The sequence below is a fragment of the Chiloscyllium punctatum genome, chromosome 12 (genome assembly GCF_047496795.1).
Source record: "Chiloscyllium punctatum isolate Juve2018m chromosome 12, sChiPun1.3, whole genome shotgun sequence".
NCBI classification, from domain to species: domain Eukaryota; kingdom Metazoa; phylum Chordata; class Chondrichthyes; order Orectolobiformes; family Hemiscylliidae; genus Chiloscyllium; species Chiloscyllium punctatum.
The window spans coordinates 85,835,111-85,950,979 of record NC_092750.1 but is presented as its reverse complement, the minus strand read 5'-3'; the positions used below and the strand labels follow the sequence as shown (position 1 = coordinate 85,950,979).

Sequence of the window (115,869 nt, the reverse complement as noted above, 5' to 3'; positions counted from 1 at the left end):
CTAGATACTGAACAAGTGGACATCAGAGAACCCAGAGGTGTACCAGAGGAGAGTTCACTTTTATGATCCCACAGTCAAAGATGTCGAGCACAGAAATAGACTTTTTTCGGTCCAACCTATGCCAACCAGATATCCTAACCTAATCTACCTAAATTAAATCCTTTTTGCCACTTCTCAGCCCATTGGCCCATCTGATCAATATCCCACTGTACTCTGAGATAACCTCCTTCATTGTCCACAATGGGCGGCACGGTGGCACAGTGGTTAGCACTGCTACCTCACAGCGCCGGAGACCCGGGTTCAATTCCCACCTCAGGCGACTGACTGTGTGGAGTTTGCACATTCTCCCTGTGTCTGCGTGGGTTTCCTCCGGGTGCTCCGGTTTCCTCCCACAGTCCAAAGATGTGCAGGTCAGGTGAATTGGCCATGCTCAATTGCCCGTAGTGTTAGGTAAAGTCTAGATGTAGATGTAGGGGTATGGGTGGGTACGCTTCGGCGGGGCGGTGTGGACTTGTTGGGCCGAAGGGCCTGTTTCCACACTGTAAGTAATCTAATCTAATCTAAACCTCCAATTTTGGTGTCACCTGCAAACTTACTAACTATACGGCCTCTATTCACATCCAAATCATTTAAATGAATGACGAAACAAATCCAGAAAAAAAAATCCATTTCTCTGGGTTTGAATGTGCTCTGTGTAAATCCTGCCCTCTGACTCTTTATACCAGGGAAGGCTGCACAGACATCCCTCTGAACTTTGCCCCCTACAAAGCTGGCGGCCGCGCACGTGTCCAGTGAATCATTGCCCCCAATAAAGATGGCGGCGCTCACTCGGGCCGATTACTCAACATATGCCCGTTTGCTGCAAAAACGGAACTGTACGTTTCAAATCTGTATTTTCTGATGTGTACCAAATGTATGTAAAACCTCTCAGACCATACCAACACCATTTCCCTCCCGCTTCCTGCTGTTTATTTCTTTCCTTACCGACAGAACTCCGCGCACACACATTCCAAACATCCGCGCTCACAGCGAGGATGATCACGTGGTATAGTCTAGTCCCGCCCTCATTCACTGATTGGCCGGAGGACCAACTGCCCAGCCAGGTCCTCAAGCTACTCCCCTGCCTTTCCATTGGTCCGCCGCTGACATCAATCACTTCTTCGGTCCAACCTGTCGATGCCAACCAGATATCCTAACCTAATCTATCTATATTAAATCCTATCTGCCACTCCTCAGCCCATTGGCCGATCTGATCAATATCACACTATACTCATCATTCAGTTATGTTTAGTTTGGCAATGAAAAGGGATAGGTATGTGTCAAGGTGAAGACTTATCGATGGGGCAGTGGCAATTATAATGCGATTCATCAAGAATTAAGATGCATAGGATGGAGTACCGAAATGCAGTGGATGCAGACAATGGAAATGTGGAGCTGGTTTAAGGAACAGATATTGCGTGTCCTTGATAGGTATGTCCCTGTCAGGCAGGGAGGAAGTGATAAGGTAAGGGAACCGTGGTTTAGCACAGAAATTGCATCTCTTGTTAAGAAGAAGTAGGAGGATAATGTTTTGATGAGGCAAATGGTACAGATGAGGCGATGGAGACTTACAGATCAGCTAGGAAGGAGTTAAAGAGAGTTAAGAAGAACAAAGGGAGGACACGAGCAGTCTTTAGTGAATAGAATAAAGGAGAACCCTAAAGCTTTCTATAGGTATGTGAGGAATAAAGGATAGGGTAGGAATCGGGCCAATCAAACACAGAAGTGGGAAGTTGAGTGTGGACACTGTGGAAATCGGAAAGGTGCTAAACAAACATTTCTCATTGGTTTTCACTTAGGAAAATTAGAATATTGTAGATAATAATGAGATAGAAGACGTTGGACTAGAAAGGATAGAGGTTAGTTACGAACAGGTATTATCAATTCTCGAAGGATTGAAAGTAGACAAGTCCCCTGGACTAGATGGGATTTATCTGTAGATTGTCTGGGAAGCTAGGGAGAAGATAGCAAATACTTCGGCTTTGATATTGAGCTGTCATTGCCTACAAGTTCAGTACTAGAGGACTGGATGATTGCAAATGTTATGCCCTTGATCAAGAAGGGCAGGAGAGATGACCCAGGAAATTATATACCAGTGACCCTTACTTCTGTTGTAGGAAAGGTTTTGGAAAGGATTATAAGAGACACTATTTGTAATCATCTGGCAAACAACAATATGATTTCAGATCATCAATATGGTTTCGTCAAGGGCAGGTCGTGTCTCACAAATCTCATTGAGTTTTCTGAGATGGTGACCAAGCATATAGATGAGGGTAGGGCAGTTGACGCGGTATACATGGACTTCAGTAAAGCCTTTGATAAGGTTCCAAATGGTAGGCTCTTAGATAAAATGCAGCGACATGGAATTGAGTGTGATTTAACAGTTTGGATTAGAAACTGGCTTTCTGAAAGAAGGCAGCGAGTGGTGGATGATGGAAAATAATCAGCCTCCAGTGCGGTTATTAGTGGTGTGCCACAAGGTTATGTTTTGGGATCACTGCTGCTTGTCATTTTTATAAAAGTCTTAGACGCAGGCATAGGTGGATGGATTAGTAAATTTGCAGACGACAGCAAAGTCAGTGGAGTAGTGGACAGTGTGGAAGAATGTTACAGGTTGCAGGGGGACTTGGATAAACTGTAGAATTGGGCTGAAAGTGGCAAATGGAGTTCAATGCAGCTAAATGTGATGTGATGCACTTTGCAGAGTACTGGGTCAATGGAAAGATTCTTGGTAGTGTAGATGTGCAGAAGGATGTTGGAGGCCATGTACATAGATGCCTGAAAGTTGCCACCTTGGTGTACAGTACTGTTAAGGTGGCATACATTGTGTTAGAATTCATTTGTAGATGGATTGAGTTCTGGAGCTGCAATATCATGCTGCAACTATCCAAAACACTGGTGTGGCCATATTTGGAATATTGTGTGCAGTTCTGGTGCCCATATTTCTGGAAGGATGTGGAAGCATTGGAAAAGGCACAGAGGATATTTACCAGGATGTCGTGTGGTCTGGAGGGAAGCTCTTATGAGGAAAGGTTGAGAGACTTGAACGTGTTCCCATTGGCAAGAAGAAGGCGAAGAGAGGATTTGATAGAGACAAACAAGATGATCAGAGGCTTAGATAGGGTAGACAGTGAAAGTCTTTTTCCTAGGATTATGACATTAGTGTGTATAAGGGGGCATATCTACAAATTGAGGGGTGATAGATTGAAGACAGATGTCAGAGGCAGGTTCTTTACTCAGAGTGGTTCAGGCATGGAATCCACTACTTACTAATGTCGTTAACTCAGCCACTATAGCGAGATTTAAACAATCCTTTAGATAAGCACATGGGTGATTTCAGGATAGTGTAGGGGGATGAGCTGAGAATAGTTCATAGGTTGGCGCAACATCAAGGACTGAAGAGCCTGTTCTGCGCTGGATTGTTCTCTGACTATTGTGCTACAAGTGATTTTTACTGACTTAAACAGAGTGATGGATCTTGTATTGTGGGCTTACGAAATGTCACTGATCTCTACCAAACATGTACGAGGTACAGAATGCTGCCTGACCTGCTGCGCTTTTCCAGCAACACATTTTTCAGCTCTGATCTCCAGCATCTGCAGTCCTCACTTTCTCCATGTACGAGGTAGAGTCAGGGCAATAATAAGAGGCTGCAACAGGAGGGGGACAGGTAGCTCCATACAAAACCCGACTCCTTCTCAACTGTTTTCACCACAAAAACCGAGCGCCTTCCAGAAAAGCACCTCTATATCCCAGCACTTTGCCCTACAATCGTGGTATCTGGCTGCGCACGAAGTGCAGTGCAACAGTCTGTACTGGGACCCTGAAACGCTTGGTAAAGAGTCAAATCATCTGAGCATTGAAAGCCCCATCACATTGAATGCATTTTCTCTTGTTTTCACTGTTCCTGACTTCCCTTAGTTTTCCGAATGAACCTGCTAAAATTGTTATTACACACATCTGCACAAGCAGTGAATTGAACCCAGGCCTCTCGTCCAAGATTCGGGATATTTTCACCGCGACACAAAACATCGACTCGAATGCTAAGTCACGCCCGAATCAACTCTGCAATTGGGAGGAAGGGGCGGAACAGGAGGACCGAGTAGCGGCCGGTCCTCTAACCAGAGTGAATGAGGAGAGGGGCCAAAGCATTCTCGGAGAGTGATCGCTTCAGGATTGGTCAGAGAGCAAACTATTTTGCAGGATTGAACATTCTCACGACATAGTGGAGCATTAAACGTCTCTCATAAATCAATGTGAGATTTTAAAAAAATACTGTAGTTGAAATGTAAATCTGATAACGTACATATTTCCGATCGATTTACACGACTCGAGTAAGAAACTTCTTTTCAAACCCGCAGAATAGTTGGTAATTTACATAGCTGGCCGGTATGGTTGATTTGGACCAGACAATTTGCATGTTATACATCTCCATGATTATAACTCGACAAAGCAATTGTTAATGACTAATATTTTACCCATCAGTCTGTGCAGATATGAATATTCTCTATGAACTCACTGATAACCTCAGACGCACGCGCAGTTTTGTTTCTATGCAGAGCATGCGCAGTGTCACATTGGTCAGGACACAGAGACATGGAGCTACTTTCTCCGGCAGCGGCTGCGATCGGCTTCAGAGAGCGGCGCTCAGAGCCAGTGTGTGGGAGCTTTGACGGGAGAAAGGAGCGGAGAGAATTCACAAGTCCCGGATAAAGGTTAAAAAAAAACTCGGAAAAGACCCTCCAATCCTGGGTAAAGAGGCGGCGGTCTCTGATCAGGGAAGGGATCCTGGGTCACGGACGCCATTTGTTTGAGGGAAGAGGGAGCGCGGGCCTGAGGACCGCCATCTTGAGAAGGTCAAGGTGCAGGAGGGCGGGGCTCTCGGGGTCTGTAGAACAATCAGAGGAAAGGGAAGCCCCATTGTTATTGATTAATTCCACGAACACAGCTTCACTGGGCGATCCTGCAGGAATATCCTCTCTCAGTCCTGCTGGGATGTTTCACCCCATCAGAACCAGCAGCTCTCCTCCTCTCTCAGCTCCCCTTCTGTCCTTCCTGCAGCATCTGTCCCCTGGAACATTGAGCTGCCTGTCCTGTCCCTCCCTCAGCTGTTGTTTCTGTAATACCTGTGATATCCCAGTCCCATCTTAGATTACTTCACTAAAGACAGGAATTCACCCGATGGATTTTTATTAACATCAGCAATTGTTTAATACTCACTTACAGGTTTTTAATTACATTGTTTTGAAGCATTTACTTCACATTCAATCATTTGCAATGGTGGGATTTGAACCTGTGTCCAGAGAACACTTGCTGAGTTTCTGGATAAATTGTCACACAATAATGACACTAGGCTATCACTTTGCCTGCTTACAGTTTGTATATCACAGTGCAACATGAATCAAAACTCTTTCTTCCTGCACAATTGTTTGAGCCGGCACTCTGGTGATGTGACTCAGTACCTCTCCATGTGGTATCTCTCACTGTGTGGGTCTAATTGCTGCCTCTGTCAGCGTCTCTCACTTTTGAAGCTACTCCAGATCATGAGCCAACAGAATTCTCCACTCCAGAGAGATGAGGCAGCACAGGCCAGGAATGGAGACTGGGATTTTCCAGATCTCTGTGGGCTCAGTGCCATTCTATATGTGTAACCCTCAAAGCATTCGTCTAATTGCCCATTCTGCCTATTTCTGTGTCTTCTATAGGTACTCATGAAGTTCCAGACTCAATAGACTTGCCAACTGCTGGTTGGGATGATGGTTGGTCAGCCAGAAAGACAAAGTCAGGGAGGTCGGGAGTCTTCAATAAATCCTGCTGCCAGGTAAGATCATTCCAGTGCACAGAGCAGAAAGTAATAAGGGGGATCCAAACATCAGCTAACAAGACATGACATGGAGAAAGTGCTGGAGGGGGAGCACAGTACAGACACACCCCAGGCTCAATCACCACGCCTGCTGCAAGTTTTGTTGTAATGAGACAGCATCGGGAGTTCCCAGTTATCAGTCCAGGCCTGTGCTTTCTTAGGGAGCATCAGTACAACTGAGGGGAAAGCAGGCCTCCCACGAGAGGGTGGTAATGCTGCCTGGGATTTTTCTGTTCCCTATTCCCTCTCCAACACTGTATCTATGGCTTGTATTGAGGACCAGTGTCTTCAATCATTCTAACTCCTATAACAGTTCCTATCTCTGTCATCTCCTCCCCTCTCACCAATTATTTCACATATTTGAAACCTCCAGTCCAGATGACCATCCATATCGCTGTAACTTGCTTCAGTCTCTACAACATGCCTTGTCTCGATAGTCTCCTCCTCCAATAACTGGAGACATCGGGTCTGTTTCTGTGCTGCATGACTCTTTGGCCGAGGTTTCCTAAATGGAATGAGACGGAATTGCCTGTGTTTGGCTCATATCCCTTCAAACCTTCTCCTCTCCATGTACCTGCCCGAGTGTCTTTTCCATGTTGTAATTGTACTTGTTTTTACCATTTCCTCTGGCAGTCTATTCCGTCTATGCACCATCCTCTGTGGATAATGTTGTCCCTCAGCTCCCTCTTTAAATCCTTGCTCTCTCACACCTCACGTTTATGCCTCTAGCTTTGGACTCACCTACCCTTGGCAATTCACCTTACTTAGACCATACATGGTTTCATAAACTTGTATAAGGTCACCCCGTGGCCTCCTCTGCCCAGGAGAAATATTGACGACAATGTTACCAATATCTCCAACTCATGTACTCAATGCTCTGACCAATGAAGACAAGTGTGCCAATTGCCGCTTTCAACACCCTGTCGCCCTGTGATGCCAGTCCAAGGAATAATGTAACTGCACCCCTTGGTCTCTCCCTTTTCTACAACACTGTCCAGGGCCCAACCATTACCCGTGTTAGTCCTCCTTGGTTTGTCTGAACTAAATCCAACAACTGAATTAAACTCCATCTTTCATTCCTTGGCCCCTTCGTCTATCATTTTGGTCACATCTTGAGCAAACTCCAGTCAAGTTTGTGGGACATGTTTTCCCATGCACAAAGCCATGCTGGCTGCCGTAATCAGTCCTTGTCTTTCCAAATGCATGTAAGTCCTACCTCTCAGAATGACCTCCAATAACTGACCCACCCTGATGTCTGGCTCATCAGTCTGTAGTTCCCTGGATTTCTCTTGCAGCCTTTCTTAATTAATGACACAACATTATAATCATAGTCAGAGAGTCATACCGCACTGTTCAGTTAACGCTAACCATACTCTAAAACAGATCTCATCCCACCTGCCTGTTTCTGGATCATATCCCTTCAAACCGTTCCTATTCCTGGACTAATCTAAATGTCTGTTAAACATTGTAATTGTCCCCATGTTCTTGGGAAGTTCATTTCACACACAACCCACCCTCTGTGTAACAATGTGCCTCTCAAGTCTTTTTTTTTAAACGTCTCTCCTCTTACACTTAAAAATGTAGTGCCTTGTCTTGAAACTCCCCTGTCCATGGGAAAAGACAGCTTCCATTAACTCTATCTATCCCCCTCATGATTTTATAAACTTCGATGAGGTCATCTGTCAACATTCAGGTTTCAGTGAAAAATACCAACCTATTCAGCCTTTCTTTATACTGAAGCCTTTCGTACCCAGCCACATCCCAGTAAATCTCCCAACCCTTTCCAGCTTAATAATATCCTTCCTATAACTGGGCGACCAGAACTGGACACAGTATTCCTGAAGAGGACTCACCAATGGCCTGGATAATCTCAATGCGACTTCCCAACTCCTATATCCAAAGGACTGAGCAATGGAAGCAAGTGAGGCAAGCACCTTTTTTTAAACTATCCTGTCTCTCCATGTTGCAAACTTCAAAGAATTATGTAGTTGAACCCTGAGGTCCCTCTGTTCTACAACACTACCAAAGGTCTTGCCATTAATTGTGTAAGGCCTGCCCGTGTTTGTTGTACCAAATGCATTACCTCACATTTATTCAGATTGAACTCCATCAACAGTTTTTCAGCCATTCACACATTTTATCAGGATCTCTTTGTAATCTCAGAAAACCTTCTTCACGCTCCACAATGCCACCCTCCAGTCTATCAGCCTATCACACATAGCTCTCTATGGTACAAATATATCTGCTAGGGGCCCTACAATTTCTTCACCAGCTTCCCACAATGTCCTGAGATCCATTTGATCAGGTCCTGGGGATTTATCTACCTTTATGTTTTAAAACCTCCAGCACCTCCTTTTCTATAAAGTGGACTCATTTCAAGACATTGAGTCATTGAGATGTACAGCACAGAAACAGGCCCTTCGGAGCAACTCCTGCATGACGTTTCCAGTCACATTTGCCACAATTTTGCCAATATCCCCCTAAACCTTTGCTATTCATACACCCATCCACATGCCTTTTAAATGTATTTCTATCAGCCTCCACTATTTGCTCTGGCAGCTTATTCCATCCACTCTGCGGGAGACCGTTGTCCTTTAGATACCTTTGAAAAGTTTCCCTCGCCTGGGGAAATGACCTTATCTCTTGATCCTATCGATGCCCACCATGATTTTAAACACCTTTTATCAGTTAACTCCTCAGCTTCCCATGCTCAACTGAAAACAGCCCCAGCCTATTCAGGTTTTTCCCTGAAGTAAAAACCCTCCAACCCTGGCAACATCTTTGGTCATTTCTTCTGGACCCTTTCATGTTCCACGACATCCTTCCGATGGCATGGAGACCAGAATTGCACACAGTATTCCAATAGTGGTCAGGCCAAACACTGTTTAGTTCCCTGAGCGCCCCAGTCTTTATCCACAGTAAGTTCCAAAGTGAAATATTTGTTTTGGATCTTGTCGTTTCACACATCGTTGCCTTCATTGATCATTAAGGAAACCGGGTTTGTCCCGAGCTCTTCTTTTGCCCTTAATACACTTGTAGAGTCTCCTTGGATTCTCCTTAACTGTCTCTGCCAAAGCGATCTCATGTCCCCTTTTTCATTCCTGATTTCCATCCTAAGTGTATTCCTACAGCCCCGATGCTCCTGAAGGGATTCCCTTGAGTCAGCCAGTTATATCTGACATGTGACCCCTTTTTTTCCTTGACCACAGCCTCGAAACTCAGCCAGTGTTTCCTAATTCAGTCAGCATTGAGCTGCACACTAACAGGAACACGCTGGCGCTGAACGCTCCTTTTATCTTGGTTTTAAAATATTCCGACTTACCAGACTTCCCTTTATCTGCAAATAGCCTCCCCAGATCTACTTTAAAAATTCATGTCTAATACTATCTTGCTCCATTGAATAACTTTAACTTGTGGACTAGGCCTGTCCTTTTCCATCACTATTTTCAATCTAATACAATTGTGGTAACTTTCCAAAGTGCTCCCCCACTAACACCTCAGTCCTGTTCCCGACCTTGTTTCCCAAGGGGAGGTCAGGTTTAGCCCCATTCTCCAGTTGGGCCACTTACATAATGACTGGGAGTTTTCGGAACACACTTAACAAATTCCTTCCATCCAAATGCTTAACTTAGTACCAATCCCAGTCCAGGTTTGGAACGGTTAAGATTCCCTATCATTACAACCCTATTATTCGAAGAGATATCTGAAATCTCCTGACATATTTGCTCCTCCATCTCCCATTGCCTATCGCTGTAGTCCGACCGTAGAAAACTAATGACCAATTTTTATTTCTCAGTTCCACTAATATCGTTTAACTGGGCGATCCGACATGAATACTCCCTCTAGGTACTGCTGGGATGTTTCCCCCCAATCAAACCCACCAGCTCTCCTCCTGTTTCGCCTCCTGTTCTATCCTTCCTGTAGTATCTGTCTCCGGAACATTGAGCTGCTGGTCCTGTTGCTCCCTCAGCTGTGTTTCTGTAATATCTATGGGATCCCAATCCCATGTTCCCATCCATGCTCTGGGTTCATCGGCCTTATCTGTCTGGCCCTTTGCGTTGAAATAACTGCAGTTTAATCCACCAGTTTTCCCTAATTGTCTGCTATGTTCTTGCCTGCCTTGTTTACTTATATTGCTCTCTTGAACATTTGTACCAGCCTCAACTTTCTTTCTGGTCTTACGACTCTTTGGGGTCACGCAGCCCTGCCAGACAAGTTTAAATCCTCTCGAGCAGCTCCAGCAACGTTCCCCACCAGGATGTGGGGCCCCTCCTGCTTCCAGTTCAAGTGTATTCCCCACCCTGTCTACCTGTGCTGACACCTTCAGACATCCAGGGACTTACCCACCAATGTCCCTGTATTCCTCAATACTCCAGGAGGACCTACCATTCATGATGTATATCACTTGTTTATTAGACTTCTCTCAGTGCATTACCTCACTGTGATCAGAAGTAAACTCTGTCTCCCATTACTCTGCTCAGTTTATCATCTGATCGATATCAGACTGCAGCCTGAGTCCATCCCCCTCACTGTGGGCAACACCCTCACCTTTCAGGTTATCTGCAAACCTACTAATGTTACCTTCTGCTTTCACATCTGAGTGATTAATGTCCATAATGAACAGCAATGGCTCCTGCACAGATCCCTGTGGTACACCCGCTGGGCAAAGGCTTTCAATCACAAAACCAACCCTCCACCAATTGTGGACCCAATTTACCAACTTACCTTGGATCCCATGGGATCTTCCCTTTTGGACCAGCCTTCCATGTGGGACCTTGTCAAAGACCTTAATGAACTCCATATAAACCACATCATCTGCACTGCCCTCATCAATATCAGAGGACAGTCGTCTAGCAAATCCATACAGACAATCCCTAATGAAATTGTGGGGATATCCGTTTTTGGCGAATACATTGTATAGGTGTTCTTCTTCCTCTTTTTGCAGTTCTGGTGTACTGCAGTGTGTTGTGGCCCTTTTGAACAGTGTCTTGATGCAACTTCTTTTGTGTGTGTTGGGGTGGTTGTTTTCGGAGTTCAGGACTTGATCTGTGTGTGTGGCTTTCCTGGATACGTTTGTGGTCAATTCTCCATTCGGTGTTCTCTGTACCATCACATCTAGGAATGGGAGTTGGTTGTCCTTTTCTTCCTCTCTCCTGAATCGGATTGCGGTGAGTGTGGCATTGATGATCTGGTGTGTGTTCTCTATTTCTGTGTTTTTAATGATTACAAAGGTATCATCTACATATCTGACCCAGAGTGTGGGTTGAATTTGCGGTAAGACTGTTTGTTCTAATCTTTGCATTACCGCTTCTGCTATGAGTCCAGAGATCGGTGAGCCCATGGGTGTGCCGTTGATTTGTTCGTATATTTGGTTGTTGAATGTGAAGTATGTTGTAAGGCACAGGTCCAGGAGTTTGAGTATGCCGTCTTTGTTGATAGGATACTATGTTGGTCGTGATACTATGGGTCTGAGTGGGATGTCTGGATTGTGCACTTTAGGTAGTCCATAGAATCTGAGGATGTTGTTGCTTTCAGTTTTCATTCTTTGTAGGTCAAACCTGGTTATCTGTCCGTTTTTTTTTGTAGGTTTCTCAGTGTGTTGTTTATCCTATTGGTGAGCTGCGGGGTGGGGTCAAACTCCACACAATTTCATCCACAGATGCCTCAGGGAAAGACAATGGAATGAAGACATGCCACGACCCAAAGGACTATCCACACTACCATACATCAAGAACATTTCGGAACTGACAGCCAGACTACTGAGACCACTAGGACTCATAACAGCACACAAACCAACAGCCACTCTCAGACAACAACTCACCAGAACGAAGGACCCGATACCCAACATGAGCAAAACCAACGTAGTGTACAAAATTCCATGCAAGGACGACACAAAACACGACATAGGACAAACAGGAAGACAGCTAACGAACCGCTTCCACAAACACCAACTAGCCACGAAACGACACGACCAGCTATCCTTAGTAGCCACACACGCAGATGACAAGCAACGTGAGTTCGACTGGGACAACACTACTAACATAGGACAAGCCAAACAGAGAACAGCCAGGGAATTTCTAGAGGCATGGCACTCATCCACAGTTTCAATCAATAAGCACATCGACCTGGACCCAATATACCGACCACTGCAGCGGACAGCTGGAACTGACAATCGGAAGCGGCAGATACAAATCACTATAAATGCCGGAGGAAACAGCACAGAAGCGCTTCACAGGAGGCTCCCAAGCACTGAGGATGTCACCTAGACAGGGGACGAAACGTCTGCAACACAAATTCCCAACTCGGTGAACAGAACCACAACAATGAGCACCCGAGCTACAAATCTTCTCACAAACTTTGAAGCCCTTTAGACTCTACAAAGCTCCATCATGAACAATCCACCATCTCTCTATTTCTTTGCCTTCTTCAGTGTCTGCAACACTCTCTGTATCTTCCAGTAACATTCTTTAGTTCCTGCAGGTCTGCCTCGCTCCCCAGATAACCTGTTCCATCCCCTATAGCTCCCTCAATCACTGTAACACTCTCTGCTCTGTCTAATCCTCCTCTTCCCCACTGTCTTCCAGGTACAACGGCGATCCTGTAAGAGAGCAGTGCGGAATGGGATGTTATAAATCTCAGCTGAGGCTTGAGGCCTCCCATTACCTGGGAGTCACAAAGGGAGAGAACCTGAGCAATTGCAGCACAAAGCGGGAGAATATAAATCAGCAGCGAGGGTCAAGGCCGACTGGGACTTGGATTTGGATAAAAAGCAGAGCAGGAGGCTCGAAATCAGCACCGAGTCACAGAGGGAGGGACCGTGTGAGGGAGCAACTTGGAGCAGGAGCATGAGGCTGACTCACACCTGGGAGAATATAAATCCGCACTGAGGATCGAGGCCTAGTTGTACCTGGGAGTCACAGAGATGGTGACTCTGTGAGGGAGCAGACTGGAGTGAGAGCTGGACGATTACACGTCCGAGGAGACACATCACTGTGTGTGCATGTGTCCCTCCATTGTTCTGTGTTTGTATGTGTGTGTGTATGCTTGTGTGTCCCCTTCCCTCGCTGTGTGTGTGTGTAACTCTCCTCACTGTGTGTGTTTGTCCCTCCCTCACTGTGTGTGTGAGCATGTCCCTCCCTCACTGTGTGTGTGTGTGTGTGTGTGTTTGTGCGTATGTCTGCGTGTCTCCCTCCCTCACTTTGTGTGTGTCCCCTCTCGCTTTTTGAGCACATGTCCCACCCTCGCTGTGTCTGCGTGTCTCAACCTCGCTGTGTGTGTGCGTGTCCCATCCTCGCTGTGTGTGTGTGTGTGTGTGTGTGTGTGTGTGCCCCTCTTGCTGTGTGTGAGGGCGTCCTCCCCTCGCTTTGTATGTGTGTGTATGCGTATCACTCACTCAGTATGCGTCTGTGTGTCCCTCCCTTGCTGTGTGAGTGTGTGTGTGCGCATGTGTCTCTTGCTGTGTGTGTCCCTCCCTCGTGTGTGTCCCTCCCTCACTGTGAGTGAGTGAGTGTGTGTGTGTGTGTGTGGGTGTGTGTCCCTCCCTCGCTGCGAGTGTGTGTGGGTGTGTGTCCCTCCCTCGCTGCGAGTGTGTGTGGGTGTGTGTCCCTCCCTCGCTGCGAGTGTGTGTGCGTGTGTGTGTCCCTCCCTCGCTGCGAGTGCGTGTGTGTGTCCCTCCCTCGCTGCGAGTGCGTGTGTGTGTCCCTCCCTCGCTGCGAGTGCGTGTGTGTGTGTGTGTGTGTCCCTCCCTCGCTGCGAGTGTGTGTGTGTGTGTGTGTGTCCCTCCCTCGCTGCGAGTGTGTGTGTGTGTTTGTGTGTGTCCTTCCCTCGCTGCGAGTGTGTGTCCCTTTTGCTCTGTGTGTGTGTGTGTGTGTGTGTCCCTCCATCGCTGCGAGTGTGTGTGTGTGTGTGTGTGTCCCTCTCGCTGTATATGTCTGTGGTTGTGTGCTTCCTCATGTGCATGTCGCTCCCCCATTGTATGTGCATGTCCCTCCCTAGATCTGTGTGTTTGTGTGTGTGTGTGTGTGTGTGTGTGTGTCCCTCCCTCGCTGTGTGTGTGTGTGTCCCTCCCTCGCTGTGTGTGTGTGTGTCCCTCCCTCGCTGTGTGTGTGTGTGCATGTCCCTCTCTTGCTGTGTCTGTCTGTGTTTTTGTGCTTTCTCATGCACGTCGCTCCCTCGCTGTCGGGGTGTGTGTGTGTGTGTCCCTCCCTCGCTCTGTGTGTGTGTGTCCCGCTTGCTGTCCTTGTGTGCATGTCCCTCCCTCACTGTGTGTGTGTGAGGTTCCACCCTTGCTGTGTGTGTGTGTCCCCCTCTTGCTGTGTGTGTGTGTCCCTCCTTCGCTGTGTGTGCTCGCATCCCTCCCTCGCTGTGTGTCTCAGCAAGTCCCTCACTCGCTGTGTGTGTGTGTGTGTGTCCCTTCCTTGCTGTTTGTTTGTGTGTCCCCCCCTTCACTGTGTGTCCCTCACTCCTGTTTGAGTGTGTGTCACTCCATCGCATTGTGTGTATGTTTCTCTCTCGCTCGCTGTGTGTGTGTGTGTGTGTGTGTGTGTGTGTGTGTGTGTGTGTGTCCCTCCCTCGCTGTGCGTGTGCATATCCCTCTCTTGCTCTGTGTTTGTGTGTATGTATCTGTGCGTGTCCCTCCTTCGCTGTGTGTGTGTGTGTGTGTGTGTGTGTGTGTGTGTGTGCGCCTGCGGGTAACCCCCTCACTGTGTGTGTTTGCGTGTTGCTCGCTCGCTGTGTGTGCACGTGTCACTCCCTTGCTCTGTGTTTGTGTGTGTGTGTATGTGTGCATGTTACTTCCTCACTTTGCTTGTGTCCGTCCCTTGTGTGTGTGTGCTTGTGCATGTCCCTCCCTTGCTGTGTTTGTTTATGTGTGCGTGTCCCTCCTTCGCTTTGCATGTGTGTATCCGTCCCTTGTGTTTGTGTTTGCGTGTGTGCATGTCCCTCTCTTGCTCTGTGTTTCTGTGTGGGCATGTATGTGTGCGTGACCCTCCCTCGCTTTGTGTGTCCGTGTGACCATCCCTTGTGTGTGTGAGTCCGTGACCACCTTGCTTTGTGCGTGTGTCCCACCCTTGCCGAGTCTGTGTGTGTCCTCTCCTGCTGTGTGTGTGTGTGCCCCCTCTCAATTTCTGTGCACATGCCCTCCCCCTCGACATGTGTGTGTGTGTCCCTCCCTCGCTGTGTGTATGTGTCGCTCCCTCGCTGTGTGTCCCTCCCACGCTGTGTGTGTCCATGCTCCCTCCCTCGCTGCGTGTCTCAGCGTGTCCTTCCCTCACTGTGTGTGCATGTCCTTCCCTTGCTGTGTCTGTGTGTGTGTCCCTTCGCTGCGTGTCCCTCCCTCTCTGTGGGTGTGTCCCTTCCTTGCTGTGCATGTGTGTGTCTCTCCCTCACTGTGTGTGTGTGTTCCCCCCTTGGTGGGTGTGTGCGCATCCCCCCTTGCTGTGTGTGTGCGTGTCCCTCCCTTGCTCTGTGTGTGTGTGTGTGTGTGTGTGTGTGTGTGTGTGTGCGTGTCCCTCCTCACTGTGTGTGTGGGTGTGTGTTTGTGTGGGTGTGTCCCTCCCTCGCTGTGTTTGAGAGAGTTTCCCCCTTGCTCTGTGTGTGTGTGTGTGTGTGTGTGTGTGTCTCCCCCCCGCCCCCCCCCCCCCCCCCCGTCTTGGTGTGTGTGCTTGTCCCTCCCTCGTTGTGTGAGCATGTGTCTCCCCACTGGCTTTGTGTGCGCATGTCCCTCTCTTGCTTTCTGTGTGTGTTCCTTCCTCGCTGTGTATGCATGTCCCTCCCTGACTGTGTGTGTGTATGCGTGTCCCTCTCTCGCTGTGTGTGTCTTTGTTTGTTTGCTTCTTCATGCGCGTGCCGCTCCCTCGCTGTGTGTGTGTGTGTGTGTGTGTGTGTCCCTCCCTCCCTCGCTGTGTGTTGTGAGCTACTCCCTTGCTCTGTGTGTGTGTGTGTGTGTGTGTGTGTGTGTGGCCCTCCCTCGCTGTGTGTGCATGTGTGTGCACGTGTCCCTCTCTTGCTCTGTGTGCGTGTGTTTGTGTGTGTCCATGTCCCTCACTGGCTATGTGTGTGCATGTCCCTCTCTCACTGTGTGTCTGTGTTTGTGTGCTTGAGCATGGGCGTGTCCATCCCTCGCTGTGTGTATGTGTCCCCTCTTGCTGTAAGTATGTGTGACCCTTTCACAGTGTATGTGAGTGTCCTTCCCTCACTGTATGTGTGTGTATGTGTGCGTGTCCCTCCCTTGCTTTGTGCATGTGTGTGTGCGCCTCTTGCTGTGTGTGCACGTGTCACTCCCTTGCTCTGTGAGTGTGTGTGTGTGTGTGTGTGTGTGTATGTGCCTGTCCCCCCTTGCTGTGTGCATGTGTCCCTCCCTCGCCATGTCTGTGCGTGTCCCCTCTCGCTGTGTTTGTGTGCCCCCTCTCAATTTCTCTTGCTCTGTGTGTTTGTGTTCATCCCTCCCTCACTGTGTGTGTGCATGTCCTTCCCTCCATGTGTGTGTGTGTGTGTGGGTGTGGGTGTGGGTGTGTCCCTCCCTCGCTGTGTGTGAGTGTGTGACCAGCTTGCTGTGTGCGTGTGTCCCACCCTTGCCGTGTCTGTGTGTGTCCTCTCTCGCTGTGTGTGCGTGCCCCCTCTCAATTTCTGTGCACATGCCCTTCCCCTCGACCTGTGTGTGCTTGTCCCTCCCTTGCAGTGTATGTGTGTGTCTGCGTGTATTCCCCTCACCATAAGTGTGTGTGTTTGTCCCTTCCTCGTTGTGTGTGTGCATCTCTCCCTTGCTCTGTGTTTGTGTGTGTGTGTGTGTCCCTCCTTTGCTTTGAGTGTGTGTGTGTCCCCGTCCCTTGCTGTGTGTGTGTGTGTGTGTGTGTCCCTCCCTTGCTGAGTGTCTGCCTGTATTCCCCTCACTGTGTGTTTGCATGTCCCTCCTTCGCTTTGCGTGTGTATCCCTCCCTCGCTGTGTGTATTTGTGTGTGTCCCTCCCTCGCTTTGCATTTGTGTGCCCCCTCTCAATTTGTGTGTACATGCCCTCCCTCTCGCTGTGTGTGTGCATGTCCCTCCCTCGCTGTGTGTGTCCCTTCGCTGCGTGTCTGTGCGTGTCCCTCCCTTGCTCTGTGTGTGTGTGTGTGTGTGTGTGTGTGTGTGTGCGTGCGTGTGTGTGTGCGTGTCTTCCTCGCTGTGTGTGTTTACGTGTCCCTCCCTCGCTGTGTGTGTCCCTTCGCTGCGTGTCTGTGCGTGTCACTCCCTCGCTGTGTGTGTATGTGTGTCTTCCTCACTCTGTGTGTCTCTTCCTCGCTGTGTGAGTCCTCTCTCTCGATTTGCATGTGTGTGTCCCTCCCTCACTATGTGTCTGCATGTATCCCCCTCACTGTGTGTGTGTGTGTGTGTGTTTGCATGTCTTTCCCTCGCTGTGTGTCTGCATGTGGGTCCTCTGCTCCAGATCAGACCATTGCTGTCTCTGGAAACACCTCCACTCCTGACAACTCTTCCCATTTGTGTAACATCGTTCAGCCCCCATACTCTCCAGCTTCCTGCATCCTCTTCCTGCCACTCCAACAAAAATCACATGTTTATGTAATAACCACCAGTGCTTACACCCTCCCCAACTCAGTAACCACTTGCAGCCCTAATGAAACACCTAAACTGTGAAATCTCTCATTTCCCTACAATCCTCCCTCCGTCCTCAAATGTCTTCATCACCATGAAACCTCACAATTACTGAAGCCTCCTTTTGGCATTGCAACCCTCCTAATGTCTGCAAAATCCTCCTGTCCTGATATTCCTCTCTATCTCTGTAACCCCCACCACCCTCCAGTGCCCTTCTGGGGAACATGGCAGAGGAGGGAAGATTTGTAAAGTCCGAGCCATGTTATGGAGGTAGAATTCTGGGAATTACAGATTTGGTCGAATGTCTGTGGTTTGCAGATTATTGGCGAGGACTCTAAAGAAAGGATTTATAACTACTTGGAAAGCCATCGTTAAATTAGAGACAGTCAGTATGGGTTTGTGAGGGGTCAGGTCATGCCTCACAAACCTTATTGAATTCTTTGAGGATATGGCAGAATATGTTGATGGCTCATTCAGAAAAGAAGGAAAACTGGGATACAGGGAAATCTGTCTTTCTGGACACAGGATTGGATGGCCCAGAGAAGACAGAGGGTGGCAGCAGATGGACAGTATTGAGCCTGGAGCTCAGTAACCAGTGGGGTTCTGTAACAATCGGCTCTGGGACTCTGCTCTCTGTGATTTTTGTAAATGACTTGGATGTAGATGTTGGAGAGTGGGTCAGTAAGTTTGCCAATAACGTGAAGGTTGGTGGAGTGGTGGGGAATGTGGAGGGCTGTTGTAGGTTGCAATGGGACATTGACAGGACGCAGAGCTGGGCTGGAAGTGGCAGATAGAGTCCAATCTGGAAAAGTGTGAAGTGATTCATTCGGGAAGGTTGAACTTGAAAACAGAATACAGGGTGAAAGGCAGAATACTTGGCAGTGTGGAGGAACAGAGAGATCATGGGGTCCGTGTCCATAGATCACTCAAAGTTGCCACGCACGTTGGTAGGGTTATTAAAAAGGCATATGCTGTGTTGGCTTTCCTTAGAAGGGGATTGACTAAGACCCGTGAGGTTTTATCACATCTTTATAGCGTCCTGGTGAGACCACACTTGGAATATTGTGTTCAGTTCTGGTCCCCTGTTTACAGGAAGGATGTGCAAGTTTTAGAGAGTGTACACAGGAGATTTACCAAGATGCTGCCTGGAATGGAGGGCATTTCTTATGGAGAAAGGTTGAGGGAGCTAAGGCTTTTTTCATTGGAGTGAAGAAGGGGTGACTTTGTGGAGGTGAACAAGATGATAAGAGGCACAGAGTGAGTGAATAGTCAGAGACTTTTCCTCCTATGGAATAAATGCCTATTACAAGGCGGCATAATTTTAAGGTGAATGGAGGATGGATAAGAGGATAGAGAATTAGACACATCTGGGACATTCAATAGACTCTTGGACAGACACATGGATAATAGTAAAATGAAGGTATGTAGTTTACTTTGATCTTACAGTCGGATAAAAGGTTTGCATGAAATCATGGCCGAAGAGTCTTGGACTGAACTGTTCTGTGTTCTGTGTTCTGTGTTCTGTGTTCTGTCTGGTACTGGGTAATAGGCTCAGATCAGTGTAAAAGGATATGGCATTCAGGAGGAGCTCGTGAACTGGATACAAAATTTGCTTGATGGTTGTAGACAGAGGGTGATGGGAGACATGTTGTTTTTCTGACTAGAGGCATGTGACCAGCGGTGAAGTGGGTCCCCTGTTGTTTGTCATTTGGATAAATGGTTTTGATGGGAGTATTGGTTTCCTGGTAAGTAATTGTTTTGGGTGACACTGAAATTGGTGGTAAAGTGGACAATGGAGAAGGTTATCTGTGATACAACAGGATGAACAGTACTGCTGGGATAGTGGGTTGAAGAATAGCAGATGGAGTTTAATTAGATAAATGTGAGGTGTTCCATTTTGGTGATACAAACCAGGGTGGGACTTGTACAGTTAATGTTCGGGCCCTGGGTAGTGTTATCAGTCAGTGACCCAGGGATGCAGGCACACAGTTCTTTGCAAGTGGTGTCACAGGTCGACAGGCTGGTGAAGCAGGCTTTTGGGATGGTTATCTTCATTCAGGAGAGCATTAAGAGTAAGAGTTGGGATGTCATGTTGTATCTGTAAAAGACATTGATGGGACCACCATTAAAACATTGTTGATCAGGAGGAAGAACTCATCTGGTTCACAAACCTCCTTTAGGGAAGGACATCAAATATTCTAACCTGGTCTGGCCGACATGTGACTCCAGACCCACAGCAATATGGCTGACTCTGAGCTACCCTCTGGGTAATTAGCAGAGGGGTCAAAGAACGTTGTTCCAGGCAGTGACAACCACATCCCATGAATGAATATATAAAAATACCGATGTCCCTCCGTACCTCTGCAAACCCCTCCAGCTGCAGCAATCCGTCCTGGCTTTGTAACACCCTGACCACTCTCTGTAACACTCTCACCACCTCCAGTACCTTCACCTCTCCCTGTTCCTATCGTGTCAATGAACCCTGACCGTGGCTCCCCTTCCCACTGCCCTCCTCCTGCGAGCAGACCCATTGTAATCCATTAACATTTACTCCTAAAACACACACTCACTTCAGGATTTTAAGTACTTTTTGATGATCTTCTCAGCCTCATAATCTAGTATGATTCTTTTTGTTATGAGTGAGGGATCAGTGGGAATTTCTTGCTGAGGTTTTTACTATTTCAATCGAATGTCCTTTTGTTGAGTATTTTGCATTGTCCCTTCAAATGTTTTCCACTGTTCATTTACAGGCACATATTTCAGACTGTTTAGCCTGTTTACCTTGGTCAGTTCTCCTCTCAACCTCATGTCATTGGCTATTTTTGTTTCTAAAGTAGCTTGTCCTTTCTGTGATTCACTTTAAAACTTTATATTTCTTTAAACTGCACTTTATCACAATTTCCCGAAGGATCTCTGCAGGTGACATTACTCATTCACTAAGTTTCATTACACGATCACTCTGCGATAGTTATGTCCCTCGCCAGTTGCACAATGTGTTTTTCAAAGAAACACTGAAAAAAAAATTAACCGAACTCTTCTTCCAATATCAATGTTGACCGTGTGAATGTCCTAGATTATATGAATATTGAGGTTTTCCAAAATTATCACAATGCCTTTTTTAAAAATTCCAATGAGTTCCTGTTTAATGCAATGATGAGCAATGAAATGCTCTTCGGTGGTTAAAACTGTTCTGCTGCTTGTGTCCTTGGCAAGTAGTAGCCAGAATTTACATTCAGACTGACTCTACTTCATGATCTGCAGCCAAATACTTTCTCTGTAATGCCTTTGGTATCCATTATTGTTAGCGTTGCCCATTTTGCCTGAGTTTGCGCAAGATTACGAACCACTGAATATTTTTGTTCACCCTGTATCCATGTCACCCTGGTGTCTAAATCTCTTTTACCTCTGTGTCACAAATCCATCAACCTTATTGCAGCAACGTGGTCCATTCAAAAAAAACATAATATTCTCTCTTCTACAACTTTCTGTCACAAATCTATTTGCTGATGTATAATTTTAGTTAAACTCTGTCCCTTCCTGTTCCTTTCTGCTTGTCTTCAGCCACATTCCCATGCTGTTCCGATGCGTCACCTTTTCTCTTTGGATTTGGAATGTTCTTTCACCTGAACCCTGTCCCTGCATCCTCTTTGTCAGTTTAAAGCCCTGTCCATAAACCTCCCGACATGATTGGCCAGGACACTGGTCCCAGCACAGTTCCAGGGGGACCATCCTATTGGATTTTTTAAAAATCAGGTATAGGATGTGTGAGTCTCTGACTGACCAGCCTTTATTGCCCAGTCCTACAAGCCCTTGAACTGAGTAACTTGCTCGGCCATTTCAGAGGGTCATTGAGAGGCAAACCCTTTGCTGTGGGGATGTCGTGCAGACCACGTGAGAATGGGCAGATGTCCTTCTCTAAAGGACAAGTGTTTGGATTTGTTGTACATCAGTAATGGTTTCATACTTATTTGTGGATTGTTAATTATTATTTTTAAAATTATTGATTTCAAATGTCTCCTTTTCAGATGGTGGGATTCAATCCTGCCTCCCCTGAATATTAGCTGAGGTTTTGGATACATTCTCTCGCAATAATACCATTACGCCATTACTTCACCTGCTCACTGGGTGCTCATCCCTGAGCACTGATACCAGGGCATCATGAAGCTAAACCCATTCTTCCGACACGACTGTGTGATCCTGACATCTTCCAACTATCTGGGACTATTACTTAATATCGCTCCATTTTCCAGATCTCTGTGGGACTCAGTGCCATCCTCGATATGTAACCCTCACTGCATCTGTTTAATTTCCCATTCTGTCTATTTTTCTGTCTCCTGTAGGTACTCAGGAAAGTCCTGACTCAATAGCCTTCCCAGCTGCTGGGTGGATCGTCCAATACCTCATTGAATGCAGTTGGTCTGCCAGAGAGAGACAAAGGGAAAGGAGATCTGGAGCCTTCAATAAATCCTGTAGTGAGGTAAGGTCACCCACAGTGCACAGAGCAAAGAACAATGAGAGGGCTCCAAACATCTGTTAACACAACATGACATAGATACAGTGCTGGAGGGGGAGCACAGTACACACACACACACCCCAGGCTCAATCACCACCCCAATGTAAGTTATGTTATATTAACACTCACTACTCTGCAACAGTGTATCTATGGCATGTCTTGTGGTCCAGTGTCTTCAATAATCTTTAATTCCAATAACAGATCCTATCGCTGTAACCTCCTTGCTTTCCAATAGCCCCTCCACATATTTGAAATGTACTGCATTCCAGACTACCATCCCTATCCCTGTAACTTGGTTCAGTGTCTACAACATGCCTTATCTCGGTAGTCTCCTCCTCCAACAAGATAAAAACAAGGACTGCAGATGCTGGAAACCAGAGTCTAGATTAGAGTGGTGCTGGAAAAGCACGGCAGGTCAGGCAGCATCCGAGGAGCAGGAAATCGACGTTTTGGGCAAAAGCCCTTCACCAGGAACAGAGGCCGGGAGCCTGCAGAGTGGGGAGATAAATGAGATGGGGGTGGGGATGGGGACAAAGTAACATAGAGTACAATAGGTGAATGGGGTGGGGAAGAAGGTGATTGGTCAGAGAGGAGGATGGGGGAAGGTAGCAAAGAGTACAATGGGTGAATGGGGGTGGGGATGGGGGTGATAGGTCAGAGAGGAGGGTGGAGTGGATCGGTGGGAAGGGAGATAGGCCTTTAGGACAGGTCATGGGGGCGGTGTTGAGCTGGAAGGCTGGAGGTGGGGTGAGATGGGGGAAGGGGAAATGAGGAAACTGTTGAAGTCCACATTGATGCCCTGGGGTTGAAGTGTTCCGAGGCGGAAGGTGAGGCGTTCTTCCTCCAGGCGTCGGGTGGTGAGGAAGTGGTGGTGGAGGAAGCCCAGGACCTGCATGTCCTTGGCAGAGTGGAAGGGGGAGTTGAAATGTTGGGTCACAGGGCGGTGGGGTTGATTGGTGCGGGTGTACCAGAGATGTTCCCGAAAGCGCTCTGCTAGGAGGTGTCCAGTCACCCCAATGTAGATGAGATCGCATCGGGAGCAACGGATACAATAAATGATATTGGTGGATGTGCAGGTAAAACTTTGGATGTGGAAGGATTCTTTGGGGCCTTGGATGGTGGTGAGGGGAGAGGTGTGGGCGCAGGTTTTGCAATTTCTGCAGTGGCAGGAGAAGGTGCCAGGAAGGGAGGGTGGGATTTTCGGGGACGTGGAACTGACCAGGTAGTCACGGAGGGAATGGTCTTTGCGGAAAGTGGAGAGGGGTGGGGAGGGAAATATATCCTGGTGGTGGGGTCGGTTTGGAGGTGGCGGAAATGGCGGTGGATGATTTGGTTTATGCGGAGGTTGGTAGAGTGGAGGGTGAGCACCAGGGGCGTTCTGTCCTTGTTATGGTTGGAGGGATGGGGTCTGAGGGCGGAGGTGCGGGATGTGGACGAGATGCGTTGGAGGGCATCTTTTACCACGTGGGAAGGGAAATTCCAATCTCGATAGAAGGAGGCCATCTGGTGTGTTCTGTGGTGGAACTGTCCCTCCTGGGAGCAGGTACGGCACAGGCAGAGGAATTGGGTATAGGGGTTGGGAATTTTGCAGGAGGTTGGGTGGGAAGATGTGTAATCCAGGTAGCTGTGGGAGTCAGTAGGTTCGTAAAAAATGTCGGTGTCAAGTCGGTTGTCATTAATGGGGATTGAGAGGTCCAGGAAGGGGAGGGAGGTGTCTGAGATGGTCCAGGTAAATTTAAGGTCAGGGTGGAATGTGTTGGTGAAATTGATGAATTGCTCAAACTCCTCGAGGGAGCATAAGGTGGTGCCAATGCAGTCATCAATGTTGCGGAGGAAGAGGTGGGGAGTGGTGCCATTGTAACTACGGAAGATGGACTGTTCTCCGTAGCCAACAAAGAGACAGGCAGAGCTGGGACACTTACGGGTGCCCATGGCTACCCCTTTGGTCTGGAGGAAGTGGGAGGATTTGAAGGAAAAATTGTTAAGGGTGAGGACAAGTTGACCCAAATGAATGAGACTGTCGGTGGAAGGGTACTGTTGGGGACATCTGGAGAGGAAAAAACGGAGGGCTTGGCAGTCCTGGTCGTGGTGGATGGTGGTGTAGAGGGATTGGATATCCATTGTGAAGATGAGGCGTTGGGGGCCAGGGAAACTGAAGTCTTGGAGGAGTGGAGGGTGTGAGTGGTGTCTCGAATGAATGTGGGTAATTCCTGAACTGGGGGATAAGACAATGTCGAGGTAGGTAGACATGAGTTCGGTGGGGTAGGAGCATGCTGAGACAATGGGTCGGCCAGGGTGGTCAGGCTTGTGGATCTTGGGTAGGAGGTAGAACCAGGCAGTGGGGGATTCCGGACAATGAGGTTGGAAGCTGTGGTTGGGAGGTCTCCTCCTGAGGTGATGAGGTTCTCTATGATCTGGGAGATGACGGTTTGGTGATGGGAGGTGGGTCATGGTAGAGGGGTGGTAGGAGGAGGTGTCTTTGAGTTGGCATCATGGCTTCAGCGGTGTCGAGGCCGGTGCACCAGACTACCACTGCACCCCCTTTATCTGCTGGTTTGATGGTGAGGTCGGTATTGGAGCAGCGGAAGTGGAGGGCTGCACGATGTGAGGGTGAGAGGATGGAGTGGGGGAGGGGGGGAAGATAGGTTTAGGCGGTTAATGTCTCGGTGGAAGTTGGGAATGAAGAAATCGTGGGGTGTCCAGGTGGATGGAGTGTATTGGAGGCTGGCAAAGGGGTCCTCAGAAAATAGGCGGGAGTCTTCATTGTAAAAGTAAGCTCTGAGGCGGAGGTGGTGGAAGAAGTGTTCGATGTCACGGTGTGTATTAAATTCATTGATGTGTGGACGGAGGGGGATAAAGGTGAAGACTTTGCTGAGGACTGATCATTCGTCCTCAGTGAGGGGGAGGTCCGAGGGAATGGTGAAAACTCGGCAGGACTGGGAGCTGGGACCAAGCGTAGGTGTGGAGCTGGGGGAGGCGACGGAGCCTGTAACTGGAGTGGGTGTGGTGTTAGGGGGAATGGGGATGGAGTCATGAGCAAGGGTGGTGTTCCCCTCAGGGTTCTGGGGGCAGGGATGGTGACGGTGGGACTTGGGGGTGGTGTCAGCAGAATGCAGATGAGTGGCGTTGGTGGGGGCGGAAGTGGTGGCAAACACGGCAGTGGGGGGGCGTGGAAGTCACTGAGTGTGTGACATCAGTGATGATGTGAGGGGCGGAAGTGATGTCACTTGTGGTGTATAAGGAATTGTGAGGGGTGGAACTGGCATTTACTTTATTTTAACCAATAATTTCCTGTCACAAATCTGTTTGACAATGTCGTATTTTAAATAAACTCAGTCCCTTACTGTTTCTGTTGGTCTTCATCCACATCTCCATGGTGTTCCAATATTTCAACCTTTCTCTTTGGACTTGGGAATTTCCATTCACCTCAGACCTGTCCCCCTCCTCATCTGTGTCCGTTTATCGCACACTGTATAATCCTGGTACCAGAGGAACCTATCCCAATAAAATAGCTCAGTCCTCCCTGAGTACTGGTAGCAGTGCTCACTGGTCAGAACCACTTCTGATGGTACCATTGTGTGATCCTGATACATTCCTGCACTCTGCTGATATCACTGTCTCTCTCCATGTGGTATCCCTCACTGTGTGGGTCTAATTGCTGCCTCTGTCAGTGTCTCTCGCTCTTACAGCTACTCCAGATCCTGAGCCAACAGCATTCTCCACTCAAGAGGGAAGCAACTGCACAGGCCATGGATGGAGACTGGGATTTTCCATATCTCTGTGGGACTCAGTGCCATTCTCCATGTGTAACCTTCGTTACAGCAGTGTAATTTACCATTCTGTCTATTTCCCTGTCTCCTGTAGGTATTCTTGATGTCCCTGACTCAGCAGAATTCCCAATTCCTGAATCGTCCATCACCATATTGAAGACAGTTGGTCAGCCAGAGAGAGATGGAGAGGGAGATCTGGAGCCTTCAGTAAATCCTGCAGCCGGTAAGATCACTCACAGTAAACAGCACAGGGAGGAGGTAGTGGACTTTAATTCAGACCCTGAGGGGATGATGTTGGAACAATGCTGGGCAAGGAACATGAGAAAATTCTCAGGCTTCGTTATCACCATCTTGTCTGTAAATTCATCTGTTCCACAGAACCCTCCCTACGTCTGTCAGTTTCTCCATTGTCTGTTTCATTGATACCACTTCCCCTATCTCTATCAGCCCCTACAATCCTACCTATCCCTGTAAACTCCTCATATCAGTAAAACTCTCCAAGTTTCTGCCTTTGCCTTTAATCCCGGGTTCTGTCACATCTCTCCTTAACTGAAGAAAAACAACTCTTCAGTTCCTTAAGCCATCCTGGTCAGTGTAGTCCTTTCCAGACCTGAAACACCTCCCTGCCTTTGTGACTTTTTTGAACTCCTACTATCTTCATGATCTCTGTGACCTTCCCCGTCACAACAACAAAAAAGCTCTGTACCTTAGTAACCTCCTCCAGCTGTGAGACTCCTCCTTGTCTCTGGGCACAGTGCAGAGTGACCCTGCTTCTCTCATAAATTAGTTTCTGCATTTCTTATGATGACTATGAACTCTTCCTGTCTCTAAAATGCACTCAGTCTCTGTAAACTCTGCTGGTCCCGATTGATGTAATTTCCTTCGGTAACTACAAACCTTTATAGCTTTAGTCTCCTCCAGACGCGACCACACAGTTTATTTTTATAACCTCTATGAGTGATAGAGTCATAGATGTGTACAGTATGGAAACAGACCCTTCAGTCCAACCCGTCCATGCCGACCAGATATCCCAGCCCAATCTCGTCCCACCTGCCAGCACCCGGCCCATATCCCTCCAAACCCTTCCCATTCATATACCCATCCAAATGCCTCTTAAATGTTGCAATTGTACCATCCTCCACCACATCCTCTGGCAGCTCGTTCCATACACGTACCATCCTCTGCGTGAAAATGTTGCCCCTTAGGTCTCTTTTATATCTTTCCCCTCTCACCCTAAACCTGTGCCCTCTAGTTCTGGACTCCCTGACCCCAGGGAAAAGACTTTGTCTATTTATCCTATCCTATCCATGCCCCTCATAATTTTGTAAACCTTTGTAAGGTCACCCCTCAGCCTCCGACGCTCCAGGGAAAACCACCCCAGCCTGGTCAGCCTCTCCCTGTAGCTCAGATCCTCCAACCCTGGCAACATCCTTGTAAATCTTTTCTGAACCCTTTCAAGTTTCACAACATCTTTCCAATAGGAAGGGGACCAGAATTGCATACAATATTCCAACAGTGGCCAAACCAATGTGCTGTACAGCCACAACATGACCTCCCATCTCCTGTACTTAATACTCTGACCAATAAAGGAAAGCATACCAAATTCCGCCTTCACTATCCTATCTACCTGCGACTCTACTTTCAAGGAGCTATGCACTTGCACTCCAAGGTCTCTTTGGTCAGCAATACTCCCTAGGACTTTACCATTACGTGGTAAAGTCCTGCTAAGACTTGCATTCCCAAAATGCCGCACATCGCATTTATCTCAAATAAACTCCATCTGCCAGTTAGCACATTGGCCCATCTGGTCCAGATCCTGTTGTAACCCTCTTCACTGTCCACTACACCTCCAATTTTGGTGTCATCTGTAAACTTATTAACTGTAACTCTTATGCTCGCATCCAAGTCATTAATGTAAATAACAAAAAGTAGAGGGCGCAGCACCGATCCTTGTGGCACTCCACTGGTCACAGGCCTCCAGTCTGAAAAACAACCCTCCACCACCACTCTCTGTCTTCTCCCTTTGAGCCAGTTCTGTATCCAAATGGCTACTTTTCCCTGTATTCCATGAGTTCTAACCTTGCTAATCAGCCTCCCATGGGGAACCTTGTCGAATGCCTCACTGAAGTCCATATAGATCACATCTATCATCTGCTCTCCTCAATATTCTTTGTTACTTCTTCAAAAAACTCAATCAAGTTTATGAGACATGATTTCCCACGCACAAAGCCATGTCGACTATTCCTAATCAGTCCTTGCCTTTCCAAATACATGTGCATTTTGTCCCTCAGGATTCCCTCCAACAACTTGCCCCCCACTGAGTTCAGGCTCACCGCTCTATCATTCCCTCGCTTGACCTTATCACCCTTCTTAAACAGTGGCACCACGTTTGCCAACCTCCAGTCTTCTGGCACCTCACCTGTGATTATTGATGATACAAATTTCTCAGCAAGAGGCCCAGTAATCAGTTCTCTAGCTTCCTTCAGAGTTCCCGGGTACACCTGATCAGTTCCTGGGGGTTTATTCACCTTTTACCATTTCAAGACATCCAGTACTTCCTTCTCTGTATATCTGGATGTTTTGCAAGATGTCACCATCGATTTCCCTACAGTCTATATCTTCCATATGCATTTCCACAGTAAATACTGATGCAAAATATTCATTTAGTATCTCCCCCATTTTCTGCGGCTCCACACAAAGGCCGCCTTACTGATCTTTGTGGGGCCCTATTCTCTCCCTAGTTACCCTTTTTTCCTTAATATATTTGTAAAATCCCTTTGCATTCTTCTTAATTCTATTTGTCAGACCTATCTCATGTCCACGTTTTGCCCTCCTGATTTCCCTCTTAAGTATATTCCTACTTCCTTTATACTCTTCTAAGGATTCACTCGATCTATCCTGTCTATACCTGACATATGCTTCCTGCTTTTTCTGAACCAAACACTCAATTTCTTTAGTCATCCAGAATTCCCAATAATTACCAGCCTTCCCTTTCACCCTGACAGGAATATACTTTCTCTGGACTCTTGTTATCTCATTTCTGAAGTCTTCTCATTTTCCAGCTGTCCCTTTCGCTGCGAACATCTGCCTCCAATCAGCTTTCAAAAGATCTTGTTTAATACCGTCAAAATTGGCCTTTCTCCAATTTAGAACTTCAAATTTAGATCTTGTCTATCCTTTTCCATCATTATTTTAAAACAAATAGAATTATGGTCGCTGTCCCCAAAGTGCTCCCCCACTGACACCTCAGTCACCTGCCCTGCCTTATTTCTGAAGAGTAGGTCAAGTTTTGCACCTTCTCGAGTAGGTACATCCACATACTGAATCAGAAAATTGTCTTGTACACACTTAAGAAATTCCTCTTCATCTAAACCTTTAACACTATGGCAGTCCCAGTCGATGTTTGGAAAGTGAAAATCCCCTACCATACCTACCCTATTATTCTTACAGATAGCTGAGATCTCCTTACAAGTTTGTTTGACAATTTCCTTTTGACTATTGGGGGGTCTGTAATACAATCCTAATAAACTGATCATCCCTTTCTTATTTCTCAGTTCCACCCAAATAACTTCCCTGGTTGTATTTCTGGGAATATCTTCCCTCAGCACAGCTGTAATGCTATCCCTTATCAAAAATGCCACTCCCCTCCTCTCTTGCCTCCCTTTCTATCCTTCCTGTAGCATTTGTAACGTGGAACATTAAGCTGCCAGTCCTGCCCATCCCTGAGCCATGTTTTTGTAATTGCAATGAGATCCCAGACCCATGTTCCTAACCATGCCCTGAGTTCATCTGCCTTCCCTGTTAGGCCCCTTGCATTGAAATAAATGCAGCTTAATTTATTAGTCCTACCTTGTCCCTACCTGTCCTGAATGTTTGACTCACTTCTGTTTTCAGCTGTACCCGTCTCAGATCAAACTCCCAAATCCTCCCTGTGATTGTTATCACGTCCCATCCCTGCATTCCTCCGAATCCCTGTAAAGTCCTCCCATTCCTAAAACCCGCCCTGTATCTGTCACCTGTCCTAGCTTCCACAACCCTCCCTATCTCTGTAAGACACCCCCGACACCCCTGTCCCAATTACTACAGCCCCCTGTATCACTAAATGCCAGTAGTCACTATAATATCAGAGTAAGGTGTGAAAGCAGGAATATTGTCCTGGGTTAAATGATCAGTCGTGATCATATTGAATGGTGGGACCGACTCTGGTCAAATGGCCGATACCTGGTCTTCTTTCCTGTGCTTCTCTATAAACTTACTATCTATATAACCTCCTTCAGTCCCCACAGCCCTCCCTCTCTCCATAAACTCCTTCAGTCCCCACGACTCTTCCTATCCATGTAACCTGAATCATTCCCCACAAACCTCCCTAACTCCATAATCTCCAAAAAGCCCCACGACCCTCCCTATCTCCATAATCTCATTCTGACCCAACGACCCTCCCGTTCAGAGTAACCTCCTTCAATCCCCATGATCCTCCTGATCTGTGCAACCTCCTTCGGGCCCAACAGCCCTGTAGATCTCTTTGGCCCCTTTCAGGCCCGACATCACTCCCTATCTCCATAATGTTCTTCAGTCACCACTGCACTCTCTGTGTCCATAATCTAATACAGTCCCCACATCACTCCCTATCTCCATAATGTCCTTCAGTCCCCACGACCCTCCTTATTTCCAAAACATCTATTACCTGTTGAACCTGTAAGCTACCTTTGTCAGATTGATAAACATGAACTCCCATAACCCTTTCTGCTGCCAGTCTGAAACCAAATCGTGTTAACCTGATAGTAGGTCGGGAGCTGAAATATGTTTGAAAGTATATCTCAGTGAACAATAACTGGACCCTTAGAAACACTTTTAATAAAAAGAGAATGTGTTTTAACCTGTTGGATTTCATTTTTATTGGTGTGAATATCAATGGCAGAATAGATACGGTGTAGGAGCGGCTGTACCGAGGATATGGTTTATTTGAATTTTCAGAAACCTTCACACAAGTTTCACTAAAGGCTAAAGAGTAACTTGGTAGAGAATAGGGCACCTTAACTGTCAGGAGGTGGGTGAGATATTAGACAAAATAGTGTTGTTAGCATTTACTGTGGAGAAAGACAGGGAAGCTCGGGAACTTGGGGAAATAAATAGTGATGTCTTGGAAAGAATCCTCACCAGAGAAGAGAAAGTGCTGGAATCTTAAAACAAATAAAGGTAGATCAATCCTCAGTAGTTCATTGGGTCAATCCTAGAATATTAATGGAAGCTAGAGAAGAGATTTCAGTGTCTCTAACAGAGATACTTATACTATCAACAGACACAGTGAGGCACTGGAAGACTGGAGGTTGGCTAACGCTGTTCCATCACTGAAGGACTGCAGGGAAAAGCCAGGAAATGACAGCCCAGTGATGGGGAAGTTGTTGGATTAGATTCTGAGAGAAAGGAGCTCCTTACATTTACAAAGGCAATAGCTGATTCGAGATGGTCAGCATGGCTTTGTGAGTGGAAAACCATGTTTCACAAACCGGATTGACTCTTCAAGGAGGTGGCCAAAGATAGATGAAGGCAGAGCAGTCAAAGTTGTCCACATGGACTTTAGCATCTCGTCAAGAGGAAGGAGGAAGTTTACTTAAGGTTGAGGAAGCAAGGATCAGACAGGGCTCCAGAGAGTTGCATTGAGTGGCACGATGTCTCTGTGGTTAGCACTGCAACCTCATAGCGCCACGGACTCCATTTCGATTCCAGCCTCAGGCGACAGTCTGTGGGGAGTTTGCACATTCTTCCCATGTCTGCGTGGTTTTTCCTCCAGGTGCTCTGGTTTCCCACCACAGTCCAAAGATGTGCAGATTATGTGACTCAGCCATGCTAAATTACCCATAGTGTTCACGGATATGTAGGTGTGGTGCATAGGTCAAGGCAAATGGAGAGTAATAGGGTGGGGAATGGGGCTGGGTTGTTTACTGTTTGGAGGGTTGGTATGGAGGTGTTGGGCCAAATGGCCCATTTCCACACAGTAGGGATTCTCTGAAGGTACCAGGAAGGAACCATGGAATGGACTTAGGGCAACGAGAAGAGGACGTGAAAAAGCATTGTTGGGAAGAATGAAGGAAAACCGTAATGTATTCTCCACTTAATGGGAGCAACAAGAGCAAGGCCAGAGTGAGGATAGGGCCGGTCAGGGATAGTGGAAGGAACTTGTACCTGGAGTCACAGGAGGTAGGCAAGGTCCTTAATGAATACTATGCCTCAGTATTCACTGCTGAGAGGGACCTTGTCATTTGTGAGGACAGCCTGAAACAGGCTGATGTACGTGAACAGGTGGATGTTAAGAAGGAGGATGTGCTGAGAATTTTGTAATGGATGGATGCGTCCAAAGTTACCATACAAAGTGAGGGAATGGATTGCTGCGCACCTGGGTGATGACCTTTGCACCCTCACTGTCCACTGGAGTCGGACCAGATGATTGGAGGCAGGAAAATATTATTCCCTTGTTCAGAAAAGGGAATAGGGATGATCCTGGGAATTGCACACCTGTCAGTCTTATGTCTGTGGTGTGCAATTATTGGAGAGGACTCTGGGAGACAGGATTTATTATTCCTTGGGAAACCATAGTTTGATCAGAGACAGTCAGCATGGTTTTGTAAGGGGCAGGTCATGCCTTACAAGTCTTATTGAATCTTTTGAGAATGTGACGAAACACCTTTATGGCTCATTCAGAAAATACAGAGGCATGGGGTACAGGGAAACCTGTCTTTCTGGATACAGAATTACTGGCCCACAGAAGACAGAGGGCGATGATAGAAACCATTCATCCTGGAGCTCAGTGCCCAGTGGTTTTCTGCAGGGAGTGGTTACAGGACCTCTGCTCTTTGTGAGTTTATGAATAAGTTGGATGTGTGAGTGGAAGAGTTGGTTAGTAAGTTTCCCAATGACACAAAGGTCGGTGGAGTGGTTGATAGTGTGGGGGGCTGTTGTCGGTTTCAATGGGACATTCACAAGATGCTGAGAAGTAGCAGATGGAGTTCAATCTGGAAAAGTGTGAAGTCATTCATTTTAAAAGCTTGAAGTTGAATGCAGAATTCCTGGTTAATGGTAGGATCCTTGGCAGTGTGAACGAACAGATTCATAGATCCCTCAAAGTTGCCAATCAGTGTTGCAGCTCGATAGAGCCCTGGTTAGACCCCATTTGGAATATTGTGTTCAGTTCTGGTCCCCTCATTACAGGAAGGATGTGGAAGCTTTAGAGAAGGTAAAGAGGAGATTTACCAGGATGCTGCCTGTACTGGAGAGCATGTCTTATGAAGAAAGGTTGAGGGAGCTAAGGCTTTTCTCATTGGAGTGAAGAAGGGTGAGGGGTGACATGGCAGAGGTGAACAAGGTGATGAGAGTCATAGATAGGGTCAATAGAAAGAGATTTTTTACCCTGACATAAATAGCTATTACAAGGGGGTATAATTTTCTGGTGATTAGCAGATGGTTAAGGGGAGATCTCTGAGGTAGGTTTGTTACATATAGAGTGGTGTATGTGGAATGCACTGCCAGCGTTGGCAGTAAAATTAGATGCATTAGGGACATTTAATATACTTCTGGATAGGCACATGGATGATAATAAAATGAAGGGAATGGAAGTTAGAGTCATAGAGATGTACAACATGGGAACAGACACTTCAGTTCAACCCGTCCATGCCGACCACATATCCCAACCCAATCTAGTCCCACCTGCCAGCACCTCGTCCTAATCTCTCCAAAACCTTCATATTCATATACCCATCCAAATACCTCTTAAATGTTGCAATTGTACCAGCCTCCACCACTTCTTCTGGCAGCTCATTCCATACACGTACCACCTTCTGTGTGAAAAAGTTGCCCCTTAGGTCTCTTTTATATCTTTCACCTCTTATCCTAAACCTATGGACTTCCCAACCCCAGGGAAAATACTTTGTCTATTTACCCTATCCATGCCCTTCATAATTTTGTAAACCTCTATAAGGTCACCCCTCAGCCTCCGACACTCCAATGAAAAAAGCCCCAGCCAGTTCAGCCTCTCCCTATAGCTCAAGTCCTCCAACCCTGGCAACATACTTGGAAATCTTTTCTGAACACTTTCATGTTTCCCAACATCTTTCCAATAGTAAGGAGACCAAAATTGCACGCAATATTACAACAGTGGCCTAACCAATGTGCTGTACAGTCTCAACATGACCTCCCAACTCCTGTATTCAACACTCAGACCAATAAACGAAAGCATACCAAACACCTTCTTCATTATCCTATCTACCTGCGACTCCACTTTCAAGGTGCTATGAACCTGAACCTCAAGGTCTCTTGGTTCAGCAACACTCCCTTGGACCTTACCATTAAATGTGTAAGTCCTGCTAAGAGGTGCTTTCCCAAAATGCGGCACCTCGCATTTATCTGAATTAAACTCTATCTGCCACTTTTTTTTAAACTTACTGTCGGATAAAAGATTGGCATATCATCATAGCCGAAGGGTATGGTAAACTGGGTAATAAGCTCAGATCAGTGTAAAAGGTTATGGCATTCAGGAGGAGCTAGTCAACCGGACAGAAAATTGGGCTTGATGGTAGGAGACTGAGGGTGGTGGGAGACATGTTGTTTTTCTGACTGGAGGCATGTGACCAGCGATGGAGTGGGTCCCCTGTTGTTTGTCATTTGGATAAATGGTTTGGATGGGAATATTGTTAAGTAAGTTAAATAAGTTTTTTGGGTGACACTGAAATTGGTGGTAAACTGGACAGTGAAGAAGGTTATCTGTGATACAACAGGATGAACAGTACTGCTGAGATAGTGGGCTGAAGAATAGCAGATGGAGTTTAATTAGATAAATGTGAAGTGTGCCATTTTGGTGAAACAAACCAGGGTGGGACTTGTCCAGTTAATGTTAGAGCCCTGGGTCGTGTTGTCGATCAGTGACCCAGTGACCCAGGTACACAGTTCTTTAAAAGTGGTGTCACAGATAGACAGGCTGGTGAAGAAGGCGTTTGGGATGGTTTCCTTCACTGGGCAGAGCATTGAGAGTAGGAGTTGGCACGTCATGTTGTATCTGTACAAGACATTGGTCAGGTCACCATAAAAGCATTGTTGATCAGTGGGAAGAACTCATCTGGTTCACTCACCTCCTTTTGTGTAGAACATCTGACATTCTAACTTGGCCTGGCTAACATGTGACTCCTGACCCACTACAACATGGCTGACTCTGAGCTGTCCTCTGTGTAATTAGCAGTGAGACCCACATCCCATGAATGAATAAATAAAAATACATATGTCCCTCACTATCTCTGCGAACACCTCCAGCTGCAGCAATCCGTACAGGCTTTGTAACACCGTTCAGCCCTTACCACTCTCTGTAACACTCTCACCACCTCCAGCACCTTCACCCCTCCCTGTTCCTTTTGTGACATTAAACCCTTACACTGATTCCCCTTCCTACAGCCCTCCTCCTGCGAGCAGACCCATTGCAATCCATTAACATTTACTCCTAAAACACTCTCTCACTTCAGGATTTTCAGTACTTTTTGGTGATCTTCTCAGCCTCATAATCTAATATGATCCATCTTGTCCTGAGTGAGGGTCTGGTGGGAATTTCTTGCTGAGATTTTGTCTGTTTCAATGGAATGTTCTTTTGTTGAGTGATTTACACTGTTCCTTCAAACTGTCCATTTACAGGCACATATTTCAGTCTGTTTCGCCTCTTTGCCATGGTCAGTTCTCATCTCAAACACATGTAATTGGCTGTTTTTATTTTGAGTTGTAGCTTATACTTTCTGTGGTTCACTTTAAAACTTTATATTTCTTTAAACTGCACTTTATCACAATTTCCCCGAGGATCTCTCCAGGTGACATTACTCATTCACTAAGTTTCATCACACAACGGTCGCTCTGAGATTGTTATGTCCCAAGCCAGTTGCACAATTTGTTATTCAAAAAAAAAACACCGAAAAAAAAATTTTCTGAACTCCTCTTCCAACATCACTGTTGTCAGTATGACTGTGCCAGATTATGTGAAAATTGAAGTTCCCCAAAATTATCACAATGCCTTTGTTAAAAAAAATTCCAATGAGTTCCTGTTTAATGCAGTGATGAGCAATGGAATGCTGTTCGGTGGCCTAAAAACTGTTCTGCTGCTTGTGTCCTTTGCAAGTAGTAGCCAGAATTTACATTCAGACTGACTCTACTTCATGATCTGAGACCAGATGCTTTCTCTGTAAGGCCTTTCTTATCCATTATTGTTAGTGTTACCCATTTTGCCTGAGTTTGCACAAGGTGGTGAACCATTGAATATTTATGCCCACCTTTTGTTCGCCCTGTAACCACGTCTCTCTGGTGTCTAAACCTCTTTTATCTCTTTGTCACAAATCAATCTACCTTATTGAAGAGACATTATCCATTCCAAAAAAACATAATTTATTCTTTCCTACAATTTCCTGTCACAGACCTATTCCCTGATGTAGTTACACTCTGTCCCATCCTGTTCCTTCCTGCTTGCCTTCAGTCACATTCCCATGCTGATCCCATACTTCACCTTTTCTCTTTGCATTTGGAAAGCTCGTTTCTCCTGAACCCTGTGCCAGCATCCTCTTTGTCAGTTTAAAACCCTGTCCCACAAACCTATCGACATGATTGGCCAGGACACTGGTTCCGGTACAGTTCCAGTGGGACCATCCTCATGGATTATTTATTAAATCAGGTATGGGATGTGGGTGTCTCTGGCTGACCAGCCTTTCTTGCCCAGCCCTAGCTGCCTTCGAGCTAAGTAACTTGCTCGGCCATTTCAGAGGGTAATTGAGAGTCAAACACTTTGCTGTGGGGATGTCGTGTCGACCTAGTGAGGATGAGCAGATGTCCTTATCTAAAGGACAAGTATTTGTTTTTTATTTGTACATCAGCAACGGTTTCATATTTATTTATGGATTGTCAATTCCTATTTTTAAAATTATTAATTTCAAACTCCTCCATTTCTGATGGTGGGATTCAAACCTTCTTCCCCTGAACATTAGCTGAGGTTTTGGATACATACTCTAGCAATAATAACACTCAGCCATCACTTCGCCTGCTCACTGGTTGCTCATCCCTGAGCACTGATACATGAAGCTAAACCCATTCTTCCAACATGATTGTGTGATCCTGAAGTCTTGCAGCACTCTGGTGATATCACTCAGTCTCTCTCCATGTGGTATCCCTCACTGTGTGGGTCTAATTGCTGCCTCTGTCAGCTCCTCCCGCTCTTCCAATTACTCCAGATCCTGAGCCAACAGAATACTCCACTCCAGAGAAGTGCAACAGCACAACCCAGGGATGGAGTGGGATTTTCCAGATATCTGTGGGGCTCATTTCCATTCTCCATGTGTAACCCTCACTGCATCAGTCTAATTTTCTATTCTGTCTATTTCTCTGTATCCTGTAGGTATTTAGGAAGTTCCTGACTCAGTAGACCTCCCAATTGCTGGGGGTCTCGTCCATCACCTCATTGAAGATGGTTGGTCAGCCAGAGAGACAAAGGGCAGGGAGATGTGGAGTCTTCAATAAATCCTGCAGTGAGGTAAGATCAATCAGAGTGCACAGAGCAGGGAGCAATGAGATGGCTCCATATATCGGCTAACAGGACATGATATAGATACAGTGCTGAATGGGGAGCACAGTACAGTACAGACACACCCCAGACTCAATCACCACCTCTACTTTAATTTACGTTGCACTGAGACAGCATGGCGAGTTCATAGTTATCAATCCAGGCCTGCGCTGTCTTAGTGAGCATCAGGACAACAAAGGGGAGAATAGGCCTCCGATGAGAGGTTGGGAATGCTGCCTGGGATCTTTCTGTTCTGTGTTCTCCCTCCATCACTGTGCAAAGACTCACGACTCTGCAACTTTGTGCCTATGGCATGGTTTGTGCACCAGTGTCTTCAGTAAGTTTTAACTCCCATAATAGTTCCTGTCCCTGTAACTACCTCCCTTCCCGATCGTCCTCCACATATTTGAAATGTACTGCATTCCAGACTACCATCCTTATTGCTGGAAATTGCTTCAGTGTCTACAACATGCTTTATTTCAGTACTGTAATCTTCTTTAACTGGATACAGAGTGATACAGCACGGAAACAGAACCTGTGGTACAACTCATCAATGCTCTCCATGTTTCCTATAATGAATGAGTCTCATTTGCCTGCGTTTGGCCCTTATCTCTTCAAACCTTCTCCCCTCCATGTACCTGCCCAAATGTCTTTTCCATGTTGTCATTGTTCTTGTTTCTCCCCTGTTCCCCTGGCAGTCCGTCCTGTCTGTGCACCATCCTCTGTGGATAATGTTGCCCCTCAGCTCCCTCTTTAAATCTTTGCTCTCTCATGTCCCTTGTGTACTCTCGAGTTTTGGACTCCCTTACCCTTGGCTATTCACCATTCTTAGGTCCAATCCTTGTGGCACTCCACTGGTCACAGACCTCCAGTCTGATAAGCAAACCTCCACCACCACCCTCTGCCTTCTACCTTTGAGCCAGTTCTGTATCCAAATACCAATCCTCCCTGTATTCTGTGAGATCGAATCTTGCTAATCAGTCTCCCATGGGGAACCTTGTCGAATGCCTTACTGAAGTCCATATAGATCACATCTACCGCTCAGCCCTCTTCAATCCTCTTTGATACTTCTTCAAAAAACTCAATCAAGTTTGTGAGACATGATCGCCCACGCATAAATCTCTATCTCTAATCAGTCTTTGCCTTTCCAAATACATGTACATCCTGTCGCTCAGGATTCCCTCCAACAACTTGCCCACAACCGACGTCAGGCTCACTGCTCTATAATTCTCTGGCTTGACCTTACCACCCTTCTTAAACAGTGGCACCATGTTAGCCGACCTCCAGTTTTCCGGCATCTCACCTGTGACTATCGATGATAAAAATATCTCAACAAAAGGCCCAGTAATCACTTCTCTAGCCTCCCACAGGGTTTGAGGGTACACATGATGAGGTCCTGGGAATTTATCCACCTTTATGCATTTCAAGACATCCAGCACTTGCTCCTTTGTAATATGGACATTTTGCAAGGTGTCACCATCTATTTCCCTACATTCTTTATCTTCCATATCCTTTTCCACAGTAAAAACTGATGCAAAATATTTGTTTAGTATCTCTGTCTTTTAAACGTTGTAATTGTAACCACGTCCACCCTTCCTCAGGAAGTTCATTCCACAATCAAAACACCCTCTGTGTAACAATTTGCCCCCATGTCTTTTTTTTTGAACATCTCTCTATTCTGACCTGAAAAATGTGGTCCCTCCTGTTGAGACTCCCCCATCCTACGGAAAAGACAACTCGATCTATACCTCATTTTTAAAAAATAAACTTTTACAACATCACATCTCAAACTCCAGGCTTCAGTGAAAAAAGACTCAGCCTATCCAGCCATTTTTCAGAAATCAAGCCTTCCATATCCAACAATGTCCTGGTAAATCTCTGCTGAACCCCCTGCAGCTTAATAATATCCTCCCTATAACTGGGCGACCAGAACTCGACAGAGGAGTGCAGAAGATGCCTCATAAATGTCTGCACAATCTCAACATGACATCCCAAATCCTCCACTCAATGGACTGAGCAATAGTCAGGCATGCCATATCCTGCGGTTCCACACACCAATGGTCTCATTGATTTATAATGGACACTATTTTGTCTAGAGTTACTCTTTTACTCTTAATCTATTTATACAATCACTTTTGGATTCTCCTTCTCATTCTCTGCTGAGGCTATTTCATGTACCATTTCTGCATTCCTGATTTCTATCCAAAGTGTATTCCTACAGCCCCTGTATATCCTCAGGGATTCCCTTGATCCATCTGGCTGTACCTGACATGTTGCCCCCTTTTCCTTGACCAGACCCTCAATAGACAGCCAGTGTTTCCGAATGCTGTCAGCATTGACCTGCACACAAACAGGAACATGCTGGCGCTGATCGCTCAGCTTATCTCACTTTTAAAATATTCTCACTTGCCCGACTTCCCTTTCCCTGCAAATAGACTCCCTCGTCACCCTTTGAGAGTTCCTGGCTAATATTATCAAGATTAGTCTGGCCCCATTTTATAACTTGAACCTGTGGACCAGCCCTGTCCTTTTCCATCGCTATTTTCAAACTAATAGACTTGAGTCACTTTGGCAAAATGCTTTCCTACTCACACCTCAGTCCCTTTCCCGACCTTGTTTCCCAAGGGGAGGTCAGGTTTTGCCCCATTCTCTTTTCAGGCCATTTACATATTGATTGGGAGTTTTCTGGAAGACAATTACCAAATTCCTCCCTTGCAAACACTGAACACTGGCAGTCTCAGTCTAGGATTGGAAAGTTTAAAAACCCCAAAGATAACAGCCCTATTATTATGATTGATATTTGATATCTCCTGATTTTTTGTTCCTCAGTCTGCCACTGATTATTCGGGGTCAGTAGGACAATCGTGTCGGAGTGATGACCCATTCTTATTTCTCAGTTCCACTAACATAGCGTCACTGAGTGATCCCACAGGAATATCCTCTCTAGGTACTGATGTAATGATTCATGCAATGAAAACCCACCACCACGCGTCCTCTCCGACCTCCCCTTCGATGCTTCCTGTTGCATCTCCACCTTGAAACAATGAACTGTCAGTCCTGTCCCTCCCTCAGCTGTGTTTCTGTAATAACGATAATCTCCCAGTCCCATGTTCCAATCCATGTCCTGAGTTTATCTTCCTTAGCTGTCATGCCCCTTGTATTGAAATAAATGCAGTTTAATCATCAGTTCCCCCTCCCCCATTCCCTGCTATGTTCTTGCCTGCCTTGTCTGCTGAAATTGCTGTCTTTAACTTGTGCACCAACCTCAATCTTCTTTCTGGCCTTATGACTGTTTAAGGTCCAACACCCTGCCAGATTAGATTATATCCTCTCAAGCAGCTCTAACAATTCGCCCCATCAGGATGTGGGTCCCCCTCCTGCTCCCACTTCAGGTGCCTTCCCCACCCTGTCAACCTGTGCTGACACCTTCAGACATCCAGGGACTTACCCACCAAGGTCCCGGTGTTACTCAGTTCTCCAGGAGGACCGACCCTTCATGATGTATATCCTTCGCTTATGAGACTTCCCACAGTGCATTACCTCACAGTGATCAGAAGTAAACTCCATCTGCCCTTACTCAGAGTGTGTACAACTCTGAGTATGACTAACTTCATCCAGTCTCCCCAACCGTCCCTACCTCTAATTGTCGAGAGAATGCACAACCCTCCCTATTGCGTTAACCTCCTCCAGTCCCTCTCATGGACACCATCTATGTAAGCTTCTAATGTTCCTGACTATATTTTCCTCCTGTTCTAATAAACCCTTGTGAACTTTGTGAAATTGTCCAATCTCTGGAGTGCTCTGTATAATCAGCCTCACTGTGACTGGAATCTGGCTTCAATACCAGCCTTGGCCGACTGTCTGTGTGGACTTTGCATGTTCTCCCCCAGACTGTGTGGGTTGCTTCCAGGTGCTCTGGTTTCCTGCCACAGTCCAACATTTGCACGATACGTGGATGGGCCGTCATAAATTGACTGTAGTATTCAGGCAAGTGTGGTTTAGGTGAGTTCACCATGAGGAATGCAGGGTTTATTGGACAGGGAGAGGGATGGGTCTGGTTAGGATGCTCTTTAGAGAGGTTGTTTTGGACTTGTTGGGCCGAATGGCCTGTTTCCACACTGTGTGAAGATTCTATTCAGGTTATTGTCCAGTCCTGTAAACCATCCCTGTCTCTTGAACCTTGCCTCATCCCCAATACTCTCCTTATATGTGTAATCTCCAACAGTTTCTAAAACACTCCTTGGCGATGTCAGCTTCTCCAGTCCTTACCACGATCGATATGACTGTCACCTCCTCCTGCTTTTAGAACCTTCTCTATAAATATTGCCATTTGTTACATCACTCCCAATCACTGTCCCATCCTGAAAGCCCCAAAAACATTTATATCTCTGTCAACTCATCTGGACTGTCTGTACTTCCTTTTGACAGTCCCGTTCTGAGACTTTTTCTATATCAAAAAAGTCATTAAGTGTAGGTAACCCTTATTATTGTAACCTCCCTTCAGCCTTACAGCACTGAGGATCTGTAGAAGGTCTGTTCAAATCGACAGCCATCTCTGTGTCTGTAATCTCCTCCACTCCCCATAATACATTCTCTCTGAGCTCCTCTGTAGTCCATTCAACACTCTTTAACACTGTCTGTATCAGTGTAACCTTCTCCAACAACACAACCTTCCCTATCTGTGTAAATCCGTACACCAGTCCCTATCCCTCTCAGCTCCGTCTAACAATACAACCCTCCATGCCTGTGTATTCACCTTCAGTCCCTACTCACCTCCCTATCTGTGTAACCTTCTCCATGCATTTTTGCTACAGTCTCTTCAACTGTCCCTGTCAGTGTACTATCTACCAGTCCCGAAAACTCCCCTCTCTTTAACTTTCTCCGGCCACACAACCCTCACTATCTGTGACCTACTCCTGTGGGAGAACCCTCCCTCTGTGAACTGCTCCAACTCTTCAACTCTCCATAAGCTCCTGCAGCTCTTACATAACCTCTTCCAGTCCCTAAAACGCCATCAGTCTGTGGAGACCCTACCACCATCCCTATCTGTGTTATCTTCTTAGGTCCCTGCAACACTCCCGATCTGTAGATCCCACTCCAATGCCTGTGCCTCTCCTGATCTTGTTCCTACAAGACTCATGAACAATGTGACATCCTCCCGTCACTATCACCCACCCTGTCAATGTAAGCTCCTCCTGTATCTCCAAACATTTACTCATCTCCATAACCTTCTCCAGCTCTTACCCCCATCTGTGTAAACATCACTCTCCACTCAAACCCTCCCTACTGCAGGAACTTCCTTCTGTTTGTACTATGCTCCCTTATCTGTGAAAATGTCTCCAACCAAACTTGCTACCCAATCTCTCAAAAAAGAATCCAGATTCCACAGCCTCCATGTCTAAATAACCCCGAGAACCTAAGCCTTCCTATCTCTATAAACATCTTCAGTCACGATGACCCTCCATATCCCTGTTTGTTTCACCAGATGATACAAACCTCTTTATCTCTGTAATCTGCTCAGCTCACTAAAACAGTCCCTGTCTGTGTAATCCAGCCCTGTCCTACAAACATCCTTATCCCTGTAAACTTCTCTATCCCTCCCAACATTCCCATCTCCATGAACCCCTGTCAGCCCTACAGCTCTCCACATTTCTGTAACCTCCTGTGGGTCTATGGTCCTCCCTCCCTGTGAAACCACCTCCAGTCCCCACATCCCTCCCAATCTTCGTCCTCTGCTCCAGATCAGACCATTGCTGTCTCTGTAAACACCTCCACTCCTGACCACTCTTCCCATTTGTGTAACCTCGTTCAGACCCCATACTCTCCAGCTTCCTGAATCCTCTTCCTGCCATTGCAACCAAAACCACATGTTTATGTAATATCCACCAGTGCTTAAACCTCCCCAACTCAGTAACCACTTGCAGCTCTAACAAAACACCTAAACTGTGAAACCTCTCATTTCCCTACAATCCTCCCTCCCTCCCTCCTCAAATGCCTTCATCACCATGAAACCTCACAATTACTGAAACCTCCTACTGTCTGCAAAATCCTCCTGTCCTGATATTCCTCTCTATCTCTGTAATCCCCACCACCCTCCAGTGCCCTTCTGGGGAACATGGCAGAGGAGAGAAGATTTGTAGCGTCTGGACCATATTACGGAGGTAGAATTCTGGAAATGACAGATTTGGTCTGATGTTTGTGTGGTGCAGATTATTGGCGAGGACTCTAAAGAAAGGAATTATGACTAATTGGTAAACCATAGTTAAATTAGAGACAGCATGGGTTTGTAAGGGGTCAGGTCATGCCTCACAAACCTTATTGAATTCTTTGAGGATATGACAGAATACGTTGATGGCTCATTCAGAAAAGAAGGATGATTGGGATACAGGGAAATCTGTCTGTCTGGATACAGGATCGGATGGCTCAGTGAAGACAGAGGGTGGCAGTAGATGGACAGTATTGAGCCTGGAGCTCAGTGACCAGTGGTGTTCTGGAACAATCAGCTCTGGGACTCTGCTCTCTGTGGATTTTGTAAATGACTTGGATGTGGATGTTGGAGAGTGGGTTAGTAAGTTTGCCAATAACATGAAGGTTGGTGGAATGGTGGGTAATGTGGAGGGCTGTTGTAGGTTGTAATGGGACATTGACAGGACGCCGAGCTGGGCTGGAAGTGGCAAATGGAGTTCAATCTGGAAAAGTGTGAAGTGATTCATTCTGGAAGGTCAAACCTGAATATAGAATACAGCGTTAAAAGGCAAAATACTTGGCATTGTGGAGGAACAGAGAGATCATGGCGTCCATGTCCATAGATCCCTCAAAATCGCCACGCACATTGATAGGGTTGCTAAAAAGTCATATGTTGTGTTGGCCTTTCTTAGCAAGGGGATTGATTTCAAGAGCCGTGAGGTTTTACTGCATCTTTATAGCGACCTGGTGAGACCACACTTGGAATATTGTGTTCAGTTCTCATCCCATCTTTACAGGAAGGGTGTGCAAGTTTTAGATAGCGTACACTGGAGATATACCAGGATGCTGCCTGGAATGGAGGGCATTTCTTATGGAGAAAGTTTGAGGGAGATAAGGCTTTTCTCATGGGAGAGAGGAAGGAGGTGGGGCGACCTGGGTAGAGGTGAACAAGATGATGAGAATCACACAGAGAGAGGGAATAGTGAGAAACTTTTTCTCCTATGGCATAAATGGCTGTTACAAGGCGGCATAATTTTAAGGTGATTGGAAGATGGATAAGAGGATCGAGATGGTAGGTGGTTGGATGGACTGTCAATGGTTCTAGTAAAATTAGACACATTCGGGACATCTAATAGACTCTTGAACAGACACATGAATAGTAGTAAAATGAAGGGTATGTAGGCTAGTTTGATTTTACAGTCGGATAAAAGGTTGGCATAGCATCATGGCCGAAGGGTCATGGGCTGAACTGTTCTGCGTTCTGTATTCTGTCTGGTAAACTGGGTAATAAGCTCAGATCAGTGAAAAAGGATATGGCATTCAGGAGGAGCTAGTGAACTGGATACAAAATTTCCTTGATGGTTGTAGACAGAGGGTGATGGGAGACCTGTTGTTTTTCTGACTGGAGACATGTGACCAGCGGTGGAGTGGGCCCACTGTTGTTTGTCATTTGGATAAATGGTTTGGTTGGGAATATTGGTTTCCTGCTAAGTAAGGTGTTTGGGTGACACTGAAATTGGTGGTAAACTGGACAGTGGAGAAGGTTATCTATGATACAACAGGATGGACAGTACTGCTGGGATAGTGGGCTGAAGAATAGCAGATGGAGTTTAATTAGATAAAGGTGGGGTGTTCCATTTTGGTGAAACAAACCAGGGTGGGACTTGTACAGTTAATGTTCAGGCCCTGGGTAGTGTTTTTAGTCAGAGATCCAGTGACCCAGGTAGACAGTTCTTTGAATGTGGTGTCACAGGTAGACAGGCTGGTGAAGCAGGCGTTTGAGGTGGTTACCTTCATTGGGGAGAGCATTAAGAGTAAGAGTTGGGATGTCATGTTGTATCTGTAGAAGGCATTGGTGGGGCCACCATTAAAACATTGTTGATCAGTGGGAAGAACTCCTCAAGTCACTTACTTCCTTTAAGGAAGGGCATTAAATATTCTAACCTGGTCTGGCCAACATTTGACTCCAGACCCACAGCAATATGGCTGACTCTGAGCTACCCTCTGGGTAATTAGCAGTTGGGTCAAAGAATGTTAGCCCAGGCAGTGACACCCACATCCCAGGAATGAATAAATAAAAATCCATATATCCCTCCCTACCTCTGTAAACACATCCAGCTGCAGCAATCCATCTTGGCTTTGTAACACCGTTCAGACCCTGACCCCTCTCTGTAACACTCTCACCACCTCCAGCACCTTCACCTCTCCCTGTTCCCATTGTGTCAATAAACCCTGACCATGGCTCCCCTTCCCACTGCCCTCCTCCTTCTAGCATACCCTTTGCAATCTATTTAACATTTACTCCTAAAACACTCTATCACTTCAGGATTTCAAGTACTTTTTGGGGATCTTCTCAGCCTCATAATCTAATATGGTCCCTTTTGTCCTGTGTGCGGGACCAGTGGGGATTTCTTGCTGAGGTTTTTACTGTTTCAATCGAATGTCCTTCTGTTGAGTGTTTTACACTGTTCCTTCAAATGATTTCCACTGTCCATTTACAGACACATGTTCCAGTCTGTTTAGCTGTTTACCTTGGTCAGTTCTCCTCTCACACACATGTAATTGGCTATTTTTGTTTCTAGTTGTAGCTTGTCCTTTCTTTAAATCACTTTAAAACTTTATATTTCTATAAACTGCACTTTATCACAATTTCCCGAAGGATCTCTCCCGGTGACATTACTCATTCACTAAGTTTCATTACACGGTCGCTCTGCGATAGTTATGTCCCTTAACAGTTGCACAATGTGTTTTTCAAAGAAACACTGAAAAAAAAATTAACCGAACTCCTCTTCCAATATCAATGTTGACCGTGTGATTGTCACAGACTATACAAGTATTGAAGTTTTCCAAAATTATCAAAATGCTTTTGTTAAAAAAATTGCAACGAGTCCCTGTGTAATGCAATGATGAGCAATGGCATACTGTTCAGTGGCTAAAACTGCTGTGCTGCTTGTGTCCTTGGCAAGTAGTAATTACATTCAGACTGACACTACTTCATGATCTGCAGCCAAATGCTTTCTCTGTAATGCCTTTGTTATCCATTATTTTTTAGTGTTACCCATTTTTCCTGAGTTTCCGCAAGATTGTGAACCATTGAATATTTTTGTTCACCCTGTATCCATGTCTCCCTGGTGTCTAAATCTCTTTTATCTCTGTGTCACAAATCCATCGACCTTATTACAGTGATGTTGTCCATTAAGAAAACATAACTTACTCTTTCCCACAATTTTCTGTCACAAATCTTTTTGCTGATGTACAATTTTAGTTAAACTCTGTCCCTTCCTGTTCCTTTCTGATTGCCTTCAGCCACATCCCCATGCTGTTCCATTGCTTCACCTTTTCTCTTTGGATTTGGAAAGTTCCTTTCACTTGAACCCTGTCCCAGCATCCTCCCTCTCAGTTTAAAGCCCTGTCCATAAACCTACTGACATGATCGGCCAGGACACTGCTCCCAGCATGGTTCCAGTGGGACCATCCTAATGGATTATGTATTAAATCAGGTATGGGATGTGGGTGTCTCTGGCTGACCAGCCTTTCTTGCCCAGTCCTAGCTGCCCTTGAACTGAGTCACTTGCTTGGCCTTTGAAGATGGTAATTGGGAGGCAAATACTTTGCTGTGGCTATGTCGTGCAGACCACGTGAGGATGGGCAGATGTCCTTTTCTGAATGACATAGCAGCCTGGGATACATTTCCCTGGGCACTGGGGATTTCTCCACCTTTATGCCTGTGAAAACATTTAATACCTCCTCCTTATTGATCTTAACATATTCTGGAACCTCAGCATCCCAAATGAAATCCCCGGCAATAATGTCTTTCTCCTGTGTGAATACAGATGGGAAGTATTCATTGAAGACCTCACCTGCTTCCTCTGGCTCTATGCACAGATTGTCCCTTTGGTTTCTCACAGGCCTCACTCTTTCGTTGGGAATCCTCTGACTCTCACGATGCTGATAAATTACCTGTGGCTTTTCCACAATTGTATCTGCCAAATATATTTCATGACCATTGTTTGTCCCTCATTTTCCACAATCCCCTTGCACTCTCTATACTTGTGAAGGGCTTCACCTGATTTTATTGCACTGTATTTTCTTTATCAAACTCACGATATCACTTGATCAGTATTCCCTGGACTTGCTGCCTTTATTATTCACTCTTCAAGGAGCACGCTGCCCCTGCGGTCTCACTGCATCATTTTAAAATACTCCACTTTCCTAACATGGACCCAACTGCAGGGAGTTCCTCCCTGTCTCTGTTTGCCAGATCCTCTGTAATGATCGTGATACTGATAGGAGGCTCAGTTGTGAGGGGGACAGACAGGAGACTGTGTGGCTCCAGAAGAGACCACAGGATGGTGTGCTCCCTCCCAGGTACCAGGGTCAAGGATGTCTCTGAGTCGTTATTGAACATTATGAAGGGGGAGGGTGAACATCCTGAGGTCATTGTGAACATTGGTCCACATGACAGAGGTAGACAAAGGGATGGGGTCCTGTGAAATGAGTACAGGGAGTCAGGTGAGAAGTTAAAAAAAGCAGGATATTGACCTTAATGATCTTCAGATTACCCCCAGTGCCAAGTGCCAGTGAGGATAGAAATAGAAAGGTAGGCCGGATGGATGTGTGGCTGAGGAGCTGGTATAGTGGGCAGGGTTTTCAGTTCAGGGGTCATTGGGATCTCTTCTGGGGTAGAGGGGACCTGTGCAAAGGGGATGGTTTGCACTTGAAGCAAAGGGGCACAAGTATCCCAGGGAGGAGATTAGCTCGTGTTACCCAGGAGGATTTAAACTAGTTTGGCAGGGAGTTGAGACTCTGAGTGAGAGAGGGACCATCGAAAAGTCAGGGGAAATACATCAGCATTCAAGAGCAAGTTACCTATTCAGGATATCCAGGGGCACAGTCGAGGGAGGGAAAAGACATCTGGTTTTAAAGGGCATTTATTTCAACACACGAGGCCTGACTGGTAAGGCAGACGAGCTCAGAGCATGGATTAGCTCTGGGGACTGGGGTATTATAGCCATAACCGAAACATGGCTGAGAGAAGGGCAGGACTGGCAGCTCAGTGTTCCAGGATACAGAAACTACAGGCGTGATAGAAGGACAGTAAGTGAGGAAGGGGAGTTGTCCTTTTGATTAGGAAGGACATAACAACTGTGTATCGAGACAATTCTGTTATGCAGTCATCAAATGAGGGCATAAATTTAAAAGTTAGAAACAAAGAGGGGATGGTCAGTCTGCTGGGATCGTGTTCTAGACCCTCAAATAGCCAGCGGGGACGAGAGGAGCAAATATATAGTGAGTTTGCAGGTACCTATGAAAATAATAGAGTAGTATTGGATGGAGATTTTAACTGTCCCTGGATTGATTGGGTCACCCAGAGGGTAAAAGGCCCGCACTGTGTGGCATTTGTAAAATGTGTCCAAGAAAGTTTCCTAAACCAAGACGTAGAGGGCTCTATGCTACTCAGGCGGGTGCAAAACTGGACCTCTCCTCAGACAACCAGGTCAGGCAAGTGACTGAAGTATCAGTCGGAGAGCACATTGCGTCCAGTCACCACAACTGTCTTTGTTTTAACATAGTTGTGGAAAAAGATCAGACAGGTTGACAGATTTACGTCTTAAACTGGAACTGGGCCAATATTGGGACCATTCAGCAGGATCGAGCAGGGGTTGATTGGGTGAAGGTAAAACTCACACGACACTAGGGTATCGTCCAGATGGTTTACAGAGGAACCCCGATTGTCTGAACAAGATGGACGGACACTATTCCGTTCAGATAATTGATTATTTGGTTAATCGATTCAATACCTTTCCTCTGGGGCTCGGTGTTTTCAGTCCAGTCTGCTCCCTGTTCAGGTGACTAGGTAGCAGCAAGCCATGAGCGAGCCCCCACACCCTGCCAAACCCCCAAAACACACCCCGCTCGCCTCCAAACCCATCCAACACCGCCCCCACCCGCCTCTCAACGTCACCCCCCCAAACTGACCCAACAGCGAATCCTGCCCCCAAAAGCGTCCGACACCACCATCCACCGGACGCCTGCCCCCACTTCCCAGACACGTCCGACATCACCCTCAGCCCATCCCCAAACCCGTTCAACACCGCCCCCCCCCGCCCGCCACACCCACCGTCCAATCCATGTCCACGCCCATGCCCCCGTGAGTGTTATCTAGGTAAGCGGATAGTGAAGAAGGTGTTGGTATGCTTTCCTTTATTGGTTAGAGCATTGATTATTGGAGTTTGGAGGTCATGTTGCAGCTGTACAGCTCACTGGTTAGGGCACTTTTGGGATATTGCATGCAGTTCTGATCTTTTTCCTATTGGAAGGATGTTGTGACACTTGAAAGTGTTCAGAAAAGTTTTACAAGGATGTTGCCAGGATTGGAGGATTTGAGCGATCGGGAGAGGCTGAAACGACTGAGACTGTTTTCCCTGGAGCGTCAGAGGCTAAGGGGTGACATTCCTGAGGTTTATAAAATCATGAGGGACATGGATAGGATAAACAGACAAGGTCTTTTCCCTGGGGTGGTGGAGACCAGAAATGGAGGGCGTAGGTTTAGGGTGAGAGATGAAAGATTTAAAAGGGACCTAAGGGGCAACCTTTTCACGCAGAATGTGGTTATGTAGGGAATGTACTGCCAGAGGAAGTGGTGGAGGCTGGTATAATTGCAGCATTCAAAAAGCATCTGGATTGGTATATGAATAAAACCGGTTTATTGGGATATGGGCCAAGTGCTGGCAGATGGGACGAGATTAGGAAAGGATATCTGGTCGGCGTGGCCGAGTTGGACCGAAGGGTCCGTTTATGTGCTGTACGTCTCTAGGTCTCTCTGGCTCTAAATGGTTTCCACTGTTCATTTACAGACTGACATTTCAGTCTGTTTCCCCTGTTTACTTTGGTCAGTTCTCTCTCAAAATCATATAATGGGCTTTGTTACTGATGCTCGGGTGTGCTTTATGGTCACTTTAAAATGTCATAATCTCTTTGAATTCCGGTATAATTTCTTGGAGGATCTCGGTGTGATATTACTCATTCACTCAGCTTCATCACCCAATAGTCTATCTGAGATAGTTACATCCCTAGCTATTTGCACAATGTGTTATTCAAAGAAACACTGACAAAAACATTCAAGGAGGATCTCGGATAATATCACTCTTGCCAATGTGTCTGTCCCAGATTAGACAAAGATTGAAGTCTTCAAAAATTATCACACCACCTTTGCTACAATTTCTAATGAATTCCTGTTTAATGCAGGGATGAGCAATAAAACACTGCAAGGCAGCATCTCCGAGACACCCACACCTCTCAATCACACCGCCCCGTGGCCCAACATTTCAACTCGCCGCCCCACTCTGCCGAGGACATGGAGGTCCTGGGCCTCCTTCACCGCCGCTCCCTCACCACCAGACGCCTGGAGGAAGAACGCCTCATCTTCCGCCTCGGAACACTTCAACCCCAGGGCATCAATGTGGACTTAAACAGCTTCCTCATTTCCCCTTCTCCCACCTCATCCTAGTTTCAAACTTCCAGCTCAGTTACTGTCTCCTTGTCTTGTCCGGACTTGTCCTACCTGCCTAACTCCTTTTCCACCTATCCACTCCACCCTTTCCTCCCTGACCTATCACCTTCATCCTCTCCCCCACTCACCCATTGTGCTCTATGCTATTCTCTCCACACCCCCACCTTCCTCTAGCTTATCTCTCCAAGCTTCAGTCTCACTGCCTTTATTCCTGATGAAGGGCTTTTGCCCGAAACGTCGATTTCGAAGCTACTTGGATGCTGCCTGAACTGCTGTGCTCTTCCAGCACCACTAATCCAGAATCTGGTTTCCAGCATCTGCAGTCATTGTTTTTACCAGTTTAAAAACTGTTTTCCTGCTTGTGTTTTTGACATAGCACCCAGAATTTGCATTCAGGCTGATTCAGCTGCATAATCTGAGACCAAGTGCTTTCTCTGTAATGCCTTTGTTGTCCATTAGTGTCAGGGTTCCCATCTTGCTTTTCCATTCTGCCTGAGATCCTGTAAGGTTGTTTACTGTTGAATATTTATGTTCCACCTTTTGTTCACCCTGTAATCACGTCTGTCTGGTGACTAAGTCTCATTTATCTCTGTGTCACAAGGCTATTACCTTAATGAAGATACTTTGTCCATTCCAAATCAAAACAACATTATAATTTCCTCTTCCCCACAATGTCCTGTCACAAAACAATTCATTGATGTACAGTTTTAGTTAAACTCTGTCCCTTCCTGTTCTTTTCTGCTTGTCTTCAGCCACATTCCCATGCTGTTCTGAGGCTTCACATTTTCTCTTTGGATTTGGAAAGCTCCTTTCACCTGAAGCCTGTCCCTGCATCCTCTCTGTCAGTTTAAAGCCCTGTCCATAAACCTACTGACATGATTGACCAGGACACTGATCCCACCAGTGTTGATTTTAAATCACTCATGGGATGTTGCTGTCTCTGGCTGGCCAGCATCGCATGCCCACCCTGACCAGCCTTAGAGCTGAGTGACTTGCCAGATCATTACAGAGGGCATTTCAGCGTCGATCCCATTGCGCTGGGTCTGGATTCATATGTAGGCCAGACTGGCAGCCTATAACAGATTTGCTTACTGAAAGGGTATTATTAAGCAGTTAGATGTGTATCCCTGACTCTGGCATTAAATTAGGAAAGGATATCTGGTCGGCGTTAAATTCTGGATGAACAGTCTAGTGAGAGTAACACGAGGTCATTGCCTGGTCTACTGATAGCTCCCTCATCCCTGAGTACTGATCCCAGTGCACCTTCTTCCTGACCGTGGTTTGATCCTGATACCTTCCTGCACTCTGGTGATATCACACAGTCTCTCTCCATGTGGTATCTGTCACTGTGAGGGTCTAATTGATGCCAGTGACTGCACCTTTTGCAGCTACTCCAGATCCTAAGCCAACAGAATTCTCCACTCCAGGGAGATGAGGCAACACAGACCAGGGATGGAGACAGGGATTTTCCAGATCTCTGTGGGACTTAGTGCCATTTTCCATGTGTAACCCTCACTGCATCAGTCTAATTTCCCATTCTGTCTGTTTCTCTATCTCCTGTAGATACTCAGGATGCTTTTGACTCAACAGAATTCCCAATTCCTGTCTCGTCCATCACCACACTGAAGATGGTTGGTCAGCCAGAGAGATGGAGAGTGAGAGCTGGAGCCTTCAGTAAATCCTGCAGCGAGGCAAGATAACTCACAGTGAACAGAGCAGAGTGGATTTAAGGGATCGAACTTTGGTCCAGAAGACATGACACAGATACAGTGTTGAAGGGTAAACACAGAGCATGATGGTCCCAGGCTCAAACCCCACCGTCTTGTTAATTTACATCTCTGCTGCAATACAGTAAGTTGACAGTTATCAATTCAGGCCTGTGCTGTCTTAGTGAGGATCAGTTCAACAGAGGGGAAAGCAGGCCTCCCTCAAGGAGATGGTATTGAAACCTGGGATCTTTCTGTTCTATCTTCCCTCCTCACGCTGTCTCTTGTCATGTGATAGAGTCATACAGCAAGGAAACATGCCTTTCGGTCTAACTTGTTTGTGCCAATATCGTGAATGCTTGTAATTCCCAGAAGTTTTCCTATTTCTGTAACCTCCACCACTCCCATATTCCCACTGTATATTTGAAACCTACTCCGATGCTGACGACTCTCCCTGTATGTAAATTGCTCCAATGTCGATAACATGCCCAATCTCAGTAATCTCATCCTGCACTCAGTACAATAATTCCCATTTCTATAGTTTTGCACAATACTTACAGTAACCCCGTCTCTGTAAAATCCTCCAGCCTGAAGCAAAATACCCACCTGTGTACTTTCCTCAAGCCCCAAGAAAACATGATATCACTGTAACCTTCTGCAGGTCCGATCACACTCCTGCCTCCTGGCCTATAGCACCACACGACCACAGTAACCTTCTCCCAACCCTACCGACCTCCTTACCGATATGAACACCTCCAGACCTTTTTCAAGCCACAACAGCACTCCACATCTCTGTTTGCTCGTCCACTCCCTATAGTCCTCTCAGCACCTCAAACACTCTCTCTTTGTGTAATTCTGCAATTTGGGGCAGCACGGTGGCTCAGTGATGAGCGATGGTGCCAGGGACCCAGGTTTGATTCTAGCGTTCGGTGACTGTCTGCCTGTGTAGAGTTTGCACCTTCTCCCTGTGTCTGCGTGAGTTTCCTCCAGGTGTTCCAGTTTCCTCCCACAGTCCAAAGATGTGCAGGTCAGGTGAATCGGCCATGCTAAATTGTCCATCGTGTTAGGTGCATTGTCGGAGAGAAGTGGGTCTGGGTGGATTACTCTTTGGAGAGTTGGTGTGGACATGTTGTGCCAAAGTACCTGTTCCCATGCTGTAGGGAATCTAATCTAAACTCTCCCTCTGCGTTCCATATTACTGCCCCTAAATATATCCATCTATCCATAATCAGCCCCAACCCCTTCAAACCTCCGAGTCTCTGTGAACTCCCACAGCTCCAACATCCCTCCTTAACTGTGTAACCTTTTCCATTCCTGAAACACTCTGAAAATGTGGGCATCCTACAAACCTCCCTATCTGCGTAATCCTCTCAGGACCCTGTAAAACTACCGATCTGTGGAACCAGCTCCAATGCTTGTGACTCTCCCGATCAGTTTGTATAAGACTTACTATCTCAGTAACATTCTCCCGTCACTATCACCCGCCCTGTCAGTGTAAGCTCCTCCGGTCCCCCTACCAATCTAATCATCTCCATAATCTTCTCCAGCTCTTACACCCCTATCTGTGTAAACGTTACACTCCTCTACAACCATCCCTAAATCAGAAACCTCCTCCAGTGTCTGTAATACTCCCTATCTGTGTTTGTGTCTCCAGGATGTATTGCTGTTCCTGTCTCTGTAAACTCTGACAGATTGTACAGCTTGCCGGTCCGTATACTTTCCAGAACCTCAGCATCTGACATCAACAAAAGTCTTCATTAACTACAGCCTTCCATATCTCTGTTCTTTCCTCAATTCTATACAACTCTCCTAATCTCTGTAAGTAGCTCAATTCCATAAAATACCCCATGCCTGCGTAAACTGACCCAATTCGACAGTGAGAAGCCTCACTGACCTTTTGATCACCTGTAATCCCTTCAGATCTCCCTGTATCTTCTCTGACTCCATTGAATACAGCCCATCTCATGTTATAACTCCTCTAACTCATATGTTACTCCCCATCTCTGTGATATTCTTCAGTCACTGCAATTCTCATTCTTTCTCTCCAGATCTTCCAATCCCCTGATCGATGTAAGGTTTTGATCCTTTGTAGCATGTTTAACACCTGGAGCAGCCTCCAACTCCTCAACGCATCCTGTTGCTGTAACCTCCTCAAATACTACAGCTCACTGTCTTTGTAATATCTTCCAGTATCTGCAACCCTCTCGATTTTTGTAACCCCCACCAGAACAGCATTCCACATCTCTGTGTAACTGATGGGAATGCTGCAGACCTGCCTTCACAGTCCTCAGTAACTCTCTGAACTCCTGCAGCCCTACAACCCTCAGTATCTCTGGCTCCTCCAATCCCTACACTTCTCCCTGGCTGTTTGAACTGATCCAGCCCCTTCAACCCTCCCCTCCACTCTTGTCCATGTCAGTGTAATTCCCAGCACCAACAATCCTCCCATTCTCTATAAACTCCTGCAGCTCCAACTACCACCCCAATCCGTGTAATCTTCAGTCCCTCCAGTCCTTCCTTTTTCTATAAACACCTATAGCTCCAAATACCACCCCATCTGTCTACTCTCCAGTGCCTATAACCCTCCCTTTCTCTGAACATTTCTGTAGCTCCAACTACTACTGTGTAATCTCTAGTCCCTATATTCCTCCTGATTTCTGTAAATCCTTCAGAACTGATAATCCTGTAACTCCACTTGACATCTTTCAGCCCGACAACCACCTGATCTCTAACCACCAACAGTGATCTCAAACCACCGAACTCTGTAACATCCTCCAGTCTCTACAGCCCAGCTTTTCTCTCTTAGCTTCTCTGGTAACTGTATTCCCCTTCATCTCCGGTTACAGACCCTTGCTCAGTGAAACAATGTCTCAGTATCGAATCTGTAAGAACACAAGAATCTTTGGTGTATCAACAAATTTGACTCATTTTCTAAATTTTAACGACTGCAAGTTCAACCTTCTCCACCTCTTTTCATCAATATCCCTCCATTTTGAAGACCAGCCTGGTGAACCTTTCTGCAGTTGATCTGAAACCAAGAGCTGACAGCAATAATCATGAAAGTGCTGGAATGTATCATAAACGATATGCCAGAAATACTAACTGCACACTTAGAAACTTATGGAATAAGCGCAGTCCATAAGACCATCATATATAGGGGTAGAATTAGACCATTCAATCCATCAGGTCAATTCCACTATTCGATTGTGTATGAATTGTTTCTCAACCCCATTCTCTCACTCCCTGTAACCCTTGATCTCTTTATTCATCCAGAACCTGCTTATCTCTGAGTAAGATACACTGAATCACTTAGCATCCACAGCCCCATGAGACAGTGAGTTCCACAGATCCATCACCCTCTGGCTGAATAAATACCTCTCTATTCTAAAGGGTGGTCCCTTCACTCTGAAGCTGTGCCCTTGGCCTCTGGTCTCTCCTGCTCGTTGAAACATCTTGCCCCCATCCACTCCATCCAGGCCCCTCAGTATTCTGTAAGTTTGAATGAGATTCTGCCGCCGCCTCTGAAACTTCAACAAGTGCAGTCCCAGAGACTTCACCTGCTCCTCATATGACACAAATTTCATCCCTGCGATCTTTCTTGGAAACCCATTTCTCGTACCCCTTCACATCCTTTGTTCAGACTCTGAATGAATAACGTGTAGAGGATAGTCCCAACACTGACCCCTGCGGAGCTCCCCCCATCACCAGTTCCCATCGTGAAAAAGACCCCTTTCTTCACACTCTCTGCCTTGTGCCAATCAGACAAATCCTCTATCCATGCTCAGCATGTTGTTCTGAAACGGAAATTTCATTTCACACCCACTGCTGGATTTATTTTTCTGTCTGGCTGTAAACAGCAGAGTTTCCCCATTACCTTCCCATCTGTAATTCCCTGGAGAAGGTGGTGGGGAGCTGCCTTCCTGACCCATTGCAGTCCTTTGGGTGTAGGGACAGACACAGTGCTGGGAGGATGGAGCGTGGCCTGGAGGGCACCTTGGAAATGTTGGTGTTTCCGTGCACTTGGAGTTCCTCTCTTTCCAGGGTATAGTGGTTCCGGGTTTATGAAGTGCTGTTGAAAGGGCCTGCCTGAGTGACCTCAGAGCTACTTGTAGATCTTTTATTCCTTCATTTATTCATGAAGATGAGCTTTGTTGGCTGGGCCAGCATTTATTGGTGATATGGAGTTGTCCCTGAGAAGGTGGTAGTGAGCTGCCTTCCTCAGCCACTGCACCAGCCGTTGGAACTGTTGTTATCCGTGTACCCTCCAGCAGGCGCTACAACACTCCTCATGTCTGTAACTGCAAACAGATAATGCACCTCTCCCTTTTATATCTCACATCCTCCCCGCCATATAAATCTGACAGTTCCTCACAATATCTCACCTCCTCCATTCCCATCTGTTCTAGAGATCACTAAAATTACTTTATTCTTGTTTAAACTTCTGATCATCCAAAATCTCTCCCATTTTAAATTTGTAACCCCTTCAGTTTCTGTTACTCTCCATATAACTGCAATCAATGATAGCACAGGTTCCCTTCCTAAATCTCTAATTACAATGATTGCGTGTGCTAAAGTGGCAATTTTCTTCCTCCCTATCCATCTCAGGACTTCCAACCCCTACAATCCCACTATTTGGAATGCTCACAATTTCTACACCTCCTCAAGTCCTGGGGGTCCTTGAAAATTACCAGTGCCCCAAAGGTTTATATTCCCCCCAGTTACTGCAAGTCTTCTCACTCTGTCACATCCAAGTCTGACACATCCAAGTCTCCATCCAAATCTCCAGGACCAGACAACACTTGCTGGCTCTCAATTTGCATTTGTTGAAGTCTACACATCTCTGTAAGCAGCTCAGAAAAAGTAATTTCGACTCTACAAAGCTCCGTCATGTACAAGCCACCATCTCTCTTTCACCCTTGCCTTCATCAATGTCTGAAACTCTCACTGTATCTTCCAGTAACGTTCTTGAGTTGATGCAGGTTTGCCTAGCTCCCCAGAATACCTTTTCCATCCCATATAGCACGCTCAATCACTGTAACACTCTCTGCTTTGTCTAGTCCTGCCTTTTCTAATGTTTTTCCAGGCACAACGGCGATCCTATAAGAGAGCAAAACGGAATGGAATGTTATAAATTTCAGCTGAGGCTTGAGGCCTACCATTACCTGGGAGTCACAAAGGGAGGGAACCTGAGAGAGAACAGCACAGAGCGGGAGAATATTAATCAGTAGCGAGGTTCGAGGCCGACGAGGACTTGGAGTTGGAGAAGCAGCAGAGCAGGAGGCTCGAAATCAGCACCGAGTCACAGAGGGAGTGACCATGTGACAGAGCAACGTGGAGCAGGAGCTTGAGGCTCACTCACACCTGGGAGTTACAGAGGCAGCAAAGTGGGAGGATATAAATCAACACTGAGGATCGAAGCCTAATTGTGCCTGGGAGTCACAGAGACGGTGACCCTGTGAGGGAGCAGAGTGGAGTGGGAGCAGGAGGAGGACAAGGCCCTGGGAGTCACAGAGACGGTGACCCTGTGAGGGAGCAAAGTGGAGTGGGAGCTGAAGGATTACACGTCCCTGGGAGTCACAGAGATAACTTCTGCTGCTGGGACCTGCCTGCACTGAGTTTGAAAAAAGTGCAAGAGCCATCGCAGAAAAGGCTGTAATTTCATTGGCTGATAAATACACCGCTATTAGCGACTGTCAGTTAATTGCTATAATTTTTTTTCAACTTCTGAAATAAGGGTTGAACACAGAAATAAGAGGGAGAACTGAAATTGTGAGCCAATATAATAAATTAACTTCAGTAAGACCAGTTGAATTAGGAACTTAACCATATTGTTATTTCCAAATGCTAACTTCATTCTAAGTAATTAATTAAGTTACTCCAGACATATTGCATTTTAAGACATGGCAAGACTTGTTTGTCAGATGGAAAATGCGTTCTGTTACATTGGGAAGTCATAGCCCCTGCTCGTGTCCTAGATGGGCACTTGGTCATGGAGTTCAGACAGTGACTAGTGACTCTATGGGACATCTGTGATGCTGAGAGTTAGGTGGATAGCACACACACACAGCAGATTACCCTGCAGACATGAAAGCCTGGAAGAAGGAAGGGGCTGGGGGATGAGGCAACCAGAGAGAAACAATGAGGGAATACAAGAAAATCCTGGTATCTCCCTCCCAATTCAGTTTGCAGTTTGGAAGCTGATTACATTGTAGGCTGCTCAAGGGAGGGCAGTCAGAGCCATGTGTGTGGCACCACAGGCAGCCTGAATGTGCAGGAGGGGAGGGAGAAAGAAGGAGGAGCAATAGTCACAGGGGAGGCAGGAAAGTGAAGAAGGTGTCAGCGTGTCTGTAATTCCCGGATAGTGGGGTTAAGAATGTCACTGTGTCTGCAGCACATTCGTCTGGGGAACAGTGAGCAGTCAAAGGTCATGTTCATGTTGGTAGGAATGACCTGGGTAGGAAGGGCGAAGTGGTCTGCGAGTCAGAAATTAGGGAGCAAGGTGGATGGTTAGCAAGCCGGTCCGCAAATGCAGCAATCCCTGAAATACTCCAAGTGCCGTGTCCAAGTGAGAACAGGACTCGTGGTTTTAGGTAGATGAGAGTGTGACTGTAACGATGATTCAGCAGGAAGGGCTTCAGATTCCTGGGACATTGAGACTGGTTCTGGGGAAGGCAGCAACTGTACAAGCTGGATGGGCTAACGTGACAGAGCTGGGACTGAGTTCGTTGTGCGGTGTTTGGGAGGGATTGAAAATAACTTGGCGTGTGCTAAGGATCCAAAATGGAATAGAAGAGGAGACTACCAGAATTCTCAAACTAATGTGAGATACAATTGGTACTAATTTACAACAACAAGTTTATCAGTGGAAGATGGAGTAAGAAAGAAAGCCTTAATCTGAGGTACTCTGCATGGACGTGAATACTCAGTGTGGGGAGTTCCAGATGCAGATTGGTGTGTGGAAATCTGATGTACTGATCATCGAGAGCTGGCTCAAGGAATGGCAGGACTGGGTGTTAAATAGTGCTGGGGAAAAGGGATTCTGAAATTATAGAAGTGAAGGTAGAAGTATTTGTTTTGATTAGTGTTAGTTAAGAGGTCCAAGAGAAAGACTAGATTACATTGCGTTACAGTGTGGAAACAGGCCCTTCGGCCCAACAAGTCCACACCGCCCCGCCAAAGCGCAACCCACACATACCCCTACATCTACCCCTTACCTAACACTACGGGCAATTTAGCATGGCCAATTCACCTAACCTGCACATATTTGGACTCTGGGAGGAAACCGGAGCACCCAGAGGAAACCCACGCAAACACAGAGAGAATGTGCAAACTCCACACAGTCAGTCGCCTGAGGCGGGAATTGAACCCAGGTCTCTGGCGCTGTGAGGCAGCAGTGCTAACCACTGTGCCACCGTGCCGCCCACAAAAAGAGGATCCGTCCGAGGACAGAATGAATTTGGCTGGAGCTACACAACAAAAAGTGTACACTTACACTGTGAGGTACAGTCTGTCTGCCAGCAACCAAAGAAATGATGGAGAGAATAAATATGCAGCGTCATTTGAGAGCGATGACAATACTACAGATTAGTTATACTGAAAAACGTAATGTTTCGAGATATAGACAGAGATACTGGTGGTGCATGATCACGAGGGGCAAGTATTCCTGGATTACATGGAGGAGAGCTCACTGCAGGAGTATGTATCCAGCCGAAGAGAGCATGTACTATTGGATCTGGTCCTTGGGAAAGAGGTGGGGCAAGTGGATCCAGTGTCGGTAGAGGATGGTTTTGGGGCACAGCGATCATTTTATTGTAAAGTTCAGGATGTTGTAGAGAATGATATGCAATAATTGTGACTGAGAAACATTAGTTGATTGAGAGCAGGCTTCAATGGGGCAAGAATGAAGCTGGGAAATTTTGAACAAGGCCAGTGAAATGGTAGCGTTAAATAGTGTGAACCAGGTCAGATTGAGCTGGGATTATGGAGATATGGCTGCAGTGTGACCAAGACAGACCTGGATAATCAAAAACCTTTCCCCATTTCTACAGGAAGGATAAACAGGACAACACAGTGAAGTAGCATTGTGTATAAAGGATGGGATCAGTATTATTGTGATGCTAATCAATTCACACACTGCTCCTCCCTGCCCTAACCCCTCATCCCTGCGTATTAATCCTATCAGATATTGGTAACCTTTGCAAACTTCAGAAAATAGCACAGTATAGAGGAGATCACTCTGTCCACTGTCTGCATTGGACAAGATGTAATGTTGTTTTTTAAAGCCCTAGTTCTTTCTCCCCAGACAGTGTAGGACTTCAGGTGCAGATCCGGGCACCTTTTTAAAATGGTTTGAGAGTTTCTGCCTCTATGCTACTTACATGTGTGACTCCCAGATCCCGACCATAAACTGCGTTAAATAACAACTTTCCTCATCAATTCTCTAATATTTCAACCAATTACATTAAATAATTTCCACTGGTAACTGAGCTCTCCAACAGGAGCAAGGTATTCTCTCCCTTTCTCCCCAGGCACCTGACAATATGTGCACCCCAATCTAATCTCCTATCAGCACCCTCCGTTCCAATCTTTACTCATAACTGCACTTCCACTGTCACAGGGTGAAGCATCTCCTCTGTACCCTCTCCAGTCCAATCCCATCCTTCCATGTGATGGGGTGACCAGAACTGCACACAGTCCCCAAGGTCTGACTGAACTCATTCTTCATACAGTTCCTGTATAAGCTTCCTGCTGCGAAATTCTGCCCTTTGGCTTACAGAGGAAATGATGCCATTTGCTCCATTAACGAGATTTTTGGTGTTTCCAGCTACCTTCATTTATCTGCCCACACTGACCACGTTCTCATTTATTGCACATTCTCCTCTATTGCTGATGTCCCTAAATGCCTTGCCTTACACTTCTCTGGGTTGTTTGCTTCATTCACCTGGACCCCATAATTTCTGTTTTTAAACAGTCTGCCATGGGATCTCTCTTCAAATCCAAATAATTCACATGCAGTTACAGGTTAGTGCCTCAGACCGAGACAGTCAAATTAATTACACACGATCTTCCTTGAACAAATCCAGACCGACTGTCCTGGAGTCCCTGGGACTTCCTCAGTGTCCGTTTATTCACTCTCAGAGTTCCAGCCTCGACCTATTCACTCAGTCCCTTGCTCCACAGTAAACAAAGTTGCAGTATTAGCCATTTTCCTGTCCTCCGGCATCATTGCTGCAGGATTGGATAATGTCGGTAAATATAAGGCAGGGGATTTTCCCGACTCCTTTTAACAGTCTGGAACATTGTGTTAACCCCTTTTTTGAGGATTTTAATCTACTGTATAATTCTCCACTCCAAGTTTGTTGCACCCAATATTTCATCCCTGTTTTGATTCAGACAGACAGAGGTCTAAACCATCTTATGATATGGTCAAGTATCATTTTAATCTGGTTTCATGGAGGGTTACTCTCCACCAGGTGAAGTGCATTTTCTCGTGATACGATCCCCAATCTGCCTCATTAACCACCCTGCACGCGTGGCCTTCCTCTCATCTGATACTAACACAATGATTTTTCCCCTTCGTCATAACAGCTGCCCTCTGACTGGATATCCCAGAATGCACCGGCCTCCCTGTTTCCAGGAGCCATCTTTAAAAAGTCATTTTACTCTTGGATTGTGAACCCGAAACTGTCCTGGACAAGGCAGAGGGGGTAAAACTGGGGCTCCCCATTGTGGACAAGCCCCTGGTCCTGGGGTATGACATGGTGCATGAGAGGGACGTTATCTTCCTCCAGGGCTGGCAGGGGAAGCTATGACACCAGATCCTTCCAGCTTGGTCCGAGGCTGACCCCTGGGTCAGTGTGATTCCAGCCTTCTGGGTGAATGCCCAGCAGTGTAGGAAGGAGGTCAGTGACCTTTTCCCCTCTACCAGGGTAAGTGGCATCATCTCCACTTCTCCCACCCTCAGTGAATGCAGCACCTTCTCTCAGTCTCTCTCTAATCTCTTCTCTGCCCCTCTGCCCAACTCTGCCTGGTGTCTGTGCTGCCAACTCCCTCAGAACCCCTCGACAACTTTCCCCCAACTGTCCCAGCACTAACAGCTGTACCAACCACTTCCATTTCCCTAATCCTCCTTGGTAATTCTCACATTCCAGAAGGAACTATCCCACACTAGGGCACAAAGAGCTAAGAGGGGTATGGGGCAGCCTAACATTCATCTCCTCACCCCCTCACAGGGGAAGGTTCCTGACCCCAACAACCATGAGAGGCTGACAGACTGTGTCCAAGCTCCCGAACTGGGATCTGAGACTCCCCCTGACTCCCTGTGCTGGGCACAGTGACTGACTGTGGACAATGATATCAAGCTTCCTGGTTTGTGTCTCTGCTAAACACCAAGACAATACAGCAGACAGGTGAGCCTGGTAGCTCTGGCTGAGGGGAAACGCTGCTAAAGGCAGGGTAAGGCAAGGCAATAATTTTGTGAGCATTCAGGTCAGCTCAAAGTGAGTGTGTACAAACACGGAGTGAGCAGCCCAGAGGGACAGTCCATGAGCTGGCTGTGGGTCCCTGAGCACAGTGTCCTTGCAGCAACATTGCAATGTGAGTTGTCAGCGCACCCTGAGCTGCAGCATTGAAGTACAGAAGAATGGTGTCAGTGGGTAAGAGATGTGCTGGGATGGCATAGTGAGGCTGGCATGTGTCAGATGCCAGCATTGGTGGGTGTGGAGTACATGCAGCTTCTGTCAGTGCAGTTTCCCCCGAGACGTTGGTGTCCAAGATAGAATGACACAGGAGCGAGGGTCAAGATGGCATCACCAGGTACCAGCTCAGACATTCATGTCAAATTCTCAATATTGAGTTTTCCCACGGTGGGGAAGGATATGAAACTACAAGTTGATGAGGGGAGGGATCCACAATAATATGGCTGTTGGTAATCAGTAATCATTCAGTGAGCATCCCGCCACCCCCGGGTTCAAATCTTTACATAAAGAACGGTCCAGCTCTGGAACAGACCCTTCAGCCCAGCAAGCCCGCATTGACACAGGATGACCTTCTAAAGTTAAAACAAAAGTTTTTGCTCGAATACCTTCTATGTCATTCTATTCCCTACTTACTCATATTTGTGCCAAGATCCCTCTTAAACCTTGCTATATTGGCTTCTTCCCCTCTATCAGTGCATTTCAGGCACTTTCACATTCTGTCTGGAACAGCAAAAAAAAATACCTATCACATCTCCTGAACTTTCTCCTTTTTACCTAAAACCTACGGTCCGGAGTAATTGATATTCCTACTCTGGGAGGGGAGGGTGGGGGGGGAACTGTCCTTCTATCTATGCCTCTGATAATTGTGTAAATATCTATCAGGTAGCCCCATAGCCAAAGATGCCCAGGTGCACACGAACCATGTGTGTTCAATTTCTTCTGGCTAATACCCTCCAAACCAGACAACATCCTGGTAAAAATTTTTCCATACCCTCTCCAACACTTCAACATCATTCTGCTGGTGTGGCAACGAGTACTATACACGATATTCTAAATGTGCCCGAACTAAGTTTCTCTCCAGCTGCAATGTGACCCGCTAATGTTCATAATGCATGCTCTGATGCCTGTCTGCAAATTTGCTGCCAGTCTTCTCGATCACCCTATCCACCCGTGTTACAACTTTCAGGGAACTGTCGAGCTGTACACCTAGATCCTTTCGGATTTTGATGCAGCCAGTAGTTTTCCCATCCACTTTATACTTCTCTCCTGCATTAGACCTTCTAAAACACATCGCATCGCAACTGCTCAGATAAAGTTATAACTGTATTTTCTCTGTCCAAGTCTGCAGCTGACAGTGGGAGGTGTGTCGGGCTGTGATGGTTACTGTACAGTGGGAGGTATGTTGGGTCGTGATGGTTACTGTACAGTGGGAGGTATGTCGGGGTGTGATGGTTACTGTACAGTGGGAGGTATGTCGGACCGTGATGGTGACTGTACAGTGGGAGGTATTTCGGGGTGTGATGGTTACTGTACAGTGGGAGGTAAGTCGGGGTGTGATGGTTACTGTACAGTGGGAGGTATGTCGGGGTGTGATGGTTACTGTACAGTGGGAGGTATGTAGGGGTGTGATGGTTACTGTACAGTGGGAGGTATGTCGGGCCGTGATGGTTACTGTACAGTGGGAGGTATGTAGGGGTGTGATGGTTACTGTACAGTGGGAGGTATGTCGGGTCGTGATGGTTACTGTACAGTGGGAGGTATGTCGGGGTGTGATGGTTACTGTACAGTGGGAGGTATGTCGGGGTGTGATGGTTACTGTACAGTGGGAGGTATGTCGGGGTGTGATGGTTACTGTACAGTGGGAGGTATGTCGGGGTGTGATAGTTACTGTACAGTGGGAGGTATTTCGGGGTGTGATGGTTACTGTACAGGGTGAGGTATGTCGGGGTGTGATGGTTACTGTACAGTGTGAGGTATTTCGGGGTGTGATGGTTAATGTACAGTGGGAGGTATGTTGGGTCGTGATGGTTACTGTACAGTGGGAGGGATGTCGGGGTGTGATGGTTACTGTACAGTGGGAGGTATGTCGGGGTGTGATGTTTACTGTACAGTGGGAGGTATGTCGGACCGTGATGGTTACTGTACAGTGGGAGGTATGTCGGACCGTGATGGTTACTGTACAGTGGGAGGTATGTCAGGGTGTGATGGTTACTGTACAGTGGGAGGTATATCGGGGTGTGATGGTTACTGTACAGTGGGAGGTATGTCGGGGTGTGATGGTTACTGTACAGTGGGAGGTATGTCGGGGTGTGATGGTTACCGTACAGTGGGAGGTATGTCGGGGTGTGATGGTTACTGTACAGTGGGAGGTATGTCGGGGTGTGATGGTTACCGTACAGTGGGAGGTATGTCGGGCCGTGATGGTTACTGTACAGTGGGAGGTATGTCGGGGTGTGATAGTTACTGTACAGTGGGAGGTATTTCGGGGTGTGATGGTTACTGTACAGGGTGAGGTATGTCGGGGTGTGATGGTTACTGTACAGTGTGAGGTATTTCGGGGTGTGATGGTTAATGTACAGTGGGAGGTATGTTGGGTCGTGATGGTTACTGTACAGTGGGAGGGATGTCGGGGTGTGATGGTTACTGTACAGTGGGAGGTATGTCGGGGTGTGATGTTTACTGTACAGTGGGAGGTATGTCGGACCGTGATGGTTACTGTACAGTGGGAGGTATGTCGGACCGTGATGGTTACTGTACAGTGGGAGGTATGTCAGGGTGTGATGGTTACTGTACAGTGGGAGGTATATCGGGGTGTGATGGTTACTGTACAGTGGGAGGTATGTCGGGGTGTGATGGTTACTGTACAGTGGGAGGTATGTCGGGGTGTGATGGTTACCGTACAGTGGGAGGTATGTCGGGGTGTGATGGTTACTGTACAGTGGGAGGTATGTCGGGGTGTGATGGTTACCGTACAGTGGGAGGTATGTCGGGCCGTGATGGTTACTGTACAGTGGGAGGTATGTCGGTGTGTGATGGTTTCTGTACAGTGGGAGGTATGTCGGGGTGTGATGGTTTCTGTACAGTGCGAGGTATGTCGGGGTGTGATGGTTACTGTACAGTGGGAGGTATGTTGAGGTGTGATGGTTACTGTACAGTGGGAGGTATGTCGGGCCGTGATGGTTACTGTACAGTGGGAGGTATGTCAGGGTGTGATGGTTACTGTACAGTGGGAGGTATATCGGGGTGTGATGGTTACTGTACAGTGGGAGGTATGTTGAGGTGTGATGGTTACTGTACAGTGGGAGGTATGTCGGACCGTGATGGTTACTGTACAGTGGGAGGTATGTCAGGGTGTGATGGTTACTGTACAGTGGGAGGTATATCGGGGTGTGATGGTTACTGTACAGTGGGAGGTATGTCGGGGTGTGATGGTTACTGTACAGTGGGAGGTATGTCGGGGTGTGATGGTTACCGTACAGTGGGAGGTATGTCGGGGTGTGATGGTTACTGTACAGTGGGAGGTATGTCGGGGTGTGATGGTTACCGTACAGTGGGAGGTATGTCGGGCCGTGATGGTTACTGTACAGTGGGAGGTATGTCGGTGTGTGATGGTTTCTGTACAGTGGGAGGTATGTCGGGGTGTGATGGTTTCTGTACAGTGCGAGGTATGTCGGGGTGTGATGGTTACTGTACAGTGGGAGGTATGTTGAGGTGTGATGGTTACTGTACAGTGGGAGGTATGTCGGGCCGTGATGGTTACTGTACAGTGGGAGGTATGTCGAGCCGTGATGGTTACTGTACAGTGGGAGCCATGTCGGGCTGTGATGGTTACTGTACAGTGGGAGGTATGTCGGGGTGTGATGGTTACTGTACAGTGGGAGGTATGTCGGGGTGTGATGGTTGCTGTACAGTGGGAGGTATGTCCGGACGTGATGGTTACTGTACAGTGGGGGGTGTGTCTGGGTGTGATGGTTACTGTACAGTGGGAGGTATGTCGGGCTTGATGGTTACTGTACAGTGGGAGGTGTGTCCGGACGTGATGGTTACTGTACAGTGGGGAGTATGTCGGGGTGTGATGGTTACTGTACAGTGGGAGGTATGTCGGGGTGTGATGGTTACTGTACAGAGGGAGGTATATCGGGGTGTGATGGTTACTGTACAGTGGGAGGTATGTCGGGCCGTGATGGTTACTGTACAGTGGGAGGTATGTCGGGGTGTGATGGTTACTGTACAGTGGGAGGTATGTCCGGACGTGATGGTAACTGTACAGTGGCGGGTATGTCGGGGTGTGATGGTTACTGAACAGTGGGGGGTATGTCGGGGTGTGATGGTTACTGTACAGTGGGAGGTATGTCGGGGTGTGATGGTTACTGTACAGTGGGAGGTATATCGGGGTGTGATGGTTACTGTACAGTGGGAGGTATGTCGGGGTGTGATGTTTACTGTACAGTGGGAGGTATGTCGGACCGTGATGGTTACTGTACAGTGGGAGGTATGTCGGACCGTGATGGTTACTGTACAGTGGGAGGTATGTCGGGGTGTGATGGTTACTGTACAGTGGGAGGTATATCGGGGTGTGATGGTTACTGTACAGTGGGAGGTATGTCGGGGTGTGATGGTTACCGTACAGTGGGAGGTATGTCGGGGTGTGATGGTTACTGTACAGTGGGAGGTATGTCCGGACGTGATGGTTACTGTACAGTGGGGGGTGTGTCTGGGTGTGATGGTTACTGTACAGTGGGAGGTATGTCGGGGTGTGATGGTTACCGTACAGTGGGAGGTATGTCGGGGTGTGATGGTTACTGTACAGTGGGAGGTATGTCCGGACGTGATGGTTACTATACAGTGGGAGGTATGTCGGGGTGTGATGGTTACTGTACAGTGGGGGGTATGTCGGGGTGTGATGGTTACTGTACACTGGGAGGTATGTCGGGGTGTGATGGTTACTGTACAGTGGGAGGTATGTCGGGGTGTGATGGTTACTGTACAGTGGGAGGTATGTCGGGCCGTGATGGTTACTGTATAGTGGGAGGTATGTCCGGCTGTGATGGTTACTGTACAGTGGGAGGTATGTCGGGCTTGATGGTTACTGTACAGTGGGAGGTGTGTCCGGACGTGATGGTTACTGTACAGTGGGGGGTATGTCGGGGTGTGATGGTTACTGTACACTGGGAGGTATGTCGGGCCGTGATGGTTACTGTACAGAGGGAGGTATATCGGGGTGTGATGGTTACTGTACAGTGGGAGGTATGTCGGGCCGTGATGGTTACTGTACAGTGGGAGGTATTTCGGGGTGTGACGGTTACTGTACAGTGGGAGTTATGTTGGGCCGTGATATTTACTGTACCGTGGGAGGTATGTCTGGCTGTGATGGTTACTGTACAGTGGGAGGTATTTCGGGGTGTGATGGTTTCTATACAGTGGGAGGTATGTCAGGTTGTGATGGTTTCTATACAGTGGGAGGTATGTCGGGTTGTGATGGTTACTGTACAGTGGGAGGTATGTTGCGGTGTGATGGTTACAGTACAGAGGGAGGTATGTCGGGGTGTGATGGTTACGGTACAGTGGGAGGTATTTCGGGTTGTGATGGTTACGGTACAGTGGGAGGAATGTCGGACCGTGATGGTTACTGTACAGTGGGAGGTATGTTGGACCGTGATAGTTACTGTACAATGGAAGGTATGTCGGGGTGTGATGGTTACTGTACAGTGGGAGGTATGTCGGACTGTGATGGTTACTGTACAATGGAAGGTATGTCGGGGTGTGATGGTTACTGTACAGTGGGAGGTATGTTGGACCGTGATGGTTACTGTACAATGGAAGGTATGTCGGGGTGTGATAGTTACTGTACAGAGGGAGGTATGTCGGGGTGTGATGGTTACTGTACAGTGGGAGGTATGTCGGGCCGTGATGGTTACTGTACAGTGGGAGGTATGTCGGGTTGTGATGGTTACTGTACAGTGGGAGGAATGTCGGACCGTGATGGTTACTGTACAGTGGGAGGTATGTTGGACCGTGATGGTTACTGTACAATGGAAGGTATGTCGGGGTGTGATGGTTACTGTACAGTGGGAGGTATGTCGGGGTGTGATGGTTACTGTACAATGGAAGGTATGTCGGGGTGTGATGGTTACTGTACAATGGAAGGTATGTCGGGGTGTGATGGTTACTGTTCTGTGAGAGGTATGTCGGGCTGTGATGGTTAATGTACAGTGCGACGTATTTCGGGGTGTGGTGGTTACTGTACAGTGGGAGGTATGTTGGGCCGTGACTGTTACCGTACAGTGGGAGGTATGTCCGGACTTGATGGTTACTGTACAGTGGGAGGTATGTCGGGCTTGATGGTTACTGTACAGTGGGAGGTATGTCCGGACGTGATGGTTACTGTACAGAGGGAGGTATGTCGGGGTGTGATGGTAACTGTACAGTGGGAGGTATGTCCGGCTGTGATGGTTACTGTACAGTGGGAGGTATGTCGGTGTGTGATGGTTACTGTACAGTGTGAGGTATGTCGGGGTGTGATGGTTACTGTACAGTGGGGGGTATGTCGGGGTGTGATGGTTACTGTACAGTGGGAGGTATGTCGGGGTGTGATGGTTGCTGTACAGTGGGAGGTATGTCGGGCCGTGATGGTTACTGTACAGAGGGAGGTATGTCAGGGTGTGATGGTTACTGTACAGTGGGAGGTATGTCCGGCTGTGATGGTTACTGTACAGTGGGAGGTATGTCGGGGTGTGATGGTTTTTGTACAGTGAGAGGTATGTCCGGCTGTGATGGTTACTGTACAGTGGGAGGTATGTCGGGGTGTGATGGTTACTGTACAGAGGGAGGTATGTCGGGGTGTGATGGTTACTGTACAGTGGGAGGTATGTCGGGCCGTGATGGTTACTGTACAGTGGGAGGTATGTCGGGGTGTGATGGTTACTGAACAGTGGGAGGTATGTCCGGACGTGATGGTAACTGTACAGTGGCGGGTATGTCGGGGTGTGATGGTTACTGAACAGTGGGGGGTATGTCGGGGTGTGATGGTTACTGTACAGTGGGAGGTATGTCGGGGTGTGATGGTTACTGTACAGTGGGAGGTATATCGGGGTGTGATGGTTACTGTACAGTGGGAGGTATGTCGGGGTGTGATGTTTACTGTACAGTGGGAGGTATGTCGGACCGTGATGGTTACTGTACAGTGGGAGGTATGTCGCACCGTGATGGTTACTGTACAGTGGGAGGTATGTCGGGGTGTGATGGTTACTGTACAGTGGGAGGTATATCGGGGTGTGATGGTTACCGTACAGTGGGAGGTATGTCGGGGTGTGATGGTTACTGTACAGTGGGAGGTATGTCGGGGTGTGATGGTTACCGTACAGTGGGAGGTATGTCGGGGTGTGATGGTTACTGTACAGTGGGAGGTATGTCGGGGTGTGATGGTTACCGTACAGTGGGAGGTATGTCGGGGTGTGATGGTTACCGTACAGTGGGAGGTATGTCGGGGTGTGATGGTTACCGTACAGTGGGAGGTATGTCGGGGTGTGATGGTTTCTGTACAGTGCGAGGTATGTCGGGGTGTGATGGTTACTGTACAGTGGGAGGTATGTCGGGGTGTGATGGTTTCTGTACAGTGGGAGGTATGTCGGGCTGTGATGGTTACTGTACAGTGGGGGGTATGTCGGGGTGTGATGGTTTCTGTACAGTGGGGGGTATGTCGGGGTGTGATGGTTTCTGTACAGTGGGAGGTATGTCGGGCCGTGATGGTTAATGTACAGTGGGAGGTATGTTGGACCGTGATGGTTACTGTACAATGGAAGGTATGTCGGGGTGTGATGGTTACTGTACAGTGGGAGGTATGTCGGACCGTGATGGTTACTGTACAATGGAAGGTATGTCGGGGTGTGATGGTTACTGTACAGAGGGAGGTATGTCGGGGTGTGATGGTTACTGTACAGTGGGAGGTATGTCGGGCCGTGATGGTTACTGTACAGTGGGAGGTATGTCGGGTTGTGATGGTTACTGTACAGTGGGAGGAATATCGGACCGTGATGGTTACTGTACAGTGGGAGGTATGTTGGACCGTGATGGTTACTGTACAATGGGAGGTATGTCTGGCTATTATGGTTACTGTACAATGTGGGGTACGCCGGGCTGTGATGGTGACTGTGTAGTGGGATGTATGTTGGGTCTTAATGGTCTAGTGTACAATGGAAGGTATGTCGGGGTGTGATGGTTACTGTACAGTGGGAGGTATTTCGGGGTGTGACGGTTACTGTACAGTGGGAGTTATGTTGGGCCGTGATATTTACTGTACAGTGGGAGGTATGTCTGGCTGTGATGGTTACTGTACAGTGGGAGGTATTTCGGGGTGTGATGGTTTCTATACAGTGGGAGGTATGTCAGGTTGTGATGGTTTCTATACAGTGGGAGGTATGTCGGGTTGTGATGGTTACTGTACAGTGGGAGGTATGTTGCGGTGTGATGGTTACTGTACAGAGGGAGGTATGTCGGGGTGTGATGGTTACTGTACAGTGGGAGGTATGTTGCGGTGTGATGGTTACTGTACAGTGGGAGCTATGTCGGGGTGTGATGGTTACTGTACAGTGGGAGGTATGTCGGGACGTGGTGGTTACTGTACAGTGGGAGGTAAGTCCGGACGTGATGGTTACTGTACAGTGGGGGGTATGTCGGTGTGTGATGGTGACTGTACAGTGGGAGGTATGTCGGGCTTGATGGTTACTGTACAGTGGGAGGTATGTCCGGACGTGATGGTTACTGTACAGTGGGAGGTATGTCGGGGTGTGATGGTTACTGTACAGTGGGGGGTATGTCGGGGTGTGATGGTTACTGTACAGTGGGAGGTATTTCGGGGTGTGATGGTTACTGTACAGTGGGAGGTATGTCGGTGTGTGATGGTGACTGTACAGTGGGAGGTATGTCGGGCTTGATGGTTACTGTACAGTGGGAGGTATGTCCGGACGTGATGGTTACTGTACAGTGGGAGGTATGTCGGGGTGTGATGGTTACTGTACAGTGGGGGGTATGTCGGGGTGTGATGGTTACTGTACAGTGGGAGGTATTTCGGGGTGTGATGGTTACTGTACAGTGGGAGGTATGTCGGTGTGTGATGGTGACTGTACAGTGGGAGGTATGTCGGGCTTGATGGTTACTGTACAGTGGGAGGTATGTCCGGACGTGATGGTTACTGTACAGTGGGAGGTATGTCGGGGTGTGATGGTTACTGTACAGTGGGAGGTATGTCGGGGTGTGATGGTTACTGTACAGTGGGAGGTATGTCGTGGTGTGATGGTTACTGTACAGTGGGAGGTATGTCGGGGTGTGATGTTTACTGTACAGTGGGAGGTATGTCCGGCTGTGATGGTTACTGTACAGTGTGAGGTATGTCGGTCCGTGATGGTTACTGTACAGTGGGAGGTATGTCGGGGTGTGATGGTTACTGTACAGTGGGAGGTATATCGGGGTGTGATGGTTACTGTACAGTGGGAGGTATATCGGGCCGTGATGGTTACTGTACAGTGGGAGGTATGTCGGGGAGTGATGGTTACTGTACAGTGGGAGGTATGTCGGGCCGTGATGGTTACTGTACAGTGGGAGGTGTGTCGGGGTGTGATGGTTTCTGTACAGTGGGAGGTATGTCGGGGTGTGATGGTTACTGTACAGTGGGAGGTGTGTCGGGGTGTGATGGTTTCTGTACAGTGGGAGGTATGTCGGGGTGTGATGGTTACTGTACAGTGGGAGGTATGTCGGGGTGTGATGGTTACTGTACAGTGGGAGGTATGTCGGGGTGTGATGGTTACTGTACAGTGGGAGGTATGTCGGACTGTGATGGTTACTGTACAGTGGGAGGTATGTCGGGACGTGGTGGTTACTGTACAGTGGGAGGTATGTCGGGCCGTGATGGTTACTGTACAGTGGGAGGTATGTCCGGCTGTGATGGTTACTGTACAGTGGGAGCTATGTCGGGGTGTGATGGTTACTGTACAGTGGGAGGAATGTCGGGGTGTGATGGTTACTGTACAGTGGGAGGTATGTCGGGGTGTGCTGGTTACTGTACAGTGGGAGGTATGTCTGGGTGTGATGGTTACTGTACAGTGGGAGGTATGTCGGATCGTGATGGTTACTGTACAGTGGGAGGTATGTCGGGGTGTGATGGTTACTGTACAGTGGGAGGTATGTCGGGCCGTGATGGTTACTGTACCGTGGGAGGTATGTCGGGGTGTGATGGTTACTGTACAGTGGGAGGTGTGTCGGTCCGTGATGGTTACTGTACAGTGAGAGGTGTGTCGGGGTGTGATGGTTACTGTACAGTGGGAGGTATGTCGGGGTGTGATGGTTACTGTACAGTGGGAGGTATGTCGGGGTGTGATGGTTGCTGTACAGTGGGAGGTATGTCCGGACGTGATGGTTACTGTACAGTGGGGGGTATGTCGGTCTTGATGGTTACTGTACAGTGGGAGGTATGTCCGGACGTGATTGTTACTGTACAGTGGGAGGTATGTCGGGCTGTGATGGTTACTGTACAGTGGGAGATATGTCGGGCTTGATGGTTACTGTACAGTGGGAGATATGTCGGGGTGTGATGGTTACTGTACAGTGGGGGGTATGTCGGGGTGTGATGGTTACTGTACAGTGGGAGGTATGTCGGACCGTGATGGTTACTGAACAGTGGGAGGTATGTCCGGACCGTGATGGTTACTGAACAGTGGGAGGTATGTCCGGACTTGATGGTAACTGTACAGTGGCGGGTATGTCGGGGTGTGATGGTTACTGTTCAGTGGCGGGTATGTCGGGGTGTGATGGTTACTGTACAGAGGGAGGTATGTCGGGGTGTGATGGTTACTGTACAGGGGGAGGTTTGTCGGGCTGTGATGGTTACTGTACAGTGGGAGGTATGTCCGGCTGTGATGGTTACTGTCCCTTGGGAGGTATGTCCGGCTGTGATGGTTACTGTCCAGTGGGAGGTATGTCGGGGTGTGACGGTTACTGTACAGTGGGAGGTATGTCGGGGTGTGATGTTTACTGTACAGTGGGAGATATGTCGGACCGTGATGTTTACTGTACAGTGGGAGGTATGTCGGACCGTGATGGTTACTGTACAGTGGGAGGTATGTCGGGGTTTGATGGTTACTGTACAGTGGGAGGTATATCGGGGTGTGATGGTTACTGTACACTGGGAGGTATATCGGGCCGTGATGGTTACTGTACAGTGGGAGGTATGTCGGGGTGTGATGGTTACTGTACAGTGGGAGGTATGTCGGGCTGTGATGGTTACTGTACAGTGGGAGGTGTGTCGGGGTGTGATGGTTACTGTACAGTGGGAGGTATGTCGGGGTGTGATGGTTACTGTACAGTGGGAGGTATGTCGGGGTGTGATGGTTACTGTACAGTGGGAGGTATGTCGGGGTGTGATGGTTACTGTACAGTGGGAGGTATGTCGGACTGTGATGGTTACTGTACATTGGGAGGTATGTCGGGACGTGGTGGTTACTGTACAGTGGGAGATATGTCGGGCTTGATGGTTACTGTACAGTGGGAGGTATGTCGGACTGTGATGGTTACTGTACAGTGGGAGGTATGTCGGGCCGTGATGGTTACTGAACAGTGGGAGGTATGTCCGGACGTGATGGTTACTGTACAGTGGGAGGTATGTCGGGCCGTGATGGTTACTGTACAGAGGGAGGTATGTCGGGGTGTGATGGTTACTGTACAGTGGGAGGTATGTCGGGGTGTGATGGTTACTGTACAGTGGGACGTATGTCCGGCTGTGATGGTTAATGTACAGTGGGAGGTATGTCGGGGTGTGATGGTTACTGAACACTGGGACGTATGTCGGGGTGTGATGGTTACTGTACAGAGGGAGGTATGTCGGGGTGTGATGGTTACTGTACAGTGGGAGGTATGTCGGGGTGTGATGGTTACTGTACAGTGGGACGTATGTCCGGCTGTGATGGTTACTGTACAGTGGGAGGTATGTCGGGGTGTGATGGTTACTGAACAGTGGGACGTATGTCCGGCTGTGATGGTTACTGTACAGTGGGAGGTATGTCAGGCCGTGATGGTTACTGTACAGTGTGAGGTATATCGGGGTCTGATGGTTACTGTACAGTGGGAGGTATGTCGGGGTGTGATGTTTACTGTACAGTGGGAGGTATGTCGGACCGTGATGGTTACTGTACAGTGCGAGGTATGTTGGGGTGTGATGGTTTCTGTACAGTGCGAGGTATGTCGGGGTGTGATGGTTACTGTACAGTGGGAGGTATGTCGGTGTGTGATGGTTTCTGTACAGTGGGAGGTATGTCGGGGTGTGATGGTTTCTGTACAGTGCGAGGTATGTCGGGGTGTGATGGTTACTGTACAGTGGGAGGTATGTTGAGGTGTGATGGTTACTGTACAGTGGGAGGTATGTCGGGCCGTGATGGTTACTGTACAGTGGGAGGTATGTCGAGCCGTGATGGTTACTGTACAGTGGGAGCCATGTCGGGCTGTGATGGTTACTGTACAGTGGGAGGTATGTCGGGGTGTGATGGTTACTGTACAGTGGGAGGTATGTCGGGGTGTGATGGTTGCTGTACAGTGGGAGGTATGTCCGGACGTGATGGTTACTGTACAGTGGGGGGTGTGTCTGGGTGTGATGGTTACTGTACAGTGGGAGGTATGTCGGGCTTGATGGTTACTGTACAGTGGGAGGTGTGTCCGGACGTGATGGTTACTGTACAGTGGGGAGTATGTCGGGGTGTGATGGTTACTGTACAGTGGGAGGTATGTCGGGGTGTGATGGTTACTGTACAGAGGGAGGTATATCGGGGTGTGATGGTTACTGTACAGTGGGAGGTATGTCGGGCCGTGATGGTTACTGTACAGTGGGAGGTATGTCGGGGTGTGATGGTTACTGTACAGTGGGAGGTATGTCCGGACGTGATGGTAACTGTACAGTGGCGGGTATGTCGGGGTGTGATGGTTACTGAACAGTGGGGGGTATGTCGGGGTGTGATGGTTACTGTACAGTGGGAGGTATGTCGGGGTGTGATGGTTACTGTACAGTGGGAGGTATATCGGGGTGTGATGGTTACTGTACAGTGGGAGGTATGTCGGGGTGTGATGTTTACTGTACAGTGGGAGGTATGTCGGACCGTGATGGTTACTGTACAGTGGGAGGTATGTCGGACCGTGATGGTTACTGTACAGTGGGAGGTATGTCGGGGTGTGATGGTTACTGTACAGTGGGAGGTATATCGGGGTGTGATGGTTACTGTACAGTGGGAGGTATGTCGGGGTGTGATGGTTACCGTACAGTGGGAGGTATGTCGGGGTGTGATGGTTACTGTACAGTGGGAGGTATGTCCGGACGTGATGGTTACTGTACAGTGGGGGGTGTGTCTGGGTGTGATGGTTACTGTACAGTGGGAGGTATGTCGGGGTGTGATGGTTACTGTACAGTGGGAGGTATGTCGGGGTGTGATGGTTACTGTACAGTGGGAGGTATGTCCGGACGTGATGGTTACTATACAGTGGGAGGTATGTCGGGGTGTGATGGTTACTGTACAGTGGGGGGTATGTCGGGGTGTGATGGTTACTGTACACTGGGAGGTATGTCGGGGTGTGATGGTTACTGTACAGTGGGAGGTATGTCGGGGTGTGATGGTTACTGTACAGTGGGAGGTATGTCGGGCCGTGATGGTTACTGTATAGTGGGAGGTATGTCCGGCTGTGATGGTTACTGTACAGTGGGAGGTATGTCGGGCTTGATGGTTACTGTACAGTGGGAGGTGTGTCCGGACGTGATGGTTACTGTACAGTGGGGGGTATGTCGGGGTGTGATGGTTACTGTACACTGGGAGGTATGTCGGGCCGTGATGGTTACTGTACAGAGGGAGGTATATCGGGGTGTGATGGTTACTGTACAGTGGGAGGTATGTCGGGCCGTGATGGTTACTGTACAGTGGGAGGTATTTCGGGGTGTGACGGTTACTGTACAGTGGGAGTTATGTTGGGCCGTGATATTTACTGTACCGTGGGAGGTATGTCTGGCTGTGATGGTTACTGTACAGTGGGAGGTATTTCGGGGTGTGATGGTTTCTATACAGTGGGAGGTATGTCAGGTTGTGATGGTTTCTATACAGTGGGAGGTATGTCGGGTTGTGATGGTTACTGTACAGTGGGAGGTATGTTGCGGTGTGATGGTTACAGTACAGAGGGAGGTATGTCGGGGTGTGATGGTTACGGTACAGTGGGAGGTATTTCGGGTTGTGATGGTTACGGTACAGTGGGAGGAATGTCGGACCGTGATGGTTACTGTACAGTGGGAGGTATGTTGGACCGTGATAGTTACTGTACAATGGAAGGTATGTCGGGGTGTGATGGTTACTGTACAGTGGGAGGTATGTCGGACTGTGATGGTTACTGTACAATGGAAGGTATGTCGGGGTGTGATGGTTACTGTACAGTGGGAGGTATGTTGGACCGTGATGGTTACTGTACAATGGAAGGTATGTCGGGGTGTGATAGTTACTGTACAGAGGGAGGTATGTCGGGGTGTGATGGTTACTGTACAGTGGGAGGTATGTCGGGCCGTGATGGTTACTGTACAGTGGGAGGTATGTCGGGTTGTGATGGTTACTGTACAGTGGGAGGAATGTCGGACCGTGATGGTTACTGTACAGTGGGAGGTATGTTGGACCGTGATGGTTACTGTACAATGGAAGGTATGTCGGGGTGTGATGGTTACTGTACAGTGGGAGGTATGTCGGGGTGTGATGGTTACTGTACAATGGAAGGTATGTCGGGGTGTGATGGTTACTGTACAATGGAAGGTATGTCGGGGTGTGATGGTTACTGTTCTGTGAGAGGTATGTCGGGCTGTGATGGTTAATGTACAGTGCGACGTATTTCGGGGTGTGGTGGTTACTGTACAGTGGGAGGTATGTTGGGCCGTGACTGTTACCGTACAGTGGGAGGTATGTCCGGACTTGATGGTTACTGTACAGTGGGAGGTATGTCGGGCTTGATGGTTACTGTACAGTGGGAGGTATGTCCGGACGTGATGGTTACTGTACAGAGGGAGGTATGTCGGGGTGTGATGGTAACTGTACAGTGGGAGGTATGTCCGGCTGTGATGGTTACTGTACAGTGGGAGGTATGTCGGTGTGTGATGGTTACTGTACAGTGTGAGGTATGTCGGGGTGTGATGGTTACTGTACAGTGGGGGGTATGTCGGGGTGTGATGGTTACTGTACAGTGGGAGGTATGTCGGGGTGTGATGGTTGCTGTACAGTGGGAGGTATGTCGGGCCGTGATGGTTACTGTACAGAGGGAGGTATGTCAGGGTGTGATGGTTACTGTACAGTGGGAGGTATGTCCGGCTGTGATGGTTACTGTACAGTGGGAGGTATGTCGGGGTGTGATGGTTTTTGTACAGTGAGAGGTATGTCCGGCTGTGATGGTTACTGTACAGTGGGAGGTATGTCGGGGTGTGATGGTTACTGTACAGAGGGAGGTATGTCGGGGTGTGATGGTTACTGTACAGTGGGAGGTATGTCGGGCCGTGATGGTTACTGTACAGTGGGAGGTATGTCGGGGTGTGATGGTTACTGAACAGTGGGAGGTATGTCCGGACGTGATGGTAACTGTACAGTGGCGGGTATGTCGGGGTGTGATGGTTACTGAACAGTGGGGGGTATGTCGGGGTGTGATGGTTACTGTACAGTGGGAGGTATGTCGGGGTGTGATGGTTACTGTACAGTGGGAGGTATATCGGGGTGTGATGGTTACTGTACAGTGGGAGGTATGTCGGGGTGTGATGTTTACTGTACAGTGGGAGGTATGTCGGACCGTGATGGTTACTGTACAGTGGGAGGTATGTCGCACCGTGATGGTTACTGTACAGTGGGAGGTATGTCGGGGTGTGATGGTTACTGTACAGTGGGAGGTATATCGGGGTGTGATGGTTACCGTACAGTGGGAGGTATGTCGGGGTGTGATGGTTACTGTACAGTGGGAGGTATGTCGGGGTGTGATGGTTACCGTACAGTGGGAGGTATGTCGGGGTGTGATGGTTACTGTACAGTGGGAGGTATGTCGGGGTGTGATGGTTACCGTACAGTGGGAGGTATGTCGGGGTGTGATGGTTACCGTACAGTGGGAGGTATGTCGGGGTGTGATGGTTACCGTACAGTGGGAGGTATGTCGGGGTGTGATGGTTTCTGTACAGTGCGAGGTATGTCGGGGTGTGATGGTTACTGTACAGTGGGAGGTATGTCGGGGTGTGATGGTTTCTGTACAGTGGGAGGTATGTCGGGGTGTGATGGTTACTGTACAGTGGGGGGTATGTCGGGGTGTGATGGTTTCTGTACAGTGGGGGGTATGTCGGGGTGTGATGGTTTCTGTACAGTGGGAGGTATGTCGGGCCGTGATGGTTAATGTACAGTGGGAGGTATGTTGGACCGTGATGGTTACTGTACAATGGAAGGTATGTCGGGGTGTGATGGTTACTGTACAGTGGGAGGTATGTCGGACCGTGATGGTTACTGTACAATGGAAGGTATGTCGGGGTGTGATGGTTACTGTACAGAGGGAGGTATGTCGGGGTGTGATGGTTACTGTACAGTGGGAGGTATGTCGGGCCGTGATGGTTACTGTACAGTGGGAGGTATGTCGGGTTGTGATGGTTACTGTACAGTGGGAGGAATATCGGACCGTGATGGTTACTGTACAGTGGGAGGTATGTTGGACCGTGATGGTTACTGTACAATGGGAGGTATGTCTGGCTATTATGGTTACTGTACAATGTGGGGTACGCCGGGCTGTGATGGTGACTGTGTAGTGGGATGTATGTTGGGTCTTAATGGTCTAGTGTACAATGGAAGGTATGTCGGGGTGTGATGGTTACTGTACAGTGGGAGGTATTTCGGGGTGTGACGGTTACTGTACAGTGGGAGTTATGTTGGGCCGTGATATTTACTGTACAGTGGGAGGTATGTCTGGCTGTGATGGTTACTGTACAGTGGGAGGTATTTCGGGGTGTGATGGTTTCTATACAGTGGGAGGTATGTCAGGTTGTGATGGTTTCTATACAGTGGGAGGTATGTCGGGTTGTGATGGTTACTGTACAGTGGGAGGTATGTTGCGGTGTGATGGTTACTGTACAGAGGGAGGTATGTCGGGGTGTGATGGTTACTGTACAGTGGGAGGTATGTTGCGGTGTGATGGTTACTGTACAGTGGGAGCTATGTCGGGGTGTGATGGTTACTGTACAGTGGGAGGTATGTCGGGACGTGGTGGTTACTGTACAGTGGGAGGTAAGTCCGGACGTGATGGTTACTGTACAGTGGGGGGTATGTCGGTGTGTGATGGTGACTGTACAGTGGGAGGTATGTCGGGCTTGATGGTTACTGTACAGTGGGAGGTATGTCCGGACGTGATGGTTACTGTACAGTGGGAGGTATGTCGGGGTGTGATGGTTACTGTACAGTGGGGGGTATGTCGGGGTGTGATGGTTACTGTACAGTGGGAGGTATTTCGGGGTGTGATGGTTACTGTACAGTGGGAGGTATGTCGGTGTGTGATGGTGACTGTACAGTGGGAGGTATGTCGGGCTTGATGGTTACTGTACAGTGGGAGGTATGTCCGGACGTGATGGTTACTGTACAGTGGGAGGTATGTCGGGGTGTGATGGTTACTGTACAGTGGGGGGTATGTCGGGGTGTGATGGTTACTGTACAGTGGGAGGTATTTCGGGGTGTGATGGTTACTGTACAGTGGGAGGTATGTCGGTGTGTGATGGTGACTGTACAGTGGGAGGTATGTCGGGCTTGATGGTTACTGTACAGTGGGAGGTATGTCCGGACGTGATGGTTACTGTACAGTGGGAGGTATGTCGGGGTGTGATGGTTACTGTACAGTGGGAGGTATGTCGGGGTGTGATGGTTACTGTACAGTGGGAGGTATGTCGTGGTGTGATGGTTACTGTACAGTGGGAGGTATGTCGGGGTGTGATGTTTACTGTACAGTGGGAGGTATGTCCGGCTGTGATGGTTACTGTACAGTGTGAGGTATGTCGGTCCGTGATGGTTACTGTACAGTGGGAGGTATGTCGGGGTGTGATGGTTACTGTACAGTGGGAGGTATATCGGGGTGTGATGGTTACTGTACAGTGGGAGGTATATCGGGCCGTGATGGTTACTGTACAGTGGGAGGTATGTCGGGGAGTGATGGTTACTGTACAGTGGGAGGTATGTCGGGCCGTGATGGTTACTGTACAGTGGGAGGTGTGTCGGGGTGTGATGGTTTCTGTACAGTGGGAGGTATGTCGGGGTGTGATGGTTACTGTACAGTGGGAGGTGTGTCGGGGTGTGATGGTTTCTGTACAGTGGGAGGTATGTCGGGGTGTGATGGTTACTGTACAGTGGGAGGTATGTCGGGGTGTGATGGTTACTGTACAGTGGGAGGTATGTCGGGGTGTGATGGTTACTGTACAGTGGGAGGTATGTCGGACTGTGATGGTTACTGTACAGTGGGAGGTATGTCGGGACGTGGTGGTTACTGTACAGTGGGAGGTATGTCGGGCCGTGATGGTTACTGTACAGTGGGAGGTATGTCCGGCTGTGATGGTTACTGTACAGTGGGAGCTATGTCGGGGTGTGATGGTTACTGTACAGTGGGAGGAATGTCGGGGTGTGATGGTTACTGTACAGTGGGAGGTATGTCGGGGTGTGCTGGTTACTGTACAGTGGGAGGTATGTCTGGGTGTGATGGTTACTGTACAGTGGGAGGTATGTCGGATCGTGATGGTTACTGTACAGTGGGAGGTATGTCGGGGTGTCATGGTTACTGTACAGTGGGAGGTATGTCGGGCCGTGATGGTTACTGTACCGTGGGAGGTATGTCGGGGTGTGATGGTTACTGTACAGTGGGAGGTGTGTCGGTCCGTGATGGTTACTGTACAGTGAGAGGTGTGTCGGGGTGTGATGGTTACTGTACAGTGGGAGGTATGTCGGGGTGTGATGGTTACTGTACAGTGGGAGGTATGTCGGTGTGTGATGGTTACTGTACAGTGGGAGGTATGTCGGGGTGTGATGGTTACTGTACAGAGGGAGGTATGTCGTGGTGTGATATTTACTGTACAGTGGGAGGTATGTCGGGCTGTGATGGTTACTGTACAGTGGGAGGTATGTCGGGGTGTGATGGTTACTGTACAGTGGGAGGTATGTCGGGGTGTGATGGTTGCTGTACAGTGGGAGGTATGTCCGGACGTGATGGTTACTGTACAGTGGGGGGTATGTCGGTCTTGATGGTTACTGTACAGTGGGAGGTATGTCCGGACGTGATTGTTACTGTACAGTGGGAGGTATGTCGGGGTGTGATGGTTACTGTACAGTGGGAGATATGTCGGGCTTGATGGTTACTGTACAGTGGGAGATATGTCGGGGTGTGATGGTTACTGTACAGTGGGGGGTATGTCGGGGTGTGATGGTTACTGTACAGTGGGAGGTATGTCGGACCGTGATGGTTACTGAACAGTGGGAGGTATGTCCGGACCGTGATGGTTACTGAACAGTGGGAGGTATGTCCGGACTTGATGGTAACTGTACAGTGGCGGGTATGTCGGGGTGTGATGGTTACTGTTCAGTGGCGGGTATGTCGGGGTGTGATGGTTACTGTACAGAGGGAGGTATGTCGGGGTGTGATGGTTACTGTACAGGGGGAGGTTTGTCGGGCTGTGATGGTTACTGTACAGTGGGAGGTATGTCCGGCTGTGATGGTTACTGTCCCTTGGGAGGTATGTCCGGCTGTGATGGTTACTGTCCAGTGGGAGGTATGTCGGGGTGTGACGGTTACTGTACAGTGGGAGGTATGTCGGGGTGTGATGTTTACTGTACAGTGGGAGATATGTCGGACCGTGATGTTTACTGTACAGTGGGAGGTATGTCGGACCGTGATGGTTACTGTACAGTGGGAGGTATGTCGGGGTTTGATGGTTACTGTACAGTGGGAGGTATATCGGGGTGTGATGGTTACTGTACACTGGGAGGTATATCGGGCCGTGATGGTTACTGTACAGTGGGAGGTATGTCGGGGTGTGATGGTTACTGTACAGTGGGAGGTATGTCGGGCTGTGATGGTTACTGTACAGTGGGAGGTGTGTCGGGGTGTGATGGTTACTGTACAGTGGGAGGTATGTCGGGGTGTGATGGTTACTGTACAGTGGGAGGTATGTCGGGGTGTGATGGTTACTGTACAGTGGGAGGTATGTCGGGGTGTGATGGTTACTGTACAGTGGGAGGTATGTCGGACTGTGATGGTTACTGTACATTGGGAGGTATGTCGGGACGTGGTGGTTACTGTACAGTGGGAGATATGTCGGGCTTGATGGTTACTGTACAGTGGGAGGTATGTCGGACTGTGATGGTTACTGTACAGTGGGAGGTATGTCGGGCCGTGATGGTTACTGAACAGTGGGAGGTATGTCCGGACGTGATGGTTACTGTACAGTGGGAGGTATGTCGGGCCGTGATGGTTACTGTACAGAGGGAGGTATGTCGGGGTGTGATGGTTACTGTACAGTGGGAGGTATGTCGGGGTGTGATGGTTACTGTACAGTGGGACGTATGTCCGGCTGTGATGGTTAATGTACAGTGGGAGGTATGTCGGGGTGTGATGGTTACTGAACACTGGGACGTATGTCGGGGTGTGATGGTTACTGTACAGAGGGAGGTATGTCGGGGTGTGATGGTTACTGTACAGTGGGAGGTATGTCGGGGTGTGATGGTTACTGTACAGTGGGACGTATGTCCGGCTGTGATGGTTACTGTACAGTGGGAGGTATGTCGGGGTGTGATGGTTACTGAACAGTGGGACGTATGTCCGGCTGTGATGGTTACTGTACAGTGGGAGGTATGTCAGGCCGTGATGGTTACTGTACAGTGTGAGGTATATCGGGGTCTGATGGTTACTGTACAGTGGGAGGTATGTCGGGGTGTGATGTTTACTGTACAGTGGGAGGTATGTCGGACCGTGATGGTTACTGTACAGTGCGAGGTATGTTGGGGTGTGATGGTTTCTGTACAGTGCGAGGTATGTCGGGGTGTGATGGTTACTGTACAGTGGGAGGTATGTTGAGGTGTGATGGTTACTGTACAGTGGGAGGTTGTCGGGCCGTGATGGTTACTGTACAGTGGGAGGTGTGTCGGGGTGTGATGGTTACTGTACAGTGGGAGGTATGTCGGGGTGTGATGGTTACTGTACAGTGGGAGGTATGTCGGGGTGTGATGGTTACTGTACAGTGGGAGGTATGTCGGGGTGTGATGGTTACTGTACAGTGGGAGGTATGTCGGGGTGTGATGGTTACTGTACAGTGGGAGGTATGTCGGGGTGTGATGGTTACCGTACAGTGGGAGGTATGTCGGGGTGTGATGGTTACTGTACAGAGGGAGGTATGTCGTGGTGTGATGGTTACTGTACAGTGGGAGGTATGTCGGACTGTGATGGTTACTGTACAGTGGGAGGTATGTCGGGACGTGGTGGTTACTGTACAGTGGGAGGTATGTCGAGCCGTGATGGTTACTGTACAGTGGGAAGTATGTCGGGCTGTGATGGTTACTGTACAGTGGGAGGTATGTCGGGGTGTGATGGTTACTGTACAGTGGGAGGTGTGTCGGGGTGTGATGGTTACTGTACAGTGGGAGGTATGTCAGACCTTGATGGTTACTGTACAGTGGGAGGTATGTCGGGGTGTGATGGTTACTCTTCAGTGGGAGGTATGTCGGGGTGTGATGGTTACTGTACAGTGGGAGGTCTGTCGGGGTGTGATGGTTACTGTACAGTGGGAGGTATGTCGGGCCGTGATGGTTACTGTACAGTGGGAGGTATGTCTGGCTATTATGGTTACTGTACAATGTGGGGTACGCCGGGCTGTGATGGTTACTGTACAGTGGGAGGAATGTCGGGGTGTGATGGTTACTGTACAGTGGGAGGTATGTCGTGGTGTGCTGGTTACTGTACAGTGGGAGGTATGTCTGGGTGTGATGGTTACTGTACAGTGGGAGCTATGTCGGGGTGTGATGGTTACTGTTCAGTGAGAGGTATGTCGGGCTGTGATGGTTAATATACAGTGCGACGTATTTCGGGGTGTGGTGGTTACCGTACAGTGGGAGGTATGTCGGGGTGTGATGGTTACTGTACAGTGGGAGGTATGTCCGGACTTGATGGTTACTGTACAGTGGGGGCATGTCGGGGTGTGATGGTTACTGTACAGTGGGAGGTATGTCGGGGTGTGATGGTTACTGTACAGTGGGAGGGATGTCGTGCCGTAATGGTTACTGTACAGAGGGAGGTATGTCGGGGTGTGATGGTTACTGTACAGTGGGAGGTATGTCCGGACGTGATGGTTACTGTACAGTGGGGGGTATGTCGGGGTGTGATGGTTACTGTACAGTGGGAGGTATGTCCGGACGTGATGGTTACTGTACACTGGGGGGTATGTCGGGGTGTGATGGTTACTGTACAGTGAGAGATATGTCGTGCCGTGATGGTTACTGTACAGAGGGAGGTATGTCGGGGTGTGATGGTTACTGTACAGTGGGAGGTATGTCGGGCCGTGATGGTTACTGTACAGTGGGAGGTATGTCGGGGTGTGATGGTTACTGTACAGTGGGGGGTATGTCGGGGTGTGATGGTTACTGTACAGTGGGAGGTATGTCGGGGTGTGATGGTTAGGTACAGTGGGAGGTATGTCGGGCCGTGATGTTTACTGTACAGAGGGAGGTATGTCGGGGTGTGATGGTTACTGTACAGTGGGAGGTATGTCCGGCTGTGATGGTTACTGTACAGTGGGAGGTATGTCGGGGTGTGATGGTTATTGTACATTGGGAGGTATGTCGTGGTGTGCTGGTTACTGTACAGTGGGAGGTATGTCTGGGTGTGATGGTTACTGTACAGTGGGAGCTATGTCGGGGTGTGATGGTTACTGTTCAGTGAGAGGTATGTCGGGCTGTGATGGTTAATATACAGTGCGACGTATTTCGGGGTGTGGTGGTTACCGTACAGTGGGAGGTATGTCGGGGTGTGATGGTTACTGTACAGTGGGAGGTATGTCCGGACTTGATGGTTACTGTACAGTGGGGGCATGTCGGGGTGTGATGGTTACTGTACAGTGGGAGGTATGTCGGGGTGTGATGGTTACTGTACAGTGGGAGGGATGTCGTGCCGTAATGGTTACTGTACAGAGGGAGGTATGTCGGGGTGTGATGGTTACTGTACAGTGGGAGGTATGTCCGGACGTGATGGTTACTGTACAGTGGGGGGTATGTCGGGGTGTGATGGTTACTGTACAGTGGGAGGTATGTCCGGACGTGATGGTTACTGTACACTGGGGGGTATGTCGGGGTGTGATGGTTACTGTACAGTGAGAGATATGTCGTGCCGTGATGGTTACTGTACAGAGGGAGGTATGTCGGGGTGTGATGGTTACTGTACAGTGGGAGGTATGTCGGGCCGTGATGGTTACTGTACAGTGGGAGGTATGTCGGGGTGTGATGGTTACTGTACAGTGGGGGGTATGTCGGGGTGTGATGGTTACTGTACAGTGGGAGGTATGTCGGGGTGTGATGGTTAGGTACAGTGGGAGGTATGTCGGGCCGTGATGGTTACTGTACAGAGGGAGGTATGTCGGGGTGTGATGGTTACTGTACAGTGGGAGGTATGTCCGGCTGTGATGGTTACTGTACAGTGGGAGGTATGTCGGGGTGTGATGGTTATTGTACATTGGGAGGTGTGTCCGGCTGTGATGGTTACTGTACAGTGGGAGGTATGTCGGGGTGTGATGGTTACTGTACAGAGGGAGGTATGTCGGGGTGTGATGGTTACTGTACAGTGGGAGGTATGTCGGGGTGTGATGGTTACTGTACAGTGGGAGGTATGTCGGGCCGTGATGGTTACTGTACAGTGGGAGGTATGTCCGGCTGTGATGGTTACTGTACAGTGGGAGGTATGTCCGGCTGTGATGGTTACTGTACAGTGGGAGGTATGTCGGGGTGTGATGGTTACTGTACATTGGGAGGTGTGTCGGGGTGTGATGGTTACTGTACAGTGGGAAGTATGTCGGGGTGTGATGGTTACTGTACAGTGGGAGGTATGTCGGGGTGTGATGGTTACTGTACAGTGGGAGGTATGTCGGGGTGTGATGGTTACTGTACAGTGGGAGGTATGTCGGGGTGTGATGGTTACTGTACAGTGGGAGGTATGTCGGGGTGTGATGGTTACTGTACAATGGGAGGTGTGTCGGGCCGTGATGGTTACTGTACAGTGAGAGGTGTGTCGGGGTGTGATGGTTACTGTACAGTGGGAGGAATTTCGGGGTGTGATGGTTACTATACAGTGGGAGGTATGTCGGGGTGTGATGGTTACTGTACAGTGGGAGATATGTCGGACTGTGATGGTTATTGTACAGTGGGAGGTATATCGGGACGTGATGGTTACTGTACAGTGGGGGGTATGTCGGGGTGTGATGGTTACTGTACAGTGGGAGGTATGTCGGGCCGTGATGGTTACTGTACAGTGGGACGTATGTCGGCCTGTGATGGTTACTGTACAGTGGGTGGTATGTCGAGCCGTGATGGTTACTGTACAGTGGGAGGTATATCGGGGTGTGATGGTTACTGTACAGTGGGGGGTATGTCAGGGTGTGATGGTTACTGTGCAGTGGGAGGTATGTCGGGCCCTGATGGTTACTGTACAGAGGGAGGTATGTCGGGGTGTGATGGTTACTGTACAGTGGGAGGGATGTCGGGCCGTGATGGTTACTGTACAGTGGGAGGTATGTCGGGCTGTGATGGTTACTGTACAGTGGGAGGTATGTCGGGCCGTGATGGTTACTGTACAGTGGGAGGTATGTCGGGGAGTGATGGTAACTGTACAGTGGGAGGTCTGTCGGACCGTGATGGTTACTGTACAGTGGGAGGTATGTCGGGGTGTGATGGTTACTGTACAGTGGGAGGTATATCGAGGTGTGATGGTTACTGTACAGTCGGAGGTATGTCAGGGTGTGATGGTTACTGTACAGTGGGAGGTATGTCGGTCCGTGATGGTTACTGTACAGTGAGAGATATGTTGAGCCGTGATGGTTACTGTACAGTGGGAGGTAGATCTGGGTGTGATGGTTACTGTACAGTGTGAGGTATGTCGGGACGTGGTGGTTACTGTTCAGTGGGAGGTATGTCGGTCCGTGATGGTTACTGTACAGTGAGAGATATGTCGAGCCGTGATGGTTACTGTACAGTTGGAGCTATGTCGGGCTGTGATGGTTACTGTACAGTGGGAGGTTTGTCCGGACGTGATGGTTACTGTACAGTGGGGGGTATGTCGGGCTTGATGGTTACTATACAGTGGGAGGTATGTCCGGACGTGATGGTTACTGTACAGTGGGGGGTATGTCGGGGTGTGATGGTTACTGTACAGTGGGAGGTATGTCCGGACGTGATGGTTACTGAACAGTGGGGGGTATGTCGGGTTGTGATGGTTACTGTACAGTGGGAAGTATGTCGGGCCGTGATGGTTACTGTACAGTGGGAGGTATGTCGGGGTGTGATGGTTACTGTACAGTGGGAGGTATGTCGGCGTGTGATGGTTACTGTACAGTGGGAGGTATGTCGGGCCGTGATGATTACTGTACAGAGGGAGGTGTGTCGGGGTGTGATGGTTACTGTACAGAGGGAGGTATGTCGGGCCGTGATGGTTACTGTACAGTGGGAGGTGTGTAGGGCCGTGATGGTTACTGTACAGTGGGAGGTATGTCGGGGTGTGATGGTTACTGTACAGTGGGAGGTATGTCCGGACGTGATGGTTACTGTACAGTGGGGGCTATGTCGGGTTGTGATGGTTACTGTACAGTGGGAGGTATGTCGGGCCGTGATGGTTACTGTACAGTGGGAGGTATGTCGGGGTGTGATGGTTACTGTACAGTGGGAGGTATGTCGGGGTGTGATGGTTACTGTACAGTGGGAGGTATGTCGGGCCGTGATGGTTACTGTTCAGTGGGAGGTATGTCGGGGTGTGATGGTTACTGTACAGTGGGAGGTATGTCGGGGTGTGATGGTTACTGTATAGTGGGAGGTATGTCGGGGTGTGATGGTTACTGGGCAGTGGGAGGTATGTCGGGGTGTGATGGTTTCTGTACAGTGGGAGGTATGTCGGGACGTGGTGGTTACTGTTCAGTGGGAGGTATGTCGGTCCGTGATGGTTACTGTACAGTGAGAGATATGTCGAGCCGTGATGGTTACTGTACAGTTGGAGCTATGTCGGTCTGTGATGGTTACTGTACAGTGGGAGGTATGTCGGGGTGTGATGGTTACTGTACAGTGGGAGGTATGTCGGTGTGTGATGGTTACTGTACAGTGGGAGGTATGTCCGGACGTGATGGTTACTGTACAGTGGGGGGTATGTCGGGCTTGATGGTTACTATGCAGTGGGAGGTATGTCCGGACGTGATGGTTACTGTACAGTGGGGGGTATGTCGGGGTGTGATGGTTACTGTACAGTTGGATCTATGTCGGGCTGTGATGGTTACTGTACAGTGGGAGGTATGTCGGGGTGTGATGGTTACTGTACAGTGGGAGGTATGTCGGGATGTGATGGTTACTGTACAGTGGGAGGTATGTCGGGGTGTGATGGTTACTGTACAATGGGAGGTATGTCGGGGTGTGATGGTTACTGTACAGTGGGAGGTATGTCGGGCCGTGATGGTTACTGTACAGTGGGAGGTATGTCGGGCCGTGATGGTTACTGTACAGTGGGAGGTATATCGGGGTGTGTTGGTTACTGTACAGTGGGAGGTATGTCGGGGTGTGATGTTTACTGTACAGTGGGAGGTATGTCGGACCGTGATGGTTACTGTACAGTGGGAGGTCTGTCGGACCGTGATGGTTACTGTACAGTGGGAGGTATGTCGGGGTGTGATGGTTACTGTACAGTGGGAGGTATGTCGGGGTGTGATGGTTACTGTACAGTGGGAGGTATGTCGGGGTGTGATGGTTACTGTACAGTGGGAGGTATGTCGGGCCGTGTTGGTTACTGTACAGTGGGAGGTATGTCGGGGTGTGATGGTTACTGTAGAGTGGGAGGTATGTCTGGCCGTGATGGTTACTGAACAGTGGGAGGTATGTCGGACCGTGATGGTTACTGTACAGTGGGAGGTAAGTCGGGGTGTGATGGTTACTGTACAGTGGGAGGTATATCGGGGTGTGATGGTTACTGTACAGTGGGAGGTATGTCGGGGTGTGATGGTTACTGTACAGTGGGAGGTATGTCGGGCCGTGTTGGTTACTGTACAGTGGGAGGTATGTCGGGGTGTGATGGTTACTGTACAATGGGAGGTATGTCGGGCCGTGATAGTTAATGTACAGTGGGAGGTGTGTCGGGGTGTGATGGTTACTGTACAGTGGGAGGTATGTCGGGGTGTGATGGTTACTGTACCGTGGGTGGTATGTCGGGGTGTGATGGTTACTGTACAGTGGGAGGTATGTCGGGGTGTGATGGTTACTGGACAGTGGGAGGTATGTCGAGGAGTGATGGTTACTGTACAATGGGAGGTATGTCGGACCGTGATGGTTACTGTACAGTGGGAGGTATGTCGGACCGTGATGGTTACTGTACAGTGGGAGGTATGTCGGGGTGTGATGGTTACTGTACAGTGGGAGGTATATCGGGGTGTGATGGTTACTGTACAGTGGGAGGTATGTCGGGGTGTGATGGTTACTGTACAGTGGGAGGTATGTCGGGCCGTGTTGGTTACTGTACAGTGGGAGGTATGTCGGCGTGTGATGGTTACTGTACAGTGGGAGGTATGTCGGGCCGTGATAGTTACTGTACAGTGGGAGGTATGTCGGACCGTGATGGTTACTGTACAGTGGGAGGTATGTCGGGGTGTGATGGTTACTGTACAGTGGGAGGTATATCGGGGTGTGATGGTTACTGTACAGTGGGAGGTATGTCGGGGTGTGATGGTTACTGTACAGTGGGAGGTATGTCGGGCCGTGATGGTTACTGTACAGTGGGAGGTATATCGGGGTGTGATGGTTACTGTACAGTGGAAGGTATGTCGGGGTGTGATGTTTACTGTACAGTGGGAGGTATGTCGGACCGTGATGGTTACTGTACAGTGGGAGGTATGTCGGACCGTGATGGTTACTGTACAGTGGGAGGTATATCGGGGTGTGATGGTTACTGTACAGTGGGAGGTATGTCGGGCCGTGATGGTTACTGTACAGTGGGAGGTATGTCGGGGTGTGATGGTTACTGTACAGTGGGAGGTATATCGGGGTGTGATGGTTACTGTACAGTGGGAGGTATGTCGGGCCGTGATAGTTACTGTACAGTGGGAGGTGTGTCGGGGTGTGATGGTTACTGTACAGTGGGAGGTATGTCGGGGTGTGATGGTTACTGTACAGTGGGAGGTATGTCGGGCCGTGATGGTTACTGTACAGTGTGAGGTATGTCGGGGTGTGATGGTTACTGTACAGTGGGAGGTATGTCGGGCCGTGATAGTTACTGTACAGTGGGAGGTGTGTCGGGGTGTGATGGTTACTGTACAGTGGGAGGTAAGTCGGGGTGTGATGGTTACTGTACAGTGGGAGGTATGTCGGGGTGTGATGGTTACTGTACAGTGGGAGGTATGTCGGGGTGTGATGGTTACTGTACAGTGGGAGGTATGTCGGGCCGTGATGGTTACTGTACAGTGGGAGGTATGTCGGGGTCTGATGGTTACTGTACAGTGGGAGGTATGTCGGGGTGTGATGGTTACTGTACAGTGGGAGGTATGTCGGGGTGTGATGGTTACTGTACAGTGGGAGGTATGTCGGGGTGTGTTGGTTACTGTACAGTGGGAAGTATGTCGGGGTGTGATGGTTACTGTACAGTGGGAGGTATGTTGGGGTGTGATGGTTACTGTACAGTGGGAGGTATGTCGGGCCGTGATGGTTACTGTACAGTGGGAGGTATGTCGGGGTGTGATGGTTACTGTACAGTGGGAGGTATGTCGGGCCGTGATGGTTACTGTACAGTGGGAGGTATGTCGGGCCGTGATGGTTACTGTACAGTGGGAGGTATGTCGGGGTGTGATCGTTACTGTACAGTGGGAGGTATGTCGGGGTGTGATGGTTACTGTACAGTGGGAGGTGTGTTGGGGAGTGATGGTTAATGTACAGTGGGAGGTATGTCGGGTTGTGATGGTTACTGTACAGTGGGAGGTATGTCGGACTGTGATTGTTACTGTACAGTGGGAGGTATGTCGGGGTGTGATGGTTACTCTACAGTGGGAGCTATGTCGGGGTGTGATGGTTACTGTACATTGGGAGGTATGTCGGGGTGTGATGGTTACTATACAGTGGGAGGTATGTCGGGGTGTGATGGTTACTGTAGAGTGGGAGGTATGTCGGGGTCTGATGGTTACTGTACAGTGGGAGGTATGTCGGGGTGTGATGGTTTCTCTACAGTGGGAGGTATGTAGGGGTGTGATGGTTACTGTACAGTGGGAGGTATGTCGGGGTGTGATGGTTACTGTACAGTGGGAACTATGTCGGGGTGTGATGGTTTCTCTACAGTGGGAGGTATGTCGGGGTGTGATGGTTAATGTACAGTGGGAGGTATGTCGGGGTGTGATGGTTACTGTACAGTGGGAGGTATGTCGGGCCGTGATGGTTACTGTACAGTGGGTGGTATGTCGGGGTGTGATGGTTACTGTACAGTGGGAGGTATGTCGGGGTGTGATGGTTACTGTACAGTGGGAGGTGTGTCGGGGTGTGATGGTTACTGTACAGTTGGAGGTATGTCGGGGTGTGATGGTTAATGTACAGTGGGAAGTATGTCGGGGTGTGATGGTTACTGTACAGTGGGTGGTATGTCGGACTGTGATTGTTACTGTACAGTGGGAGGTATGTCGGGCTGTGATCGTTACTATACAGTGGGAGTTATGTCGGGCTGTGATGGTTACTGTACAGTGGGAGGTATGTCGGGATGTGATGGTTACTGTTCAGTGGGAGGTATGTCGGGGTGTGCTGGTTACTGTACAGTGGGAGGTATGTCTGGGTGTGATGGTTACTGTACAGTGGGAGGTATGTCGGGCTGTGATTACTGTACAGTGGGACGTGTGTCTGGGTGTGACGGTTACTGTACAGTGGGAGGTATGTCGGGGTGTGATGGTTACTGTACAGTGGGAGGTATGTCGGGGTGTGATGGTTACTGTACAGTGGGAGGTATGTCGGGGTGTGATGGTTACTGTACATTGGGAGGTGTGTCGGGGTGTGATGGTTACTGTACAGTGGGAGGTATGTCGGGGTGTGATGGTTACTGTACAGTGGGAGGTATGTCGGGGTGTGATGGTTACTGTACAGTGGGAGCTGTGTCGGGGTCTGATGGTTACTGTACAGTGGGAGGTATGTCGGGGTGTGATGGTTACTGTACAGTGTGAGGTATGTCGTGGTGTGATGGTTACTGTACCGTGGGAGGTATGTCGGTGTGTGATGGTGACTGTACAGTGGGAGGTATGTCGGGGTGTGATGGTTACTGTACAGTGGGAGGTATGTCGGGGTGTGATGGTTACTGTACAGTGGGAGGTATGTCGGGGTGTGATGGTTACTGTACAGTGGGAGGTATGTCGGGATGTGATGGTTACTGTACAGTGGGAGGTATGTCGGGGTGTGATGGTTACTGTACAGTGGGAGGTGTGTCGGGGTCTGATGGTTACTGTACATTGGGAGGTGTGTCGGGGTGTGATGGTTACTGTACAGTGGGAGGTATGTCGGGGTGTGATGGTTACTGTACAGTGGGAGGTATGTCGGGCCGTGATGGTTACTGTACAGTGGGAGGTGTGTCGGGGTCTGATCGTTACTGTACATTGGGAGGTGTGTCGGACCGTGATGGTTACTGTACAGTGGGAGGTATGTCGGGGTGTGATGGTTACTGTACAGTGGGAGGTATATCGGGGTGTGATGGTTACTGTACAGTCGGAGGTATGTCAGGGTGTGATGGTTACTGTACAGTGGGAGGTATGTCGGTCCGTGATGGTTACTGTACAGTGAGAGATATGTTGAGCCGTGATGGTTACTGTACAGTGGGAGGTAGATCTGGGTGTGATGGTTACTGTACAGTGGGAGGTATGTCGGGACGTGGTGGTTACTGTTCAGTGGGAGGTATGTCGGTCCGTGATGGTTACTGTACAGTGAGAGATATGTCGAGCCGTGATGGTTACTGTACAGTTGGAGCTATGTCGGGCTGTGATGGTTACTGTACAGTGGGAGGTATGTCCGGACGTGATGGTTACTGTACAGTGGGGGGTATGTCGGGCTTGATGGTTACTATACAGTGGGAGGTATGTCCGGACGTGATGGTTACTGTACAGTGGGGGGTATGTCGGGGTGTGATGGTTACTGTACAGTGGGAGGTATGTCCGGACGTGATGGTTACTGTACAGAGGGAGGTGTGTCGGGGTGTGATGGTTACTGTACAGAGGGAGGTATGTCGGGCCGTGATGGTTACTGTACAGTGGGAGGTGTGTAGGGCCGTGATGGTTACTGTACAGTGGGAGGTATGTCGGGGTGTGATGGTTACTGTACAGTGGGAGGTATGTCCGGACGTGATGGTTACTGTACAGTGGGGGCTATGTCGGGTTGTGATGGTTACTGTACAGTGGGAGGTATGTCGGGCCGTGATGGTTACTGTACAGTGGGAGGTATGTCGGGGTGTGATGGTTACTATACAGTGGGAGGTATGTCGGGCCGTGATGTTTACTGTACAGTGGGAGGTATGTCGGGGTGTGATGGTTACTGTACAGTGGGAGGTATGTCGGCGTGTGATGGTTACTGTACAGTGGGATGTATGTCGGGCCGTGATGATTACTGTACAGAGGGAGGTGTGTCGGGGTGTGATGGTTTCTGTTCAGTGGGAGGTATGTCGGGGTGTGATGGTTACTGTACAGTGGGAGGTATGTCGGACCGTGATGGTTACTGTTCAGTGGGAGGTCTGTCGGGGTGTGATGGTTACTGTACAGTGGGAGGTATGTCGGGGTGTGATGGTTACTGTATAGTGGGAGGTATGTCGGGGTGTGATGGTTACTGGACAGTGGGAGGTATGTCGGGGTGTGATGGTTTCTGTACAGTGGGAGGTATGTCGGGACGTGGTGGTTACTGTTCAGTGGGAGGTATGTCGGTCCGTGATGGTTACTGTACAGTGAGAGATATGTCGAGCCCTGATGGTTACTGTACAGTTGGAGCTATGTCGGTCTGTGATGGTTACTGTACAGTGGGAGGTATGTCGGGGTGTGATGGTTACTGTACAGTGGGAGGTATGTCGGTGTGTGATGGTTACTGTACAGTGGGAGGTATGTCCGGACGTGATGGTTACTGTACAGTGGGGGGTATGTCGGGCTTGATGGTTACTATGCAGTGGGAGGTATGTCCGGACGTGATGGTTACTGTACAGTGGGGGGTATGTCGGGGTGTGATGGTTACTGTACAGTTGGATCTATGTCGGGCTGTGATGGTTACTGTACAGTGGGAGGTATGTCGGGGTGTGATGGTTACTGTACAGTGGGAGGAATGTCGGGGTGTGATGGTTACTGTACAGTGGGAGGTATGTCCGGACGTGATGGTTACTGTACAGTGGGGGGTATGTCGGGCTTGATGGTTACTATACAGTGGGAGGTATGTCCTGACGTGATGGTTACTGTACAGTGGGGGGTATGTCGGGGTGTGATGGTTACATTACAGAGGGAGGTATGTCGGGCCGTGATGGTTACTGAACAGTGGGAGGTATGTCGGGGTGTGATGGTTTCTGTTCTGTGGGAGGTATGTCGGCGTGTGATGGTTACTGTACAGTGGGAGGTATGTCGGATCGTGATGGTGACTGTACAGTGGGAGGTATGTCGGGGTGTGATGGTTACTGTACAGTGGGAGGTATGTCGGGGTGTAATGGTTACTGTACAGTGGGAGGTATGTCGGGGTGTGATGGTTTCTGTTCAGTGGGAGGTATGTCGGGATGTGATGGTTACTGTACAGTGGGAGGTATGTCGGGGTGTGATGGTTTCTGTTCAGTGGGAGGTATGTCGGGATGTGATGGTTACTGTACTGTGGGAGATATGTCGGGATGTGATGGTTACTGTACAGTGGGAGGTATGTCGGGGTGTGATGGTTACTGTACAATGGGAGGTATGTCGGGGTGTGATGGTTACTGTACAGTGGGAGGTATGTCGGGCCGTGATGGTTACTGTACAATGGGAGGTATGTCGGGGTGTGATGGTTACTGTACAGTGGGAGGTATGTCGGGCCGTGATGGTTACTGTACAGTGGGAGGTATGTCGGGGTGTGATGGTTACTGTACAGTGGGAGGTATGTCCGGCTGTGATGGTTACTGTACAGTGGGAGGTATGTCGGGCCGTGATGGTTACTGTACAGTGGAAGGTCTATCGGGGTGTGATGATTACTGTACAGTGGGAGGTATGTCGGGGTGTGATGTTTACTGTACAGTGGGAGGTATGTCGGACCGTGATGGTTACTGTACAGTGGGAGGTATGTCGGACCGTGATGGTTACTGTACAGTGTGAGGTATGTCGGGGTGTGATGTTTACTGTACAGTGGGAGGTATGTCGGACCGTGATGGTTACTGTACAGTGGGAGGTATGTCGGGATGTGATGGTTACTGTACAGTGGGAGGTATGTCGGGATGTGATGGTTACTGTACAGTGGGAGGTATGTCGGGGTGTGATGTTTACTGTACAGTGGGAGGTATGTCGGACCGTGATGGTTACTGTACAGTGGGAGGCATGTCGGACCGTGATGGTTACTGTACAGTGGGAGGTATGTCGGGGTGTGATGGTTACTGTACAGTGGGAGGTATATCGGGGTGTGATGGTTACTGTACAGTGGGAGGTATGTCGGGGTGTGATGGTTACTGTTCAGTGGGAGGTATGTCGGGATGTGATGGTTACTGTACAGTGGGAGGTATGTCGGGGTGTGATGGTTACTGTACAGTGGGAGGTATGTCGGGATGTGATGGTTACTGTACAGTGGGAGGTATGTCGGGGTGTGATGGTTACTGTACAATGGGAGGTATGTCGGGGTGTGATGGTTACTGTACAGTGGGAGGTATGTCGGGCCGTGATGGTTACTGTACAGTGGGAGGTATGTCGGGCCGTGATGATTACTGTACAGTGGGAGGTATATCGGGGTGTGTTGGTTACTGTACAGTGGGAGGTATGTCGGGGTGTGATGTTTACTCTACAGTGGGAGGTATGTCGGACCGTGATGGTTACTGTACAGTGGGAGGTCTGTCGGACCGTGATGGTTACTGTACAGTGGGAGGTATGTCGGGGTGTGATGGTTACTGTACAGTGGGAGGTATGTCGGGGTGTGATGGTTACTGTACAGTGGGAGGTATGTCGGGGTGTGATGGTTACTGTACAGTGGGAGGTATGTTGGGCCGTGTTGGTTACTGTACAGTGGGAGGTATGTCGGGGTGTGATGGTTACTGTAGAGTGGGAGGTATGTCTGGCCGTGATGGTTACTGTACAGTGGGAGGTATGTCGGACCGAGATGGTTACTGTACAGTGGGAGGTAAGTCGGGGTGTGATGGTTACTGTACAGTGGGAGGTATATCGGGGTGTGATGGTTACTGTACAGTGGGAGGTATGTCGGGGTGTGATGGTTACTGTACAGTGGGAGGTATGTCGGGCCGTGTTGGTTACTGTACAGTGGGAGGTATGTCGGGGTGTGATGGTTACTGTACAATGGGAGGTATGTCGGGCCGTGATAGTTACTGTACAGTGGGAGGTGTGTCGGGGTGTGATGGTTACTGTACAGTGGGAGGTATGTCGGGGTGTGATGGTTACTGTACCGTGGGTGGTATGTCGGGGTGTGATGGTTACTGTACAGTGGGAGGTATGTCGGGGTGTGATGGTTACTGTACAGTGGGAGGTATGTCGAGGAGTGATGGTTACTGTACAATGGGAGGTATGTCGGACCGTGATGGTTACTGTACAGTGGGAGGTATGTCGGACCGTGATGGTTACTGTACAGTGGGAGGTATGTCGGGGTGTGATGGTTACTGTACAGTGGGAGGTATATCGGGGTGTGATGGTTACTGTACAGTGGGAGGTATGTCGGGGTGTGATGGTTACTGTACAGTGGGAGGTATGTCGGGCCGTGTTGGTTACTGTACAGTGGGAGGTATGTCGGCGTGTGATGGTTACTGTACAGTGGGAGGTATGTCGGGCCGTGATAGTTACTGTACAGTGGGAGGTATGTCGGACCGTGATGGTTACTGTACAGTGGGAGGTATGTCGGGGTGTGATGGTTACTGTACAGTGGGAGGTATATCGGGGTGTGATGGTTACTGTACAGTGGGAGGTATGTCGGGGTGTGATGGTTACTGTACAGTGGGAGGTATGTCGGGCCGTGATGGTTACTGTACAGTGGGAGGTATATCGGGGTGTGATGGTTACTGTACAGTGGAAGGTATGTCGGGGTGTGATGTTTACTGTACAGTGGGAGGTATGTCGGACCGTGATGGTTACTGTACAGTGGGAGGTATGTCGGACCGTGATGGTTACTGTACAGTGGGAGGTATATCGGGGTGTGATGGTTACTGTACAGTGGGAGGTATGTCGGGCCGTGATGGTTACTGTACAGTGGGAGGTATGTCGGGGTGTGATGGTTACTGTACAGTGGGAGGTATATCGGGGTGTGATGGTTACTGTACAGTGGGAGGTATGTCGGGCCGTGATAGTTACTGTACAGTGGGAGGTGTGTCGGGGTGTGATGGTTACTGTACAGTGGGAGGTATGTCGGGGTGTGATGGTTACTGTACAGTGGGAGGTATGTCGGGCCGTGATGGTTACTGTACAGTGTGAGGTATGTCGGGGTGTGATGGTTACTGTACAGTGGGAGGTATGTCGGGCCGTGATAGTTACTGTACAGTGGGAGGTGTGTCGGGGTGTGATGGTTACTGTACAGTGGGAGGTAAGTCGGTGTGTGATGGTTACTGTACAGTGGGAGGTATGTCGGGGTGTGATGGTTACTGTACAGTGGGAGGTATGTCGGGGTGTGATGGTTACTGTACAGTGGGAGGTATGTCGGGCCGTGATGGTTACTGTACAGTGGGAGGTATGTCGGGGTCTGATGGTTACTGTACAGTGGGAGGTATGTCGGGGTGTGATGGTTACTGTACAGTGGGAGGTATGTCGGGGTGTGATGGTTACTGTACAGTGGGAGGTATGTCGGGGTGTGTTGGTTACTGTACAGTGGGAAGTATGTCGGGGTGTGATGGTTACTGTACAGTGGGAGGTATGTCGGGGTGTGATGGTTACTGTACAGTGGGAGGTATGTCGGGCCGTGATGGTTACTGTACAGTGGGAGGTATGTCGGGGTGTGATGGTTACTGTACAGTGGGAGGTATGTCGGGCCGTGATGGTTACTGTACAGTGGGAGGTATGTCGGGCCGTGATGGTTACTGTACAGTGGGAGGTATGTCGGGGTGTGATCGTTACTGTACAGTGGGAGGTATGTCGGGGTGTGATGGTTACTGTACCGTGGGAGGTGTGTTGGGGTGTGATGGTTAATGTACAGTGGGAGGTATGTCGGGGTGTGATGGTTACTGTACAGTGGGAGGTATGTCGGACTGTGATTGTTACTGTACAGTGGGAGGTATGTCGGGGTGTGATGGTTACTCTACAGTGGGAGCTATGTCGGGGTGTGATGGTTACTGTACATTGGGAGGTATGTCGGGGTGTGATGGTTACTATACAGTGGGAGGTATGTCGGGGTGTGATGGTTACTGTAGAGTGGGAGGTATGTCGGGGTCTGATGGTTACTGTACCGTGGGAGGTATGTCGGGGTGTGATGGTTTCTCTACAGTGGGAGGTATGTAGGGGTGTGATGGTTACTGTACAGTGGGAGGTATGTCGGGGTGTGATGGTTACTGTACAGTGGGAACTATGTCGGGGTGTGATGGTTTCTTTACAGTGGGAGGTATGTCGGGGTGTGATGGTTACTGTACAGTGGGAGGTATGTCGGGGTGTGATGGTTACTGTACAGTGGGAGGTATGTCGGGCCGTGATGGTTACTGTACAGTGGGTGGTATGTCGGGGTGTGATGGTTACTGTACAGTGGGAGGTATGTCGGGGTGTGATGGTTACTGTACAGTGGGAGGTGTGTCGGGGTGTGATGGTTACTGTACAGTTGGAGGTATGTCGGGGTGTGATGGTTAATGTACAGTGGGAAGTATGTCGGGGTGTGATGGTTACTGTACAGTGGGTGGTATGTCGGACTGTGATTGTTACTGTACAGTGGGAGGTATGTCGGGCTGTGATCGTTACTGTACAGTGGGAGTTATGTCGGGCTGGGATGGTTACTGTACAGTGGGAGGTATGTCTGGGTGTGATGGTTACTGTACAGTGGGAGGTATGTCGGGCTGTGATTACTGTACAGTGGGACGTGTGTCTGGGTGTGACGGTTACTGTACAGTGGGAGGTATGTCGGGGTGTGATGGTTACTGTACAGTGGGAGGTATGTCGGGGTGTGATGGTTACTGTACAGTGGGAGGTATGTCGGGGTGTGATGGTTACTGTACATTGGGAGGTGTGTCGGGGTGTGATGGTTACTGTACAGTGGGAGGTATGTCGGGGTGTGATGGTTACTGTACAGTGGGAGGTATGTCGGGGTGTGATGGTTACTGTACAGTGGGAGCTGTGTCGGGGTCTGATGGTTACTGTACAGTGGGAGGTATGTCGGGGTGTGATGGTTACTGTACAGTGTGAGGTATGTCGTGGTGTGATGGTTACTGTACCGTGGGAGGTATGTCGGTGTGTGATGGTGACTGTACAGTGGGAGGTATGTCGGGGTGTGATGGTTACTGTACAGTGGGAGGTATGTCGGGGTGTGATGGTTACTGTACAGTGGGAGGTATGTCGGGGTGTGATGGTTACTGTACAGTGGGAGGTATGTCGGGATGTGATGGTTACTGTACAGTGGGAGGTATGTCGGGGTGTGATGGTTACTGTACAGTGGGAGGTGTGTCGGGGTCTGATGGTTACTGTACATTGGGAGGTGTGTCGGGGTGTGATGGTTACTGTACAGTGGGAGGTATGTCGGGGTGTGATGGTTACTGTACAGTGGGAGGTATGTCGGGCCGTGATGGTTACTGTACAGTGGGAGATGTGTCGGGGTCTGATCGTTACTGTACATTGGGAGGTGTGTCGGGGTGTGATGGTTACTTTACAGTGGGAGTTATGTCGGGCCGTGTTGGTTACTGTACAGTGGGAGGTATGTCGGGGTGTGATGGTTACTGTACAGTGGGAGGTATGTCGGGGTGTGATGGTTACTGTACAGTGGGAGGTATGTCGGGGTGTGATGGTAACTGTACAGTGGCGGGTATGTCGGGGTCTGATGGTTACTGTACAGTGGGAGGTATGTCGGGGTGTGAAGTTGCATCCTGTATGCACTGTACGGGGTATGATGTCTGCTGCTGCTGATGGCCCTCTGCACCTCATGGCTGCATCATCATTAATTATTCAATCTGTTTAAGTTCTGTCCCATTCAGTACTCAAGGGGCTACATATCATGGTGAGGAGGGTCTGACAAATGTGAAGGTCCCCCTTGCTCCCCATTGTGCAGTGACCATTCTTACTGATATTTGAAATGGAGAGGTGTATCTGCAGCAGGGAGATCGGTGATGATGTGATCAATTATATGTTTCCCTTTTATTGATTCCTCCATAACCTGCTGCAGAGCAGTCTAGCAGCCACAGGATCCAGCACTATCATTAGATTTGATCCCTTTCAGGATGGGAACAGGCCTTTCAGCTCAACCAGTCCAACCCGACCTTCCAAAGAGCAATGCACACATCTCTGACTAATGCACTGAACACTATGGGCAGTTTAACATGACCAATTCAACTGAGGTGCATATCGTTGGACTGTGGGAGGAAGCCCACGCAGACGGAGGGAGAATTTGCAAACTCCACACAGGCATTTGCCCGAGGCTGGAATTGAACCTGGGACCCTGATGCTGTGAGGCAGCAGTGCTAACCACTGAGCCACTGAGCCACCACGCCACCCTATATTGACTATATACCAATGAGCAGTCCCCCTTTGCATGGCTGTGTCCTGTCAGTGGGACAGGACCTACCAGAGAGGGTGGTGATGTTGCCTGGGACATAGTCCTGTTCACAGAATCCTGCTTTACAGACAATATCTGACTGTTGCTTGATTAGTCCATGGGAAATATATACCTGGTCTCTTTCACATTTTCTGTAATGAAGAGTTAATATCACTTTATTTCTTACATATTTTAAAATAAACCAACCATCATTGTTTTCAGTTGTAAACAATTGAAGTGAACAATAATTGAAATACCAGAGCGCACACTTAACTATTACACAATTCAGTAACTGTAGTAAACAGCTGATTCATGTACAGATCAGTGAACACACCATCTTGTAGGCAGCAAAGCTGTTGAAATGTCTTTGATGAAAAGCCTGAATTCAGATACAGTGTTATTGGGTCTCACCAGGCCCTCCAAAACACTGGCCATCTCCAAAATCTGACAAAGAGCATCCAAACTGGAGCTGGGCGGTTGCACACACACTCCCTCAGAATAGACTGGTTAAAGGTCCACCTGAACAACAGGGAGATGTGTGTGGTTCAGACTGGTCAATGGACTAGCACATGGCACTGGTCCAGATGCAGTTCAATATTTATAACAATGACCTATAAACAGCCATATCTTGCAAGTATATCTCTTCTTGCGTGCCACCTAAACTCTGTAATTCTGCACCTTGGACCCGATCCTGAATGAATGTGTTATAAAGGTGATGGGCTCCTGCAGCACATGGCATCTTACATTGAATCCCTCATAAACCATATCCAGTGTATGTTAGCTCTACAATGTCAGTGTCTAAACAGAATTGTGCAGTTCCATTGATGGCCAGCGTGATCCCAGCCCAACAACCTTGTGTGTGACTTGAGCTGGAAATCTCTGTGTAAATGTTTGCAGCATTGTTCTAAACATTAACAGCAAAGTCTCTTTACTAAAGGTCCGATATCCTTTCATAACACCAACTTATAGTTTGTCCAACAAGCACAAAATCCACCCATTTATTCAGTACACTGTTATAACAACAATATGATGAAAACTCACAGTAAGCAGCATTGAAATGATGAGTCTCATTGCCACACCTAAGAACAAATTATAATTAAGTACAAGAACTTTGAAAATATACAATTATTTTCCCTTGTATTAATATTGTTAACTATTAGTCGATTCTCCTGCTCCTCAGATGCTGCCTGAACGTCTGAGTTTTTTTTCAGAATCACACTTTTTGACTCTGATCTCCAGCATCTGCAGTCCTCACTTTCTCTCTGCTAATATTCCCTCATAATAATTTTCGTGGCAATAATATCACTGTGTGTTTAAACAGTTCCAGTCAGATATGAGTACGTTTTCAGTTGCTTCTGTCTATCTCAAAGCTCAGTAATGTGGGATAAGAATGCCAGTGTCTGTGTGATGTTCGGTATGTAGGCCATGCCTCTGAGAGACTGACAGATTGTTTCAAACAGCATATCCCTTCAGCTGTTCACAACATGCAAGGTACTGCCTGGACCAACTAGCCTGAGCTCACAAAACCCAAAACACAGTGTCCAGTATTGAACAGGTCGAGTAAAAACTTTTGTGTTAATTTATTCATGAAATGTGATTTGTACGGCATTTATTGATAGATAGGGAACTTAAAACAGTGACACTGAAGGATCGGCAATATACTTCCCAATCAGGATGGTAGATGGCTTGGAACAGAACGCGAACATGGTGGGGGTTCCGTGTATCTGCTTCCCTTGTCCTTCTCGATGGTCGGGGGTTTCAGAGGTACGTTGTAAGGAGCCTTGGTAAATTTCTGCAGAGCACTGAATAGATGGCAGGTATTGCTGCTACTGATCGTCAGTGGATGAGGGGTGAAGCTGCACTCACACAGGCAAATGGAAGTATTTAATCACACGCACATTCAACATGTGTCTTAGCAATAGGTGACAGGCTTTCGGAAATTTTGAGGTGAGTTATTCCTGCAGAATTTCTAGTCCCTGACATATTCTTGTAGCCAATGAAGTTATGTGCATCAAAAAGTGGCGCTGGAAAATCGAAACAGGTCAGGCAGCATCTGAGGTACAGGAGAAGTCAATGTTTTAGCATAAGCCCTTCACAGGAATAGGTAATGAAATCATATGGTCAGTCCAGTTCAGGTTAACGATAATCCCCGCGATATTGTTTGGTGTGTGTTCAGTGATGGTGGTGGAATTGAACGTTAGAGGATGTGGTTCAATTTTCCATTGATATCAGTAATCGTTGTCTGGCACATGTGTAATGGAAATGGGATTGTCACTGTTAAGCACAAACCTGCATATCTCCAGGTTCTGTTACATTTGGACAAGGACTGCTTCAGTATCTGAGTAAATCATGAATGGTGTTGAATACTGTCCAATTATTGGCAAACATCCTCACTTGTGATTTTACAGTCATTTATGAAGCAGCTGAAAATTATAGGGCCGAGGGCAGAGAGCACTCTTATAGCTCACTAATACTGTCCCTGTCTCTGAGCTAGGAAGCTTGCTTCTCGTTCCACCTGCTCCAGAGGTGTCTAACAACATATCTGAATGGAATAGTATTTCAATATCTATCACACAGAGCTGCGTGAGGATTTGGTTAGCTCAATCAGTTGGATGGTTGGTTTATAATGCAGATTAATGCCAACAGTGTGGGTTCAATTTCTTGGGTGACTAAAGGACTGTCCTACTTAATCTCTCCCTTACTTGAGGTATGATGACTGTCCAGTTCAACTGCCGCCAGTTGTCTCTATCATCCTGTAGGAGTATGGTGTCCTACCTTTACATTTCTGATCTACAGGCTTACCCAGAAACCCCGTCCCTGGGGAACTGCGTTGAAGCTGAGATGGCTGCTCTCCACCAACCCCAGCCACCTTCCTTTGTACCAGGTGTAACTTCTGCCAGTGCAGACGATTCCTATTTGCTCCAGGTTTGCCGTTAATCCTGGATATGACATTTGGTCAAATGTAGTTATGATCATGTAAAAAGTGCAGTAACTGTCACCTCATCTCTCGAATTCAGCTGTGTGTTCTCTTGTTGTACATCATTAAACCAAGGCTTCAATGAGCCCAAGGGATGAGAGCCCAAACTGAGCTTTAGCGAGCAGGTTAGTACTGAGGAAGTGCTGCTTGATCCCACTGTAGATGACATCTGCCATCCCTTTATTAATGACAGGGATTAGAGCAATGGGGTAGTCACTGATTGTCCGATGTTTTGTCTGTGTGTCTACAGAACACACCCGGATAGTTTCCAACATTGTCAGGTAGGTCCAAGTGCTGTATCCCAGCAGGAACAGCTGGAATGGAATGTTCTCATGGCCCACAGCCTTTGCATTCTGCAATCCCTCCAGCTGTTTGTAGATACCACACAAAGTGAGTCGTATTAGCTGAAGACTGCCATCTGGAGGAGACTAATATAGATCAGCCCATCGATATTTCTGTCTGAACATTGCTATGAATGTTTCAGCCTTAGATTTCTATTGTTGTGCTAAGCCCTTCCATCATTCAGGAAGGTGGTATTGGTGGATTCTTCTCCTCCAGTGAGTTGTGTGATTGTCCACCACTACTCACCCAGATTGTAGAGATTAGGTCTGATTCACTGGTTACATCTGTGTCTCATTTGCTATTTATACCAAATGATAAGTAAGTGGCCCAATTTAGTAATTTCATCTCATTCTGAGGTGTATTTGGTGCTACTATAGTCAGGCCTTCCTGTTTTCTCCATTTATCAAGGGTGTATCCCTGGCTTGACGGCCAGCATAAAGTGAAGTATATGCCAGGCAGTGATAGTGAAAATTATACTGGAGTACAATTCTGCTGCTGTTGGTAATGACCCAAACCACCTCACACAGGCCAGTGCAAAATTCCAAAATCTATTGGAAATCTGCCCCGTTGAGCACAGTGATGGTGTCACATATACACAGGGGTCTTCACAATATAAAAGTGGAAAATGTCTCCATAAATACTGTGTGCGGTAGTTCACCGTTCCCAATACAGTCATTGAACAATGTGTCTGCAGCCGGTAAGTTGGTGATGGTGAGGTCAAGGATGTTTCTCCCTATCAGTCGTTCCCCCTGACCCGGTGCAGACGCAGTGAAGCAGTTGTGTCCTTTTGAACTCGACCACGTCTATCAGCAACGCTGCTGCTGAGCTCCTCTTGGTGGTGGTTTTGAAATGGCCCACACAGTATACATCCGCCAGCTCTGTCAGTCTCTGTGCTTGCTTCCTCCAAGTGTTGTTCAATGTAGAGGGACACTGAGGCAGGAGAGTCAGCAGGAGGTTTCTGTGTCAGTGTTTGATCTGACCCCGTGAGACTGAGGCAGGAGAGTCAGCAGGAGGTTTCTGTGTCAGTGTTTGATCTGACCCCGTGAGGCTGAGGGAGGGGGGTCAGCAGGAGGTTTCTGTGTCAGTGTTTGATCTGACACCGTGAGGCTGAGGGAGGGGGGTCAGCAGGAGGTTTCTGTGTCAGTGTTTGATCTGACCCCGTGAGGCTGAGGGAGGGGGGGGTCAGTAGGAGGTTTCTGTGTCAGTGTTTGATCTGACACCGTGAGGCTGAGGGAGGGGGGGGGTCAGCAGGAGGTTTCTGTGTCAGTGTTTGATCTGACCCCGTGAGGCTGAGGGAGGGGGGGGTCAGCAGGAGGTTTCTGTGTCAGTGTTTGATCTGACCCCGTGAGGCTGAGGGAGGGGGGGGTCAGCAGGAGGTTTCTGTGTCAGTGTTTGATCTGACACCGTGAGGCTGAGGGAGGGGGGGGTCAGCAGGAGGTTTCTGTGTCAGTGTTTGATCTGACACCGTGAGGCTGAGGGAGGGGGGGGTCAGCAGGAGGTTTCTGTGTCAGTGTTTGATCTGACCCCGTGAGGCTGAGGGAGGGGGGGGTCAGCAGGAGGTTTCTGTGTCAGTGTTTGATCTGATACCGTGAGGCTGAGGGAGGGGAGTCAGCAGGAGGTTTCTGTGTCAGTGTTTGATCTGACACCGTGAGGCTGAGGGAGGGGGGGGTCAGCAGGAGGTTTCTGTGTCAGTGTTTGATCTGACCCCATGAGGCTGAGGGAGGGGGGTCAGCAGGAGGTTTCTGTGTCAGTGTTTGATCTGACCCCGTGAGGCTGAGGGAGGGGGGTCAGCAGGAGGTTTCTGTGTCAGTGTTTGATCTGACACCGTGAGGCTGAGGGAGGGGGGGGGGGGTCAGCAGGAGGTTTCTGTGTCAGTGTTTGATCTGACACCGTGAGGCTGAGGGAGGAGGGTCAGCAGGAGGTTTCTGTGTCAGTGTTTGATCTGACACCGTGAGGCTGAGGGAGGGGGGGGTCAGCAGGAGGTTTCTGTGTCAGTGTTTGATCTGACCCCGTGAGGCTGAGGGAGGGGGGGGTCAGCAGGAGGTTTCTGTGTCAGTGTTTGATCTGACACCGTGAGGCTGAGGGAGGGGGGGGTCAGCAGGAGGTTTCTGTGTCAGTGTTTGATCTGACCCCGTGAGGCTGAGGGAGGGGGGGGGTCAGCAGGAGGTTTCTGTGTCAGTGTTTGATCTGACACCGTGAGGCTGAGGGAGGGGGGTCAGCAGGAGGTTTCTGTGTCAGTGTTCGATCTGACACCGTGAGGCTGAGGGAGGGGGGAGGGGGGTCAGCAGGAGGTTTCTGTGTCAGTGTTTGATCTGACACCGTGAGGCTGAGGGAGGGGGGGGGTCAGCAGGAGGTTTCTGTGTCAGTGTTTGATCTGACACCGTGAGGCTGAGGGAGGGGGGTCAGCAGGAGGTTTCTGTGTCAGTGTTTGATCTGACACCGTGAGGCTGAGGGAGGGGGGGGGGGTCAGCAGGAGGTTTCTGTGTCAGTGTTTGATCTGACACCGTGAGGCTGAGGGAGGGGAGTCAGCAGGAGGTTTCTGTGTCAGTGTTTGATCGGACACCGTGAGGGAGGGGGGGGTCAGCAGGAGGTTTCTGTGTCAGTGTTTGATCTGACACCGTGAGGCTGAGGGAGGGGGGTCAGCAGGAGGTGTCTGTGTCAGTGTTTGATCTGACCCCGTGAGGCTGAGGGAGGGGGGGGGGTCAGCAGGATGTTTCTGTGTCAGTGTTTGATCTGACACCGTGAGGCTGAGGGGGGGGGTCAGCAGGAGGTTTCTGTGTCAGTGTTTGATCTGACACCGTGAGGGGGGGGGGAGTCAGCAGGAGGTTTCTGTGTCAGTGTTTGATCTGACACCGTGAGGCTGAGGGAGGGGAGTCAGCAGGAGGTTTCTGTGTCAGTGTTTGATCTGACACCGTGAGGCTGAGGGAGGGGGGTCAGCAGGAGGTTTCTGTGTCAGTGTTTGATCTGACACCGTGAGGCTGAGGGGGGGGGTCAGCAGGAGGTTTCTGTGTCAGTGTTTGATCTGACACCGTGAGGCTGAGGGAGGGGGGTCAGCAGGAGGTTTCTGTGTCAGTGTTTGATCTGACACCGTGAGGCTGAGGGAGGGGAGTCAGCAGGAGGTTTCTGTGTCAGTGTTTGATCTGACACCGTGAGGCTGAGGGAGGGGGGTCAGCAGGAGGTTTCTGTGTCAGTGTTTGATCTGACCCCGTGAGGCTGAGGGAGGGGGGGGGGTCAGCAGGATGTTTCTGTGTCAGTGTTTGATCTGACACCGTGAGGCTGAGGGGGGGGGTCAGCAGGAGGTTTCTGTGTCAGTGTTTGATCTGACACCGTGAGGGGGGGGGGAGTCAGCAGGAGGTTTCTGTGTCAGTGTTTGATCTGACACCGTGAGGCTGAGGGAGGGGAGTCAGCAGGAGGTTTCTGTGTCAGTGTTTGATCTGACACCGTGAGGCTGAGGGAGGGGGGTCAGCAGGAGGTTTCTGTGTCAGTGTTTGATCTGACACCGTGAGGCTGAGGGAGGGGGGTCAGCAGGAGGTTTCTGTGTCAGTGTTTGATCTGACACCGTGAGGCTGAGGGAGGGGGGGGGGGTCAGCAGGAGGTTTCCGTGTCAGTGTTTGATCTGACACCGTGAGGCTGAGGGAGGGGGGTCAGCAGGAGGTTTCTGTGTCAGTGTTTGATCTGACACCGTGAGGCTGAGGGAGGGGGGTCAGCAGGAGGTTTCTGTGTCAGTGTTTGATCTGACACCGTGAGGCTGAGGGAGGGGGGTCAGCAGGAGGTTTCTGTGTCAGTGTTTGATCGGACACCGTGAGGCTGAGGGAGGGGGGGGGTCAGCAGGAGGTTTCTGTGTCAGTGTTTGATCTGACACCGTGAGGCTGAGGGAGGGGGGGGGTCAGCAGGAGGTTTCTGTGTCAGTGTTTGATCTGACACCGTGAGGCTGAGGGAGGGGAGTCAGCAGGAGGTTTCTGTGTCAGTGTTTGATCTGACACCGTGAGGCTGAGGGAGGGGAGTCAGCAGGGGGTTTCTGTGTCAGTGTTTGATCGGACACAATGAGCTTCAAACCTCCTCCAAACCTACCCCCTTCGTTATCTCTCTCTCCTTCCCCAAACCCTACATTCCCCTCTATCTCTGTAACCTCCTCCAAACCTTCCACCCATCCCATCTATGTAACTTCCTCTAGCCCCTACTGCCTTTGCTATCTCTATAACACCCTCCATGCACTGTCCCCCTTGTATATCTCTCTAACTTCCTTCAAACCCGACATCCCTCCCTATCTCCTTAACCCTTTCCAAATACTGCACCCCTTCCTAGCTCTCTAAACTCCTCCAAACACTACTCCCTTCCCTATCTCTTCAACCTACTCTAGACCCTGCACCACACTCTATCTCCTTCACCCATTCTAAACCTTGCTCTCCTCCCTATCTTTCTTAACCCTATACTTCTCCCTCCTTACTCAACCCCACCAAACCCCTCCCTATCTATCTAATCACATCCAATCCCTACACCCTTCCCTATATCTGTAAGCCCCTCCCAAATCATATACTACTCCCTATCTCTCTCACCCGCTCATACTACCCACTAATGTTTTATCACGCCTCATATTTACGCTTCTACTTCCGTTTTAAGTTAAGCCCTACACATATGGTAGTTGCCTCCATTGACCTGCTCAATTTGTACCTGTTTGAAGCTTCTCTTTCCGATTTTATTCCTTCTTACTGCAGCAACTGACTCCATAATGACTAATAATGCATCACCACCTCATCCTTTACCCCTCTCCTGTGCTGCCTATAGTTCTTGCACCGCAGAATATTGAGTTGTCAGCCCTGACCTCCCTCAAGCACATCTCTGTAATGGCAAAAATGTCACAATTCCACGTGTCACCGCGTTCCCTTATCACATCTGTCTGTCCGATAACATACCCAACATTAAGGGAAAGCACATCCACCCTGGAATATATTACCTGGAATACTCTGTAGCTCGGAGTTCTTCAGTCATTGACTGCTCGTTATCAAGCTGCCTAAATCATGAAGCAAAACTGTAACTCTGGGACTGAATGAATATTTGTTGAATAGTAATTTCGTTTTCAGGAAATGTATTCATCAAATGCAACTTTCTAGAACTGAACAGTCAGCTCTAAATACAACGGGTTTCTGCTGATTAATTGCCTGCTCAGTGTGCAGAGGGGACAGCCCTTTGTAATGGAGAAAGTGAGACCTGCAGATGCTGGTGATCAGAGTCGAAAAGTGTGGCGCTGGAAAAGCACAACATATCAGGCGACATTGAGGAGCAGGAGAGTCAAAGCTTTGGGCATCAGCCTTTCATCAGGAAGGCATTGGTGCCTTCCCATGTTTTCCATTCCATGATTAACAGGTTATAGGGAACCATATGTGTTCAGGAAAGCAGCGCTGTATAGAGCCCTGAAATGGAAAGCAGTCAATCAGATAGTTGGACAGTGAGTAGACATGGTGAGGTGAAGTACAGACTGATTGAAATACAAACATAGGGATAGATAAATCTCCTCGGCGAGACGGGATCCACCCTCGCTTACTATCGGAAGAGAGCGAAGAGATTACTGCACCTTTGGAGATGATCTTTGCGTCCTCACTCTCCATTGGCGTCATGCCAGATGCTTGGAGGGAGGCAAATGTTACTCCCTTGTTCAGGAAATGGAATAAAGATAATCCAGAGAATTACAGACCAGTCAGTTTACATCAGCATTGGGCAAAGTTTTGGAGAGGATTCTGAGAGACAAAATTTATGATTACTTGCAAATCATAGTTTGGTTAGAAATAGTCAGCATGGCTTTGTGAGGGGCAGGTCAGGCCTCACAAACCTCACTGAATTCTTTGAGGATGGGATCAAACACATTGAAGAAGCGAGAGTAGTGGATGTGGAGTACATGTTTTTAACCAGGCATTTGGTAAATTTCCCCATGGTAGGTTCATTCAGAAAGTAAGGACGCATCGGATACAGGGAAACTGGCCTGTCTGGACGCAGAATTGACTGGACCATAGAAGACAGAGGGCGGTGGTAAATGGCAAGCATTCTGTCTGGTGCTCGGTGACCATTGGTGTTCCATTGGGATCGGTTCTGGGGCCTCTGCTGTTTGTGATATTTATAAATGACTTCGATGAGGAAGAGGGTAGGTGGATTAGTAAGTTTTTCAAATTAACAAAATATGGTGGAATTGTGGGTAGTGTGGAGAGCTATTGCAGTTTGCACAGGACATTGACAGGATGCTGAACTGGGCTGATAAGGGACAGTTGGAGTTCAACCTGGAAAATTGTGAAGCGATTCAGTTTGGAAGGTCAAATTTGAATGCATAATACACGGTTAAATGTTGGATTCATACATTGTGGAGTAACAGTGGGATCTGATGATCCATATCATAGCTCCCACAAAGTTGCCACCCGGGTTGATAAGGTTATTAAGAAACCGGATGATGTTTTCATTAGCATGGGGTTTGAGTTTGAGCAGTGAGGTTATGCTGCAGCTCTATGGAACCCTGGTGAGATCACACTTAGAATGTTGTGTTCCGTACTGGTCGCCTCATTATAGGAAAGATGTGGAAGCATTGGTGAGTGTACTGAGGAAATTTATCAGGACGCTGCTTGGACTGGAGGGCAGGTCTTGCAAAGAAAATTCAGGGAACTAGGTTTTCTCTCGTTGGAACGAAAAAGAATGGAACATGACTTGATAGAGGTGGACAAGATGATTAGAGGCATAGATAGAGTGGATAGCCAGAAACTTTCACCCAGGACGGAAATGGCTATGATGAGGGGGCACGATTTTAAGGTAACTGGAGGAATATTTATGGGAGATGTCCGAGATAGGTTCTTTACACAGAGAGTGTGGGTGTGTGGATAGACACATGAATGATCGTATAATGAAAGGTATGTAGGTTAGTCTGATCTGAGAACAGGATAAAATGTCGGCAGGATGTCAAGGGCTGAATAGCCTGTACTATGATTCCTGTTTCAACAAGCTCGTAGATTCTCATCAATTCTTGAGTGTGTGAGGGAGTGATGTGTGTGAGATCAGGAAGCTTTGACGAAGTGTTAGGTCAAAACTTACATTTATGTTGTGCATTGTTAGAGTCACCTGAGTGCCAGTACAATATGTGTATGTCACCACACACCAAACAGAATCCGCCAAATTCAGTTATTAACGTGCTTCTTGGCCTGCCGTTTGCTGCTGTTTTCTTCAGATATATTCTGTTTGGTGAACCATGTATTAATCTCTGGCCCTCCACAGAGATGTAAAATTTCATTTTGATACTAGTGATAATGAAGGTGACATTTATTGGGTATGGTTTCAGAGGTTTCTTTGTGAGACTCAAGATAGAGCATCAGACTGCCAAATTTTTAATGTCTTTTCCCGGCATCCGGTCCAGGGTGCAGATGTATGGAGTCTGCGAGGCAGGCCAGGTGTCAGCACCATCAGTAAGTTGTGCGGTGTGATTCTGACACTGCATGGCGACACATCTGCCCACTGGGCCAGGCTCTGACTGAAGATGATTTTTTAAAACCTGGTTGCTGGACAGCCATTGATATCTAATTTCGACATTATTTGTAGCTACACTGAGACCAGTAATCGTCTGTTAGCGAGCTCCCACCTTTCCCAGGGTGGATTCCAAATTATTTGTTGTGAAGAAGTGTTTGACTGACTGCCCTGACCCAGGTTAGAAACTCTTTGCACAGATTTAGGAGCAGGTCAGTGTGTCACTCAGCATCACAGGCAACTGTGAATACCAGTAGCACTGTAAATTATTCAAAATCTTTTGGAAGCCATTTTTAGCGTAGCTCATTTCAAGGTGTTGAGTTTACTGACCCGAACAATAATCAACTGTTAGCTATGTTTCCGGAATTGGGCAAAAATGAGATATGAAGTATGATTATTCAACTGAACTATAATCTCTGAAAACAATTAGGTCGATTCTACATTCATGGGAGTAAAGTATAAACTCCTATCAATTTTTTGTAACGCAAAAATAAAGAATGCACATTTTATTTTATTTCGAATAAAGAACATGGTACGTAACTGTTATGATCAGAATTATACATTCAATGTCAGGATTCAAAACAATGCATTGCCACTCCAACATTTTGAAAATGGTAGGCTTCTGAATGTTTCCATGTTCAGAGTGAGTAAACGATTGGACAATCAAATAGAATTAGCGTTCTCATACATTTATATATAATCAATCAGTTAAATTTCTCAGTGAAATGTATGAGCTTCAGCTAATAGCCAGCAATTTACAAATGGCAATAATTCAACATGCACTGTGAATGATTTATGTTATCACATTTATCGAACAATAATTTGAAAACTTCCGATTTTTAGAAAGAATGCTACTTCATTATCAGAACATAACATTTAAAATATTCATGTTCTGAGAAATAAATAGACTACATAATGAGACTGACCTTGCAATAATTGCATTTTAAATGTTTATCTTGCAACAAATGATCAGATATTTGCGAGCACTTAAAACGGGAAATAATCCAATACTGACTTTTATTTGCATCAGACACATGTTAGAGTACAAGCCTTTAAAGTACAGGAGGAGGCCATTGGCCACTGTGTGTGCACCAGCTCCAGTAATGTTTCCCAAGCACCTTCCCTTTGCCAGCCCTATCTCCGTCGCCCATTAAATTTATAATTTACAAATATATATCCAATTCTTTATTGAATCGTCATCTACAACTCTCCCAGGCAGTCTAAGACAAATCCTAAGAATCTCTCAATAAATAAATATTTATGTATCTCAGTCCCAGCTCTTTTGCTGACCATATTGAAATTAGAACTCCTTGATGCTGTAATGCCAACTAACAGAAACAGAGTTTTCCTGTTTTACTCTACAACTTTCTTCATCCTTTATAAGTTCACATCTTTGTCTGTTCTGCTCCAGGAAGAATAAGCCTTGCAAGAACTGTAACAAACACTACTTTGGAAAAACAGGCAGAAAACGAGCCACCTGGATGCATGAACAACAACTAGCCAGAAAAAAGACATGACCCACTATCACTAGGTCCTTACATACGGATGAGGAAGTATATCATTTTGACTGGGTCTGCACATCCGTCTAGGACCAGCCAAAGAAAGACACACACGAGAATTCCTAGAAGCATGGCAATCCAACCGGAACTCTATCAACCAACACATCGATTTTGATTCCATCTAACACTCTCTGAGGAAAAGGACCAGGCATGAAATCACCAATACTGGAAATTACATCACTGACTCAAGGAAACCTAAACACTTAAATAGCAAGTGGGACATAAAATTAGCATTTCACCGGAGTCTCACTGATAATGTTCACTAGGATAGTGATGAACCATCGGAAAATGAACTCTCCAACTCAAACTGACATCCAGAAGAAATGCAATTTCTATCGTCCTTTCTTTAACTAAATCCTTCATTCCAGTTATCATTCTGATTATTTATAAAGTTATTGGTATTCTTCTGCAAAGTAATATGGAGTCTGATTGTGTGTGTGAGTGCGTGTGAGAGAGAGAGAGAGAGACAGAACAATCCTCTGTAATCTCTGAATTACTCCCTGTGCCATATGGAAAAGAGGTAAGGATTAGGACGGCGGTATAGTTTAACATGTTGTTAAAAAGCTAGTTCAGGGTTGATGGTTTCAGATTTTTGGATTATTGGGAATTCTTCCAGGACAAGTGGGACTTGTACAAAAAAGACAGAATGCATCTTAACTGGAGGAGCAACAACATCCTTTTGGGGAGCTTTGCTCGTGTATGTCGAATGGATTTAAACTAATTAACCAGGAGTTTGGTAACCAAAGCAGCGGGTCAGAAACTGAGTAGAAAGTCGAGATGAATAGCCAAATCAGGCATGGCCAGTCGAATGACCATGCTGAGGGAAGGAATCCTATCAGTTCACATTGTGAGATGGAAGTTGGAATAAATGATAGAGATGAGGCTCAGGTTTATCAACGATTAACAAATGAGGATGGAGAGTGTGGGGGATGTGAGGGATTGAGGTGTGAGAGATCAGGAAGACAATGTACAAGAAAATATTAAAGGGTAAATATTGAAGGGATGGAGTGGGGTGGGGAATTCTGTGATAAATAACTGGCAGCAAAACACAGGAAAACTTGCTTTTCATCAAAGTGAATATCTGGGAAGTAATTTATTATGCTTCAGAGAAATAGCACCCTCATTGCTAGA

At 48.3% G+C, this 115,869-nt stretch overlaps 1 long non-coding RNA gene across 3 annotated transcripts; it reads left to right on the top strand.

Annotated features, from left to right (window-relative positions):
• The first annotated feature begins 21,854 nt into the window (after positions 1-21,854).
• Positions 21,855-114,627, top strand: LOC140483495 (uncharacterized). Of its 3 annotated transcripts, none has more exons than XR_011961984.1 (5): positions 21,855-21,968; positions 25,869-25,997; positions 37,182-37,316; positions 52,609-52,896; positions 114,591-114,627. It is a non-coding gene; the product is annotated as an uncharacterized lncRNA (long non-coding RNA). The 3 variants fall into 3 exon arrangements; XR_011961983.1 differs by lacking the exon at positions 114,591-114,627 and adding an exon at positions 57,835-58,548; XR_011961982.1 differs by lacking the exon at positions 114,591-114,627 and having other exon boundaries at positions 52,609-53,512.
• The last annotated feature ends 1,242 nt before the right edge of the window (positions 114,628-115,869 follow it).